The 142,384-nt window shown below is 45.3% G+C and overlaps 10 protein-coding genes, 3 long non-coding RNA genes and 2 pseudogenes across 16 annotated transcripts; 7 read left to right on the forward strand and 8 right to left on the reverse strand.

The window, feature by feature from the left end:
• Positions 1 to 1,797: 1,797 nt before the first annotated feature.
• Positions 1,798 to 7,323, forward strand: LOC120672787. Of its 3 annotated transcripts, none has more exons than XR_005674315.1 (4): positions 1,798 to 2,333; positions 5,663 to 6,252; positions 6,498 to 6,609; positions 6,696 to 7,323. It is a non-coding gene; the product is annotated as an uncharacterized LOC120672787 (long non-coding RNA). The 3 variants fall into 3 exon arrangements; XR_005674316.1 differs by having other exon boundaries at positions 1,802 to 6,059; positions 6,167 to 6,252; XR_005674314.1 differs by having other exon boundaries at positions 1,807 to 6,252.
• Positions 7,324 to 22,054: 14,731 nt separating this feature from the next.
• LOC120672786 lies at positions 22,055 to 23,083 on the reverse strand (the record flags this gene model as incomplete). The annotated part of the gene is made up of 1 exon (XM_039953376.1): positions 22,055 to 23,083. A coding segment is annotated over one exon (492 nt), but the record flags the coding sequence as incomplete, so codon positions are not given.
• A 6,639-nt stretch (positions 23,084 to 29,722) lies between these two features.
• On the forward strand, positions 29,723 to 31,917 carry LOC120672782 (F-box/LRR-repeat protein At3g26922-like). Its single transcript, XM_039953369.1, has 3 exons — positions 29,723 to 30,763; positions 30,890 to 31,033; positions 31,134 to 31,917. The coding sequence occupies exons 1-3, from the start codon at positions 29,798 to 29,800 to the stop codon at positions 31,497 to 31,499; spliced, it is 1,476 nt and encodes a 491-aa protein (XP_039809303.1). The 5' UTR covers positions 29,723 to 29,797; the 3' UTR covers positions 31,500 to 31,917.
• A 2,536-nt stretch (positions 31,918 to 34,453) lies between these two features.
• On the reverse strand, positions 34,454 to 36,378 carry LOC120672783 (F-box/FBD/LRR-repeat protein At1g13570-like). The gene is made up of 3 exons (XM_039953370.1): positions 35,420 to 36,378; positions 35,183 to 35,326; positions 34,454 to 35,093 (listed from the first exon to the last, which is right to left on the reverse strand). Exons 1-3 carry the CDS (start codon positions 36,335 to 36,337, stop codon positions 34,683 to 34,685), a joined length of 1,473 nt encoding a protein of 490 aa, XP_039809304.1. The 5' UTR covers positions 36,338 to 36,378; the 3' UTR covers positions 34,454 to 34,682.
• A 2,375-nt stretch (positions 36,379 to 38,753) lies between these two features.
• LOC120674826 lies at positions 38,754 to 40,947 on the reverse strand (annotated as a pseudogene).
• Positions 40,948 to 43,601: 2,654 nt separating this feature from the next.
• On the reverse strand, positions 43,602 to 47,890 carry LOC120676851. The gene is made up of 3 exons (XR_005676010.1): positions 47,517 to 47,890; positions 47,321 to 47,412; positions 43,602 to 43,660 (listed from the first exon to the last, which is right to left on the reverse strand). It is a non-coding gene; the product is annotated as an uncharacterized LOC120676851 (long non-coding RNA).
• A 13,490-nt stretch (positions 47,891 to 61,380) lies between these two features.
• On the reverse strand, positions 61,381 to 63,266 carry LOC120676302 (F-box/FBD/LRR-repeat protein At1g16930-like). Its single transcript, XM_039957537.1, has 3 exons — positions 62,206 to 63,266; positions 61,938 to 62,083; positions 61,381 to 61,796 (listed from the first exon to the last, which is right to left on the reverse strand). Exons 1-2 carry the CDS (start codon positions 63,229 to 63,231, stop codon positions 62,066 to 62,068), a joined length of 1,044 nt encoding a protein of 347 aa, XP_039813471.1. The 5' UTR covers positions 63,232 to 63,266; the 3' UTR covers positions 61,381 to 61,796; positions 61,938 to 62,065.
• A 1,884-nt stretch (positions 63,267 to 65,150) lies between these two features.
• On the forward strand, positions 65,151 to 65,579 carry LOC120674827 (basic proline-rich protein-like). The gene has a single exon (XM_039955937.1). The coding sequence runs from the start codon at positions 65,151 to 65,153 to the stop codon at positions 65,577 to 65,579; it is 429 nt and encodes a 142-aa protein (XP_039811871.1).
• A 7,284-nt stretch (positions 65,580 to 72,863) lies between these two features.
• On the reverse strand, positions 72,864 to 75,627 carry LOC120674390. The gene is made up of 6 exons (XM_039955568.1): positions 75,235 to 75,627; positions 74,959 to 75,044; positions 74,451 to 74,597; positions 74,085 to 74,208; positions 73,387 to 73,661; positions 72,864 to 73,293 (listed from the first exon to the last, which is right to left on the reverse strand). Exons 1-6 carry the CDS (start codon positions 75,437 to 75,439, stop codon positions 73,201 to 73,203), a joined length of 930 nt encoding a protein of 309 aa, XP_039811502.1. The 5' UTR covers positions 75,440 to 75,627; the 3' UTR covers positions 72,864 to 73,200.
• Positions 75,628 to 79,521: 3,894 nt separating this feature from the next.
• On the reverse strand, positions 79,522 to 83,914 carry LOC120673861. 2 transcript variants are annotated; one of them, XR_005674895.1, is made up of 4 exons: positions 83,515 to 83,914; positions 83,341 to 83,419; positions 82,260 to 82,379; positions 79,522 to 81,091 (listed from the first exon to the last, which is right to left on the reverse strand). It is a non-coding gene; the product is annotated as an uncharacterized LOC120673861 (long non-coding RNA). The 2 variants fall into 2 exon arrangements; XR_005674894.1 differs by having other exon boundaries at positions 83,360 to 83,419; positions 83,515 to 83,913.
• A 169-nt stretch (positions 83,915 to 84,083) lies between these two features.
• Positions 84,084 to 85,340, forward strand: LOC120674829 (F-box/LRR-repeat protein At3g26922-like). Its single transcript, XM_039955938.1, has 3 exons — positions 84,084 to 84,143; positions 84,712 to 85,270; positions 85,312 to 85,340. Exons 1-3 carry the CDS (start codon positions 84,084 to 84,086, stop codon positions 85,338 to 85,340), a joined length of 648 nt encoding a protein of 215 aa, XP_039811872.1.
• Positions 85,006 to 86,516, forward strand: LOC120676835. The gene is made up of 3 exons (XM_039958164.1): positions 85,006 to 85,586; positions 85,673 to 85,816; positions 85,947 to 86,516. The coding sequence occupies exons 1-3, from the start codon at positions 85,362 to 85,364 to the stop codon at positions 86,316 to 86,318; spliced, it is 741 nt and encodes a 246-aa protein (XP_039814098.1). The 5' UTR covers positions 85,006 to 85,361; the 3' UTR covers positions 86,319 to 86,516.
• A 3,302-nt stretch (positions 86,517 to 89,818) lies between these two features.
• On the forward strand, positions 89,819 to 92,201 carry LOC120675541 (annotated as a pseudogene).
• A 644-nt stretch (positions 92,202 to 92,845) lies between these two features.
• On the forward strand, positions 92,846 to 100,706 carry LOC120674830 (F-box/LRR-repeat protein At3g26922-like). Its single transcript, XM_039955939.1, has 4 exons — positions 92,846 to 93,032; positions 93,619 to 94,372; positions 97,641 to 97,659; positions 100,335 to 100,706. Exons 1-4 carry the CDS (start codon positions 92,846 to 92,848, stop codon positions 100,704 to 100,706), a joined length of 1,332 nt encoding a protein of 443 aa, XP_039811873.1.
• Positions 100,707 to 105,701: 4,995 nt separating this feature from the next.
• LOC120675920 (FBD-associated F-box protein At5g60610-like) lies at positions 105,702 to 107,724 on the reverse strand. The gene is made up of 3 exons (XM_039957127.1): positions 106,617 to 107,724; positions 106,359 to 106,508; positions 105,702 to 106,233 (listed from the first exon to the last, which is right to left on the reverse strand). The coding sequence occupies exons 1-3, from the start codon at positions 107,649 to 107,651 to the stop codon at positions 105,769 to 105,771; spliced, it is 1,650 nt and encodes a 549-aa protein (XP_039813061.1). The 5' UTR covers positions 107,652 to 107,724; the 3' UTR covers positions 105,702 to 105,768.
• Between the last annotated feature and the right edge of the window lie 34,660 nt (positions 107,725 to 142,384).

Raw genomic sequence — 142,384 nt, forward strand, 5'->3', positions numbered from 1 at the left:
CATGTGCTTTTGGTGACTATTCGATTGTGAAATGGGATCTTTCAGTTTTCGGAACCAGGTCGTTGGAACGTTTCTGAATCATTGCAACATTTTTGTCAATTGTGCTATGGAATGTCTCGGTTTCTGAAACCTGATGTGTTTGGTTCGTACCGGCGTCCGGCTCCATCCGTCTGTAATCCTCCAGAGTGTGGAGCGAAGCCTATAAAAATCGGGCCCCACAACCAAAAATGAGCATCGCTCCTCAACAGCTGCAATGGGCAGCAGTACAGGACATCACAGCGCGATCCACAAACAAATAGAAGAAAATAAATAGAATCAACTCCAAACAGCCAACAAGTGCCGTGTTTGGTAAAAATTTTCGCAAAAAGACGAATGCACGTATGGAGTATTAAATAAAGTTTATTTGCGAAATTTTTTCATAGATGGGTGTAATTTTTCGAGACGAATCTAATGAGTTAAGTTCTACCATGATTGGCTACAGTGATGCTACAGTAACCACTTCCAAATCATTCTCTAATCATGCGGTCAAAGATCTTATTAGCTACAATACATGCTACAATACTATAATTATGAAAATTATTTCATAATTAGACTTTATCCAATACCTCTAATTAGTGGTCAAAGGAAAACTTTTGCACTCCCTGACCAAACACGCCCAAGTCCTGCCATCTTGCGTTCCTTTCTTTTGCCCCACCACATGAGTCATAGAATTTTTTTTTAAGAGATAGCATCGGTATATCTACTTGCATCGCTTGTAGGGTTCCCCTTACCGGTGGGAACCGGTCCGGTCTGGTTCCGGTTTGGGCCGGTACCAAACCGGCCCAAATTCAAAATTCAAATTTGAATTCAAAAAAATGAAAAATTCCCAAAAAAAATCTAAAAATACTTCAAGCTGCGATGAATCTAATGATGTCAAATTTTCTCAAAAATTCATTCGTTTAACATACTTTTTGGGCATTTAAAGTTAAAACAAAAAAGAAAAGAAAAAAATGAGACGGCCCATTAAGGCCCACTTGATAAACCGGTCAAACCGGCCGGTAAACTGGTCAAACCGGCCGGTATACTAGTCCAAACCGGTTATGCATGCGATTTTAAATTTGGATTTGAATTCAAACCGGTCAAACCGACCGGTAAACCGGTCGGTATACCGGTACGAACCGGTTGAACTGAGTTTTTTGAATTCAAATTTGAATTTGACCGGTTTCTACCGGTAACCGGTCAAACCGGTCCGGCTTACCAGAACCGGAGTGCTCCGGTTTGGGGTGTCCGGTTGGAAAAAAAACCCTGATCGCTTCTCATTTTTTTAGCATGGGCATCGATGGCTGGTGGGAGTAGTGCCTATATCTTCTCCCTCTATTTTGAGCATCACTTAAGCAAAACACTATCGCCCGTTTAGTTACCAAAAATTTTCACCTCCCCTTTGAACACATGCATGTAGTATTAAATATAGTTAAAAAATAAAATTAATTGCACAGTTTGAATGTACACGACGAGACGAATCTTTTGAGTCTAATTAGTGCATAATTAGCCATAAGTGCCACAGTAACCCACATGTGCTAATGATACGGTCAAAGACCTCAAAAGATTCGTCTCACGGTTTCCAGGTGAGTTCTGAAATTAGTTTTTTAATTAGTGTTCGAAAAATTCTTCCGACATCTAGCTAAACAGTCGATTTGTCGTCCAAAAATTTTCATTTTGGGAACTAAACAGCCGGTGCCCAAAAAATATCGGGACCCACCGTCAAAATTTCGCTCCCTGGACGTTCCAGTGTGCGTAAAATTTGGGCACCGACGCTATCTAGAAGAGCAGGGCCCACAGAAGTAAAAAAAATTGCCCAAGCCATTTCCTTGCCGCGACGGATCCAGAAACTCCTCCTCCCGTTCCCCAATCCTCTTTCTCTCCACTGGCGTAGTGATACGAGGATGCAAATTGACCTCTCTTCTTCCAGATCTTGCCTCCCTAGCCAGTCTCTTGCTCCGATCTGGTGGCATCTGAAGGAGACGGAGTTGGGGCAGGGCACGCCACGCCACGCGGAGGACGTCGGCGGTGCTGGAGAATAGCGATGGCGCAGGAGCGAAGAACATCGCGCAGCGCCATGGGGGAGTTGGGGCAGGGCACGCCACGCGGAGGACGTCGGCGGCGCGGGAGAGGTTGGCGATGGCACTGGAGAACATCGGCGCAGCGCCATGGGGATGTGGACTCGAAGGCTGCAATTGATGCATGCGCCCGGGCGTGACGGTACCCAGATCATATGCACGGGTGGTTGTGAGACGAGGCAAGCAGCAGCTAGAGCAGATGACTTTGGTGCATCGATTTACTAGGCAATATCACAGGTATTAAATTTCTTTCTTGCTATACATATTTCTCTGATGTCCCGAGACAGTAAAGTTAGCATGGATAAAGCAAGGATTAATCTAGAGTATATTGGTAGTTAAAAAGAACAATATGTTTGGATCTTGACACAACAAAACATGGCATGCTTGAGATTTTAAACCTGATACATATCAAATGATACAGACCGACAATTATATAGAGTGCATACAGAGCAGTACATATTTCTTAAAGAAAAACTAAATTACTCTAGTCTTGACCCCTCCAAAGCGCTGAAATATATGCTCAACCAAATCCGCTTTAAGACGACGATGCATATCTCTATCCCTGATATCTTCTTCTATCTCTAGAGCCCTGGAAAACCCATGAATTGGCCCATGTCCATAATTTAACAATGGTGTGGAGTTACCTTCATCATAGTCTTCCTCATAGTCATCATTGTACCGAACTTTGAAAGTATCTCTTTCATCCTCTACAATCGTGTTGTGTAATATAATACATGCGTACATGATCTCAGCAAATGATTCCACTTGCCACATACGTGCTGGGCTGCGTAGTATTTGTCGGGTACCATAATTAGGGGCACCCTAACCCAGGGACTAAATCGCCCTAAAAAACGCAAAACACGGATTGGGCAATCAGGCCCACAGTGCCTACCGCCGTGTCAGACTCTACAGTCACAACGAACCAAGGCCAACAGTCCTCCTCCGATCCGAAGGGAAAGAAGGACTACTCGACGGTGATCCTGGAGAGGAAGAAGCCACCAACAACGACAACTCAGTCGTCGCTCTGCACCCGGATATCTTGGAGCTCCTCCAGCTCTCCCACAGCGCCCAGATCCTCTCCAAGTCCCAAGGAAGCCCGATCCGTACACGGCCCACGGCCTAGCTCCACGGTACGGCCCATTCGAGGCCGCACTCGAACCCGCGGAACCATCTCCGCCTCGCTCGAGGACACCCCGCCGAGGCCTCCAGCAACGCGCTCCATCACCGCCTCGCTTGAGGGACCCTCGAGCCGAGCCCTCCGCGGGGCCTCGGCTCGAGGGGAAACTCCGCCTCGCTCGAGGCCACCCTCGGCAGTTGGAACTAGCAACCCATCTGCTCACCTACCCGATTGACAGAGGCATTAAATGCCAACCACTCCGCCGCGAAGCGTGGGAGTCAGACAGTGTCAGGCCGCCGTGTCGCACGGCGGGTGTGACCGGAGTCCCGTCTGCCAACTCCGTCACTGTGCCGCCATCCCCGACACTGTTCCGACCCTGTGGGAACCTGCGACGCCCTGTGCAGACGTGCCCCGCACTGCTCTCGCCACTGTGCTACCAACTCCCCGTACTTCCTCTTCCACGCAACCCTCGGCCAGCATGGGTGCAACCCTCGAACGGTGTACGGACCTTGACCGGGGCGAGACCCCGTCAGCTGAACCCTCGGCGCTCCGCCAGCTCAAGCATGGAGGACGGTACTTTCTACAGCAACCGCCACACCGCCCACAGGAGTCATCGGGACGCCGGCGCGATCCCCGCGAAGCTACAGAGCTTCTCAGGGCGACTGTCCCGCCCGACGCCATACCCCACAGTGTACTTTCCATAGTGCGCATCCACTGCACACCCCCGATTCGGGGAGAAGACGACGACTTCCGCGATCTCCCCGTACATGTACTCCGCCCCTCCTTGTGTCTATAAAAGGAGGAGGCGGGCTCCTTCTTCCTTACGCAACCAGAGACGCTCTCATCCCACACTCACCTAGCCATCCGCTCACTCCCTTTCGATATTGGCACTTGCCTCAATCACTTAGCAGAGACTTGGGAGCCTTCCTCCCTCTCTCGCCTCGCTTGTATTCCCCTACTACATGCACTCCGGTGCAATATAATACAGTGCACTCGCACACCCCTGCTGGACGTACGGCCCCGTTGCCGGAACCAGGATAAACCCTTGCGTAACTGTGTTACCTCTTGCATCAACCATCTAGGGTTGGGATCATGCAGCATCTTCACTAGTTGGTGCTGGACCGCCGGGTCTGGACACTGACAGTATTGCAAAGCAAGCTTGCAGCACACCAAATGCACGCTCCACATCTTTTCTTGCTCCCTCTTGCCTTTTTGCAAACAGTTTGTCTTTGTTGCATTGAGGCAAATGTATTGTTTTTACAAATGTTGCCCATTCCGGATAAATACCATTAGCTAGGTAGTATCCCATATTGTATTCATTGCCATTGACTGTAAATTGAATCTCTGGAGCTCTCCCTTGTACTACTTCAGTGAACAGAGGGGATCTATTCAGGACATTGATGTCATTGTTTGACCCGGCAACACCGAAAAATGCATGCCATATCCAAAGGTCATGTGAGGCAACAGCTTCCAACATAACAGTGGGTCCAGCCTGATCTCCACGAGTATATTGCCCCTTCCATGCCACTGGACAGTTTCTCTATTGCCAATGCATGCAATCTACACTTCCTAACATGCCTGGAAAACCACGAGCTGAGCCTATATGAAATAACCTTTGGATGTCTTGTCTAGTTGGTTTTCTTAGGTATGTAGGACCAAAACACGACACCTCTACAAAAGGTATTCATGCACTCAATAATTGTGGTTTCAGCAATTCGTAGATTTTCATTCCACATATCCGCAGGTGTTCCATACGCTAACATACGCATGGCAACAGTGCATTTGTGCAAGGGTGAAAAGCCCACCTTCCCAAATGCATCGTTCCTTTGGCAAAAATAAGGAGACCAAGAACTAAGAGTCTGCACAATGTGTAGAAATAGATGCCGCTTCATCCTTTACCTCCGTCGAAACTGGAAATCATTGTATACTGGATTTTCTACAAAGTAATCAGACATCAATCGATCCCTAGCAGCTCCACGATCTCTTTCTATATGTCTTCTACGAAACCTTCGGTACTGAGTAGACGTACCTCTCTGTTCTGCCTCAATCTGAGCTCTGATTTGTGTCTCAATCTGAGCCTCAATTGGGTCATTCATGAAGTCCCGAAAGAATTGCTCAACTTCAGCATCACTATCAGATTCTTCAGGGATTTGCAGGGGCATATTTGTTTCCATGGCCTTCTTTATGGAGAAATTGTTTACTGGCTGGTAGAGTAGGAAGCTCTCTACTGATTTGAATGAGCTGGGGTGGGTATGGTGGCCTGAAGGGTCCTCCTTTTTATAGAGGGAGCTCACAACGGCTAGTTTTTTTTTTCAACAGCTACATTGTCAGAACAGTCTCTTTTATTATTAAATGCTAACTTTACAACAGCTACATTGTCAGAACAGTCTCTTTTATTATTAAATGCTAACTACTATGTGCCCTGATGTATATTTTGTTTTCTGTATAGGTCACTTTGAGATATGGGTAAATAATCAAGGCACGATATCTCATTGATGCATATAGAACCAACAGGTTAATACATTGATACATAATCTGATTTGCAGAGGTAGTACAAGTGAACCAGTCAAAGAAAAAAAGAAATCATTTCAACTAAAAAGTTGCTTAGCTAAGTAAGCCAATATTTTCTCATGCGTAGCCTTGCTAGCTTCATCATAACTCGTAGTGTCTTTATCTACCAGCATCAAATACTTGTCCATTATCTGTAACTTTGTCTTCTTCTCCTCAGTATCTGCCATCTTATTTTTAGCTTCAGCTTATGTTTGTGCAGCTTGTGCCTTGGTAAGTGTTGCTTCGGCCATTTTCTCAGCAGCAATAGCTTTCCTCAGCTGAAGTTTATTGAACAGGTTTATATTTTCATTTGAAATGGTGTCTTCTGAATGTACTGACTTGCCTTTTGCCTTTTGTTGTGCTTTCAATGCATTTCTCCCTGGTGGTCGTTGCCTTGCTGCAGGGTTTGCATCTTCACTGTCTTGATTTGAAGAACTATAAGCTCCTGATGCATTCAGCTTATCTCTTGTTGACCATTTCTTCAATTGGGTAAGCTTTACTCCACTTGGGTTGATCCTTCATTGCTCTCCACCAATACTCCAGTGCAAAAGGCCTCTTTTTCTTGACAATTGCTTTGTACTCTTCACGGGCTCTTTCCATGACTTGATCATCAGATTCACCACTAGCATGCTCTCTTTTTGCCTTGTCATAGCATGCATTGAACTTGGTAATGAAAGGGATAGTCTTGTTCCAATGATTTTTCAATTGACTAGGTGTTCTTCTTTGCTCTTTAGGTGCATGCAAGTTGTACTCTGCTGCAACATCCTTCCAGTACCTATCTCCCCTTCTATCAACTCCTTTAATTGGATCATTGGAACACTTCAACCAAGAACTAGCTAACCGAAGGTTTTCCTCCTCTCCCCAATACGCGCGCCCTTCTTTCTTTGGGCTTCCTTCTGGGCTGGTGTCACTCTTGTCACTCCATTGTGCAGTGTTAGTAGGATCTACCTGGTGAAGATGTTGTTGGGACACCGGAGAAGCTGAACCAACCGGGCTACTCTCATCAGCTCGCGAATCACTGCCTCTACTACCTTGGAAGAAAGCCATGGATCCAACTGGTGATGCTTGGCTGCCTCCTTGTGTCTGTTGACTCAAGCCCTGGTGAGGACCTTGATAGCTTCCTTGTACGAATGGGTATTGTGGGTAGCTGCTGCTGGATTGACCTCCAAAACGACTGCATGTGTGGATACTGAGGGTTGAAATTGGGAGGAAATTGTGTTGGTGGATAGTTCATTGGGTATTGGGTTGCAGGGAAATGATATTGTTGACTAGGTGGATTTTGTGGATCACCACTTGTGATTGCAGCGTTCAGTAAATTTGTCAAAGATGAAGAAGTGTTCTCCATGGCTACAATAGTAAATCAACAAGTGTGTATATTCATGTTACTGGCACCCGTGTATATATAGAGCACATGGCCTCGATGAGCCAACGGTAACATTTTGTTTGTGACCGTTGAAATTTGGACGTTGGGTTGGCTGTGTGAGAGTGAAATCAGATTTCAACTACCTGCACTCTGCTACAGTACTTTTATTATTGTTTATGAAGATGGCATCTATGCAAGTTCTTGCATCGCTCCAAACTTTTGGAGCATCGGTTGGATGTGGCATCACTTGCCAGTGTGTGAAGTGATGCCCAAATCATCTCTCTCCATTTTGGGCATCACTTAGGCAATACACTGTGGAGGGTCTAAGGTTCTGTATGCATTCTCTGTTTTGGTATGATCTTGTTTGCTGCACTTCCAGCTGAACGTGCCTGCGAGGTGTGAGCGAAAATGTGCGCAACAATCAACCATGTGCCGGCAGTATAGATTAGTACTCCCTACGCTTTTGTTTAAATTACAAATTCTTGTTGGGGACATCAGATTATTCCAAACGGTCCTAGTGTTAGCAGTTGGCTACCGTACTCGAATCAGTGTCCATAGTCTTCCGTCTAACTGGCAGGTGGGCCTGCGAGGAAACCTGGCTTTCCCCATTTGATTTCGGCCACCAGGCAGCGCCCCGAGCGGCCGAGCCGAAGCCACCGCTGCCCAGCCCCAGCACGCGAGCTCCGATCCCGACTCGGGCGCTCACCTGCCACTGCCCCCAGAAAACCCTCCTCCTTTCCTCTCCGCGGCCGTCGTGCTCGCCTCCCGTCCCCTCTGCCTCTGGGCAATGGCGCTCATAAACCTGCAAATGGGCCAGAATCCCATCCGAAACCCCACCAATCCATTTCCACCGTACAAGTCAAGTCCCCCTAATCCAATCCAACCCTCCATGTTGATAATCTAAACTACACCAAACCATTGTATAATTTCAAGCCAAACCAAATTAAATTGTTTGACAGTCCATGGATTCAACCCATTAGAATCCATTTCTCAATCCAAGGTTTTCGTGCATGGCTTCCGTGCTCTATCTTCTGAACTTATTGGCTTCTCGTTAGCTTCTCTGAACTTATTGTCTCCCGTGCTCTATCTTCTGCTCGCTGAGACATGGATCAACGTTCGTTCTCGTTAGCTTCTCTAGATGAAACCGATAAAACATGGGAGAGTGCAAGCATGAAGCTATTTATATTAGCTGAAGATGGAAACACATGACTTTTCAGGATGTTTCAGTTTAGCGTCTTCCAACATAGCTCTCAGAACAGGAGATTTGACACCCTGCAGAAGAGGGAACACATGAAGCTCTTAAACAACACGGAACCTGATATGCTGCAGGAGTGCGAGGCCCTGTCACATGAAAAGATTCAGAGAAGTGAACTCACAAGAACACAAGAGTGCGACAGAATTTCAGTGCCATCATCTGTGGAAACACGGAAATCTCAGAGAAGTATCTAACTGTGCTTCTCTTTTCAGTGACAGACTGACAATAAGTGAATTCACAATCTTAAGGAAGTTAGCTGATCAGAAATCAAAAGCACACACACATATGGTCTAACATCGAGTACCAAATTGTTGCAACATAAACAATAAGCTTCCATGAGAATCAACAGATCCTTTGCCAAAACACAAGCTAAATGCTTAAGTTACATGTTCTTCTTGACATCAGACTTGGCCCTTTCTACAATATAGAAGCTCTTTGGTCTTATTAATCTCCAGCCTCCAGCTTGCTCTGACAATGACACCCTGCCTCCAGCTTGCTCTGCCAAAGAATCAGGAATTATAGTTTTGGTTTAGGAAGGAGCATTTATATGCAGCATGCACACCAACTCACCCAATCAAAAGGGAAAAAAAGGATTGTGACAGATCACATGAAAGCAAGGTTTATTTCTTCAGGGTACTGCTCACTTTGGAGCTGCTGCTTTTGAACCTCACTTTGCCAATGCAATCTCTCATGTGTCATGCTGTTCTCTCCTAGAATCACTAAAAGATTAATTCTATCACAAATATATTTGAGCTGCAGATTCAATCATATTGCAGAAAGTTACACACAACGATTGAACCAAATGGAAAAAAGATTGCTTATTTGTTACACACCTATTAGCTCATGGATAATTCACAAGTTATTGCACTGTTAATGATATCTCCAATTGTCTAAGCTAACATGAACTGTCACTCTCTGCATCAATTCATTGGATTATAACAAAAGAGAAAGGGCAGTCATATATTTATGACTCAGAAGGGAACTCAAACACATGCACATTTAGAAATACTACTGAAAAGCAACTGAAAGTGTTGCTCAATCGCGACCCTGCTAGGTCAGAGCAGGAAGCAAGCACGTACTAAGAAGACCCTCCTCCATCGCGACCGACAACACGTACCAAGAAGACCATGCTCAATCGTCCAGTACTTCATGTGATCCGAGTTCTGATTCAGAAGGATGTGATCTGAGTTCTGATTCAAAATGAGGTTTCTTTGCTGACCAGTTTGAGAATATGGCAAATTACCGAGCACATTATGAATAGACTGGTCCTGAGATATGGGAACAAACTAAAGGATCCCTGCATGCCTTCGTTGCCGCAGCTGGTACTGGTGGTACAATTGCTGGAGTCTCACGATATCTTAAGGTTAGATGCTTATTTATTTATTTATTTATTTATTTGTTATATATTTTCTCTCTGGTAAATATATTTTTATCACAATGATACCCCATGCTTAGGAAAAGAACAGGAGCATCAAATGTTTTTTAATGGACCCGCCTGGATCTAGTCTGTTCAATAAAGTTACTAGAGGGGTAATGTACACAAAAGAGGAGGCTGAGGGGAAAAGGCTGAAGAACCCCTTTGATACAATTACTGAAGGAATAGGAATCAAACAAACTACATCAGATCTCACATGATTGCATACAGCTAGATGGCTATTGAAAGGACCTTAAGATGTCTAGAGGGGGGGTGAATAGGCAATCTGCAACTCAAAGACACTTAAAAAACTGCCAGACGCAGACTCAGCCCGGATACTCCGGGTATAAGCCCGGATACTCCAGGTTTTGTGGTCCGGAGTATCCGGAGCTATAACCAGAGTCTCCGGGTATGAACAAACTGAAAAGAAACTACAGGAATCTGTGTATGAAAAGTAGATCGAGCTAAAGTAAGAGTACCAGGGGTTCCTTAAGGTTGATATCCAACAAACAAAACTCACTAGAAACTCGTGAGTGAGTAGATCAAGCTCAAACCCTAGAAAAGAAGTCTCACAAGCAAATAGCAATGAAATCAAGTAAATTAACACGAAAGAGACAAGGATTTTTTTCCCGAAGTTCACACCCGAAGGTGCTACGTCTCCGTTGAGGAAGGATTTAAGAGACGGTGTTCAAGAACCCCTATGCTCCTCTCCCAAGGGCGAGATCACCTCTCAAGCCCAAGGTCACTTACTATAGATTCCTCGGCGAGGAATGGAGCTTACAAACTTCTTGTGCAGCTCACAACCTTGATTGAGCAGTCACAAGAACGCCTAGCCGTCTAGGAGCACAAGGCTCCAAGAGTAACAAACTTGAATCCGCGGGCTTGACCAAAACCAAGTGCTCAAGAGGTGGGAATGAGGCTCACTAGCACGAATCCTTGCTCTTGCTTGCTTCTCACTCAAATCCCTCAAAGGAATCACTCAAGAATGAAGAGAGGGGAGTGAGAGAGCTCTCTTTTGGCTTTAGGAGGAGTTCAGCTCGAATGAATGGCAAGAGGGAGTGAACTGAATGAGGGGAGGGAGTATTTATACCCCTTGACCCAAAAATAGCTGTTGGGCGAACAGTTTCCCGGAGACTCCGGGTATATGCCCGGAGACTCCGGGCAACCCTAATTTTTCAGCCCGAGAACAGCACCCGGACACTCCGGGCAACGGGTTCCAGAGTATCCGGCCCTATACCCGAAGTATCCGGGTTAGGCAGGATGAAAGCTCATGTTTTGCTCTTTTGAGTGTATTTTGTGGCTCACAGATATTTGTCTAGGTTCTCTTGAGCACAAGATTTAAATCGAAACCCTTGAATCAAGTCCCTCTTGATAGTACGGCGTCCATGTACTCAAAATTCAAATATAAAATCTAATATCATGAGTATACTTAAACACCGCCTTTTCATTTCCTTTTTGGGGGCCATACGTCATCATTTGATTCACCTATACATATTCATCGCCTGCACACATGCTCAATTACACAATTAAATATACATGTGTTTTTTCATTATTCACCAAAATCCACTTAGGGACCTAGATCACTTTCAATCTCCCCCTTTTTGGTGATTGATAACAACCCACATGTAGCTCATTTGATTAACATAAAACAATAAACAACTAGCATATAAGAGCTCCCCCTGAATATATGTCATGAACTTTGAATTTCAATTTTGACTTAACATGTCAACAATTGGCATATATCAAGAGAACCACAAAAACTCTTGTATGTTTAACAATGGGGTGAACAGGTGCGTGCAAAAACATGAGTGATGCATATGACATGTTATCCACTCAATAAAAAGTGTGTCTGCCAGCAAGACCCAGAGACTCCGGTCAGGGAATCCGGAGAATCCGGCCTGTAGACCGGAGTATCCGGCCCTTCTGAACCAGAACTCAGAAAAACAGTCACCAAGTCAGAGAAAGAATTCTCACACTAGCACAAATTCCTTAGAACAGAGACAAATACGACAGCTAAGCACAGAGTAGCACACATTACAAATGTTCTCACACCACATTGTCCTTACAAAGATCAAAGGAATTCGAAACGAAATGGAAACAAGTTCAATACAAGTCGATACAAGCCCAAATGAGTACATAAATGACACCTTCACTCCCCCTTTGTCATCAAGTGCCAAAAAGGGAATGAAAAGGAGCATGAAGTCCATCTACTCATCATCTTCATCTTGGGCGATGTCCTCGGAGGTGTCCTCATCTTCAGCTGAATCGGGGTGCTCGCGGTAGTCGAGGGGCGCGTCTTCCTCGGTCTCCTCTTCCTCATCAAAGATCTCTTGGCAACTTGGAGGAGCATGGCGAGAGGAAGTAGAAGCACGGCGATGAGGAGAACAGGCTTGGCGACGAGCACGAGGAAGTGGAGCATGAGCAGCAGCAACAGCAGCCTCATCGGCGGCATCCCACTCAGCAAATGGATCATCGAAGGCCAGGAGCTCGCGGTGCGAATCCAAAGGAAGGCCCATGTGACCCCGAATCTCATTGATCGACCTTGCGTTCTCATGAACATCTTGTGCAATGTTCCTGCACATTCCGAACAAGCTGCAGAGGGCCCTCTTCACAAAAGAGTCATGGTGACGGTGACGAGACGATGAAGAGGCTCCCAAAGAAGATGGAGCAGGATCATATCTTGGGTTTCTTGTTGCACCGGCATGAGATGGAGGAAGAGGTGGTGCATCACCAGAGCGGGCACGGAGGTGAAGAGGTTCATGCTTGATCGTCTTTGGAAATGTGACCTTTGTCACCCTCTCAATCATGTACATGATATACGGTGCAGCAGGAAGTGACTTCTTGGCCTCAATCACAGTCCTTCTTAGCTCATTCCAAATGAAGTCCATGATGCAAAAAGGTTTTCCACTAGGCAAGGCACGGGCTAGAAGGTTTACTGCATAGTATCTAAGTGCCACAGAATTACCATCCTTTGCATCAATGGTGGCTCTAAAGAATTGATTCATTGCATAGTATACTGGTAGGATATAGTTTGCCTTTCCTTCCTGAGCGCAAATAGGATTGAAGAACAAGGTAGGTACTTGATATGGGAGTTGTTCCTCAACATGAATATGATCTCTTTTCTCATCCTTAGTGCCAAGTCCAAGTATCCTAGAGAAGGTCATGTAATCTACTCCATATTTGACTCCCTCGGTGGTCCAATAGAAAGCAATCTCTTTTTCATCATAGTACAAGGAAGAGTGAAATTGACCTAGGATCTCCTCATTCCAATCATAGCGAAAGCCCATGATGTCATAAAGACCCATCTCCTTGCACTTATCCATAGCCTCATTAAAGAATGGATCCTTCATATATTCATAATATTTCCAATCCACGTACTTGCATGGGACGATGGGAGCCCGAGACTTGCGCATCACCACTGAGGAATAGAAGTCTTCATGGAGTTTACACCAAAAACACCTCTCAAGACCTTCACTCTTGTCATATTTGTAGACTTTCTCCTTGCGTGCCTCCCTAAGTGCCACATCTTGCTTGTAGTAATTTCTTTCCATCTCAACCGCAAAGCCAGGAACAATTCCAGGTCGATGAAGCCTTGGAATGCTTGGATAGTTGCGCTGCTAAGAAGAGTATTCAACTTGCAAGCGAGGAGGGGGTTTAGGACAAATGTCATGAGCAATACCCTTGCTTGTTGGAGTCGGATGGGATGGAGGAGTCGCAGGTCGACTTTGCATAATGTAAGGAGCTTTCCTTGGCTCCTTTCTTGAATTGCTGCATGCGGGTTCCTTGCCCGTGCGATGTCGTGGGCGCAGCTCCCTTGAAGGGTTTGGATGGGGATTCTCCCTTTGAGTGCGAGGATCATGACGCCGCTTTTTCCTTCTTTGTTCCGCATCCTCCAAGGACTCACCAGCACGTGGCCTCACAATGCCTAAAGAATAGATAAGTAAGATCAAGACCAAGCTGGATAGGATTTGGAGGAAGAGGATGTGCCTGTGGTGATCCAGTCCGGAGACTCCGGGTATATCCCCAGAAACTCCAGCCCAGAGGGTCCGGAGTATCCGGGTGTATATCCGGAGTATCCGAACTCGAGCACCTGAAACCCTAGGTTACGAAAATCTAAGGATTTTGCCATGGGATTTGCGTGAAACTTGAGCCAATGGTTCCTACACATGCTAGAAAGAGATGCCCTAAAGATCTTTCAAAGAAACCTACGGCATTGGGAGATCGGGCGATCCGAAGTTCAAAATACCTTTGAGACCATTGAGAGCGCGGGAACTTCAAATCCAAAGCCTCCCCGGAGTTTCCCGAGGAAAGGAGAGCCTTCCTTCAAGGATTGACGAGTTCTTGATGGTTGGAAGGTCAAAATCGCCACTAGGGCGTGAGATGAGGTGAGGGGAAGAGAGGAGGCGGCGGCGGCGGTGAAAAGGACTTGAGGTCGGTTTGACCCCGACCGCCTCGTAGTATATATAGGAAAAATTAATTATCCGGAGTATCCGGCCTTTGGGCCGGAGAATCCGGACCGTCCGGAAACTCAGGGTATCAGGCCGGAGACTCCGGCTCCCCCTCAAACTGAGCAGTAAAAGGCTCAAAAGAACTTGATCTAGATGGATCTAGTATAGATAGATTTTGAAGATCTAAAGGTGTGAGAGAAATTACTCGACTCAAGATCAGTCAACAATCAATCAAGTTGAACAATGATCTCAAGTGAGTAAAGTGGAGAACCAAACTTTTCATAAAACAAAAGTCACACATTCTTGAAAGTTTTCAAGATCTTTTCATTTTGAGAACCACTTAATCTATGATCACTCAAGTGTATGCAGTAATTCAAGTTAGGTTACGAGAATCCAAGATGTTTAGTTCATTTCTCAAAGAAAAAAATCTTGACTCATCTAGAGGCTTAGTAAAGATATAGGCAAGTTGCCCGTCGTTGCTTACATGTTGTAAAGCAATATCTCCCTTAGCCTCATGATCCCTTGAGAAGTGATGACGAATATCTATGTGCTTTGTTCGGGAGTGTTGTACCAGGTTGTTTGCTAACTTGATTGCACTCTCATTGTCACAAAATAGAGCAACTGCATCAAAATGACAATCAAAGTCACTCAATGTTTGTCTCATCCACAAGAGTTGTGCACAACACGCACCGGCAGCGACATACTCGGCCTCCGCCGTGGACAAGGCAACCGAATTTTGCTTCTTAGAGCTCCAACCTACTAAGGACCGGCCAAGGAATTGACAAGTCCCCGTAGTGCTCTTTCGATCCACTTTGCAACTGGCATAATCCGAATCGGAATAGCCAAGTAAGTCGAAAGATGAGCCCTTGGGATACCATAGACCAAGGTTAGGAGTGAAGACCAAATATATTAGGATTCTCTTAACCGCCATCAAATGACATTCTTTCGGATTAGCTTGAAATCTTGCACACATGCACACACTAAGCATAATATCGGGCCTAGATGCACAAAGGTAAAGAAGGGATCCAATCATGGAGCGATATACCTTTTGATCCACGGCCTTGCCATCTTCATTGAGATCGAGATGCCCATTGGTTGGCATGGGAGTTTTGATGGGCTTGGCATTTTCCATGTCAAACTTCTTGAGCATATCCTTGATGTACTTGGTTTGACTAATGAAAGTGACATCCTTGAGTTGCTTGATTTGAAATCCGAGGAAAAAGGTCAACTCACCCATCATAGACATCTCAAATCTCTTTGTCATAATCCTACTAAAGTCATCGCACCAAGTTTTGTTAGTAGAGCCAAATATAATGTCATCGACATATATTTGGCACACAAAGATTTCTCTATCAATTTTGCAAGTGAAAAGAGTAGGATCGGCTTTGCCTATTTCAAAGACTTTCCTTAAGAGAAAGTCCTTAAGGCATTCATACCATGCTCTAGGGGCTTGTTTGAGCCCATAGAGCGCCTTATGGAGCAAATAGACGTGGTTTGGGAATTTGGGATCTTCAAAACCCGGTGGTTGCTCAACATATACTAACTCGGAGATTGGTCCATTAAGGAAAGCACTCTTCACTTCCATTTGATATAGCTTGAAATCATGGTGAGTAGCAAAGGCAAGCAAGATACAAATTGACTCAAGCCTAGCTACGGGAGCATAAGTCTCACCAAAATCCAAACCTTCGATTTGTGTGTAGCCTTGAGCAACCAACCTAGCTTTGTTTCTTGTTACCACGCCATGTTCATCTTGTTTGTTTCGAAAGACCCACTTGGTTCCAATGATATTTTGCTTGGGCCTTTCTACTAAGGACCAGACTTCATTCCGAGTGAAGTTGTTCAATTTTTCTTGCATAGCCATCACCCAATCTGGATCATCCAATGCTTCATCTACCTTAAGAGGTTCCAAAGAAGAAACAAACGAGTAATGTTCACAAAACGTAGCCAAATGAGATCGAGTGGTTACGCCTTTACTTATACTTCCAAGGATATTATCCACAGGATGATACTTTTGGATTATGTGATGAACTCTTGGATGTGGAATGGAGGATTGATGTTGGATTGGTTCAGCTTCTCTATCATCTTGAGATTTATCTTGTTGTTGAGTTGTTGTTTCAGCTTGAGTGAACCGGATACTCCGGTCTGGAGTCCGGATACTCCGGTCATTATGTCCGGAGTCTCCGGCTTCATATCCGGAGTTTCCAGGTTTTGCAGCGGATGTAGAGGTAGATGGCCCTTGAAACATACATCATCATTATCATTGTCCACTTGTTCTTGAGGCTTTATCTCACTAATTGCCGACTTTTTAATGGCTTGACTTGATGATTCTTCCATTCCTACAACATTATCAACTTGCTCTCCTTGAGAGCCATTAGATTCGTCAAATGTCACGTCACACGCTATTTCAACACAACCGGAGGTTTTGTTGAAAACACGATAGCCATGAGCATTTGAGGCATAACCAAGAAGAAATCCTTCATCAACTTTAGGTGCAAACTTAGAGTTCTTTGGCTTCTTGTTTAGAATGAAGCACTTACTCCCAAAGACTCTAAAGTAAGACACGTTAGGCTTTTTACCAAGTAGAAGCTCGTATGCCGTCTTGTTCAAAATCTTGTGAAGATATAGGCGGTTGATTGCATGACATGCCGTGTTGATTGCTTCCGCCCAAAATTGATCCGAGATCTTGTACTCATTAAGCATTGTTCTTGCGGTCTCAATGAGAGTTCTATTTTTCCTCTCAATAATTCCATTTTGTTGAGGGGTGTATGGAACCGAGAACTCATGACCAATGCCCTCTTCATCTAGAAACTCTTCTACGTTAGTGTTCTTGAATTCGGTACCGTTGTTACTCCTCACTTTCTTGATCTTAGTCTCAAATTCATTTTGAGCTCTTTTTACAAACTTCTTGAAGGTCTCTTGCACTACACTTTTGTCATGCAAAAAGAATACCCAAGTGAAACGAGAATAATCATCAACAATGACAAGACTATCTTTGTTACCACCAATGCTAATGTACGCCACTGGGCCAAAGAGATCCATATGTAGAAGTTCAAATGACTTGATGGTGGTGACGATGCTCTTTGATGGATGTGGAACACCAACTTGCTTCCCGACTTGGCATGCACTACAAACACGATCTTTCTCAAAAGAAACTTTTGTTATTCCTAGGATGTGATCCCCCTTTAGAAGTTTGTTGAGATTTCTCATCCCAACGTGAGCTAGTCGGCGATGCCATAACCAACCCAAGCTAGACTTTGCTATCAAGCAAGCGTCAAGTTGAGCCTTCTCTTGAGAGAAATCCACAAGATAGAGCTTTCCCTTGAGCACCGCTTTGAAAGCAACGGAGTCCTCGCTTCTTCTAATGATGGTCACACCCTCGTTAGTGAACAAACAATTGAAGCCCGACTCACAAAGTTGTGAGATGGACAATAAATTGTAACCAAGTGACTTAACTAAAAGAACTTTTGAGAGAGTGAATTTTGAGTTTAGATTAATGTTACCGGTACCAAGCACTCTTCCCTTTTGATTTCCCGCAAAGGTAATGAAATGATCTCCACTTGATGCGGTTATTGTTTCGAACATACTCCTTTCTCCGGTCATATGATTTGTGCATCCACTATCAATCACCCAAGTTGATCCACCGGAGGAGTATCCCTACAAAACAAAGTTACTCTTTTCTTTTAGGTACCCAACAATACTTGGATCCTTTAATGTTAGTCACAAGAACTTTGGGCACTCATACATAGCTTTTCACTTTTGTGTTCCATGTACGGTGTCCTACAAACTTAGCAACCACTTTACCACGGTGGTTCCTTGTCAATACATAATCGGCATAAAAGGATACATGAGATGATTCTTGCGCTTGATCTTGGTTGGGTTAGAGGCATTGAACTTATCTTCTTTGAATGAGGATGCAACAATCTTAGCACCCTCATCACATGTTGTGCCTCTCTTGATGAATTTGACATGACCACTTTCTTGAACCACATCATTTGTCTTGTGAATGGGAGTGGTCATGTTCACTAGACCTCCTTGAGCACCCAAGACCGTCTTGTTCTTGTTCTTGATAAATGGAATGGCATGTGGAGTACCTTGCCCATTCCTATCAAGTCTCTTACCCTTTTCAAACCCAAACTTGCTCATGTATCTTGACCCAAATCCCTTGGTGTGTTTCTCAAACTCACCTATCCTTGTTGAGGGATTTTTCTTTGGGACTTGAGTATGTGATGGAGCCTCTTCTTGCAACAAATGAGTGAGTCTAGAGATTTCTTTCTTCATTGCATTCATCTCAACATGGTTAGTAGCACAAGTTTGAATATCGATGTTATAGCACCGTGCACAACCATTACTTGTCGAAGGACTAGATGAATTAGATGTCTCTCAAGTCTTAGAAGTACTTTCCCAAAGAGTATTAAATTGAACTTCAAGTGCCGTGTGATTAGCTTGTAATCTTGTCATGCTCTCTTGAAGTTTCTCATTATCCTTCCTTAGGAAAGTGTTAGTGTCATTGACAAAGGAAAATTTTCTAGTCAAATCATCCACTTTTTCTTTTTCACTAGAGAGTGACTCTTTCAACTCAAGAAGAGTGCCATCCTTGACTTTGATTGAGTTCACAAGCATCTTATTTTCCTCCCTTTCATTGGCGAGGTCCTTTTCAAGAGCCTTGAATTTTTCTCTCTCAAGTCTAAGCAATTCTTCTTGTGTTTCAAGAGTCTCATCCGCTTCATCTAGTTTCATAACTAATTTCATCATTTTAGTTGTGGCCCCTTTACCATATTTCTTGACTAGTTTAACAACTTCTACTTCATTATCCATTTCATCGTCCGATGAGTTTGGAGATGTTACCTTGGAGTTTTTAGCCATGAAGCACATGATAGGATCTTCATCCTCATCGTCGGTGAGATCTTCAAACAAGCTTGTAGGATGTTGAGATGATGCCTTAAAAGCCATGGTTGCAATATCTTCTTTCTCGGACTCACTTTCTTGTTGTGAATCCCATTCTTGACCAAGATGAGCTTCTCCGGCTTGCTTCTTGTATTTTGATTTATCTCTCTTGGATGTGCTTTCTTTGGTGTCTTTATTCTTTTTCTTCTCTTCCGGGCAATCGGCAATGAAATGCCCAACTTTGTTACACCCAAAGCACGGCCTATTAGATCTTCTTCTTGGCTCATACTTCTTGTTCTTCCCAAAGTTTTTAAAGTTGCTTTTCTTCAATACTCTTGTGAAGTTCTTGATAAAGAAGGCCATTTGCTCATCATCAAGCTCGTTATCATCATCACTACTAGTGCCTTCATTTTTTTAAGTATTGGTTTGCCTTTTCTTTGCCTTTTGACTTAGCTTGAAGTGCCAACCCACTATTCTTGGCTGCTTGTTCTTGAAGCTCGGCTAGACCTTGGTTAATCTTGACTCTCTTCAATTGATCATGGTGAGCCTCAATTGTTCCAAGGACATTCTCGGCGATGAAGTTCTTGAATCCTCTTTCGGCTCTAATCAAGCTAGGTAGAGTAACATCCCTAGCCATATACACGGTCAAGAGCTTGTCCACGATCTCACGGTCACCCCACTTGTCACTACCAAGAGATTTGATTTGATTTGTGATCTTCTTCATGCGGTTATACATCTCTTTCACACCTTCATCCTTCTTCATGGAGAATAAGCTCAATTCATCTTCCAAAGTTTTGATTCTTGATTCACATACTTTTCTTGACCCTTGATGGTTCACTAGAGAGTGTCCCAAGCCTCCTTGGCGTTTTGTGCATCTTCTATCTTATTAAATTTTTTGGAGCTCACGGATGTGTGAAGCATGTTCAATGCTTGAAAATTTCGTTGGAGCACATATGATTGAATGGGTGTTCGAGTTTCATCTTCTTCCGGTAGCTCACACCCAACCTCTACAACCTTCCACACATCCTTGTGGATTGCATTCATGTAGCTATACATCTTTGTCTTCCATTGATTGTATCCGGTCCCATCAAAAAAAGTGGCTTGCCTATGTGGATTGATGCATTGTGCTCACTAGGTAGTGAAAAAGTGTAGTCATGAGCAACTCTTCGATAATCACCTTTGCCTTTTGACCTTGATGAGCTACCCTTGTTTGAAGAGCGTGAGGTTCTTCTCTTGGAATCAGTGTCGGAGTCATCACTAGAATCAATAATAACTCGGGAGCTATACTTTTTCAAACTTTTCTCCTTCTTCTTTTTCCTCCATGCCTTCCACTTCTCATAAGACATCTCATCATCGGATGTCTCTTCTTCACTTTCTTCTCCACCATTCTTATTCTTTTCTTTCTTGTTGTTGTTGGATGGCTCTACATTCTTGTCCTTGTTTCTTTTATCACCGGAATCGTCTTTTTCACCTTCATCAACCGGATTCTCTGGATTCTTTTCATCATCCGACATCTTGACCTCTCCGGATGGTTAAGCCCTTTGAATGGAGAGCCAAGCTCTGATACCAATTGAAAAGACCTTAAGATGCCTAGAGGGGGGTGAATAAGCAATCTGCAACTCAAAGACACTTAAAAAACTGTCAGACGCAGACTCAGCCCGGATACTCCGGGTTTTGTGGTCCGGAGTATCCGGAGCTATAACCAGAGTCTCCGGGTATGAACAAACTAAAAACAAACTGCAGGAATCTATGTATGAAAAGTAGATCGAGCTAAAGTACGAGTACCAGGGGTTCCTTAAGGTTGATATCCAACAAACAAAACTCACTAGAAACTCGTGAGTGAGTAGATCGAGCTCAAACCCTAGAAAAGAAGTCTCACAAGCAAATAGCAATGAAATCAAGTAAATTAACACGAAAGAGACAAGGATTTGTTTCCCGAAGTTCACACCCGAAGGTGCTACGTCTCCGTTGAGAAAGGATTCAAGAGACGGTGCTCAAGAACCCCTATGCTCCTCTCCCAAGGGGAAGATCACCTCTCAAGCCCAAGGTCACTTACTATGGATTCCTCGGCGATGAATGGAGCTTACAAACTTCTTGTGCAGCTCACAACCTTGATTGAGCAGTCACAAGCACGCCTAGCCGTCTAAGAGCACAAGGCTCCAAGAGTAACAAACTTGAATCCGCGAGCTTGACCAAAACCAAGTGCTCAAGAGGTGGGAATGGGGCTCACTAGCACGAATCCTTGCTCTTGCTTGCTTCTCACTCAAATCCCTAAAAGGAATCACTCAAGAATGAAGAGAGGGGAGTGAGAGAGCTCTCTTTTGGCTTTAGGAGGAGTTCAGCTCGAAGGAATGGAAAGAGGGAGTGAACTGAAGGAGGGGAGAGAGTATTTAAACCCTTTGACCCAAAAATAGCCGTTGGGCGAATAGTTACCTGGAGACTTGGGTATATGCCCGGAGACTCTGGGCAACCCTAATTTTTCAGCCCGAGAACAGCACCCGGACACTCCGGGCAACAGGGTCCGGAGTATCCGGCCCTATACCCGGAGTATCCGGGTTAGGTAGGATGAAAGCTAATGTTTTGCTCTTTTGAGTGTATTTTGTGGCTCACAAGTGTTTGTCTAGATTCTCTTGAGCACAAGATTTAAATCGAAACCCTTGAATCAAGTCCCTCTTGATAGTACGACGTCCCTATACTCAAAATTCAAATATAAAATCTAATATCATGAGTATACTTAAACACCGCCTTTTCATTTCCTTTTTGGGGGCCATACGTCATCATTTGATTCACTTATACATATTCATCATCTGCACACATTCTCTATTACACAATTAAATATACATGTGTTTTGTCATTATTCACCAAAATCCACTTAGGGGCCTAGATCACTTTCAGATATACATCAACCAGGGGCAACCACAGCAACCACAATTTGGCAAGAGCAAAATCAAAGAACAATCAAAATGGTTGGATTTGGTGGCAAAAGTTAACTGACAGTGACCACCCATTTGGCTTCCAGCCATTCAGTCAGTAGAAAACGCTGCCGTCTGAGACAAAGAAGTTGCTCTGATTCTAGCAGAGATTCACAAGAAAATAAATTCTGTGATTAACATAGCATAATCTCAACAATATGTTAGCTATAACAAGCCGAATCAAGGATGCAATTTTTTTTAATGCAGCTCATTTTCCAGTGGACTCTAGACTCTTGCCTGCAAAGTGCAAACCGCAACACAATCTTGCCCATTCTACATCAAACATCAGGTAATACTTAAGCGTAGTTCTGGAAAGAGCGTAGTTCATGGCAGGGATTAAAACAATTGCCACAAGTGGGACCATGCATCGACTGATTAGGAACTTAGGAGAAGGTTTAGCGCACTGGTTGCTTCGCTAATCAAGAAAGGTACTAACTGAGCTCATTTTTTTTACTTTAGAGAAGGTTCCTCCCCGTCAGCAGCACCCCAAAATTAAAGCACGGCAATCAAATAAATAAATAAACCAAATCCAAGCACTAGTAAATAAAGCAGCATGTGAGGTGATGAGCTCTGGTAGATGCACATGCAAAGAGCGAGCTGATGAGCAAGCAGCAGCCAGCAGTAGTACTCGGCTCTGTCAGCTAGCTGTGGGATCCTGACGACGTCGTAGCCCCGGAAGAGGCCAACGAGGCCCTGGACGTCGAGCAGGTCGTTGGCGGAGTACTTGTCCCCGCGGCGGTGCACGGCGACGTGGAGGACGGCGCCGCCGCCAGGGCGCAGGGTCCACTCGATCTCAGCGGCAAAGCGGTCCGGGTAGAGCGCGTGGTCGAAGACGTTAGAGAACTCGAAGTCGAAGGTGGCGTCGGGGAAGGGCTGGGCGTGGAAGCCCCCCCGGACGACGAGCGGCGGGGCCGGGGCGAGGTCGATGCCGACGGTGCTGGCAACCCCGACTTGGCGATGGAGATCCTCTGCTGCTGCTGCTGCGGCGGCTGTAAGGATCGATGGACCAAGAGGGGGGTGAATTGGGCCTTTTTCAAATTTCTAAGATAGATAAAACAATCTTAACCTATGCAATGCTAGTAAGGCTCAATTCACCAACCGGCTAAACAAAGCAAGCTACACAAGCTAACAAAGATACGAAACTAAGCAAGGTAGAGCTAAGCTATGATCTCTAAGGTCAAGCACATGAAAGATTGCATGAAAGTAAGTGCTTGAAAAGAGAGAGAGTCCAAGAGACAACCGGATTTTTTTCCGTGGTGTCGATGTGTTGGCACACATACCTAATCCACATTGTGACACTCACTAAGAGTCTTGTCACCTCCCATGTCACCGAGACTTGGGCGCTCACTAAGAGTCTCTGTTCACCATCCCGGTGTGGTGGAGCTCAAGCCACGTACAATCTTCTTCTCCGGGCTCCCACAATCCTTGGCAAGCTCCGCGAGAAACACCTCGATCACCAAGATCGCCTAGGTGATGCCAATCACCAAGAGTAACAAGCTAGGGCCTTCACTTGAGCAAGAACCGATCACCAAGAACGGATGCACACAAGCTTCTCTCTACTCAAGTCCTTAATCTTGCTTCTTGATTGATTGGATGAACAAGTATGTGAAAGATGAAGCTCAAGGTGGCTCTTGACTATATTATGAGTGTTTGGATGTTGCCTGGTGTCAAGAGTAGCAAAATGACCCATTGGAGGGGTATATATAGGCAGCTCACACGAATAGAGCCGTTGGAGAAAAGCTGCCAGAAAACTGCGTAGCGCCGGTTAATCCGACGTACCTCCAATAGTCATCGTCGGTTTAACCGATGAATGTAAACTGCCCCTTCTGAAAACTAGCCGTTACAACTTGGGCAGATTAACCAACGTATCATCGGTTTAACCGGTGAGTGTAGTTGTCCACTGATCAACTGAAAAACCAAGTCTCTGGACAACTGCACCGATGTTAACTCAAACCTATCGTCGGTTTAACCGGTGAGTACAACTTCTGAAGTCCTTGGAAAAACCATCTCACTGGTCAATTGCACCGACGTCCCATTTCAAACATCGTCGGTTTAACCGGTGTATAGAACTTGAAATACCCTGGAAAAACCAACTCTAGACTAATGCACCGACGTTAAATTCAAACATGTCGGTTTAACCGGTGTATTGACTTGTCCAGACTCTGCTGACTTCGTTTAACCGACGTATAGAAAATTGAGGTCGTCGGTTAAACCGGTGTTAAAGACTTTTTTCTGATTTTGCCTTTTCTGATTTGAGTCTTGAATGAAATCCAAATATTCTTGAGATATAAGTTGAGAACCACTTATTTGAACTTCTAGAAACCTGAGTGACCATAGTGTGCATCCATTTTCAAATGACCATGTCCATGCTCAAGTTACTTAGCCTTAACCCCTCTTAATAGTGCGATCACTATAAAACTAAAAAACATATACTAACCTAAGTGTCCTTCTCAACCTTATGACACTTAGGACTAGAAAGATCCTTAGTCTTGACATAATCTTGAGTTGAATACCGAGATCGCCTTTTTGAATAACCGAAATTGAGGGGCCTCTTTTGACATATGACCAAATGAGCGATAATGATCTATTAAGCTGCACAAACTCATTAGTCACAATAATGGTTGTCATTAATCTCCGAAACATACCTTGAGGGCCTAGATGCTTACAATCTCCCCCTTTTTGGTGATTGATGACAACACAAACATAAATAACAAGAGAGCGAGAAAGATAAAGTAAGATAAACACAAGCAAACTCGAAAAAGGACCAAAGAGCTCAACGGCTCAAACGAAATCCATAGATATGTCTCAAAGCACGGCATACTCAAGCGACAAATGCACATATCCATGAACTAACACCAAATGTGATACAAAGAATCAAAGTCCTGATTACTACGAGCTCTCTCTCTAACTCTACCCACCCCCTGACTCCAACTCCCCGTGACTCTCTCCCCCTTTGGCAACAAAGCACCAAAAAGGCGAGCTACTGATCTGGCTGTCGTGGTACGGCGAGGAAACGGTTCGGGTCATCGTCGTCGTCGTCGTCGGACGGTGTACCCTTGTTAACAGACGGGAGCTGCTGGTCAGTACTGCCTGCTGGATCTGAACTGACTGGGGGTGTAGCTGTCGTTGAAGCTCGCGTGCTGGCACTGCCTGGAAGAGGGTCCGTAGAAGTAGTAACCGGCTCAGCAGAAGATGTGTCAACATCTGAAGTAGTGAGTGCTGAAGCTGCCGGCTGTGTCGACTGCTGAAGCAAAGAACCCTCTCCTCCTCCCCCTGAAGGTAGTGTCTGTGGTACGACGGGGAGGGCGACTGACTGGACTGCTGAAGGAGACTCCTGGAAGAGTGAAGTCGCTGGCAGTGGTGAGAACAGTGGACGACCGACAGACCCAAGTAGTGCGGACATCGAGAACGTGGTCTCCGGTGTCGCTGAGGTAGCTGGAGCTGTAGTAGGTTCTGGAGCTGGTGTAACGGCAAGCTGAGGTGCTCCAACACCCTGAAGGCCTGGCTGTCCTGGCTGCTGCGGGGCGAGTCCGGTGTGAGAGTAAAGCTGTGAGATCATCCCGAACATCGCCATCTTGCCCTGCTGCATCTGCTGGAACTGAGCGTCTGTCCTCTGAGAGACTCTGTCAATAAGCCCGACAAAACGCTCCTCCGTCGCAGCCCGCTCTCGGGCAGCCTCCCTCTGTATAGCAGCAAGCTGAGCCTCATGGGCTCTCCTGGCCTCCTCCTGTGCGCGCCGGTCCTCTCTCTGCTGAGTCACGAGCTGCTGTAGAAGTGCGGTGAGCTCGGACGGCTGAGACACCTGGGACTCAGAGACTGTAGCAGGTGCTGGTGACTCTGGAGCTGGCTCTCTAGACCCCCCTGCCTTGTGGTCGTGACTAGCTGGGGCTGCTGCAGGGAAGTACTCTACGTCCTCGGAGGAGTCTGACTCAAGCTCAGACCAGTGTATCTCATCCTCTCCTTCGGGAAGCTGTGCCTCGGCGGCAAGCAGTGCCTCGTCCTCCTGTGCCACACGGGCCTGTGCCTCTGGTGACAACTGTGCCATGGCAGCTCTCTCTGCCTGTCTGCCCCTCCTCCGGTCCTGTGGTGCTGTCGGACGGTAAACTAGGAACCGGGGAGCCTCGTCCTGACAGTACACACTGCTGACGGGTGACTCTGCTGGTACAATCATCGAGCAGATATAGCTGATCCAGTGTGCATAGGGGAACTGCCTCACGACCCCCATCCCGTCAGTGATCACATCCTCGATCTCAGCCAGTATAAAGTCAACAATATCGAACGGCTCGTGAGTGAGGATGTGAAGTAGTAGCAGCTGCTGCAAACCTGTAAACCCCTCTGGGTAGCCACACCTCGGTAGCAAAACCCTCCGGAGGGCCATGTGAACTGCGTACGCCTCCGGGGTCAGCAAGCTGGGCACTCTGGCGTAGGAAGCTGGGAACGGCTGGCGGAAGCACTGAGAGATCGCCTCGTGAGAAGGTGCAATCCCGCCAATCATGGCTCTGCGCGGTGGATCTGCATCTCCGTAAACCATCTCGTGCAGGGATACGTCAACCAAGTCAACTCCAAGTATCCCTGCTATCGTCGCTCTCGACAAACCAAAGACCTGGCCTCCAAAAACAAAGTGTACTGCTCGACGCTCGGGAGCAATCCAGGCCGTGGCATAGAAGACTCTGACCCAGTCCTCGATATATCTGTTCTGCTCAATCTGGAGTAACCTGGGCAGGCCCCTGAAGTGAGCGAAGTGCTCTCTGACGTCTGCTCCCCCTGCATATAGTGACATTATAAGTGAATAATCAGCAACTGTATCACGTAAAAGAGAAAAAATAACAAATAAAAGACTATCAGAGTTATACAGCTTATTCTAGAAACGGAGACTCCAAAGTTCACAGGCAATCGACTGGGGGTTGCGTACGCCTAGAACTCAGCATCATCTTCAAAAGACTTCACGTCAACTTTCCCTTCTGAGCAGCAGTAAGCAAGGGTGAGTACACTTATGGTTGGTACTCAGTAAGGCCACAAGAAATAACCAGAATATGATTTATATCCATCTTTAAGTTTATTAATCATGTGAGGGTCCAAGCCGCTCTTGACCGTGAGCACGGCTAACCGGTTAGTTTTAACTCTGCAGAGGTTGTACACTTTCACCACAATTCGCGTAAAAGTTCCGAAGAACTTTAAACCCAACCACACAATGTGCTAGCTAGGCACAATACCACACTTCCGAGGTGTGATTGCATAGGGACGCTACGAGGCCTTTACAAAGATTCCCTAACCTATGACAATCCGCTAAGGTTTCAAGTCAAAGTGGTCATAACACTGTCCTAATGAGGTGGTACCTTGCCAAAGGACCATTAAACAATACCAATTGCCCCAAGAGGACCGAGATATACCCCATCGATGTATCCCCTCTTGCCCTTTCGGTAAGATTGTCACAAGCTAGAGTCTCTAATTAATCAGCCAAGACCAGAGCCATATAGTATTGTGGTTGTACTGTTTTCTTGGATGGTTCTCCATATTCCAATTAAATCATCATAACACTCTTGTAAATAAGCATAGACAGAAAGATGGTTAGGGTCACTTGCCTTTCTCCAACGAAAAGCTACTCTTACTGCTCTTCAGCTTTTGCTCACTTGGAACTCTTGATCTTCAATCTTCGAACAATGATTCTTCTACTCGAAACAATCTTCGGGCAAACATACAAAGCAAATAAGAAGATACATCTAAGAACAATACACCAAAACAAAAGAAAGGCTTAAAAAGAGCGTACTAAAGGATAGAGCTCACTGCTACGGTTACGAGAGCGCAAGAAACACAGAAAACGGAACTAAAACGGCGATTCTATAGACTAAACGGTGCTTCAGGGATCTAGTTGCGATTAACTAAAGGGTTAAGGACTAATAGAAAATACTTGCAAGACATAGCAAAGTGTGCTCACAAAGGATAACAGGATGATAGAGCTATTGCACACGTGACAAGGATCACATGAGCGCAAGAATCGATGAAAACGGAGCTAAAACGAAGAAGTTATGGCTAAAACAAGGTTCTAGGGGCTTATTTATAAAGAAACAGAGCTTTCAGGGGCTAGATATGAAGAAACCGGGGACTAAAACATAATAAAACCCTATACGCAGGGGCTAGCATGCAAAACGGCAGGGCTGGGATGGCGAGTTAGATTTCTGAAGAGATCAGGGGCTTAAGCGAAAAATTTTGGGCTGATTTGGAATTCCTTTTGAATAGATATGGACTGAGGGTTGATTTTCGAAGAACCGAGGGTTTCTTTTGCAAGACAACCACGGTTGACCGGTATAAACTTGGTTGACCTAGATTGCATCTAATCTGGGCCATTGGATCTAATCTAGACGGCTCGGGTTCGATGGGGCGGGTTGGCGGCGGCGCAAGGCTGCCGGTGGCGAGCTAGGCGGCGGCGCATCGCCGGCGTGTCGCGTCTACGCGATTCCGGCCCCGATTCAACTCGGGTCTTGCTCTGGGAGCACGCGCGCGGCATGGCGAACGCATCTAGGGCAGCGGCTCGAGCTAAAGCGGACGGGGCAGCGCTTTGCGGCGATGCATGGCGGAAGGGCGGTGACGGTGAGCTATCTCGTGCGAAGGAGAGGGTAAGGGAGAGGGAAAAGGGGCCGGTGAGAGTTCTCACCACGACGCGGTGCTCCGGCGGCAGCTTTTGGAGGCGAGGGAGCGACGGAACGGCGGCGCGGCGATGGGCTCCGAGCTCGGCAACAATGGCGGCTCGCGAGCTAGGGTTTCGCGAGGGCGTGGCGACTGCGGCTCGGTTGGATGGGTTCATGGGGTGCGGGCGGCGCCTTTTATAGGCCGGGGCCGAGGCCCTTGGCGTGCGTGCCAAGGCGCAGAGCGGCGGCGCGGGGTGTGGCTGGACTCTGCAGAGTCCGCGCCTGACCCGGGGTAGGGGAGGCCCCGACGAGTGGGCCCCGCGCGGCAGTGGAGGGGAGAGAGAGGGAGGCGGAGCGGCCGGGCTGGCTGGCGTGCGGAAGCTCGCTGGGCTGCGGGAGCGGGAGCGGGCCGCGCGGGGGAGGTGCTGGGCCGCGAGGAACGTGAAGCGGGCGGCGGGAGAGAGAAACGGACGGGCCGGCGGGGGAGGAAAAAGAGAGGGAAAGGCTGGGCCGGGAGAAAATCAAACGGGCCGGCGGTGGAGAGGTTTTGGGCTGCGGGAAAGAAAAGAAAAAGAGATGGGGTTGGGCCGGCTGGGCTGAAATGACTTAGGGGAAAAAGGAAATGTTTTGCACTTTCTGAAAACGACTCAAGCACAATCAACTCAAATTCGAATTCAAAAATTCAAATTCAAACTGAACCACAAACAAAAAGAACAATGCAGTGCGGCATGAATGCAACACAAAAGAACAACCTTATTAAATTTTGAAAAGCAACTAATATTTATTTTCTTTTACACTAAATTCTCTGTGAAGAAAACAAATGTTCGGAAAATTTTAAAATTATGAGAAAATTATTGTTTTTTTAATTTTAATCACATCCTGAAATTCAAAAAATTCAGGTTGTGACACTTGCTCAAGCCTATTGGCACCCAAATTGAATTGGCCCAATAAAAAACCAAACTATGCAAACTGGTTCCACCCAAACCATTATCACCTGCCACTGCCCCCATAAAACCCTCCTCCTTTCCTCTCCGCGGCCGTGCTCGCCTCCCGTCCCCTCTGCCTCTGGGCAATGGCGCTCATCAAGGTGGAGGAGGTCATGCGTGCCGTCCTCACCTGCCTCCCCGCCCCGCCCTACCCGACCGCCGGTGGCTCCCGCCCCTCCCCCGGCGGCCACGGCGGCGGCGGCACCGAGGACCGCATCAGCCGGCTCCCGGACGCGGTGCTCGCCGACATCGTGTCGCGCCTCCCCGCCAAGGACGCCGCGCGCACCGCCGCGCTCTCCAGGCGCTGGCGCCGCGTCTGGGCCTCCGCGCCGCTCGTCCTCGACGACTCCGACCTCCTCCGCGCCCTCCCCGGCGGCGGCGGCTTCGACTGGTTCGGCACCACCGACGCCGTCTCCCGCGCCATCGGCGCCCACCGCGGCCCCATCCGCTGCGTGCGCCTCGCCTGCTGCAGCATGGAGCTCGCCGCGCGCCTGGGCGTTCTCGACTACTGGCTCCGCCGCCTCGCCGATGGCGGGGCCGAGGACCTCGTCCTCGTCAACCGCCCCATGCCCCCCGCCCTGCACCTCCCGCCCGACGTTTTCCGCATCGCCTCCCTCCGGACCCTCTACCTCGCCTTCTGGGGCTTCCCGGACGCCGCCGGCCTCCCGTGCGGCCCCGCCGTGTTCCCCCGCCTCCAGGAGATCGGCCTCTGCAGCGTCGGAATCCACGCCAGGGGCATCGACCACCTGCTCGACTGCAGCCCCGTGCTTGAGAAGCTTGCCATCGTCGCCAGCTTCTTCGTGCCCAGCCACGTCCGGATCCGCAGCCGCAGCCTGCAGTGCCTGGTCCTGTGGAGGTCTCTGACGAATGAGCTCGCCGTGGTCGTCGCCCCGTGCCTCCAGCGCTTAATCCTGTGGCCGGAGTTCCCGTGCGAACCGGCGGACTCTGTCTTCAGCACCAGGGTTAGGATTGGCTACGCCACCGTGCTCAAGGTGCTCGGCTACCTTGAACCAGGCCTCCACCAGCTACAGATCGGCGGCACCGTAATTGAGGTATCTCTTTCTCCGTTTCTTCCTCCAATACGTAGTTACATAACATATCACTATCCATCTGTGACATCAATTTGATTGTTAGCTTGAAATTTAATCCATGGCATTGCGTTCTCAATTGTGTGGTAGAGTGGAACGAAGATGATCCCATCTACCATGATTCCAAGTGTTAAGGTCTTGGCCCTGAAGGTGCGATTTGGAGTCCGAAAGGAAGCCAAGATGCTGCCCACCTTCCTGAGATGCTTCCCCAATGTGGAGACATTGCATGTTCTGGTGAGATTCCATTCACTCCCTATCCTCATTCAGTAATTTTGATATCTCTGGTATGACAGTTGTTAATCGAACCACATATACACACACGTTCATTTTGCAGTCTCATGAAGCTGATGAACCTGCTGGCAAGCTCAATTTGAAGTTCTGGCAGGAGGTTGGCCCCATCGATTGCCTAGAGACACACATCACCAAGGTGGTGTTTGACAGGTTCAGAGGGGAGCGCTATGAACTCGCGTTCCTCAAGTTTGTCCTAGAGAGGGCGCAATCGCTGCTGAAGCTAGTGGTTGTGTTGGCCAATGGGGATCAAGCCTCAGTGGATGAGATGCTCAGCAAGCTGAAATCTCTAACCACGGCACAACGCGCTAGCGAATGCCCTACTCTGTTGGCAGTCGCCCGTGATGGAGACAGTGCTTGGTGCTTTCAGAGAGCATCAGATCTGTCTGTAAGTGACCCCTTTGATTGGTGATGAAGCTCAAGGTGATGACATGGCCCATGATTAATTCTAGCGTATTGTGGAGCTGATCGGTTGCTTTTTGTCAGTATTCTAGCTATGCGCACCTTAGAATGTTGTATGATGTTGTGTCAATCTGACAAGTGTGAGTACAGTTCTAAGTCAATCAGAAGAGGTGTATAGTTCATGCAATGACTAAATGCTTCTTGACATGTCACAATTGGAAAGACTGCACTTGTGGTAATCTGCAATAGTGACTCCTGACTTCCTGAGTTGAGTACTTATTAGTGTTGTCACTAGCTAGTTTCTCGGTGGATATTTACTGTACGCTGAGCAGAGTTGGTACGGAAATGCGACCCCAGCTCCTCTTTGTATTGTTACATTACGTGTATGTCAACAACTTCAGTAAAAGTATTGTTGCATGTTGTGTGATTGTGTTTATCTGTATTTTTCTTTTCAGCCTGTAGTGTGATTCTACTTGACTAGTTTCCGTGGTTCAATTGAAGATTGTACCTGTTGTGCTTACTCAAGAACAATGGTGTGTGTTGCGTCACTTATGAGCTAGCCGTCTTGTTGCTCATCATTGTACATGTTGTGCTTACTCAAGAACAAAGGTGTGTGTTGCTTCACTTATCAGCTAGCCGTCTTGTTGCTCATCATATAATCATATTTCGTTTCTCCGCAACTTGCTGTACTGCTAATCAGTGACAGGCTGGCAGCCAAAACAAACTTCGTCGCAGTTCCGTTCAGAAATTCATAAACAGTCTTTCACGTCACAAAAATACTTTATTAACGTGCTATTGCCGTAACGGTGAACGGATCATACAAGAAAACAGTAGCTTTGGGTAAGGGCAATAGTCCATCAAATAAAAACAAAATGAGAAGCTAAATGGGGGAGCATCAAAAGGTGTGATCAACAGAAAGACAAATAAGATGCCATTGTGTGAAAGTGAAAACTGAATTGCATCTGGGCATTGTTAGATGGTGACTACTACAAAGAAGGGTGAGTATACATCAAGATATGCAGCCTCAAACAAAAATGCTACTATGTAATGAACTACGAACTACCATGCGACAAGTTCGAAATGTACACGTCCCTAATCATCTATGCATTTGACATTAAAGTGCGAAATGTACACGTCCCTAATCATCTATGCATTTGACATTAATTAGTGCATGCAGTCGCAATTAAATATCAAAAGCCCCATTCTATTTGAAATTGAATAGCTAAATTGTAAAAGTACGCTGATAGCCTCTCAAATGATGAGTAAGAAAATCGAAACTACACAAATAGAGTCACAGGTTCTAGGTTCCACGGTTGGTCAGGCATGCAACAGCACTGCATTTGGCATTACAATAGTAATAAGCTTCCCACTCCCACCCACCAATCACGGCACACGAAAGTAGGATTGTAAACTTAGTATAAACCCAGCCCCATACATCTCAAACTTCACCCTGATGAAAGACACTAACTTAATTTCACCAAAACAGCATCTGCACCTGAACAAGTTAATATTTCACCCACCTGCATGGAGAGAATGGGACGGTAATGCATTTCCAGCAGCATTCCAAAAAGGCTAATTATCAATGTCAGCAAGCAATGAACTATTGATATTTCACGATCAACACATGGAATGCAAAAACAGTTGTTTCTCATTTACATGATGGCAGCCACTTCTAGTTCTTAAAACCCCTACATCACAAATGCTACTTGTAGTTGCTAAATGCCAACTATGAAGCTATGTTGATAGAACTAGAATATAGGAATGCATAGAAGATGCACAGGTGGTCAAGTATGAGTCCTTGCATTTAGTAACATTATTGGAAAACGTAAGTTAAGCGATAAGGTAACAAGGAGTCAGAGACAAGATAGAAACACATATAGACATCACTTTTCACTCACAAAGATACTACATTTGTTAGTCAGCATGCTAAAAAGCAAGAGGTTCAAATGCATGAATGTGTAGATTCAACATTCTGTTCAGAAGCACATTACTGTAATATACCACTACAGAATTCTGTTGCTGCACTCATTTCAACAGTAAGGAGTAAACCAACACTCAAACAAGTAGCCAGGCCAACCAATCATAAAAGTTCAAAACATATACATATGGATAGACTAAATGGGGAAAGCTCATCACTGGAGCTACCAAGTCTGGACCTGATCAAGCCAAGCACTTGGACCAGGACCCAGCCAGCCAGGGGAACTGACTGTATATGTTAAAACTGATGCATGTTCGTCAACTTGTCATATTTGGTCAAGCTTGTGCAACCAAAGCTAAAGAAAATGGTATCATGAATTGAGCCTAAGGCCTTCGTATCATCATCACTAGGCTTTTGTAAAAAAACAAAAAAAAACTAAGGCATGTTCTGTTTGGGCTAATGCTGAATGAAAGTGGCTTTCGAAAGATGCTGACGAGAAGCTGCTTCTGGACAACTATCTTTTGGATTGGCTTTTGAATGAATGAAATGGTATAATATGTCATACCACTGACAATACCATCCCTCATAAGCCAGCAAAAGGTCCTCCAGACCATTTCAAAAGCAGGCTGTTTGGTTTGGCATTCTAAGCTGGATGAAGCAAACAAGTACACAAGCTTGTCTTCTATAGATGCAGAATTAGATTTCTTCAAAGAAACTAAAATATCGACAGAAAACTTCTAATGGCACTTGACTTATATAAAAGTATGCATAGTCAACTATGGTGCATGATTTGCAATCTATAAATATAAAATTAAAACTCAACCACGGGAGAGAAGCACCCAGGTTTGACCTCATATGGGGGCCTCAAACTGAACCAGGAATTCTCCAAACATTCAAACTTTTAAAAGAAGAAATTCTAACAAAAATAATACAGGTCTCAGGAATAAATGATCACTCATGTCTAACTTCATGAATATTCTTTCAGAATCAAACCATAGATAGCTAAGGAATATCATAAAACTCAGATACCCATGATGAACTAGATAGAATGGTAAGTAGAGATAGATTGGTAATCCCCTGATTGAACCGTTGCACTCATAGCATTGACGTTTACACTATGCATACCAGTTCATATCTTCTTTAGCTTTAGAACAGTATTACTTCCATAAAAGGCAAACTTAAATCCTGAAACATATAACCAACTTCTAGTCCATAAAAGGTGAACTTAAAAGAGCCATAAAGACTAGTGATTTCCTACAAAGGCTAATGGTGCTTTCAGACTATTAATTCTCCTTTTTTGATGAGACAGAATAGCTCCTGCTCATGTTCCAAAAGAAAAGGGTCGCCAATAGAAAGATCGGATGCCCTGTGGAAGTTCCAACCACGCTCCACTATAGGCCCCGCAAGCAAAACCGTGCATGCTTTACTAGCCAATAGCAGAATAGCTAGAGCTCCCACTAGATCCTGACCCGCTTCAAGGAGTGCTTCACCAGGCAACACAAGTATCAACTTCTGGAGCTCATTCGCTCTCTGCGTTATGAACTTAAGGAATGCTATCTCACTTATGTCCCCTCGAAAATTATGGAGAACCATCTTCTTGATGTGGTTCCACACGCATTCAATTGGACTGAGCTCCTCAAAGAACTCCGCATAGTGCTCGCCAGTTGGTTTGTCAGCTATAGTAGACTACAAAATCAATAAACCATGCAATCAGATGACTATGGTTGATATGATGAGAATGCCGAATCGACAGATTGAGTGTGCGTTGTTCTTACCTCCACATGCAGGGTCTCAATGTTGGGAAAACATCTGAGGACGCTGGCAAGCATCCGAACTTCTGTGGAGACACTAAAATTCACCACCAACGCCAAAATCTTGACACTTGGGACCATGGAGCTTGGGCTCAACTTTGTGTCAGCCTGCAATACAATCCATGAATCAGGCACATGAACAAGTCATCATGATATGAAACATATGAGCATACACATGAATATTGTTTCCTCAGGCGTCACCTTGATGACGGTATGCTCAATCTGAAGCTCGTGAGCTCCCAGCTCCAAGTATCCAAGCACCTTCAGCTCAGGTGCACAAGTAATCCTGACCCTCATGCGTGGCTCGTCATCAGACTCATCAAATACAGGAGAGCACGTATGCCACATGATGAGCCGCTCCAGGCAAGGCGCATCCACCAATGCGAGTTCCACCGCCATGGACACCCAAAAGAGGACGCACTGGAGCTTTTTGCCACGAATGCGAACAACCTCTGGCAGGCCGTAGCTGACGACGAGGCCGAGGGTCTCGAGCTCGGGGCTGGTAGCGAGCATGTTGTCGAGGTCGCGGTCCTCGATGCGGGTGTTGAGGAGGACCAACTCCCGGAGGCGAGGGAAGGCGCCAGCCCCGTCGGGGAGGCTGCGCGTGTCCGGGAACTCCCAGAACCCGAGGTAGAGCCGACGGAGCTCGGCGCAGCGGAGGATGTCGGCGGGGAGGGGCATCGGCGGCTGGCTGATGAAGACGAGGTCCTGGACGTCCCCGGCAGCGAGGAGTCGCGACCACTCGTCGAGGTCGAGGTCGCGCTCATGAACCCCGAGGAAGCAGTGGACGAGGTGGACCGTGCGGAGCGGCCACGGGTGGCCCGCGAGGATGCGGCGAATGGCCGCGACGCGCGCGTCCTCACCGCTGGAGGGGAAGAGGTGCGCGTCGTAGAGGACGAGCGGCGTGGAGCGCCAGACGCGGCGCCACCGCGGGGAGAGCGCGGCGGTGCGCGCGGCGTCCTTGATGGGGAGGCGGGAGACGACCTCGCGGAGGAGCTCGTCGGGGAGTGCGCTGATGTGGTCCTCGCCGTCGTGGTCGTCCGCGGCCGACAGCGCGCCGGCCATGGTGACGGCGGGGACGGGGAGGCAGCCCAAGACGCATTGGCGGATCGCGTCCATGGCCGGCGCCCGGCGGGGAGGCCGCAGGCGAGGAGGGTTTTGGTTGGTTTGAGTTCGTACAGGAGTGGCGGCTAGGGTTTCGAGCTTCCAGCCTCGTGGGCCTGAGCGAGGTCCACGCGGGCCCATTAAGAAGTCGGTCGTGCGAGACACAAAATTCGGCTGCTGAAGTCAAGACTCAAGAAGAGACGGATCAGCACAAAATAAGGTTCGTATTTGACATGTGTTCGCAATCATATTTGATCTTTCACCTGCATTTAGCTTTTAGCATAGAAGTACAGTAGGACATACTCAAGGCCTGTATGGATCCAAATGCTAATAGGTGAAAGCGCTAAACTTTAGCATATGTGTGGATGCTAATATGTGCTAAAGTTTAGCATTCAATTTTAACTTGTCCAAACAAACCCTCAGTTTTGTTGCAAAGCATATCAATTTTATTCCAAAGTATATGGAAGAGTATCGCGATGGAAATCGTGATCTACAAAGACCAAAGCTAGGAGTCGTCAGGGGGCTTTCTGCTCTGTGTATCTGCTATTCAAATTTTAGTGTAAGGGAAAAAGGAAAATAAAAACAGCAGTTATTCTTCTGAGGCGACAAGAATCCGGGTGAGCGAGCGCTCCCGGGCCCCCGGCCGGGCGGACGGATCGAGCGAGCGCGGCCGGAGGGGTTGGGGCACGCGCAGGCCGCGGGACGACCGCGCCGCCGCGTGAGAGAGGGCCCTGCGTGCGGCTGTTTTTTTTTTGATCGGAGCGTGCGGCTGTTTTGGAAGGACCGAAGGAGAGAGAAGGATTAGATTAGGGTTTGTGGATGGTTCTCGTATTATATAGTTGAGTTATTGGGCCAATTTAGTTGGGCCGAGGAATAGAGCTATGGGCTTATCTGTTTCATGGACCGGGTTGAACAAATCCATGAGTTTGCGGGTTCGGGTTCTACTATCTCAAACACATGCCTGCAAACCCGACAGATTTGATATCAAACCCATTAACAGACCCACGGGTACAAAATCTGACCCAGACTCGTGTTCTAATAGAGTAAAAACCCATCGAGTTTCGGGTACCCATTGCCATCCCTAGACAAGATTTAGCAAGATACTCCAGGTCAGTTGCAAGTAAATCACCAACAAACAACAAGCAATGAAAACCAAGCACCATGCCGTAAGTTTTGCAGATCACAGCTAACATGATTCAGCACTGATTGATTTCTTGATGAAAAAGCATGTTAGATCAGAACACAAACAATGACATTATACATATTAGCATAGAATAAGCTCTCACCACAAATTAAACTGGAAATAACATCCATCCAAGCAAGAGCATAGATTATCTGTAATGGCCAGAATACGTGTTTAGGTGCAGGATAATACTAGTGAAATAACACTGAAGATGACCAACAGATTCCAGGTGTGGATAGCACAACTCAAGCACCAGTCAGCTGAGTGTAGTTAAAGTTGAAAATGAAGTTTAGTTGCAATCAGCAACTGTACGTGCCAAGAAAAATGGAATCACAAAACTTGTAACAGTTTTATTCAGAAGAAACAAATGTCTCTCACACCAAAACAAAACTTTGACAGTAGCTGGTCAACAGTAGGGAACAAAAGGAACACACATTGGAGAAGTATGTTAGGTCAAGAGTGCAAACTAATACATCATTGAACAAACAAATAGTGAGCAAAACAGCATGACACAGTTTTAGCTGCTCAGCCTGCATTTGATCAATAAGCCCCAATTGCCTGATCAAAACCTGAGCCAGGCCAATGACCTATATATGCTAGCACTGGACCTAAAGTCCTAAACATAAGCTTATTCATCCACTGGTCCCAATAAACTCATAATTGGTAAAGTTCACCATGAAATGAAAGGTACTAAACAAAATGGCATCAGCGGCATCCAAAATTATCCATAAGCAGTTTGTCCGCAACCTATCTTGTCCATAAATGTAGAACTGGTTTTCATTCCTGACTATACTTGACTTTGTAAGAATTAAGAAAGATAACCCAGAATGCATAATGAGCTAGATATAAATGGTACCCTAGGATGAATATAGGCGGTGTTTGGTTGGGGTATGAGAAAATTGTCATGGAAACTTTTCGCTCCTTTGACCACTAATTAGAGGTATTATATGAAATCTAATTATGAAACAATCTTCACAATCATGATACTGTAGCATGTGCTGTAGCTAATAAAGTCTTTGACCGAATGACTAAAGAATGATTTAGGAGTGGTACTGTAGCATAACTGTAGCCAATCATAGTGGAACTTGGCTCATTAGATTCGTCTAAAAAAATTACACCCATCCATGAAAAGATTTCGCAAATAAATTTCGTTTAGTACTCCATGCGTGCATTCGTCTTTTTGCGGAAATTTTTACCAAACACGGCCATAATGAATTCAAAGGAAAATCCTGACAAAGACAATAATGCTTAAGAGTTAAGAAATATATTGTCTCATATGACACCAATTTAATATTCTTTGACAATCAAGCCACAGAAAACTTGGTAATATCATCAAACTTAGATGTCTCGATAACATGACAAGTAGTGATGGTCTTCTGAGCGAACCATCATTCCACAAACTTCGACACTTCTGGCACACATGCTAGTTGATATCTTATATAGCTTCAGAACAGTAATATTTCCCTAAAAATTAAGTTTGATCAAGGAAGAAGGAACATATAACCATATAGTCCAACAGCCTAAAATGGTCATCGACCCTATGATACGTTCATACATACTTCACAGATGTTTCCAAACTGTCTGACCCGCCTTCTTTAGTGAAGCAGAAGAACTCTTGTCCATATTCGGAATCAAAAGGGTCAACAGTCGAAAGATCGGATGCCTTGTGGAAGTTCCAAGCATGCTTAGGTCCCACAAGCAGAACGATACATGATTTAGAAGCCCACGATGGTGTAGCTAACTCCCTCAGTACAACTTTCATGTCATCCACTGAAAGTAGTATATCCTTAGACAAAACAATTGTCAGGTTCTGCAGCTGATTCACTCTCTGCGTTAGGTGTGCTGAAGGAATACAACCTCACTTAGTCCCCTCGGAACTCATGAAGAACCACCTTCTTGGTGTGTGACTGCAAACATTCAATGGGAGAGAGCTTTGAGAGGAGCTCGCCATAGTGCTTGCCAGTTGGCCGATCAGTCATAGCAAACTGCAAAATCAGTAAACAAAGCAATTATAGAAGCACAATGCCAGATATGATGAATATGCCAAAACAACTGCATTATCTTGCGCTTTGCTACCTCCACGTGCAGGGTATCAACGTTGGGAAAACATCTGAGGAAACTGGACAGCATCCGGATTTCAGTGAAGACACGGAAATCCACCCTCAAGGCTAAGATCTTGACGCTTGGGATCATGAAGCTTGGGCTCACCTCTGTGTCAACCTGCAGTACAATTCATGAATCAAGAGCATGTACAGCTAGTCATAGCATGATCATGCACATGAATATCACATCATAGCACAGCACCTTGATGATGGTGTTTCCAATTTGAAGCTGGTGGAGTCTAGTATCCAAGTACCCAAGCACCTTCAGCTCAGGAGCAGAAGCAATCCTGACTCTCATAGTCATAGGTGGCTCGCCGTCAGAGTCAGACTCGTCGTCAAAATCAGACTCGTCAAGTCCACAAGAAGTAGTAGTAAGCCACATGAGGAGCCGCTCCAGGCGAGGCGTGTCCACCACCGCGACCTCGTCGGCCATGGACAGCCAGAAGAGCACGCACCGGAGGTTTTGGCCACGAAGGCGGACATGCTGTGGCAGGCCGCAGCTGAGGACAAGCGCGAGCGTCTCGAGCGTGGGACTGGAAGCGAGCATGTGGTCGAGGTCGCGGTCCTCGATGCGGGTGTTGAGGAGGACGAACTCCCGGAGGTGGGGGAAGGCGCCAGCGCCGTCGGGGAGGCAGCGGGTGTCCGGGAACTCCCAGAACCCGAGGTAGAGGCGGCGGAGCTCAGCGCAGCGGAGGATGTCGGGGGGGGGGGGGGGGGGGGGGGAGGGGCATGTCCATGGGCGGCGGCGGGTTGATGAAGAAGAGCTCCTGGACGCCCTTGGCAGCGAGGAGCCGCGGCCACCGGGCGTGTTCGCGCTTGTGGTCGAGGCCCCTGAAGAAGGAGAAGGTCAGGCGTACGGTGCGGAACGGGCCGGGGTGGGCGGCGAGGAGGTGGTCCACGGCGGGGACGGTCTTGCGCACGCCGGCGACGGCGAGGTGCACGTCGTCGAGGACGAGCGGCGCGGAGCGCCAGGCGCGGCGCCACCGCGGGCAGAGCGCGGCGACGCGGGCGGCGTCCTTGGCGGGGGAGGCGGGACGCGACGACGCGGAGGAGCGCGGCGGTAAACGTGCCGGCCCTTGTAGCGGCGCGGGCGGGGAGGCAGGCCATGGCGCATTGGAGGAACACGTCCATGGTGGCCGGCGCCGGCTCGAGACGAGGGTTTTGGCCGGGGCCGGGGGTGGAGACGGTGGGGAATTGGTTGGGGTGGAGAAGGGGAGAAGAGGCGACAGGGCTGAGTGCCGACTGCCAAGTGCCTGCCAGTCCACTGCCCACTGGGATGGAGGAGTTGGCTCGGGAGGTAGGCCCAGTTTGGTTTGTTCCAATAAAATTTTAGAAGGCATTTTGATCGCTAATTAAAAATATTAAATAAAGTTAATTTATAAAATGAGTAAAATGCACCGTGTGCACTTGAATTTGTAGCGCTGTGTCAAATAGATTCATGAACTTAGAAATCAGACATCTAGCCTCTCGAACTTGCGAACCCGTTCACCCAGGTCCAATCCGGTTTTGCATGGCACTGTGCGGCCGTGATTTGCTATAGTGACCCCGGATTTGTTACAGTAACCACGGTTTTGTTTTTCCGTTTTCTAATTTATTTCGGCTGAATCTTCGAAAAATCATAACTCTTCGATACGACATCAGATAAAGATGGTTTTTATATAAAAATTGTAGTCCTCGACGATATTTACAAGTTTCTAGTTTTGATTTTTTTTTCATTTGACGATGTTAAGGTGCTCAAAAAAATTATATAAAATTACAGCACCATAATAATCGCGTACTTTTGCTTATCGCATTAGAAAATTAATATATTTTTTGTTTGTTGTCAAATGAAGACACTTTGTATACCAAAATTTTAACACTTTTAACGATCTAGATTCTTGTAGTTTTGAGTTTTTAAATTTGAAGTTGTTAAGATGTTGATAAAACAGTATAAAGCCTCAACGTCTTTCGCGTACTTAATATGCTGCTTTATACTGTTTTATCGATATCTTAACAACTTCAAATATAAAAAATTAAAATTATAAGAATCTAGATTTTTTAGAGTGCTAAAATTTTAGTATACAAGTGTCTTTATTTGACAACAAATAAAAAATATATTAATTTTCTAGTGCGACAAGCAAAAGTACGCGATTATTATGATGCTGTCATTTTATATAATTTTTTTGAGCACTTTAACATCGTCAAATGAAAAAAAATTAAAACTAGAAAGTTGTAGATCTCGTCGAGTGCTACAATTTTCATATAAAAATCATCTTCATGCGATGTCGTATCGAAGAGTTATGATTTTTTGGAAGATTCAGCCGAAATAAATTAGAAAAGGAAAAAACAAAACCGTGGTACTGTAGCAATCCGGTTTCACTGTACAAATCACGGGCGCACAGTGCCATGCAAACCATGCAAAACCGGGCTGGACCTGGGGTGAACGGGTTCGCAAGTTCGGGGGGCTAGATGTCTGGTTTCTAAATTCATGGACCTATTTGACACAGCGCTGCAAGTTCAAGTGTCCACGGTGCATTTTACTTTTATAAAATCCGCTTCACAGTGCTGCAAGTTCAAGTGCCCATGGTGCATTTTACTCTTATAAAATCAACTTCACAACCTCTGCATTAGGAATCCTGAAGAATCTAATAAAATCTTTGATCGCGTGATTAGAGAATTGTTACTGTAACATCATTGTATCAAATCATTAATTAATTACCATCATTAGATTCGTCGCGAAAAGTTACACTCATCCGTGAAGATATTTTGTAAATAAACTTCATTCAGTACTTCATGCATGCAAGATTTTTTTTCTAGGAGTGCCTAAAATAGAATGAACCAAACTAATGGGCCTTACACTTTACTCCCTCCATCCTAAAATAATTGCAACTATAAAATTCAAAATTTATCCTACTAAAATTGCTAATTTTAACCTGACTACTACAAAAGATAAAATAATTTTTGGAAGATTGTCGCAAAAAAATAACTAACACATTATCCACTCATAACAAAAGATAGGGTATTTTGTGATTTTACATCTAGCATTGGTTTGCGTGCTCCATTTTTGAATTGCATTTATTTTGGGATGAAGAGAGTACACTGTTGGGCCAAGGTGAACGCGTGCAATTTAATGCAGCTAGGAATTTTTCGAGGATAATCTCAGAAAAAGCTAGGAACATGCTATGAAATTCCTATATATTTTAAAAGTAGGAATATGATGTATACTTTGCTGGCATTAGTACATGTAACTTGACAAGGAGTACATAACACTTGCAATGCATTAGCTAGCCAACAGATGACAAGGAGCAGTAGTGCCTGCTAACGCATCATACAGCAAGACCACAGTCACTGAAAGCAATTTCATAGGGACTGACTATAACTAGTCACGTTGGGGCGCTATGCGTGCCTATAAAAAAATATTGACCTAAAGTAATAATGGGAAAATATTATCCCCTATTATGTTCAAGATAATATTGTATTGAAGAGGTACATATAGCTTTTTTTAGTTCACTAATTTTTTTATGCTAATAGGTATAGGTGATGGATTGGCTTACATTGATTATTAGTTTTGGTACAGAAAAAAGATAAAATTAGCGATGAATGAATAATTCAATTATATTTTTTGAGCTTATGAAGTGAAAGTAGGCCTGCTAACGGGGATATACCCGCCCCTTCCCCACCCCTACCCGCAACAGTTCAATTATTTTTTGCCAACCCGCCCCACCGATGGTGGGTTATGCATGGGTTATTGCTGCGCACGATAGGAAGCACTAGAGCAGCATTCTACTAAAACATGAAGCCATCAGTTGCTAATTAAACATTCTCACTCCTTCGGCACAGTTTGCAGTAGTGTTACAGAAAGAAGAAAATGCATGCATTAGTGGCTCATTCCGCACATACAAGCAGCGACTAGTAGTGGGATTTTTTTGCAAGCAGCAACTAGTTGTCGTATATATCTACAGAGATCAAGTAGACACCACCTGAACGCCTACTCAAAAACCAAGGGAGCCCGATGCAGAGGTACTGGCTCATGTTGCAGAAGACCGCCAGGGAGCATGAAAGCAGTATGAAGAACTGCAAAACGATAATATTGTGAGCTGTTAGATCAGAAAGCAATACTGGTTAACAACAGAAAAACACTTTCCAAGCTACTGGAAGAACTAGATAATGATTTGAACAACAGAAAGCAGCATGGACAACAGCATGTATCAGCTGCAACAACAAGGTAACCGCTAAGTACTGATGCAACTCAGTTACTCAGATTGGGCGAGTAGCATTGTGTGCTCAGCAATTTTGTGTCAATTGTAGCTTTGCAACGCATTTGTACACTAGATTTGGTTTGAACAGACGCTGGAGGAATGAAAAATGTTTGGTGCTGCTGGTTGAGTCTTTAGCTTCCAGAATATTGTGAGCCTAAGTAGTAATAGTAATTAGTACCGGCGCACTGCTTGATTTTAGAAGGGATCGCAGGTACCAAACTGCACCATCTAATGTTTGCAGAGCTGTATGCTATTCTTTTTGGACTAACATGCTTCCAGTTCTACAACTAATTGCCAGGTCATTCAATTAGTCTCACAGCTAGCAGCAAGCAAATGTGGTTGACTTATGATTACTCCATGGCAAGCACTACCTCCGTTCTTAAATATATGATGTTTAGGACATGGTAATTAGTTCAAAAATCAACTAAATTGGCTGTCCTAAACGTCATATATTCAAGAACGGAGGGAATAGTTCTTGTAAAGTAATAATTGCATGCACTAGTACATATACATATTTGTAGCCAAACCATTTGCACTAGTTCAGTGGAAACAGGGAAGTAGCAGGATTACTTTTTTTTTTTCATAACTACCACTGTTACCTTTTCTCGGTGTACTAGATAAACAGTATAAGATATGGAAAAGAAAATCAAAACCCATGCAGATTCGTCAAAGCTGGACAAACATGAACCTTTTTATGGTGTGCAGGATGCAAGTTACAGAATAAACAGCAAAGTAGCTATACTCCATTTACCTTTTTATGGTGTGCAGGATGCAAGTTACAGAATAAGTGAAATTGCTTGAATTGGTGCAGTTTTGCTCAGCAGCTCAAATGACCCAATGTTGTACTTCTTCTGAAAGGAACCAATGGTCTGGGAAGAGGAAACATATTGTCAGCACAACTCAGGTCTAATGGAGCTTATCAAACAACATAAAACATTTTCTGCTTCATTTGGGTTAACTGAAAAGAACTAAGAGCAGGAATAAGAAGTCTGACCGTGCAAAGGATAAGCTTCTCAGAATTCCCTAACTCACTTCATTGGTGGGATATGTGTACAACCAATCTTTGCAACAGACCAAAGCTTGAAGAGTTTCTGGTTTCATTGAGCTTCGATTGTCACTAAGAATCCGACCGCTCAAGCTGAATGCAGATTCAGACGAAACAGTGCTGAGTGGAATTGCTAAAAAATCACGTGCCATTGCTGACAGTACATGATACTTGTTGGAGTTTGTTTTCCACCAAGTCAGAATTTCAAATCTTTCATCTGGTCTCACTGGTGGCTCTTCTAGATATGCATCAAGTTCTGATTTTTCAATCCTAGTCCCTCTCCTCTGATTCCTGTATTCAGCAAATTCTTGTTCCAGTCTTCTTTTTCCAAGCACTAGCACTGGAGAACGGTTCACCATGCTTGTGGACTGTGCAGTTTGTGACACCACATTTGTTTCATTTCTTCTTATAACCTTTTCATACTTCCTAAAATACTTGTGAAGCCACTCTTTAACCATATTTGTGCTAATTTCAATGTCAATAAAGTTGCTGCACACCTTCTCATAGAAGAAGTCAAGGAGGTCAAGTTTCTTTCTTGGATCAAGTATGCTGCAAATAGGAAGGAGCATATTGTAATTTCCATTCCAATACTTATCAAATTTCTTATCCATTGCATTTGCCAAATCAGTGATAAACTGATCCTTGTGCCATTATGGACTTCTCAGAGTCAAAGCACATTATCCAGGAACATGTGTGATGTTGGATATCTATCAGTTGAGAACGCCCTGGTAGTTTCCTCATAAACTCCAAGGAATTCACCAATGGACTCAACTTTACTAAACTCAGATTCGGTTGGAAATGGTTGCTGGTTTGCTGTGGCATATCGCTTCAAGACGGTCTTGTACTTTGCTGCCTCCATAATCATGGCACATGTTGAGTTCCAACGATTTGGAACATCAAGGACTAAACCAGTCTTTGCAGTAAGACCTTCTCTTTGAGCTATCTCATTGAAATTCTGGATACGCGCTGGTGATGAGTTAATGTTCCTAATCAGGTCTCTTATCAATTCTATCACAGCACTAGCAACATTCATACCGTCTTGCACAAGAATGTTGAGTATATAAGCACAACATCTAAGAAGAAGATGCTCACCACCAAATAACATGTTTTGCTTTCCACTTTCTTGCAGAAGATCGCAAGCTGTCTTGTTGTTTGCTGCATTGTCTAGTGTTATTGTGAACATCTTCTCTTTGATTCCATAGTCTGTCAAAACAGTTGTAATGGCTTCCTCAATAGCAACACCTGCATGTGGATATTTCACATCCTTAAATGCAATTATCTTTTTCTTCAAAACAAAATCAGGGCTAATATAGTGGGCTGTAACACAAAGATATCCCAACTTTTGGTTTGATGTCCAAAGATCCGAAGTGAAGCATATGCGAGAGCTAAGACTCTGAAGTTCACTTCGTAATTCTATATTTGCTCTCTCAAACTTAGCAACACAATCATTACGAATCGTTTGTCTCCCTATGCCGCTAAAAGTGGGTTGCAGTGACTCCATCCAAGACTCAAAACCTTCATCATCAAACTTGTTGAATGCTACATCAGCTCTAACAATCCATGCAATCATCAGATCGCGACTTCTCTGCTTATTAAAGGTGAATGGACCATCTGGCTTTTTCTTCATTGTAGCAACAAATCTGTTCCTATTATCATTAGGGACTTTGGGGCAGTACTCTGCAATGTGAGTTCTAAGACTGTTTGTACCTGATTTCCTATTTGCATTCAACTTTGTTCCACAGTACTTGCAAATTGTTTTTAGTGCACCATCTATCCTGACCAATTCCGGCTCATAATACTCCCAGATTGGTGCCTTTCTATTTGGTGTTTGTGACGAACTATTATCAGTGCTCTCACTTGTACCAGAGGCCTCTAATTGAAGAGAAGACATCTGTTTTGAAAAGGCATAAACTATACTTACCATGTGGTTATAAAAACAGAGAGCTGCTCTTGCTACCCTCTAGACTACATCTTGTGCAAAGGGACAGTCAGCTCCCCTGATCTACTAGGAATAGCAAACTAATTCATGATTTTTAGCTGCCTGGTTAATTAAGTCCAATCTATGATTGAAACCTCATAATATACAACAAGGAATGCAATAGTTTTTCAGTTGAAGCAAAATGAAGGAAACTGATTCTACTACCAGCAGGTCTCAAATCACAATCATATTAAAACATCGGCACTAAGATTAATTGTAATCACTAACAAGTTGATACAGGAACACCAGTTAAAACTACATCTTGGCAGAGAATAACTAATAATGCATTGACAAAGATAAACTTGGGAACCCACAAGAAATATAAGGTACAATCAGACTTGTAGTAAATAAGTACGAAGCGAAGATCATTACCCACAGGCCACAGCATGTGATTTCCATGACAAGGATAAAGATTTACAAGTAGCAAGGAAAGGGAATATTCAAGGGCAAACTTTTGGATGATCAAGCGTGAAAATGACTACTTTATCATCAGCGCCTCCTGAGATTCCACCATTGCAAGACCCATCGATAGCAAGGGATAAAGCTGCACACCAGCACCTTATTAGATCATGCCTTTTCCAGCTACTATTATTGGAAAATCGAAGTTAAACAGCTAGGATCTAACACTGCAAGCGGTCAAAATGAGACCTGATTCTGAATGATACTTCACTAAAGATATAGGTGACCCAGGCTTTCGTACATCCCACCAGAGAGTGCTTCCATCTTCGTGACTGGTTCCAATAAAACCAGAGCTTTGTTACTAACCCATTAATCCATTACGGTATATAATATACTAATACTGACAAACAATACCCCGTTATGCATTTCAGAAGACAAAAGCAGTGGTCTATTTTCGCAAAAGACATGCTCAAATGCACCATATTGACACTGAAGAGTTTAATCGCATGATGAAAACGTCGACACTAATCAGAACACTTCCACCGATGACATCTCAGTTATATTTCGCAGCTGATATGTCCTTTTTACAGTATTTATGAATGAAATAATTCTGACCTCTTGCCCCCACTTTTAAGTTGGATCTTAATACTAGAGAGCAAGCAATAAGCATGCATCTCCTATCTGCATGTCGAAGGAGACTGTAGAGAGAGAGAGAGAGCAAGGCAAGAAGCAGTGGACTGGACTCACCTGGCCTTGCAGTGGAGGAGACCTTGTTGACGTAGGAGTAGGAGTAGGAGCTGCCCCCTAAGCAGTTCCCCATGGGAAACACTCCTTATCCCTTCCGATCTCTATCTCCACCTTCACCTCCTCTTTCTTCCCCAGGCGATCCGCTGGTCGTCTCTCTCTGGCCGGCCCGGCCAAGAGCAGCAGCAGCAGCGAAACAGGGAGAGACAGAGCACGTCGAGCGGCCGAGAAAGAAGACGGTGGCCGGCCTCTCGGTTCCCGCCGGGGGGTCGCCGTGCTGCGGGCGCAGGAACAGGACGCTGGAGCGGGCTCTCGTCAGGAAGAAGACAGAGAAAGACAGAGGGACTAAATTATTCTCCTTTCCACGCGCCCTCCTCCAAACAGCTGGAAACTGACATGCGCGTTGGCAGCCTGGAAGAAGGCAAAGCCGGCAACCACAGATCCGGCGATCCCGCCGTGCCTACAGCACCTCCCCTACAGATCTTGGCATCTTGTAAGAAGAGGAAGGGAGCCAATGAGCCGTCGCGGAAGAGGAAGGGGTGATGCGCAGGAGATGGAGATGCAAGGTGGAAGAGGAGTACCTCGATCTGTGGACGTCGGAGGAGGGGGGTGCGGCGGCGACGGTGGCCGGCAGCGGCGACGGCGACGGCGGCGGCGGCGGCGTCACCTTCTTGGCTTCTTGCGGGAGCAGGCGATCTGATCTGTTTCTACCCCCACCCCACCCCGCCCAACCCGCGGATGCTTGCCACCCCGCCCCAACCCGTTGGTCTCTAAACCCGTTACTACCCACACAAACGGATCACCATTCAAAAACCCGCCCCAAAATCCACATCTGACCCCGCCCCACTAGCAGGGCTAAGTGAAAGCAAAGTTCAAAAAGTAGTAGGGCTACCACATGCGACCGTAGTATACAAAGTCTAGCAATTATATTTATATATAGGGAGTAATTAAATATATTTTGTATTTTCAAATAAAGATAAAGGGACCCACGGTGGGTCCCACGAAACAATGTGTGCGGGTCCCAACGGAATAATATGTGGGTCCCACATAAAGAGTACATGGGTCCCACATAAAGAGTATGTGGGTCCCACCTGAATAGAACGTGGGTCCCGTATGAACAGTACATGGGTCTCACATGGGGCCACGTCTCACGGGGTTGCTCCAAATTTTGGAGCTTTAGTATATGTAGTAACTAGGAGATAGGCGCCGCAGCTGCTCTTACTCTTCCATGGTGGCATTACTCTGAGCAGGGGAAATCTCATCATCCAAGAAAGGCCAGAATTCTTCACTTGGTGCACTTCAATTGCTGATTTCTTGAAACGGTCGAACCAGCGAGCCATCTCATCCGGACATCCGGTCCAATGCAATGTGGCCCGTTAGATCATATCCAGGACGCTGGCTAATCGCCTCGAGTCTATTCTGTTCGCCCCACATCATTTCAAGCACAATACCAGTAACCAGATGGATTAAATTAAACAAGACCTAGAAGCAGACCAAGGTTCAGATGGAAGCTCAAGAACTAGCCAGCTGATGAGAAAGGCGGTTCTAGGTGAACCTCAAGTTAAAAGTGCTTGCAGTATCTAATGCCAACCTAGAATAGTGGAATGACCAAAGGATGCATATGCTCAAGTTCAAGGGCTTGTGGTGCAATGGCATATGTTAAAAAGCTGGCCAGGGAAACTTAATCGAAGTAACAGGGTACAAGGAATTGTCATGCTAAAATTTCGCTCCCATGAAACAAGCTTTGAAAGCAAGGTTCAGGAATGAAGTCATAAAACTTGGGGATAGTTTTGGTAAAGAATAGACATGCCGTGGCCACCCAAAATATGTTTTGTGACTCTGCTTTCCAAGGTAGTGAATAAATGAGCACACAAAGGAATAGAAACTCCTGGCAAGGGCAAAAGAAGTATCTAATAAAAACAGAGTGGTTAGACGCGGAGGATCAGTGAGGACCAAGTTTGGGGCCTAAACATGAGCTTATTCATCAAATTGTCAGAATTGTTCAAGCTCTTGAAAATGAACAAAATGTTATCACGAGTAGAGCACTCTTTGTCATTTCCATGAGCATTCATAAGCAACTTAGCTTGTCTCATAAAAACAAATTGAATTTTTTTCAAGAAAGTATGGAAGGTCACATATAATTCTGATCATAGATTATATAGTAATATGCGCTATCACCCAAGACGCAAAATTTGCAGGCTGTGGATGTGATGCCTGATGAGGTTACGTATGAAAACAAATTGGATTTTTTTTTCAAGAAAGTATGGAAGCTCACATATAATTCTGATCATAGATTATATAGTAATATGCACAATCACCCAAGATACAAAATTTGCAAGCTGTGGATGTGATGCCTGATGAGGTTACATATGAAAACAAATTGGATTTTTTTTTTCAAGAAAGTATGGAAGCTCACATATAATTCTGATCATAGATTATATAGTAATATGCGCAATCACCCAAGACGCAAAATTTGCAGGTTGTGGATGTGATGCCTGATGAGGTTACATGGATCATTTAAAAGGAAATTCTATAATAAGATTAGTACAATTAAAATGATAATATTCTTTCCAAATCAAGCCATACGCTAGCTAGCATCATAAGTAAATGATAGCTCACTGAGTTAATATGTTTGATGTTTACACTATCTTCAGAAGGGAAATACACTAATTACTTCTCCAGAAAGCAAATCTTGCATCATGTACCTCATAATAACCCTCTAGCCAGTATATTAAAAGGGTAATCAACACATCAACACTACAGCATGTTTGATCTACTCCCTCTGTCCCTAAATAAGAGTCGCTTTTTGTTTTCGTGCTACAAGTTTGGTTAAATTTATAGAAAATACGTGCAACATTTAAATCTTCAAATAAAATTTATAAAAAAACTAGATTTAAATATATATCTAATGATATTTAATTTGTACAATAAATATTAATATATTTATATATATATTTGGTCAAAATTATTCCTTGGGAAGCGAAAGCGACAGTTATTTAGGGACGGAGGGAGTATATGGTACCGTAATTTCTAATCTCTGTTCAATTATATGGCATCTATGGCGACTAAATCAATCATAAAATCTATCAGCCTAATCTTTTTTAGCCATTTATACGTGTAAGTGTTGTACAATATATTTTTTTCAAAATATTCAAAACGGGTTAAGTGCATAATAACAGATGGTTAGCTCATCGTAGGTTGACAGGGAAAGTAAGGAGAAAATAAACTCCATCATGTTCATAAGGAAACCAAGCAAATTAAAGCAGAAAACATTTTTTTTTAAAAAAAACTTGAACAGAGCATAGAACAATATGACTATCCATGCAGTCACGTATGGGTTGTCCTGCTAGTTTCAGAACAATGGAATGCAGAGCATATGGATTATACATCTTTGGATGGTAACATCAAAGAAAGTTTGCATCACATCAATACAATTGGCCTGTTGTTCAAGCCACACTGCTTATTGCTCTTCAAATCAGCATGTGAAACAGAGTATATACATACTCCAAGCAGAACGCGAGTTGATCAAGCACGTCCAAATAATGCACGGCAATTAATCAGCCTACATTCAAATGCACAATGTAATAGATTTGTGATACAGCAAATCCAAAATAAAAGGCATTGGTAGCTTTGGTTAGAATTAACAATCAATCAACCAAACGATCAGATTGCGGGGCGTGTTAGCGAGATGTATAAGCTGGCCCTATGGGCTGTTGTTTAGCCGGCCTTGTTGGCCTTTACGGTTGGGTGTCGCCCCCCTGATGATGCGCACCTCCCTCTGGATTTCGCCTGACTTGGTTAGGATAGGTAAGGATCACTCTCATTAGGCATTTCCATATACCTAGGTCGCCCTACTAGTGGGCTGGATTGTTTTGGTTTTTTGGACCGGGTATTGAAGTGGGCTTTACTGGTTCGGGTGGAAATGGATTCTAGGAGCTATTGGGCTGGATTGGGTTGGGTTTTTACTAAACGTGGTTAGGTGCGGGTCGAGCGTGGGTTCTGACCGACTGGGTCGAGTCCTCGGTTTCTCTTTCTCGGAGTCGCAGGAGCCGCCGCCTTCACAGATCGGAGGTCCTGCCGCCCTCCTCACCGGCCAGCTGCCCTCCTCGTCAGCAGGCCGCGCCGGCTGCCCTCCGCGTCGGCCGCACTACCTGCCTGCCGCGCTCCGCGCTGGCCGCCCTGAGCGCCGTCCGCGACGACCGCCATTCACGCTGTCCGCGCCAGCCGCCGTCCATGCCGGCCACCGTCCACGCCGTCCGCGCCGGCCCTTCCAGTCTCTCCGCGCTAGGTGATTGATCTGCTTTTTGCCCCGTCGGCGCTCCTTCTCAAGCCCATCCCCTTCTCCTCATTTTCTTTTCCCTTCTTGATAGGGTCTTTCTTTTTTGAAATGAAACTCGGGCTCAATTATGTTTTACTGATTCACGTATGGTGACAATTTGTCTATCAAATGATGCTATTGGATGCTTGTTTCTTGTGTTTTTTAGGTAGTTCAAACCGGAGTAGTTGCTCTGGTCCACTTCATCGCACTGTTCTGGATGAAGATATCAGTATCACACTGTTCTGGAGTCAGTATGTGCGGGAAATTCAGTTGTCCTCCTGGACTTTTCAAATTAGAGTTGTTTCTTCAAGTTTTCTCAATGAATGTCTGAAGCTTCCTCTGTAAGTCAAACCACTAAGTAGCTTAATAGTCCAGCAAAATATAATCAGTCACAAAACTAGTTTAAGATACAGTCAAATTCATAATTACAGATAAGTCAACTAGCTGAATTCTTGATAGGTCTATATGTTGCTGTTAGTGTTAGGTTCTGAATAATGGTAATTAGATTTATCTCTTTTCTAAATGCTAGTTAGATTTGTTGCTGATGCTATGTCAATAATATTGTGAAGGTCATCTTCTTGAAGTCGAGGTCTGCTAAAACAATTGTCATCTTAGACACATCAACCATGTCTGCACACACCTCAAAAAGTTCGGGAACTCAAGATTTATCTCTTTCATCTCAGTCACAACCAAACCGAAGGTCAAAGGTATGGCAATACTTTGAACCAAATCTGGTGGCAGTAGATGATAACTTAAAGGCTGTGTGCAAGTATTGTGGACTCCATTTAAGTACTAAATCTGGTACAAGCAGCCTTAGAACTCATATCTGAGAGTATTGTCCTGCCATAGATGATGCTTCTAGAAAAGAATTCATATCGAAGAAGAGTTTGAAAAGTTCAGGTCAAGTCGGAGAAGGGCTTGTGCACCAAAATCTGAAATCGACTCCTACTTCGAAGAAGAACATGTGGCAGACAGCAAGATTTTTGATATTTTGGTATGGTGGAAGACACATGTTGAAAAGTATCCCGTGCTTTCAACTATGGCACGAGATTTCCTTGCAATTCCTCTCAGCACTATATCTTCTGAATCTGCCTTTAGTCTTGGAAGTAGGATACTTGGAGAGGCAAGGAGTTCACTGACCCCTGAAATGTTGGAAGCTCTTGTTTGTGGAAAAGATTGGTTGTTCATGGAGAAAGATGCGGGTATGGATAATCAGGTACAACACTAGTCAAGAATTTTTGTATTTATTTGTAGTATAGGTGTGCTGTGTTTTTACTGAAAGCCTCTTGAATAGGTGGAATCAACTGAACCGATAAGATCTTAATCGGTGGAATCGGGTATGTTACCATCTATTATGACCTGTACTTGTTTTTCTAAAAGTTTCAGTTGTTTTACTTGTCAGACAATAAGATTAATGAAAGTGAATTGCTGTAAAAGTTGTTTACTCATGCTACACTGTGTAACTGCCCTATTTTCTTACTTGTTCCCATGTGAATTTAGTTCTTCAGAAATTATGGCGCCCGATGGTAAACCCAAGAGGTGTATGGGCAGGACTCCTGACAGACCCAACCCCTTCATAGTTCATCTCTTCAAAATTCAAAAGTGTTGCTGCTTCGGAAACATTGACATGAGAATTAAGCTATTAATGCTTTGTAGTGTTTCTCTGAATTCTGTTCTAAAGTTGTTTCTAAAATGGTAGCAAATAACTCTCTTGAGCTGAACCAACCATTTTTCTATCCAACTTCAATACTCAGCATTCAACCAGGCTATCAATGCTTTGCAAATAGGTGCAGGGATGTAGGAAGCAGAGTCGCTCAGTCGCTCTCATTAGCTCTTGTGCAAATAGGTTGTTTTTTATCTTTTTACAATTCTGCACCATCTATTTTGACTATGACTGTGTATATTCAGATCACCGTAGTCAGAGTTTTAGAGCTGTGTTATCTGCATGAGGACTTACATTATCCGCATGAGGATGTTTTTCCAGCCGTAGCACAAGTACATGCAGGTTGCATGGTGGATACACCGTGGATATTCAAATGGGTTGAAACCATAGTTTTTGGGGTGGGTTGGTTTTAGTTATCAACGGATCAGGTTGGAGTGGGTTTATTTTTTTTACGAAACTAGCACAGACTGGTGTGGGTACAGGTTGGGTTCCGGCCCACTAGCAGGGCGATACCTAGGTCATTCTTGCCTATATGTATCACATATGTGCTTTGCACCCTAATCAATACAGTATTTTCCCAGCCACTATTGCTTTCATCCCTATTTGATGAAATGCAAGACCTCCTGCCCATCGGCGGAAAGAAATGGGTCAGGTATTGATAGAAAGGTCAGATGTCCATGGAAGTTCTAAGTTCTAACCACTCTCCCCAGCAGGCCACAGAAGCGAAATAGTATCCACAGGTGGAATAGCCAGACCACCCAATAGACCCTTGATCATATCCAGTGAACCATGTAATTTTCTCATGCCGGATGCTGATAAAATACTGCGAAATCAGATTTCCTCCTCTGTGTTGCCCATTGTTTACTACATGGAGAGTCTCCAGTAGATGCATTGTAGAAACACTATATAGAAGTACTTTTGCCTACGAGTCTATGAATCCATTAATTAATTACTAATAACAAATATAAATGCTAAGGGACAAAGTCAGACAGCTTTACTGCATGTAATTTTGAACCAGATAGTACCCAACATAGCCTCACAATTCTCTCTTGAATTAGCTTATATTCTTTGTTGTTTCTTAACTCGTTTCATAATTTAGGTGCTATTTCAAAGTAGTGGAAACAGAGCAAGTGCTATATAGTAACTCATCATAGGTCGATGGGGAAAGTCAGGAGTAAACTCCAAACATGCATTCATACGGAAACTTGGCAATTAATAAAAATGGGAGTAAAATGCACCGGAGGTCCATCAAATTTTAAGAGGGTGTCACATAGGTCCATCAGCTTTGAAATTACATTTCTGGATCCATAATCTTGTCATTTGTGTCACTTAAGTCCACAAACTCTGGAAGTCCATTCCTAGATCCATAAACTTCTAATTTGTGTCACCTAGGTCCATACCCCTCTACCTAGCCTTCATGCACTGGTATCGCACCAACATGAATCTATAAAGTGCCCGTATGTTGCTGAAGTTTCACCAGAAGGGTGAAATTTGAGCCCCGATTTTGAATGAAGTGCATAGGGAGAGGAGAGAGGAGGGATGAAAGACTTAGTTTGGAGGTTATTGACATGCATTTAGGATTCAAAGGGGCGCTTACAGACAACTGTTGGTGAGCTTTGAAGCTTAGATCTAGATATGATCACGTAATATGAGTGGGGATGAGGGGCGATGGCTTGGGAAGGGTGGAGGAGGTCACGAAGGGACTCAACAATATGTGTATCGTGGTAGGGAATATTATGTCCTTCATGACGTGGGAGGCCAGATATGGTGGTGCCAGGTGCTGTGGCAAAAAAATCTCGCGATGACGCTAGACTTGGGTTAACCTAGAGGGGTTCTCGGTGAGGGGTTGAAAGATATTCATGGGCAGCGATATCGGGGCAACCTTTGTGGGCGCGTTTTGTAACACCCAGGAAACTTCGGACGGTCCGCTCTAGAGCGGCGGACGGTCTGCCGAGGCAACACCCAGATATTTATCTGGTTGTGGGACCCGCCTGTCATCTCCTCCTTTCTCCTCCTGACGTCAACCAGAGACGAGCAGAGCTCGTCCGCTCGTGCCGCCATCGCCCCCTTCCATCGATCTCCCTCCTCCGGCCACCATACCTCGATTCCTTGCGCGAGCATCTTCTCCAGCACCTCCTCCACCTTCCCCAACCCCCAGTCCAGCTTCTCCCGGCCGGAATCGCCCCCGCCACCACCGGTCACCATTGGAGCCCGCTTGAAGCTTTGTTCCACTGTCGATCCGCTTCTCCGGTCATCCTCCGCCCGAACCGACTGTGAGAATGGATTCGTGGTGAGTTACTTGTGCTCCCTGGCCTTTTTCCCCCTCCTGTTGTGCGTTGCCGGTGCCAGGGACCGGCTGCCGCCGCCGCCGCCGCACCTGTTGCCGCCTGTCGTGTAGTGTCAAAGAGACGAACCGCGGACGGTCTGCCCAGGAGGGCCGGACAGTCCGCAAGTCAGGTTAGAAGTTGTCCAGAGATGTTGTTGTCTCTGATGGTTTCGCAGAATTGAACTGCGGACGGTCCGCTAAGGAGGGCTGGACAGTCCGCCGTTAGGATTAGAAATTTGTCCAGATACGTCGTTGTCTCTGGTGGATTGGCGAAGGTGTATAGAGGACGGTCCGCTAAGGGTGAGCGGACAGTCCGCCAATCAGTCTAGAAATTCTCCAAAAACATTGGTGGTTCTGGTGGGTCGGCCGAGTTGAACCGCGGACTGTCCTCCGCTTGGGCGCGGACAGTCCGCCGGAGAGTTTTGAAATTCGTCCAGAGACGTCGTTGGTTCTGGTGGGTTGGCAGAGGTGTACTGTAGACAGTTCGCTACTGGATCGCGGACAGTTCGTCGTATAGTTGTAAGTTTATCCAGAGATGTTGGTAGGTCTAGTAGGTCGGCAAGTTTGAGCTGCGGACAGTCCGCTGCTGCATAGCGGACAGTCCGCCAGCTAGTTCATTTTTTAGTATGATTCTTTTGTAAGTAGGGAATTTTAGCTGCACTATTTTGTGTCATATGCATGTGCATTAGTTGGCATTTCATATATATTCATGCATATGCATTATTGCACCTCATTTAGGTACACTAGATGTACACGTGTGGACGTGAAGCACGCGGTGTTGGAGTCGACCCACAAGACGGTGTTCGACGGATATCGCCAGAAGATGGAAGGACCCGCTGAAGCAACCAAAGACCCAGCCCAAGGTCGGAAGGGCCCAAGGCCTTAATAGCATTAACACTGACTTAGTGTTACCCCAGGCAAACCCCGGTGCATGACCTACTATTTCAAATTATGAAACATTATATATATCTATTACTTGTGCATTACGTTTTCAGGAATTGTTTGAAACCTTAGTTGCATGATCTCTAGGTTCCCTGGGCCTTATACTAGTATGTGTAGGTCGGTAGCACGTCTATGCTTAATATGTCTCGATAGACGTCGAGTGACATCCTGTTACTCGCGAGATATATGATATTTTAGAGTCGAGTAATTTTCTGTTACTCGCGAGATATAGGATGTCTCTATAAATTGAATATATGGAATATTAGAAGATGCAGGAAAGGAAAAGAATTGGAGACCGAGTGGGGAATGTTTAGCCCCGTCTGTGTCGGTTAAGGACCGTACCGTTGTCTGGCTCTACTGATCGAGTTGGAATTGTACTAGCCGCATGCCGGGAGTAGGAGGTAGTCGAAACCGGTAAGCCGAGTACTGTCTTGCTTCGAAAGTACGGGAACCCGCACCCAACTCCTGGGGTGGTCGAGTAGTCGCAGAGAATTGGGGATGCATATGTTTACTTTTGGTGGTCTCACGTTGAGCTCGGCTGACCATATGTCGTTGGGCTGGTTCCTGTAGTTCAAGGCGGGGAGGGGAATGGTTGGTGTGTGTGGTCCGACGGGGCATACGCGTGCCGTGTTGGTTAGGTTCACCTTGCAAGGTTAAATCGGATCGATTCGCCGTCAGTCGTTCTCCGATATGAGCACCTTGATCGTAGCACCGCATCGTAGCGATATGATATAGAATATGGATTATACATTTATGATGATGGTTACATTGAATTATAGTATATTTGCTCTACATGTGTGCTCTAGTTGGTTTAGACAAATATTAGATTATAGTTAATCTATATAGAACCTGGAGTTAAAATATTGAAGATAAGGATCCACTTTTAGATGCTTTTTCTGCAAAATAAACCTCCAGCCAAATGCCTTGCATGTCTAGATATGTGGGCTAAGTTATACCCACTGGTCGGGTAAGTCTTATTGAGTATTAGTTGCTCAGGGTTTGTTGTTTACCCTATTTTAGATATAGGAGCTAACTAGGTTTCACATCGGTGGCTCGATGTGGCGCCTTGTCTTCACGTCTCGGTAGTTCTCGACTTATTTAGTTTGTTTTATTTATTCTCTAATAAAAATGCTCTGTAAGTTAGATTCTCTTCCGCTGCTATCCTTTCTTTTGTAAATTTTAAATTTAAAGCTGTTTTGTAAAAGTCTTAATATTATTTACTATTTGTGAAAAATTGTATTATGCTGGTACCTTCTGCGCTCGCCTTCGTGCGAGACTTCTGGTGTTTCGATCGGCCTGTGGGTTGGAAATAGCCTATCAAGTTATACTTAATTAAGCTAATGCGTCTGATGTGTTCAAATGATGGCGGTTACGCTTAATTAAGCGTTTTAACTCGGCGGGTCTGTCACACGTTTGTAGCCACATGACTGCTCATGGACGAAGTTTATGGAACTAAAAGTGCATTTTCAGAGTTCATGGACCAAAGTAACACAAAATAGAAGTTTATAGACCTAAAAATGCACTTTTAGAGTTTATGACCTATGTTTTCAAATTTTATAGACCTAACTTGCACAAGTTACAAGTTCATAGACCTAAAAATGTACTTTTTGGAGTTCCTGGACCTAAATAACATATCCTTACATATTGGTGGATCTCTGGTGCATTTTACTCTAAAAAGGGCGTACCCAGTGTTGTAGGATTCCCACATTGCGCGAGGTTTGGGGAAGGGTATCTTTAGTGCCAAACCTTTCCCGCACAAATGTGCATAGGCCGGGGTTCGAACCTGGGACTTTCCAATTACAGATGGTAGGCTCTACCTTCTGGGAATTAATGTAGAAATTTTTTAAAAACGAACATGAATAAAGAACAGGAAAACCCAACTAGCCGCAGAGTCACGCGGGTCCTACTGCTATTTGAGGAACAATGGGATGCAGAGCACATATAGATTAATCTTATAACCATTTGAATGGTAACATCACAGAAGTATGCAGCAAGACTGGGACAAGCCTTAGCCTATTGTTCAATCCAGTGTTCAGTGCTCAGCAAGTTAGCATGTGATACAGGGGTTATATACATACTCCAAGCAGAAGAGCAGGTTGATCGAGCACGTCCAAAAAATCCATGTCAATTAATCAGCCTATTTTCAATAACTCCATCGGTAGCATGGGCCACAATGAACAATCAATCAGCCAAACAATGTTTAAGAGCAAACAAACATAACAAATAGAACGCGTAGATCAAAGATGAAATGTACTCGGTAGCAACTTATGCATCCCAAATAGTAGCAAGTTAACGCCACAATAGGGTTTTGCAAGATGAAGACTGGTACTGATTGACATAAACACTTGAACGTATTCTAAAGGTAGATGCAAAATTTTTTTTGAGGGTCACCGGGGGTGGTCCCCACCTGAATTTCATTAAAGGACCTTGGGTAGGTCAAAATATTACAAGATTTTCAGCAATAAAGCAGAGGAAAAGATACACCCGGATACAACATTGACGCCGCAAAGCCGAAGAACGACGTTGACGCCACACCCATTTCCAGAAGATAAGGTACAAGCCGAAGAGACAACCACCAATCGTTGACTAGAGCCGCCATTGAACAACATACTCGCCCAGAGAGCCATGGCCGTTGCACCTCCAAACCATCCCTCGTAGCTACGCCGCTCCGCTGTCACCCTCCATCTGAGGGTCAGGCCAACAGAGTGGGGACTAAAAATGGCAAAAGGTGTGCAAACCAGGACTCACGAGACACGAAGACCCTCCTTGAAGTTGATGGTAACACATTTTGTAGCACATCCGGGCTCCATCGATCGCCATCCAACGCCATACAAGGGGAGGAAGCCTCGCAGGGGAATGACAGAAGAGATGGAAACACCACCCGGCATAAGATTTGATGACACCATCAACAAGAGGACCATTGACGGAGTAGAGGCGCCAAATGGGGGCACTCGCCGAGCCAAGATGCAAGCCTACGACCTGTATCAGCAGTTCCAAAAGAATGTGCGCAGAAGAAGAACAAAGGCACCCGGTATCACCATGAGCCAGCGCGTAGCACAACGGAGAGAGCAGATGAACCAAGCTCCCATGGTTGGTCGAGGACCCTGGCAGACCGTGCGAAGGTGAGACACCCCCTGCACACCGGGCGCAGAGCTTTCGCTGTACGGTAGCAGCTGCCACCAACATGGACCGCACTAGCTATCATGGGTATTGTGCGGGAGTCGCAAGACAATGCCTCCATGGAGGGGAACGGCGCCCGCGAGCGTCGTCATTGTCACTGGTTATTGGGAACCAGAGATGATGGCTTTCGCCGGCGACTCCCAGAACACCCGCCCATCAGGCCTTTAGCAAGCTTCTCCAGGCCAGATGTGGACTTACACGGGGAGGAGCAGCTATGCCCGGTAGCTGGCGTCGGATCCGCTCCATTGCTGACCTTGCGGAAGAAATGAGTAGGATGCGCAACCGAGCAAGGCACCCCAGACCGCAGCAGGCCGCCGCCACGGACGGGAGCACAAGGCAGCAGGCCGCCGCCGCGGGAGCAGCACGCATACCGCAGCGACGCGTCCTGGGATCTGCATCACCGACACCCCGCCGCCGCCACCGACACCGGGCTGCTGTAGGCCGCTGCCGCCTGAGCTGCAGGCCGGCGCCGCGGGAGCAGCACGCAGATAGCAGCTTCCGGCGGGACGAAAGCCTCTGCCCCACCATGTGCAGAAGCAGCAGGTCGCGCTGCGAGCCGCGCCCGGCCGACCCGCTCCCGCCGGAGCAGCAGGCCAAGCAAGGCGGCTGGAAGCGGAGATCCGGCCAAGATGGCGCCGGATCCGCCCAAAGAGACCTCGGATCTGGCCTCGAGGCGAGCCTCGCTGCGCGCTCGAACATTGGCGGAGCTCCGAAAATGGTGGATAGGAGGAGAGGAAACGCGGAGAGATAGCCTTGCCGCCGCCGTCCTCGCTGTGCGCGGGACTTCCCGGCGACTTGCTCTGGCGGCGGCTAGGCCGAAGGGAGCGGGAGGGGGAGGGAAGCCGCGCGGCGCTGAGTGCCGCCCGGGTCGCCCGAGGAGGACGACGTGGGGCCGGAGCGGCGGAGCCAAGTGTTCACTTGTTTTTCGTAGATGCAAAAATTCATAACTAGTTGCTTTGGTGCACGTAGACAGGCACTACCTCAGACAGCACTTGCAAGATCAAAAGGGTCCGTACACGAAAGATCAGCTGCCTTGCGGAAACACCAAGGATTAGAAAATTATAGAGGTGGTAATTTGAAGTGGATTGCTTTGATGTCTTCACTTGCCCATTTAATAGTAGTAAAAGGCTTCATCTTGGCATCAAAACCATTTGCCGTATCAAAGCATATCATAATCACCATCTTCTTCAGCGCCTGTGCTCTCTCTGCAATGAACTTGATGAACGCATGCTCACTTTTATTCCCTCGGAACCCATGCATAACCAACTTCTTCACATGCTGGAGACATTCAACAGGGCAAGCCTCCTGCCAGAAATTGAGACTGACCTTCCCAGTAGGCCTATTGACTTTCACTGACTGCAAATAAAATCAAGGCACATATGGATATATTATGATTCTGGTGACAACACCTTATTTGATAAGGCTGCTAGAAAGCTAGTGGTGCGGCGCCACTGATGTAAAATGCCAAATGAAACAAGCAAGCTTGCTAAGTTTTACTTGAATATGGAGAGTCTCAACATTGGGAAAGCACTTGAGGAAGGCAGGCACTGTCTTGACTTCATTGCGCACCTCAAACTGCACCTGCAAAGCCAAGATCTTGACGCTTGGGATGATGGTGCATGGGCTCACCTATTAGTGCCCGCCTGTGTGATGTGAATGTGCAAATGCAACGCACTGAATCAGAAATTAAGATCACACATTTGATACCTGGACAACCACTTAACGAAACAGAAGGAAAATTGGGATTGCAAATTATATATTGTACCTCCATGATGGTGTTGCCAATCTGTAGTTCGTGCTGTCCCGGGGGCCAGTATCCCAGCATCCGCAGGTTGGGTGCGTTGCCAATCTTGATCGTCGAGAACTTGTTGCCCCCAATGCGACGTGTCATTAGCAGAAAGAACCTCTCCAGGCGAGGAGCGTCGGCCACGGTGATGTCCCCCAAGGAAGACATGCCCAGCTGCAGGCACCGCAGGCTGCGGCTGGCCAAGCAGAGGCGCACGTCCCTCTGGCTTGCGATGATGGTGAGGACCTCCAGGACGGGGCTCCTCTCGAGCAGGAAGGCGAGGTCTTTATCCTTCATGGTGATCAAGGTGAGGAAGAGCTCCTGGAGGTGGGGAAAGGCGACGGCGTCCGGAAGAGTGGCAGTGTTCGGGAGCTTCCAGGCGCCGATGTGCAGGCGGGTGAGCGAGGTGCAGCTGAAGAGCGTGGTGGGGAGAGGGAGGTCGAGCGGCCACGGGCGGTTGATAAAGGCGAGTTCTTGGACGCCCTTGTCGGCGACCAGCTTCGGCCAGCCCTTGATCTTTTCCCTGTTCATGTCCAAGTAGCAGCACGTAATCTGGACGCAGCGGAAGGGGCCCGGGTGCGCGGCGAGGATGTCGGACACGTCGTTGGTGAGGCCGAGCGTGTCCACGAGCCCCGGGCGCCAGAGCGGGTTCTCTCTGCACCCCTGGAGGAGGTTGGAGTCGGCGAAGACGAGCGGCACCGAGCGCCAGAGGCCGCGCCAGCGCGAGGCGAGCGCGCCGGTGCGCGCGGCGTCCTTGACGGGGAGGCGGGAGACGACGTTCCGGAGGATCTCATCGGGGAGGCTGCTGATGCGGTCGACGCCGTCGTCTGGGGCCCCGGACCACGCGGCGCAAGCGGCGGCGAGGGGCGCGTCGGGGGTGGCGGGCGGTTGCGGGAGGGAGAGGGACCCGTACGCGAACTCGAGCGCCGTGTTCGTACCTTCATCCTCACCGCAGAAGGGCCGGATGTGCTGTATGCCTGCAATGCGCCATCCGCTCAGGTCCATGCTCGCCGGCGGCGTGGAGGCGGAGCCGAGCGGCGAGGGCTTTGGTTTGGAGAGAGTCAAGTGAAGTGGCGGCTAGTGTGGACTGTGAAGCTGAGCTCTTGCCGGCTGCCGAGCTGCCTAGGGTTCGGCGTTGTTGGGCCAAATGTCCGAACCCGGTGGCTCTTGGGCCCATATTTCTGTGCGTGTGTTCCCTGTCGTTTGCTAACCGTAGTACCAAAGTAAACATGAAATCTGCTGATGTTGCTCAATCTCAGTATTTCTAATCTGGATTCCATGTTTATAACCATTAAGACAAGGAGGAGGACCAGCGCTTGAGCTACCGCTTCCAACGTCTGTGACTGTGAAGTCTGAACCTAACCATACCTAGACCCAGGAACTGGCCACAGAAGCAACTGCTTTTCTATGTTAGGACTGGGCCCTTAAACACAACACTATTTTTCTCATCAATTTATCAAGAATTCAAGACCATGCAATCGAATCTATAGAAGAATTCAAGATCATGCAATTGAAGCAAAAGAAATGAAATCATAAAGAGCCCTCCTCATCATCATGAGCATACCACGGCAACCAATATTGCTTGTAAAAGCAGAACTGGATTTCTACAAAGAAAATAAAAGTTCACAGATAATTCTGAAGATGACATAATTTTACAGAAGTGAGGATGATCAAGCGGGATTCATAATTTGTAAAATATAATGTGATAAACATATGGGACAAAATATTGCAGGGGAGTTTCTAGTGAAAAATAATGAGATGAATCAATTTCACGCTAATGTTCTAAATGCTAACCATCACTACCGGAAACCCGACATTTGCCGAGTGCTGAAGGCTTTGCCGAGTGCAAGATATTGAGCACTCGGCAAAGTTACAATTTGCCGAGTGCCTACCAAAAAACACTCGGCAAAAAGTCGACACTCGGCAAAGATTGGCTTGGCTTTGCCGAGTGCCTGATTACAGACACTCGGCAAATCCACCTTTGCCGAGTGCCACGCGGGCAGCACACGGTACACAGCCTCACGTGGGCGTGCACCGCGCCCGTTACCCGTCACGGCCGTTATTGTTTGCCGAGTGCCCGCAAGGGACACTCGGCAAACACCTCTTTGCCGAATGCCACGCAGCGGGCACTCGGCAAAGACTATCACGTGCGCCGCACGCGACCGTTACTCCGTTGCCACGAACGTTACACCGTTGTGAAGACCGTTACTGTTATCGTTTGCCGAGTGCCAGGTTGGGGCACTCGGCAAAGATTTGTTAATGCCGAGTGCAATTATCGTGGCACTCGGCATTCAAACTCTTTGCCGAGTGTCCCCTTTAGCTCTCGGCGAAATAACAAAAAAAAATTCTCCAACACAGTCCAAACTTTTTTCTTAGCTACTATACTATACAAAACACTGCATATTAGAATTTGGTACATTTTTTGTTATGTTTACTATATTTAGTTAATTTATTTGATTAAAAGGATATTTTGGGGATAATATAATTTTGAACTGCAAAATATAGTATAAATGAACTATAATGAATGGAAAATGATTTTTATGTTATTTAGTCTAATTTGAGACATTTTCAAACAATTGAATGGGAAAGTTGAACATCTTGATCCTGAAACGGGACAAAGTGCGCTATGGACAAATTGGTTTTTAATTTATAAAATTCAAAAGTAATCAGAAATTCTTGAAATATGTCATGACATCATGGCTTCATACAGGGAATCTATGGTAAAAATTTGAAATGGTTTTGGAAAAGTTGTCATGTATGTAGTTTACGAAACGAGGCATCTCCGAAGAAGTTTCAGAGAACTCAGAAGGATTCTTTGAGATTTTGAGTCAGAGTGATGTTCGAGTTGGAGTTTTACTTCCGCGTCCACGTCCACACCCCGGAAGCCGTGCGGGCTCCCAACACCGATGCCCGGACGTCCCCGGATGCCGGCTCCCCACCCCGGCAGCGGCGTCCCCGGGACCCGGCTCGTCCCCGGCGCGCGCGGCCGGCTGGACCCCGCCCCCGACGCCGTCTACCGGCCCCCCGACGCTGCCTCTGCACCTCGGGCGCCGCCTCCCCGCCCCCGGAGGCCGCGCCCGCGGCCCGGCTCACGGCTCCCGACGCCGGCTCCCCGCCCCGGCAGCGGTGTCCCCGGGGCCCGGCTCATCCCGGGCGCCCGCGGCCGGCTGGACCCCGCCCCCGACGCCGTCTACCGGCCCCGGCGCTGCCTTCGCTCCTCGGGCGCCGCCCGCGCCGCTTCCCCGCCCCCGGAGGCCGCGCCCGCAGCCCGGCTCATGGCTCCTGACGCCGGCTCCCCGCCCCGGCAGCAGCGTCCCCGGGGCCCGGCTCTTCCCCGGCGCATTGTTAGCTGAGGTGAGTAAAGCAACGTGAATCAGATGTAGGATCAGATTAGTCATTAAATGGACACTGCATTGTGCAGTGCAGCACATTATTGATGTTTGCTATGTTGTATATGGAATCATGGTAGATTGGGGTGGCAAGAAATTTAGTGCATGTGACTGTTAATTGCAATTTTTTGTTTGATATATCTTTCACCTTAGGATTTGTGTCCTGGGAAGGCAGTGCTCAAATGGCAGTACTAGGGATGGAAATATGGCCAAAATGTACATAATAAATTTGTGTTTTTTGTATCAAAAAAGAACTTTTTTGTCATAGTTAAATAGTGAGAGATCAGCTCTAGGCATGTGTCTTCTTCAAATAAAATGAGAATTGTTTTGTTAACATGATCAATAAATCATTGCCATATCTCTGTGCAGTATGAATATTGACTCACTAAAATCCTTGAAACAGAAAGTGCAGTATGATGAGACTGATTTCCCTATATCCCAATAATTCGTAACACTTATTAGCCCTCACATGCATGCATCAGCCTTAAGAGGTGGATATTATGTCAACAGAGAAAGTTTTGTTCAATGGGCCCTCAATGCTTTAGTAGTTTCCGCTGATGATTTTGCTTTCTTGCTAGTCATGATGCTTAACCTTTTATTTGTTCTGACTGCATAAAATATAGGCTGGTAGCGGCATCCGCCTGCGACGTGCTCGACGAGAAGCTTGAACCGCGAGTCCACGCCAAGCCGGCCACGCCTACACCACCGACCCGCTGTAAGCACCGTCACCGTCTTTGCATATCTAGCACCGCCACTGTCTTTGCACCGCCACCGCCTCGTAGTTCATGTAACCTAGTTAGGCGTCTCCCGTTCGAAAGAGATACAATTGAGATATGCGGATCTTTGCATATCTATAATTGTATCTCTTTCGAATTGTCCACGTTGTTTGGACAGCCCGAGAATGCGTAGATACAGATAGTTACCATGATCAACTCCCATCCAAGACAGAGTTTCGGCGACATCTCCCCGTTGTTCTCCGGATACACAATCTCCCTTCTGGGACGTGTTTCTAGAGAACAGCGGGGAGGTGCTGCCGAAATTTTGTCTCGGATGGTAGTGGACCATGAAAACTGACCGTATGTACGCATCCTCGGGTGGGATTAGGACCTACCTTCACCTATTAGAATGTAGGGACAACACGTAGTTGCATTTGACTTTTATTCTCACTCCGGTCTAGAGGATGGATGACCGTCATTGGATGTACACGGGCCGTCCAAGTCAGGCTACCATGACCGATGAATGGATTCGAAAGACCAATGATTTTTTGGAAGCCGCGTGGAGTCAGGCTGAAGAATCGAGTTTCTTGTGGTGTCCGTGCAACAGATGTGGAAATAAGAAACGGAAAACGAAGAAGGTTATGGGCCAACATCTTTGCAAGTATGGATTTACGCCAGACTATACCCGGTGGATCTTTCATGGTGAAGGCCACCGTATGAGGGACGAGGTCGTGAGGCAACACATCGATGATTGTGATGCTGATGGTGGGGTTGGAGACATGTTACATGACTATCATAAAGCACATTTCGGTGAAGGACCGCAGGAGGAGGAGCCAGAGGCATCCGCAAAGGCGTATTTTGAGATGTTGGAGGCTGCACAAAAACCACTTCACGGTCATACAAAGGTTTCTCAGCTGGACGGCATCGGACGACTAATGGCCTTGAAGTCTCAGTTTAGCCTGAGCCGAGACGCCTTCGACAGTCTGTTGACCGTGTTTGGAAGCATGCTTCCAGAAAATCACATTCTACCAAAGTCAATGTATCAGGCACAGAAAATTCTCGTTGCACTTAAGATGCCATATGAGCAGATACATTCTTGTCCAAATGGGTGTATCTTATTTAGGAAGGAGGATGAGAAAGATGCTTACTGTCCAAAATGTAAAGCCTCTAGGTTCCTCGAAGTGGAATCTGGTGATGGTCAGCCTAAGAAGCAGCTCACGATTCCCGTGAAAATTCTACGCTACCTTCATTTCATTCTGAGGATCCAACGACTATTCATGACCGAGGAATCTGCGCAACAGATGACCTGGCACAAGAAAGGTGTTCGATACAACCCTGACAAGATGGTGCATCCATCCGATGGTGAGTCATGGAAGAATTTTGATAGGATTCATCGTGACAAGGCTAATGAAGCTCGTAATGTACGTATTGCGCTTGCAACAGATGGGTTCAATCCTTATGGGATGGCAGAGGGTTCTTTCAAGAAGAAGGACTAGAAGGGAGTTTCGAGATAGACTTAAGTGACGTGATGGGAATGGAAGTGGACAATGAAAGGATTGCTGACGAGGAAGTTGGAGACGAGGTTGAAAATGCTCATGACTTAGAATTACTCGAGTGGCTGTGTTTGGGCAGAGACAGTGAAGATGACATTCCTCCTTCGAATAATGCTGATTACGTCGAGGAGCCTAATAGTGATGATGAGGATTATGATCCAGCTAATCCCGATCATGATGACTATTTCTAGTACATGTGTGAACTGACTCATTTAATTCTATGAACTGATTTTGCATATTTGTAGATATATTTATTGTTTATTTTGCAAAATTTGTTAAGTACATATTGTTCATTTTTGCTGATTCGTTTACAATTATTCATTACAGGTTATTGATTCGAAATGACAGGCGGGGGCAAGATTGGTTTCCTGAGCGCCTTGTACATGAGTAGTGGTGGAGAGCAAGAGGCTCCTGAGGGGTCCAGTGCAGCAGGGGGGTCCAATGCCTCAGAGGGGTCCAGGAGGCGTTGGGGACGAGGGCCAGGGAGAACGAGAGAAGGTAAGACAGGTGGTGGAGGCCAGGGGAGGATGAGAAGGAGCAGGAGGGAGAGGACACCTCCAGAATTGACGACGGCGGCGGCGGCGGAGCAGGAGGAGCAGGAGGAGCGGGAGCAGGAGGAGCAGGAGGAGCCGAGACAGGAGGAGGAGGACCAGGAGGAGGAGGAGGAGGCAGCAGGAGATACGAGGGCGGTGTGGTTGCGAGGACCGTCGCAACTGCCGCAGCGGCCGATACCTCTTGCGAGACACCCGATGATTCGATCGGTACCGGACTTGTAATACTTTATGTTATGCACAATGGCATTTATTTTTCAATTCATATGTTCAAAATGACAAGACACTAATACTTTATGTTATACACTTTTACAGGTATTGGATGCGCGTGCAGGCGGGTGCCCACAAAAGGAAGCCCAACGGCATCCTGGGAACCCTATGCAGGGAGCTCTTCCCTGGGCTGGTGATGCATGCTGGGATCCTGGAGCCGGCATACACGTGGGACCACTACATCGCCGACCCATATGTAGAAGATCGGGAAGGGAGGTCCTTCGGCAACAAGGCGAGACGGGTGGTGGGAGAATTCTGGGTAAGTCGTCGCACTATATTGGTGAATAGTTACCATATATTTGAAACTCTTTGAATATTGACTGCAATTATCGAGTCTATATGCAGGATTTCTACAGGTACGAGCCAGGATATGAGGTCATAGCGGCTCCGGTGGCTGACACAGCATGTCGCAAACTAGTGAAGGACATGCACTACGAGGCGCGTATTCAGGCCGTAATTACCTACTGCGCCGATGTGGAAAAAAGAAAGGTCGGCAAGGACGTAGCAAGAAATATGTTCCTCACGCGGGAACAATACTTGAGGGTAAATGACGAAATCACTACTCATTTCTTTTGAATTTCATTTTCGGAAATGTCATCCACTTTGCTTCCATTACGTGTAGGTGCCTCCGAACTGGTGTGCCGGCAAGGGCGCGTGCTGGGAAATGATGGTGGACAAGTGGCTTAGCGAGGAGTGGATTCAGCAGCACAACTTATGCCGGGAGCGCCGCTTGTTGATGCAAGGTGCGCCACACCATCAAGGCAGCCGAGGCCTTCCCGAGTACAGGGATGTTTGGGTAAGTCATTACATTTTTTGGTACTTTCAAACTCTAAATTCTGCATTCTCACTAATCATTATATTCTTTCGCTTTGCTTGCAGTCGGAGTCACATGAAGATCAGGAATGCAACGACTTCCAGGCATACTATATGGCGCATAAGGGCAGAGCGACGTCCGACGTCTCCTACAACCCGGCGGATCCACCCGAGGCATACAGCAACCCGAGCGTCCACACACGCATCACTGAGTACATGGAGATGGGAGAGGCGCTCCATGGGGACACATGGGATCCGGCCACCCAGCCCCTTTCTGGAGAAGCCATCATGAGGGCAGGAGGAGGGAAGAAGCACAGCCGTTACTGGATCGTCAACAGCCTTGTCGACACAGCCAGTACGCCGACTCTCTCCCAGCTTCGGGCAAGGATCACTGACTCGACCCCGCCAATACGCCCACGGCTTGAGACTTCAGTGGCCAGCGTGCGTGCAATCCAGGTTATTTCTGCTCCATTTGTTGTTCATTGCTTTTATTTATCTTTTGTTCGCATTATAACATTTGGGTGAAATCTTATAGGCCCGGATGGACGAAGAGACGAAGAGGCGGGAGGAGATCGAGGCGAGGCTGGAGGAGGAGCAGACGCTAAGGCAGGACCAAGAGCGCAGGTGGCAGGAAGAGCGGATGCAAGAGCGGCAGAGGATGGAGCAGGTGATTCTTGCTGAGCGACAGGCCGCGCAACAATAGATGCAGACCATGTTCTCATACCTCCAAGGCCTTGGCGCGACAATCAACCATCAACCGCCGCCAACGATGCCCTGGCCTCCACCACCGCTGCCACCGCTAGGCCTTCCTTCTATCTTTCCTCCATCTGGCGCTGCAGGCACTCCTGTGAGTATGATATATAGATTTACTTTGGTTGCACATACATATTCAAATTTTGAGATACATTATGTCAATATATCAGGTGCTATATCTGAAAGAACATCTAGACTCACTTAGTGGTTGGTTGATTAATGACATATGCTTTAATAAGAATGATGAAACGAACATGGCACCATTTATACCATTTCAAGTGATTTTGGTGATCGAATGATAACATAACACTTGGACTAATATGATTGTTAAGATGACCATTCTCAGGGTTTTAGGTTCAAGTGATGACAAAGAAAAAGAGAAGATAGGCGTAGCAAGTCCCGAAGGGCCGCCCCTACGGGGGTTCCGCTGGTAGTCGGAAGAACCGATGCTATGGAATTCTGGTGCAGAAGGGAAGCTCTTCAGGCAGTAGCACCGGAAGAACCGACGCCAAGGGCATCGGTGCATTCGATGGTAGTCGGAAGAACCGACGCTATGGAATTCTGGTGCAGAAGGGAATCGAAGCCAAGTCAGCCTATAGGCACCGGTTGAACCGACGGTCCAAGAAAGGGCATCGGTGCATTGGGCGTACTGAGTACCAGAGACGATGTTAAGTGCCCAGGAGAAGTTTCTTCAGCACCGGTTCAACTGACGGTGCATCGGAGCATTGCGTCGGTGCATTGACATCAGCAGAAGAGAAGAAGGCTGTGAGTGACCGGTTTAACCGACGGGCAAGCATCGGTTCAACCAGTGGTCACTGTTGCAGCAGTCAGAAGTTCAACGGCTACTTCGAGTTATGAGTGACCGGAAGAACCGACGCTACCTCAGCCAAAGGTATCGGTTCTTCCGATGATACGCAGATTTTCTGCTGACCGTTGGTGCAACGGCTACAAGACTTGGTGGCCTATATATACGCCTCACCCTGGCCATTTGAAGTTTGCTGGAGTTGCTGGACATCCCACACACACCCAAGAACATCTCCAACCACCATAGAGCTTCATTGTACATCATATATGCTTAAGCACACTTGTGAGAGTGCTTAGTGCTTGTAATAGGGATTAGTTCTTGCGAGAGCTCCCTTGAGAGAAGTCTTGCTGCGGCAAGCAATCCTTGTGATCCGTCGTGTGACCCTCCGACTTGGTGTGGAGTGGCAACGACACTTTGCGCGGGGGAAGAGGAGGCCCCCTCCTTGGTGGAGAAGCTCCGTAGTGGATTTCGGCCGGATGACCGAGAGAGACGGTGGTGGTGCACGAGACTCGGTGTCTTGTGGGCACTTGCATTTGCTTGCCGGCATCGCCTTGGTGGCGTAGTGCAAGACGGTGATCGGAAGAGCCTCGGTGTCCCGTGGACGTAGGCGTTTATGCCGAACCACGTTACATGACCGTGTCTACTCATGAGTTTGCATCCCTCTTGCACTTACCTCTTTACTTACCGCATTACGTTTCCGCATTTTCTATATCTTGCGTACCTTTACTTTCCTAGTTAGTTTGATTGGGATTGGCTAGGTTGCAAGTCTTTTAGGGGTAAGTAGAGAGTAGAATAGATAAACCTCAGTCATAACTAGCATGTGTAGGACGTGTTAGGTTTATCTTATGCTAATAGTTTGAGCCCTAGGTTAAAAAGCGATTAGCGACCATATTCACCCCCTCCCCCTCTAGGGTCGGACACCCCGGTGATCCTTACAAATGATTAGAAGGTATCATAGCTGATATATACATGAGCTAAGTCAAGGATATGAAAGTTGAAAAGCGGCTATTCATTTAATATTTTATCTTTTCAAATTGAGTTTAGGAATGTCATACTATCAAGAGGGACATGAACTCTTACAATTTTCTCAAGATGTAATCCTCAATTTCTTTTTGCAGAATCAATCGATTGGGGGGGGGGGGGGGGGGGTCAAATGAGCCTCCGGACGAGCATTCACCGGCACCGGCAGCGTCACAGTGGCCACCGAGCTGATTTAGAGTAGTTTATGGTATTTGTTCTACAGACTTGTACTTGTTTAATTTGTTGGACTTGTGCTTGTTGAACGTTACACTTATGGCATCGATGTTGAACTTGTGTTATTTGTGATATTCGTGCTATGTACCATGAGATATTTGTGCTATTATGCGATATTTGTGATGGATGTGCTGTATATATGGTATATTAAATGTCTGGAATGTATATATGTTTTATTTCTGATGGATGTGGTTATTACATAATAAACAGAAAAAATAAAAAAAACAGCAAGCTTTGCTGAGTGTTATTACCCTGACACTCGGCAAAGCAACCATTTTTCTATTTTCTGGAAAAAGAATTCGCCGAGTGCAATTACTTTGACACTCGGCGAAGTCTGAAACTTTGCCGACTGCCGGACGCGTGGCACTCGGCAAATATCCAAACTTCGCCGAGTGCCGACCTGGCAGCACTCGGCAAAGCTCGAAACTTCGCCGAGTGCTGCCAGCTTGGCACTCAGCGAAGTTTGAATCTTTGCCAAGTGCCACGCGTCTGGCACTCGGCAAAGTTTTCGACCCCGTCCTGTTCAACCGTCTCGTTCGCCCGTTCCGTTCGCCAGTTTGCCTGTTGTCCGTCCCGTTTCAACTTTTTTTTGCCGAGTGCGGCTTGACACACAGCAAAGTTTGCCGAGTGCCGCCGGTAGAAGAAAGACCGTGCGCGCTTCGCCGAGTGCTACACTCGGCAAAGAAGTTGCGGAGTGTTTTTCGGCCTTTGCCGAGTATCTGTGACACTCGGCAAAGTAAGCGAGTCCGGTAGTGCATGGTTACTATTCATATTGCAGCAGACAGCCATCAGGATAACAGAACCAAGTTTTTAACTGCTGCAAATCATGCTAAGGACTAGATGAACTGGTGTGAATTGTAAAAGCAGCAGCTACATGAGCTGCAGCTCCTTCAAGCGCTGCTCGTGCTTTGGGTCCAGCTTTGGTGGTGTATAATCCCCTCGGAGGTCCTCCACGACATACTCCTGCACACCAAAATTAAAAGTGTTTAATTGGTTAATGAAGCTTGAGTCTCAGATGAAATGGTGAGGATAGATTAGAGCCTCTAACCAGGTTACCTTTGTCAGCTCCTTCTTGGCAAGAATGTGGTAGTGTCGTTGAAAGATCCGCTGGACAGCACTAGTTGCAGCAATGAAGGCATACACAATTCCGATGATGGCAAAAATAATAACGATGGTAACAACAACAGCAAAGTCATCATCATCGTCTGATGAATCTGATCTGCAGTTCGAGGATCTAGTGAAGCACGGAAAATCATTGTTGGAAGACGGGGACGTCGAGCAGTGTAATATGAGCCCAAAAACTCCAACCAGTGCGAAAAACACCACTACACCTGAAGCAATTTGTTTGGCACAGATATTAGTAGAAATCTTGTTAGAAGTGGATACTAATATCCTGTACTTGAATAGATCTGTTAAAAATGCAATTTTAAAGCTATGGTCGCCTGATAATAATTGCAATGGTGTTGATTTTGGAAGGAGATAGGATTCACAATTTTCTGACACAACATGTTTGAATTCGAATGAATATACTATTCTATTTTTACTGCACAAGAAAATAAAATTGTGAGATAAGAGTTTAGGATTGATTACAGCAGAGAAGCAAGACATAATTTACTAAATAAATTGATTCATGCCTACAATATATATGATACTTAGTACGTGCCTAGCACTCAGCTAGTGGGTACACACTGCATTATCAGACAACATCAAACTTCATTAGAATTATAATTGCAGTTGAAGGAGAAGACACATACCAACACAATAGTAGAAGGGCACTGGATGCAGTGAAAGAATGTGAATCCACCCACCAGCAAATCTGTTCCTGAAATGCCCACATTTATCCAGCCAATATGCCCCGCCACCAATGGCAGCAATGGCCTGAAAATTAAAAGAAGAGCAAATGAAATGTCTGTCACACAAGTACCTTGCACAATGCATTCAATAAGATAAGGTCTGCATGATGAACTCACAACAGTACATGCTCAATTAAACTAACAAAGGATCACTCTGTTTTCATCAATAGAAGTAGCATATGCAATCTGTTTGCAGTCTATAATAGTGCTAATATGACAATGAAAGAAACAGCAACAGAGACTTAATGAGGAAAAAGGTGATCTCACAATTTGGATGGCAAGGAACACAAGCAGGATATCCCTTGCAACGAACAGCCGGAACTTCATTTTACGGCCCCCATCTCCCTCGAGAAATTGCACCCGTAGATGGAATTGGGCCTTGCATGTTGTGCAATGTGAAAAGGCAGTTCCTTCCTGAGGATATACGTCAAGACAACAAAACTTAGTGCTACATTGCTGACCAAACAATGGATGAGAGATTATAATAACTACCAACTATCCTGTTCCTGCTTCATCATCAAAAGTTACCGGCCATAAGCCCATATACCTGCTAGCACATCCAACCTGCTGCCACCTAAGAGTTTATTGAGTACGCTGCTCATTGAAATTAACTAAGAAAAAGCTTCCTAAGAATAAAATCATATTATCGTACATGCTCCAACTCTATATATACTTCGCTTAGAAACTTAAAAGCGTCAGAACAGAAACGAGGCGCAATAGCTGGATCGAATTTGACAGAGATGAAAAAACAATAAGGCAAATAAGTAGCCATTACCCTGATAGACCTCCAGTGGTCAAGGCAAGAGCGGTGTACGAACCGCTGCGTCCCCTTGCACATGCAGGGCGAGATCAGCTCACCACCTGCACCGAAACCAGGAGAAGGAACCCCACCAATCAGCAACAGGGGCACAACACGATCACCTCGAAAACTAAACCCTAGCTACCTAGTCCTAGACAACCCCTTCCAACACAATTAAACCCGGCTAATCAATAGGGGCGAGGAAGAAGCCCGCGGGAACGAAACGAGGCGGGGGGAGGGATGGGCCCGTACCGGAATCGAGGCAGAAGCGGCACCAGGCGGCGGAGGCGGAAGCGGCCTCAATCTCGTCGCCCGCCGCTCCCTTCAGCGAGCCCCGCGCCGGCGGGTGCGGCGCGAGGAGTGGGGCGTCCATCGTCTCGGCCGGTCCCGCGGCGCGACGATGACGCGGAGAGCTGCTGCGATCGGACAAAGCGCGCAGGCGAAAGGGGTGCTGCATCGGACAAGGTGGGAAGAAGAGGGGAACGGCGGCGGCGGCGGCGGCGGCTGTTCTAATTCTAGCCCAAGTCGAAGAGTAGGAGACTCCCGGACCCGGATTCTTGGAGCGCCGTGCGGACGGCGGATGGCGTCCGTGGACGATTCCATGGAGCTTCCTGAATCCTGATCCGCAGGCATGTGTCTCGGTGGCAATGGGCTGTGCGGCCGCTCTCATCAGATTGAGGGGTTTTTACATTTTTACCATTATAACGAATTGCACTCATCAGATTATCACTCTTATATTGGCACCTACATCTATACCATCTGAAAGAAATTTAACTTATAATTTTATCACATTTGCGCATGTGGCAAGCCACGCAGGCATGACACGCTGTCGTCCAGTCAGTCGGGAGTGTGAAATGCCCTCTCTACCCATAATCTCCTCTCTCTTTATCCCTCTCCGACAGCCGGGTCCTAAGGTTCTCTCACTGCCAGATGGGCCCCGCTTGCCAACTTCATCTCTTACCTCTAGCACTGCCCCGTCGCCCAGCTCCTTTCCTCCCTCCCGTCCGCCGGGAGCCCGCGCCTGCGCTCCTCCCCTTCCTCCCAGGCGCGTGGCCGCCGGGAGCCCGCGCTCGCGCTCGCACTCCTTCCCTCCCTTCCAGGAGCACGGCCAACGGAAGCCAAGCTCCTTCCCTCCCTCCCAAGCGCGGGAGCCTGCTCCTGCGTGGCTTGCATGCGCGCGGCTGCCGGTTGAGGGTGACTGCGCCCGCGCGGCTTGGCACGTAGGACGAGGCGGCCGGCGCCGGCGTTGGTGCAAGCGAGCTCGGCCGGAGCAGCCACCCCGACAGGAAGTCCGGCTGCCGTCGATGCCCCGCATCCGGCCATTTCCCCGCCGATCCAAGCCCTCGGTAAGGTCCCTTGCAAATTCCCCTTACTCCCTAGCTCCTCCACGAGTCCATCCCGCGCCACCGGCGCTGGAAATGGCAGCGCGCCGCCGTGGCTGGGCTGCCCGCGCGCCGACGAGCTGTTCCGGCCTGCTGCGCCTGCGCCAGCGGGCGCCCCAGGTGCGCCCCACCTTGGGGAGCCTAAACCTGGTAGCTTCCCCACCGGGAGCTCGCCGTCGACGAGCTTGCCGCCGGAATCGGACGATTTTCTGTCCATTGCTGCTGCTGCTGCGTCGAGAGGTTGAAGAAGGAGGAAGGGGCAACAATGACATTTCACCTAGGCCTGCTGACTGGACGCCAACGTGTCATGCCTGCGTGGCTTGCCACATGCGCAAATGTGGTAAAATTATAAGTTAAACTTCTCTCAGATGGTATAGATGTAGTTGCCAATATAAGAGTGATAATCTGATGAGTGCAATTCGTTATAATGGTAAAAATGTAAAAACCCCTCAGATTGAGCACAAAGTACCATCGAACACAAAAATGTCACTCCAAAGTATTTAAATGCAAAATTTAAAATTCCAAAACTATTTTAGACACATGAGTATTAAATCTAGATAAAATAAAAAAATAATTACATAGTTTGTTTGTAAATTACGAGACGAATCTAATAAGCCTAACTAAATCATGATTAGATAATAAATTGTTACTGTAAAGCTACAGTAAATATTTGCTAATGACGGATGAATTAGTCTTAATAAATTTGTCTCGTAGTTACAGATGAGTTATATAATTAGTTTTGTGATAGTCTAAGTTTAATACTTCAAATGTGCAAAATTTCATTTCAAAAATTTTACACGGAGCATCTAAACAAGATCATAGTAATTGAATGTGTCAATCAAGAAAAAATAATTAAAAAAATCAAGTCAAGAGGCTTAGGCCATATTTAGTTCCAAAAATTTTCAAGATTCCCTGTCACATCAATTTTTTGGATAGATGCATGGAACATTAAATGTAGTTTAAAAAATAATCAATTGCACAGTTTAGCTGTAAATGATGAGATGAATCTTTTAAGCCTAATTAGTCTATGATTAGACACTAATTACCAAATAAAAACGAAAGTGCTACAGTAGCCGAATCCAAAAAAAATCGCGAACTAAACATGGCCTTACTTGCCACCATGCATCTTTCAGAGCACGCAACATAGAGCAGGACATGACTGAAGACAAGGATTCGCATGAAACACAGGGCATGGTAGCTATCGTTCAAGATTCGGCAGAGCATTCTTCTCTGCTACTAGCTGTCCAGAGTCCAAACTTAGCATTCAAACGTCTGAAGGAATTTAAAAAGAAAAAACACAAGTGAAGGAATTCAATAGGAAAAGAAACATCTACTTGTGTCAGTACTTGAGAAGCACCGACCAAAAATCATGTGGCACAACCTGTTGAAATAAATTCAACTGAAGATACCATCCAAACTGCTGATTCGAGCAATAGGCCTTATCTGGAAACGTTAGCTATGCAGAGTAAGAGGTAATTAAGGCAAGCCTACAGGAAGGATGGCTGAAATGGAAGTTAAAAAATTTAGAATGAGGTGGAATCTACAAAGAACAGATTGAGACAAGTTAGCATATCTAAAAAGTAGAGAGCATGTACGCAGGTTGACAGGCTTGGAGAGCCTATCAGGATCCCTATCTATCTGAAAGCATGGCTAGGGAGATTTTCTTGAAACACCAAGTTGAGACGAAATTGTGAGATAAGCAATATAGTTCTGGCACAACATGGACATCCATCACTCGCCAAGTGACTAGTAACATAAGCATGCAATGAGCTCATCGGCTAAAGACCAAATCACATGGAATGCAGGGCATGATTGTTGGCATTCATCAGGGCACGCCCTGCAACTACTTGTACAAACTTAGAGTTCAACATTAAAAAAAGAACAAATAACATTCAAATATTATGTTGTGAGAAGAACAGAATAAATAAAAGAAAGACCACACATTATTGTCCATTGGAAATTCCCTGAGAACAAAGCTTTGAAGATTACAACTAACATGGCTCAACAGTCAATGCTGATTACTATCTTAATGGGAATGCCCAAGTATGATGAGAACAAGCCGTGAATTTTGATCAGCAGTTAATTATATCAGCATTTGAGGAACATAGATGAAAATCATGCGTCAATGTGGCATAGGATTGAATAAAAAATACCATCGAAGCTGCAGATCCTAGAAAGAGCCTACATGTACATTATCTGAAATGTCCATTATTGCATATTCAAGTACAAGATAATTGGCAAGCAAACAGAGAGGGTGGCAAGTGTACCAAGCTAAAAAGGTTACAGATGAAGTTATAACGTGATAGGAGTATAACTGTGCCAAGCTAGAATACTGGAAATTAGAGTATGCATCAGTTGACGTGCTAGCATCACAGTCCACAGCACCTATCAAAAGGCATGTCTAGAAAGACTTACTTGAGGCAGCAAGTTGAGACTTGACAGGACATGCAGAGATAAGCAAAAGCAATGTATGTCAGGCAAAAAAAAACAGATATGCACCACCCAAGCATAAACATGCTACATTTTTGTTACACAACAGAAAGCAGAACTGTATGTGTAGTTCAGTTGGACCAAAAATAATACAACCATATAAGTTGTTGCATGATGGATGCAATTTATTCAACATCAAATATAGGATCATCCTACTAAAGCTTACGGATCAACTCACGATGAATCACCCCATTAAAAAATGATTTCTCTCAAATTACAAACACCATATACGTACTTTATCATCAAAGCCGGCTATTGTGAACAGAGGAAGGAATCTTTACCGATCCAAATTTGCTTGATTATTAAAAGTATTTGATGACATAATCATTTTTTTTGCGAGTGAACACGTAATCCTTTTAGGGTGTGTCGCTGTGTCAATCGATTGAAAAATAGTTTATCTGTCAATCACCCTCGCCTACAAGGCTACAATCCTTTCCCGGGTGTTATTAGACCCACAGCTTGCTGGTGCGCCTGTTATGTTTTGTAACAAAGCAAAATATTGGTAGGCTTTCAGTCTGTGGACTGGTTAATGCTTTTGTTCTATTGGAGGCCTGTTAAATAGGTCGTTGACTTGTTGGGCTTCGTTCCTGAAATTCGGTCCAGTAGCTACCTTTTTGTTTGGGGTTCTTTTTTTCAGCTAAATGATACAAGGCAAAATACCCTAAAATAACAACCAAACAAAAGGTCACATTCAAAATTTTTGTACATACAAAAATTTACAAGTAAAATTTTATTACAAGAGTCACAATTCGCTGCAAGTTCTATAAAATAAGACTAAAATCACATGGGCTAAGAGTGATGCAACTCAAATTACATACATGTAACTTTCTATATAATATAGGGTCTCATCTGTTCCCTCTTCCTCCTGCTGCTGCCAACCTGTGTTTCTTCATAACAGAAATTGACAGCAAGCAAAAGGAATGTCCAAGTATACATGATGTAAAATTACCCGACATATAGTGTGTCCAGTTTCAAGAATCCCTTCTCCACATTCACATAGGGTCGACTCATGCAAGGCATTCAGGCTTAAGGGAGGTAAGAATTACAGAAAGACACTATTGCATAAGAAAAATCTAATCCTGCTGACAGGCCATTTTAGTATATGCAAAACACAGGTAAGCAAAACAAGATCTAGATATCTGAGCCGAACAAAACAAGAACATAACTACAAGTAAAAGAGTATCACAAATGCATGTCTCATTTTCAGAATCAGATCCTGATGTACTAAAAGATCACCACCGACAAGTATACGGACCAACAGTAACAAGAGATAATAGGAGCTTTATTACTTTGAAGATAGCTCATGGATTCTTCTCAAAATTTGCATCATGCATCCAATCCTAGAAGTTATATATAACAATTGACAGAGTCAACTACATGTAGATAACCGTAGAACCTAACAGAACAAGCATATTCTAGAAGTTGCAATGTTATATAAGTATAAACACTCTTATTTGTTATAATTTGCTAGCAAAAAATAATAAAAAATTAAAATTACAGAATTTGCAAGTAGTTTTACATTCATAGACACTACAATTACAAGTGAGGTTTTAAAGTGGCAAGCACTGAACTTCTAGTGAATTGTCCAATATAGACACATGATATATGTATTAAAAAGAAAGAAAAATGAGCCTATCTATAAAAAATAAGAGATGCTGAAAAAATATAGCCAAGCTAAATTAAACGGAAGATGTAAAGCTCAACTCTTATTACCTATGTTAAAAAAATTACCTGAAATTACATAAGTCCTAGATGTGTGATATTTATATACATTATTGTTAAGTTTTCAATTGGTCCCAATAATATGTATATATTTACATGAATGATCTTTCAAGTAGGCTAAGAAGAAAAAAATTGAGAGTGAAAACCAATGGTCAATAGATCTGGAAGCACAGAGGACATGTCAGATAAAAACAAACACAGATATGATGAGATATGACGAGATGAAAGCATTACAAGTCTAAACACAATAATATGGAAATTATATTTAACTACTTGGTCTTCATAACAATACAAGCTCATAGTACTACTATATAACTTTACTGGACCAAATAATTCAGAGACATATAATCTACTATGCTATAAAACTTACGCAGGAGTAATATGGAAATTACACAAATTTTGCCTGTAAATTTAATACGATGACTATGCAAGTTTACCATAGAACCTGCTAAATGCACCATGCAGATCTTCATCAAAAGAAACTCACTGGCAGGACCATCGCCCTTGAGAGAGTCCTAGGACACAATCGATAACATCAATCAAAAGAACAATAAACATATAGCACTATATACAGAAAGCAAAAAATTTGTTTTTTACTTGTACATAATATAGTAATTATCTAACTTACATAGGTTAGACAAAGTCTTATATTAACTAACACCATAATATTTCCCTAGCTTTTTGAAAGTCCCAAACAATGCCAGACATAATCTGACTTATATAGGTTAGACAAAGTCTTATATTAACTAACACCATAATATTTCCCTAGCTTTTTGAAAGCCCCAAACAATGACAGATGAAAAATCTTTTTTACTTGCTACACAACATAATAATAATATGATTTATAAAGCTAAGACAAATATTGCCTTAATCAACCATAAATGAAACAAATCGCAAATCACAGGAAATTAGTAGGACATCTGGTTAAGAGTCTACAAATGGAACTTAATAGAACATCTGGTTAACAATCTAAAAATGGAACCTAGTATAACACAAACCGGACACAATATGTGAATAGACAACTTCAATCTCTCTATATCGCGCGCACGCGCACACACATGTTCAGACATCTAGTTGAGATCCTTCCATATGATGTGCAGACTAAATAGTCAACAAATATGTTGCATAAGTGGTACTGGCTAGACAAGGGGCTATTATATATCCAAATAAATTATCAGTGACCACTTATTTAGAAAACATGCCATTATTTCATGATAATGCACACAAAGAATCAGGGAGACAAAAAAAATTTAGAATTAGTATGAAACACATCACATATAAGCCGACGGCGAAACATCAGGAAGTTTGAGTCAAAAGGAAAATGCAGGAACTTGCATTAAGGTGTTGGAAGGAGCGTGGCAAAGTAACTTAAAAAAGCATAGCTATGGAAATTTGGCAAAAAAAAACATGAAATTCGGAGGCAACAAACTGAAAGGGACAGAACAACATCCCAAAGGGACAGAACATAATCCCAAAGGGACAGAACATACATAAAACACAAGTGCAGAGGCACCAAACTGAATGCATGGGTTAGTTGAGAGGACACTGATGCATCACTTAGTATTAATTTCAGAGGTTAGTTGAGTTTCTGATAAATCTTAATTTTTGGTCTTTCTCAAACATGAAGTCCAACAGGTCAGCATTGGTCTTTCATTTTTTTTTTGACAAATTGCGGGCGATTACCTCTGTGGGAAGGCATAACTCATTAGAGGAGGAAGCGGCCATGGTGGGGTTGCTGAATAGGGAGGGCTGGCTCAACATATCAACTCCGGAGCACAGATGGCATCTTGATAAAATGAACCCCTATATAGAAAAAAAAACTATAACCAGCATATAAGATGCACATAAGCAATTTACTGATTTCACATCCTACAGAAAAGCAACCAAGAAAAAATCCACATATTTGCCTATCCTACCCTATATATCAATAAACAGCTTATGCAACATACTACACATACAATCGAAGAAGCCAAAGCAGGGTATGCAAATCATAAATTGAAAAATAATTATTCTATTCAAACCACAAAGCTGAAGAAATGAAGTTGTATTTCTTTTAATAATAGTTAATAAAGACCATAGCGGTCTTCTGTCATTTCAATGTTAAAGTGTCATCTAAAATTCATTTGAAAAAACCTGGCAACTAAAATCAATTGAATGTTTCTTTTTACCTAAACAAAAACTACCACACATCTCAATTGGATAACTCTGCACAATTCAGTTCAACACTAGAGGTGCAAAATATATCAAATATAAAAATCTTAAACATTAATACGACTGAATTGGAATCTAATTGAAAAAAAGGACCAGATGCCATATACAAATTAAATGGAGTATTGCAATGCTAACAAGACAGCTACGAGGGCAGATACACATAAATTTGATTTTCTGATGAACTAAAAATGTTATGGGAGCGCAGAGTGAAAGTGAATTCAACAAATAGTTACAAATTAACAAGGATGTGATAATACAGTAAGTATTGACAAAGGAAAAGCAGCAGAAATTGATCAGATGTTGATATTAAGCTGATCTCTAGAAAATCAGCACACTACGGCGCTCATGAATGAATAAGAAAAACACAGATATAACAATCCCCCTAGTTACCAAGCAAGCCATCATAACCAAGTAACAGAGCACATGCTCACCCTCAAATTCGTAGGTAAAACAAGAGGAAATCCTAGAATGACACAAAATCCTATTACTCCTAGATCAGTAGAACGAAATTAATCAACACATATCAGCCTATCAACCCCTCTCACGGTCCCACCTACGCCTAATCCACCAACCATGGGAACAACGTAACTCCAGGAACAAGGTTCCTCTTCCACTGTCTCTCCTCAGGTGATCTGCATCGGGGAAAAGGAAGGGTAAATGATACAACAACTAATGCTGTACTGGGCACAAAATATCCAAAAGGAAGGGGCTAACAGTGCCACCGTACCTTAGACGAACTGGCGGAGAGGACAAGGCGTCCCTGCTTTGGATTTGCAGGGGCGGCTAGATGGCCGCCGGCAGCAGATCTAGTCAGGCTCGCTTTCTTCCCAACGTCTTCAGCCTGGTGCCACAAGGTGTTCTGCCGTCCACGAGCTAGCTGATTCACCCGCCGCCGCCGCCGCCGATTCCAACGAGGACACTCATCGATTCATTCGCATCCCCCTCGATTGACGATGACAACAAAGACGAGGGTGGAAATGGAACGGGCACTCAGTTGAATCCCCCACAGCCACAGCTCCACAGTCCAAATGGGTTGCTCACACATTACAGACCCGATAATAACTACACAAAGCGGCGGGCGCACAGCAAACGTCCGTTGCCGATCTGACGACAGAGTACGTTGATTGACAGATAAATAAAATATCAATCGGTTGACAGGGAGCAAATCTGATCCTTTTATTCTTTCAGTTACAGGCTTTCAGCAACAAACAGCGGTGGCCAGTCGGTCAGTGACTCCGGGGCTGATTGGTTTGCGGATGGCCACAGCCTGGCTCGCATGCTGCGTACAAGCCCGTTATGGCCAGGCTCGTCAGGTGTCCAGAGCAGCTTGATTGGTTTGCGTATGCAAGAATACAGGTTCAGTTAAGATGTTGTTTGGTTACCTGCACGTCTAACGCAAAAGTGATTTCTTGTGTCTGCAACCTCTCCCATACGCATGTCCACATGCTCATGCTTGCACCAGCGGAGCCGGGCTCCAGAGAAACAGTCGATTCTCTCGTTCCTCCAGAGCCTGGCCGAGAGGTATCTTTTGTATGCATGCAGCCTGTCTGAGGAGGTGGACCAGTAAACCAATCTTGTGAAACCTGCATCTGACCAGCCTGGTTGAGCTGCATGCAGCAAACCAAATGCAAACCAAATTCAACTTGGGACGATGCCAACTCCCATGCTTATCTGGTGCCACGTGCCAGCAAAGCAACATATTAAATGCAGGAAGTAAAGAGATGGTGTGTGTAGTAAACAGCTGCAAGAACATTCGACTCGACATTTTGGCGCACGGCGAAAGGCAGCGCCAAACCCTAGGCCACCGACCACCTCACTATCACCCAGTCGCTGTTGGCTCCGCGCCTCCGCCTCGCTGAGGAGCCCAAAATCCCCAAACCCAAACCCTCCCCGCCGTGACCGGCCTCCTCGACATCGATGACAGGGCGCATTCCCCGGCGGCCACTTCCCCGGCGACCGCCCAGCCGCCCCCTCCCTCCCCTCCGCCGCGGCCTCGACCCCGGGCGGTGACGGCGTGGACCGCATCAGCGCCCTCCCGGACGTCCTCCTCCGCGACGTCGTCTCCCGCCTCCCCGTCCGCGACGGAGCGCGGACCGCCGCGCTCGCCTCCCGCTGGCGCGGCCTCTGGCGCACCGCCCCGCTCGTCCTCGGCGACAACGACCTCCTCCTGGCATCCGACGGCGCGCGCGCGCGCCCCGACGCTGCAGTCGGCCGGATCCTCGCTGACCACCCGAGCCCCTTCCGCAGCGTCCACATCGCCCACTGCTCTCTTACGTCCGGTGAGCGTGAGCTAGGCGATTGGGCGCGCCTCCTCGCTGCCAAGGGCGTCCAGGACCTCGTCTTCCTCGACAATCCACCCTTGCCGCGCCGCGCCGCCGCCATCACCCGATGCGCCTCGCTCCGCCGGCTCCCGGCCGACATCCTCCGTTGCGCCTCGCTCCACCGGCTCTTTCTTGGAACCTGCGCGTTCCCGGATACCGCCGGCACTCCCCGTGGCCCTGACGTCTTCCCCCACCTCAAGGAGTTCAGCATGCTGAGCGGCAACATGAGTGAGCAGAGCACGACCTCGAGCACATGCTTGCCTGCAGCCCCGAGCTGGAGACCCTCGCGCTCATCATCAGCAGAATGACCAAGCGCATTCACCTCCGCGGCCAAAGCCTCAAGTGCATGCGCCTCTGGACGGGTGTGGTAGAGGGGCTCGCAGTGGTGGATGCTCCGCACCTGGAGCGGCTCATCCTCTGGAAATCGGTTGGTGATTATCACCATATGGTACTCAAGATTGGCAACACCATCATCAATGTACTAGTAGTACCTTTCATCTCTTTATGTAAGAAGTTTGATCTACACGTCTCAGTGATCCATAAACATTCTATATTGCATTGCAGGCTCAGACAAAGGCAAGCCCAAGTTGCATCGTCCCAAGTGTCAAGATCTTGGCTTTAGAGCTGAATTTTGGTGTTTCTAAGGATGCCAATATGCTAACCAGCTTCCTCAGATGCTTTCCCAATGTTGAGACACTGCACATTGTGGTAACATTCCACTCACTCGTTCAATTGTCATTTGCTAATCAGTCACCCAGCTTCCTAGCTTCACAGCTTGAAAAAGATTATCTTTTTTGCTACAGTTCTTCACTGTCTGAATTCCTCACTGATTTTGCAGTCTTCTAAAGCTGGTGAAGATACTGGCAGGCACCACGCCAAGTTCTGGCTGGAGCTTGACCCTATCAAGTGCGTGAAGTCACATATCAACAAAATTATTATCCATGAATTCCAAGGGGAACAAAGCGAGTTCGGATTCGTCAAGTTCATTGCCAAGCGTGCTCGGAAGCTCCAGACTTTGGTGCTTGTGTTGACCGAAGGAACATTTGCTTCAGTGGGCGAGGTGTGTGAAGTGAATAGCCAACTGAAGGCTCTAACAAGATGTTCATGGGCAGCTGAAGGATGTCAAGTGCTGCTGGTGGGGCCTAAATTAAATTGCACATGGAGCTTCGCTAGAGCATCTGATCTGTCGGTTAAAGACCCGTTTTGGTAATGAACTTGAAGGTGGCTGCATTTTTCATGATGTAAACCTTGAGGAAATGATTTAATCTCAATTCTGTTGCTGTGTCTCAGCATTTCTTTTCTGGAAGTAGGCATGTTTCAACTTTCAACTAGCACAAATGGTTGTAAGTGTTGAAGTTACTAGCGCTATTAAATGATGTATCCTTAGTTCCTTACATGTTTGATGAGATTTGCCTCGTTTGCTGTGTTAATTATTATTGGGGTATTACATCACTTGTGAATTGTGATGCTATCTTCCTCGGTAGGATGTTCCAAGACCTGCTGATTGCGCTGATTGGTTTAGCCATGCACCGACTTCTGTCAAATTCATTTATACTGAGTATTATTTATGGTCTTTTCTGAATTCTGGTTATATATCTTCTACCGAAATTCCATCCTGCGGCATTTACACAATTCCATGCATTGGTGATGAGGAAGTTTGTGCTAGTGATTCCTCTGTTGTAGCTTTGATTCATGTTACCAATATCTCTAGATATCCTTAACCAAGTTTTGACATGTTGTGTAATTAGGTTTATGTTTGACCTGAAATCTATTGTTTTGCTTGGGGAGATTAGGGACTCGGCCTTCCTGACACAGGTTGTTGCCCTTGTGGTTGTGTGACCTCCACTTGCCAGATCAAGGTGAATGAGTTGCGCTTGAGAAGGGAAGTAGAATTTAGAGTTTTACTGTCTAAATTAGAATTCTGCTCTAATTTAACATTTGTTTAAGTTTAGGATGTGGAGACCTTACAGGAGATGGTAATCATGTTTGTCAGTGCTAGTTTCTCTTCAGGGATGAGCTGATGAGGTAGCAGTCAAACTGATAAGCGATCGTTTATTTTCTGTGAAACTGACCAGTGGCAGCGGGGAGTTTAGAGTAACTTGTTCTTGGATAGTAGTTCTTAGCTTTGTATGTTAGTTTGTAATATTCGTTTCTATTGTTGAATTAAGTATCTGTGTGCGAGCCATTGTTTTAGAATTTAGACTAGTGGTGCGAAAACTGTGAAGATAGGGCAGGCTCCTATCAATGTAAATGTGTACTTCATTCATTCAAAAATATTTAGTGTTTCTAAAAACTTCTCGTGATCTCCAAGTTGCAATTTTAACTGCTATATTTTTATGCAATATATTTATACACTCTGACAAAGTCAAGTTGAGATTTTGAGCATACCAATCTTTTCATTGACATAGTTTATTTGGTTAATAGTTAATTGTTTTTGTTACAGAAAAATATATGAATTAATTAAATTAATTCAACTGGAGTTTGATAGTTTATTTGTTGGGGAAGAGTCAATCCTTCTGATTTCAGGATTGATCATCTCAAGTTATCTGTTGAGAATGGAAATTTAATAATAAATAAGTCTTAAGTTAAACAAACTATTTTATTCCTCTTTTTCCGAACTATGTTTCATTCATATGATAGAATATGAGTTTAAATTTATTGGATCTTTGCATAGTGTTCCCAGATAAATACTTATTTCTTTTATCCATATTTCTCCATAGATAGCAAGTTTGAATTAGTATACAAAAGCAATGACTATTCATGATTCCTTACATATTGGATCAATTCTCGATACCATTTTGCAATGAAATTAGAGGAATGTTATGGTAAAACTTCGTTTAAAACTATGTGGTAGAAAGCAACGTGTGACTTGAAGGACATGATCGATTGTGGATTTTGCTATCCATCATTTCCCATAGTAATGAAAATGCTCTTGGCTCGACATAGTCTGTTCTATTCGTCCCGAACTTAATTTGCGCAGGGTTGTTTGTTAAGTAATTTGTTAAGTAAATAGTACACGATGGAGCTCGAGAGGACAGAATTTCTTTTTTATCAAGGGAAAGAATCTAGGGTTAGTGAAAACTAATAAATTAGGCCAACTTTGTCAGTCTATCCTTAATATAGAAATCAAAAGGTTAAAATAAGAAAAAAGTCCAATTTTGGAAGAACGGAAAAACTTTTTCGATTAAAAGTCTATCTGAATCAACGTTCATTTTGGATTTCTATTTCTACATATGAGTGAAATGTTTTATTGAAGGAAATAAAAAAAGAAAGGGTATGTTTCTACTCTTTTGAAAGAAAAAAGAATAGGAATTCCCGAAGTAATGTCTAAACCCAAGGATTTCACAAATCAAAGATAAAGGATTCCGGAACAAGTAAACATGATTTTCAACCGTCTCAACAATAGAATTAGATCAGAATAAGGAATAAAAGTAAATTTGTTCGAGATGAGATAAAGAAAAGAGTTTAGAGACGACTCAAAAAATTTCGAAGGGTTTTTCTTTTGAAGTTTGTCAGTCAAAATTAGCCAACTTGAGTCATGAGTATAAATGAAATTTGTTTTTTCTTTTCTTTAAGGAAATTAATGCAAGTCATAATCTAATTTCTATCTACTTGTATTATAGACAGAAATTGGAATCATTTTCTAGAGCCGTATGAGGAGAAAACCTCCTATACATTTTTAGGGGAGGGGTTGTTTATCTACATCTATCCCAATAAGCTATCTATCGAATCGTTGCAATTGATGTTCAATCTCAAAGAGAAGGAAGAGATCTTCAAAAAGTGGGTTTTTATGATCCAATAAAAAATCAAACTTGTTTAAATGTTCTTGCTATTCTCTATTTCCTTGAAAAGGGTGCTCAACCTACAAGAACAATTTATGATATTTTAAAGAAGGCAGAATTCTTTAAAGATAAAGAATGAACTTTGAGTTAATTGAAAAACTAAATGAATAAAACAGTAGGATAGGGTCTCTACTATTAATTATTTAGACACAATTTGCCCCTTTCTTAGACCTTTTTTTTGCTGCATTTATGTCGTGCCAATCCAACAAAAGTCCTTATTTTATTTCCTTTTTGTATCTAATTGCATTGTATTTCCATTGACAAAGGTCTATTGAACAAATAGAATTTGTAGATAGCAGGGTCTCTTTATCGTCACTCCATATTAGGTATTTCTGTCTACACTTCGCTCAAATGATAGGGTTGCCCCCCTTGCATCTATTCTCATAGAAGATTTCCTTATTTAAAGAGATTGCCAAAAAAAATGACAATTTTGCCATTTTGATTGGGACCGCTCCTTTTTTACCATTAGTGAAATTTAACAGGATCAGTTCATTGGTATTTGAGTGTTTTTAATGGTTGATAAAATCTTTCTTTTGATGTCTTGCTAATTCAATGTTTTGACAGGAGCGTCCGGTGTAATTCCATCGATTTTTGGATTTCGATCGTGTCTAAGAGATCCAATTTTATCTGGGTTGCTAACTCAATGGTAGAGTACTCGGCTTTTAAGTGTGACTATGATCTTTTACACATTTGGATGAAGCAACAAATTCGTCCAGACTCTTGGTAGAGTCTAGAAGACCACGACTGATCATTAAAGGTAATGAATGGAAAAAGTAGCATGTCGTAACAAAATCAATTTTTTTAATTCCGATTTTCTGGGTCTAGTGAATAAATGGATAGAGCCTGGGTCTATTTCTGGATAGAAATTTTTGGTTGTAATAACAAGAAATTTAGTTCACTACTTGTGAAATGTTTAATTATTCGAATGTATCAGCAGATTTTTTGGATTAATTTGGTTAATCAGCCTAACCAAGATCGATTGTTGGATCACAGCAATTATTTTTATTTAGAATTTTATTCTCAGATTCTATCTGACGGGTTTGCGACCGTTGTAGAAATCCCTCTTTCGCTAGGGCAACCATCTTGTTCGGAAGAAAAAGAAATACCAAAGTTTCAAAATTTACAATCTATTCATTCAACATTTCCCTTTTTAGAAGACAATTTTTTGCATTTACATTATCTATCACATATAGAAATACCCTATCCTATCCATTTAGAAATCCTGGTTCAACTCCTTGAATACCGGATTCAAGATGTTCCATCTTTGCATTTATTGCGATTCTTTCTCAACTATTATTCGAATTGGAATAGTCTTATTACTTCAATGAAATCTTATTTTCTTTTTAAAAAAGAAAATAAAAGACTATTTTGATTCCTATATAACTCTTATGTATCAGAATATGAATTTTTCTTATTGTTTCTTCGTAAACAATCTTCTTGCTTACGATTAACATCTTCTGGAACCTTTCTGGAACGAATCCACTTTTCTGGGAAGATGGAACATTTTGGGGTAATGTACCCAGGTTTTTTTTCGAAAAACCATATGGTTCTTTATGGATCCTCTTATACATTATGTTCGATATCAAGGAAAGGCAATTCTTGCATCAAAAGGAACTCTTCTTTTGAAGAAGAAATGGAAATCTTACCTTGTCAATTTCTCTCAATATTTTTTCTCTTTTTGGACTCAACCACAAAGGATTCGCCTAAACCAATTAACAACCTCTTGCTTCGATTTCTTGGGGTACCTTCCAAGTGTACCAATAAATACTTTGTTAGTAAGGAATCAAATGCTGGAGAATTCGTTTCTAATAGATACTCGAATGAAAAAATTTGATACCACAGTCCCTACTACTTCCCTCGTTGGATCCTTATCAAAAGCTCAATTTTGTACGGGATTAGGGCATCCTATTAGTAAACTCGTTTGGACCGATTTATCAGATTGGGATATTCTTGATCGTTTTGGTCAGATATGTAGAAATCTTTTTCATTATCATAGCGGATCTTCGAAAAAAATAGATTTTGTATCGACTAAAATATATACTTCGACTTTCATGTGCTAGAACTTTATCTCGTAAACATAAAAGTATGGTACGAACTTTTATGCAACGATTGGGTTCGATATTTTTAGAAGAATTTTTTACGGAAGAAGAGCAAGTTTTTTGTTTGATTTTCACCAAAACCACTCACTTTTCTTTCAATGGATCACACAGTGAGCGTATTTGGTATTTGGATATTATCCGTATCAATGACCTGGTGAATCCTCTTACTCTTAATTAATTATTAGACAAAATTAATAAACTAGAAAAGATCGATATCAAGATAAAACTTGCACATTTTCCATTTTGAAATGTTCCATAGTAGGTGAATCAATTTACTAAATTAAATAAAAAATTACTGGCCTTCCTCTTCGGGATAGAAATTGGCTATTTCTACATAGGAAAAGTCGTGTGCAATGAAAAATGCAAGTACGATTTGGGGAGGGGTTTTTGTTTATTGTAACAAGGAAGAATTATTTACTCCATCCGACTAGTTCCGGGTTCGAGTCCCGGGCAACCCATACGCAAAATAGAAAAGAGTAATATGAGTTTTGAATTTTTACTCACTTCATTTCCAAAATTTTGGGATTTGGTAAATGAAGTTATATGGAAATCTAATCGTTGAGGTTGGCTTGGTTGACATTGGTATATAGGCTATGTTATACTGTTAAATAACAAGCATTCTATTATCTATTTTCTTTCTAGTTAATACATGTGCTTGGGAGTCCTTGCAATTTGAATAAACCAAGATCTTACCATGACTGCAATTTTAGAGAGACGCGAAAGTACAAGCCTGTGGGGTCGCTTCTGTAACCGGATAACTAGCACCGAAAACCATCTTTACATCGGATGGTTCGGTGTTTTGATGATCCCTACCTTATTGACCGCAACTTCCGTATTTATTATCGCCTTCATTGCTGCTCCTCCAGTAGATATTGATGGTATTCGTGAGCCTGTTTCTGGTTCTTTACTTTATGGAAACAATATTATTTCTGGTGCTATTATTCCTACTTCTGCGGCGATCGGATTGCATTTTTACCCAATTTGGGAAGCTACATCTGTTGATGAATGGTTATACAATGGTGGTCCTTATGAGCTAATTGTTCTACACTTTTTACTTGGTGTAGCTTGTTATATGGGTCGTGAATGGGAACTTAGTTTCCGTCTGGGTATGCGCCCTTGGATTGCTGTTGCATATTCAGCTCCTGTTACAGCTGCTACTGATGTTTTCTTGATTTACCGGGGGGGGGGGGGTGGGGTACCCCTTGTTTCAAATTTCTGAAATGTTAGAGTTCAAGGTAACGTATTCTGTCCTGGAGGATGCGACGACCGTGTGAAGCTTAATCAATCTCCAAACAGAAGAAAAAATAGCACATTGCCGTGTATCGGCAAAACTTGCTCCTCCCCATTATACCACATTATACTAACCAACAATGCAGTCCACCTTCATCATCTCATTATACTTGCTCTGAATGGTCCCACAGGAACCCGTTCCCGGCACTTGCCCGCAGCGGCAGTCACCAACTCGCTCGAGCACCAAACCCTAAATTGAGAAATTTGGAATTTCGTCACTGCACGGAGTGAGCTTCGACCTGAAATTGGGCCTGAAAAGCATCCGTTTCCAAGTTTTGGCCCACGGCGTCTCACTCGACACCACTCGTCCCGACTCGAGTCTGCTATGCTGCTTCACACCCGTCCTCGCTCGCTCGACCCAAAATTCCAAAAAAAATCCCAATCCCAAGCCGTCTCCGCCATGGCGGCAGCGTTCGAGGGCCTGCTGGAATGGTTCCCCAGACTACGCCCCCCCCCCCACCGCCGTCGGCGCCCACTCCATCGCTGCGACCCCAGCAGCCGACGGCATGGACCGCATCAGTGCCCTCCCGGACGACCTCCTCCGCGATGTGGTCTCCCACCTCCCCATCCGCGATGGGGCGCGGACCGCCGCACTCGCCTCGCACTGGCGCGGCCTCTGGCGCTCAGCCCCGCTCGTCCTCCGCCTCCCGCCCGCCGAGCTCGAGCCTGAGCGCGCTGCCGCCACTGTCGGGCGCAAAAGCTATTTATCGCGCGCGCGATAAATGAGCATCATATCGCAGAAACGCGCGACGACGGGGGAGGCCGTCCCTGGCACGTGGGCCCGCACGTCACTGTGCTTCTTCCACCTCTGGATGTGCGCGAGGGTTATGGCCGCGGGGTTGGGGGAGGGGGTGGCCCGGGTCCGGGGGTGGTAGGTGGGGGGAGCGGCCGCCGGCGAGGTCGCCGGCGGCCGGGGTGGTGGAGGGCGGCGGCGGCGTGGAAGGCTCCATGGCCACCGGACCTAGAAAAGGAGGTGGTGGGGGGGAGGAATCGACCGGCGGTGGGCGGTGGTGTGTGGGCGGGCGGCGAGGCGGCGCGGCGGAGCGCCACCGGCCGGGGTGGTGGGCATCGGCGGCCGGGCCAGGTCTCGGGCGGTGGCGTGGCGCCGGAGAGGTTAGGGGAGGGCGGGGATGCGCCGGCGGTGGCTGGTGGGCGGACGGCGCGGCGGCGAGAGCCGCCGGCCGGGGCGGAGGATAAAGAGGCAGGGGCGGAGGACGCGGAGCGGGGTGGAGAAGATGAACATGACTTCTGCGATGGGATTCGGGGGAATCGCATAAAGCGATGAATAGACCCCCCCCACCCCCCGCTGTCAGGCGCGTCCTCGCCGACCACCCGGGCCCCTTCCGCGCGGTCCACCTCACCCACTTCTCGATGGCTTCCCTCAAGCGCGAGCTCGACCTCGCGGAGTGGGCATGCCTCCTCGCTGACAAGGGCGTGCAGGACCTTGCCCTGCTCAACGATTACGCCCATATAAGAGGACGTCGCCTCCCTGCCGACATCCTCCACTGCGCCTCGCTCTGCCGCCTCTTCCTCCTCTCCTGGACGTTCCCGGATACCGCCGGCGCCGAGGTCTCCCCCCACCTCAAGGAACTCCGCATGTTCGGCACCGACGTGAGTGACGGGTACGTCGACCATATGCTTGCATGTAGCCCCGAGCTGGAGGCCCTCTCACTCATCGCAAGCAGAATGCCCAAGCGCATCAACCTCCGTGGTCAAAGCCTGGAGTGCATTCTCCACTTGATGTGTGCGGCAGATGAACTTGCTGTGGTGGATGCCCCGCGCATGGTGCGGCTTGTCCTATGGAGAACAGATGGTGATACTAAGCCTATGAATATCAAGATTGATCGAGCACCTGAGCATTTCCTCTTGTATATTGCATTGCAGGCTGAGACAAAGGCTAGCCCAAGTTCCATTGTCCCCAGCGTCAAGATCTTGGCTTTAAAGGCAAATTTTGGTGTCTTCAAGGAGGTCAATATGCTACCTAGCTTCCTCAGATGCTTCCCAAACATTGATACTCTGCACATTGAGGTGACGTACATGCATTCATCCCGTTTGTCATTGGCAGTCACATGATCGATTGCTGACATCAGAATGCTTGGTGCATGATTGATATGTGTTAGATTTATGGGCTTGGCCCATATAAATAATCCTAATAAATCTCAAAGGGCCATTAGCGCTAAGAGGAGGTATACCATCTCTTAGTCCCGTATTGTTAATGGACGAGGGTGTAAGGGGTTTTTCTCCCTTTAAATACGGACCACCTCCCTCATGGAAAAAGTGAACCATAGATCGCTATACGTGGAGTCCCCAAGGTTTGGGGATTCATAAGAAGATCTAATCTGAGTTAGAGTTTTGCCTCCTCTCGTTGCTGCGCCGCCACCGTAGTCTTCTCCATCCCGAGCGCCGGCGTGCACCGGCGAACGGGAGAGCAGGTCTCCGGAACCGCTCGCTCTTGTGATCCTGCACCGGGAGAGGGCGAATAAGGTTTTTGGGAAGCGCTAAGCGCGACTGCTCATCTTCTTCGCCACGGCTCGTCCTCCGTCCAAGTCAGGAGCTGCGGCGTACCGTCGTCTGCAACGCCGGTTGCTGCGCTCTGTTCGAAGGACCGTCTTCGTCTTGTTTGCGCCTTTCGTCTTCCCGGTGGCTCCCGCACAGTACGTATTTTGTGATCAGATCTGTTTCATAATCATATTTTCTGAGATCATGTTTATGATATATGTACTGTCTAGTATGTTAGAGTCATGCATGCTAGGTTTAATTCTCATCATGATAAATCTAGTTCGGAATTTAAACTTACAGTTGTCTTTATTTCCAACAATCCAAAAACCTTATTATAGGCAATCTGTTGATTTAACAATGACTGGTTTCGCTGAGTCACTGAGGCCAGAAAAGTTTATTGTCATGAACTTTAAGATCTGGAAGTCTAAGGTTCGCCTCTGGTTTACTACTATGCACATCTGGGACATGACACTTGGCAAGCCTGAGGGCGTACTTACTGCTGAAGAGAAGAAGAAGTACAATGAGGCCAATAATCTCTTTGTCGGATGTATCATTAGCAATCTGTCAGATGGATTAGTATGTGTGTACATTGATGAGACAGAGGCGAAGACGCTGTGGGATGCTCTGGTTGCTAAGTATGATGCAACAGATGCGGGCAATGAACTGTACCTCATGGAGAGTTTCCATGACTACAGGATGGTGAATAACCGTTCTGTGGTGGAACAGGCGCATGAGGTGCAGTGCATTGTCAAGGATCTTGATCTCCTTAAGTGTCATATTCCCGACAAGTTTGTGGCTGGATGCACTATTGCAAAGTTACCTTCCCAGTAGAGGAACTTCGCCACAACTCTGAAACACAAGAGACAGGAGATATCAGTTGAAAATCTGATAGCGACTCTTGATGTTGAGGAGAAGGCTCGGAAGAATAACGTGCCTGAGAAAGGAGATCAATGCCAGTCCAGCGCCAACCTAGTCCAAAAGTTTCCACATGGCAAGAAGAAAGGGAACAACAAGCCTAACAAGACCACTACCTTCAAGAAGAAGAAGAACAAGGCTTTGGAAAAGTGCTATGCATGTGGTAAGCTTGGACACTTCTCCAAGGAGTGCCCAGATCTGGCAGACCGCAGGGCCAAGAAAGCAAATGAGTCCAAGGATGTCAACATGGTGACCATAAGCAACACGGAGATGGGTACGGTAATTTACCTACAGTTCTTTCAGTTTTTCAATCCACGAGTTGGTGGCTTGATACGGGTGCTAATGTTCATGTGTGTTCTGACATCTCTATGTTTTCTTCTTACCAGACCGTCCAGGACTTCTCTGTGCTGATGGGGAACGGTTCACATGCTTCTGTTCATGGTGTTGGCATGGTAGATCTGAAGTTTACTTCGGGGAAGATCGTGCAGCATGTGCCCACTATCAACAAGAATCTAGTCAGCGGGTCAGTCCTATGCAAGGACGGGTTTAAGGTAGTGTTAGAGTCCAATAAATTTGTCGTGTCGAAACATGGACAATTCGTTGGTAAAGGCTATGATTGCGGAGGCTTGTTCCGCTTTTCTCTTGCTGAATTTTGTAATAAGTCGGTGAACCATATTTGTGGCAACATTAGCGATGATGCGAGTGTTTGGCATTCACGTTTATGTCATGTTAATTTTGGTTTGATGTCTCGGCTTTTCAGTATGTGTTTAATTCCGAAATTCACCATTGCTAAAGGTTCTAAGTGCCATAGTTGTGTGCAATCAAAGCAACCTCGGAAGCATCACAAGGCTGCTGAGGAGAGACACTTGGCACCTCTAGAACTCATACATTCTGATCTATGTGAGATGAATGGTGTGTTGACAAAAGGTAGGAAAAGATACTTCATGACGTTAATTGACGATGCGACTAGATTTTGCTATGTTTATTTGTTGCGAACTAAGGACGAAGCATTAGACTACTTTAAAATCTATAAAGCTGAAGTTGAGAATCAACTAGAGAGAAAGATCAAGGGTCTAAGGTCAGATCGTGGTGGCGAGTATTTTTCCCAAAATATTTGATGAATTCTGTGAGGAGCATGGAATTATTCATGAGAGGATGCCTCCCTATTCTCCCGAATCAAATGAGATTGCCGAGAGGAAAAACCGCACGGTGACTGACTTGGTTAACTCCATGTTAGAAACAGCTGGTCTTTCTAAGGAATGGTGGGGGGAGGCTGTATTGACTTCGTGTCATGTCTTGAATAAAGTTCCAAACAAGAATCAAGATCAAACTCCATATGAGATGTGGAATGAGAGAAAACCATCACTTTCTTATCTGCGCACGTGGGGGTGCTTAGCGGAAGTTAATGTGCCTATTCCAATGAAGCGCAAGTTGGGACCTAAGACAGTGGATTGTGTCTTTCTAGGATATGCTCAGAGGAGCATTGCTTATAGATTCTTAGTGGTTAAATCTGAGATACCAGATGTGCATGTTGATACTATTATGGAATCTCGTGATGCAACATTTTTTGAGAATATTTTTCCTATGAAAGATATGCATAGCAATTCTAGATTTTCGACAGAGATGACTCCTCAACCTGCAGTACCTATCGAGTCTTCTGAACAATCCGATTAACATGAGCATGTCCTAGAGAATGATGACAGTGAAGCTCCTAGAAGGAGCAAGAGACAAAGGATTGTAAAATCCTTTGGTGATGATTTCACTGTGTACCTTGTGGACAATACTCCCACGTCCATTGCAGAGGCATATGCATCTTCAGATGCAGATGATTGGAAAGAAGCAGTCCGAAGTGAGATGGACTCAATTCTTTCTAATGGAACATGGGAGCTCACTGAACGACCCTATGGTTGCAAGCCAATAGGATGTAAGTGGATATTCAAGAAGAAGCTTAAACCTGACGGTACTATTGACAAGTACAAGGCTCGGCTTGTTGCTAAAGGGTACACACAAAAGGAAGGCGAAGACTTCTTTGATACTTATTCACCTATCGGTTGATTGACCACTATTCGAGCATTAATTTCCTTGGCTGCCTCATATGATCTTATCATTCATCAGATGGATGTTAAGACAGCTTTCCTAAATGGAGAGTTGGATGAGGAGATCTACCTGGATTAGCCTGATGGATTTGTAATGAAAGGTCAAGAAAACAAGGTGTGTAAGCTTTTGAAGTCTTTATATGGGTTGAAACAAGCACCTAAGCAATGGCATGAGAAGTTCGACAGAACTTTAACTTCTGCGGGTTTTGTCATTAATGAGGTTGATAGATGTGTGTACTATCGCTATGGTGGGGGTGGAGGAGTGATATTATGCTTGTATGTGGACGACATACTGATCTTTGGCACAAACATTGATGTGATCAATGAGGTCAAGTCCTTTCTTTCAAAGAGCTTTGATATGAAGGATCTAGGAGAAGCTGATATTATCCTTAACATCAAGCTTATTAAGGTTGAGAATGGGATTACTCTTTCACAATCCCATTATGTGGAAAAGGTCTTGAGCCATTTTGACTATATCGACATCAAGCCTTCTCCAACACCTTATGACCCTAGTGTGATGTTGAGAAAGAATAGGAAAATTGCCAAAGATCAACTGAGATATTCGCAGATTATTGGTTCACTCATGTACTTAGCTAGCGCAACGAGACCCGACATATCTTTTGCTGTGAGCAAATTGAGCAGGTTCATGTCAAACCCGGGTACTGATCATTGGCCTGCACTTGAAAGGGTTATGCACTATCTAAAAGGTACTATGAGTTATGGGATTCACTATTCTGGGCACCCTGCTGTGCTTGAGGGATATAGTGATTCAAACTGGATATATGACGCTGATGAGCTATATGCCACGAGTGGGTATGTGTTTACCCTTGGAGGTGGTGCGATATCATGGAGGTCTTGCAAGCAGACCATTTTGACGCGGTCAACCATGGAAGCAAAACTTACTGCTTTGGACACAGCCACTGTTGAGGTAGAGTAGCTGCATGAGCTCTTGATGGACTTGCCTGTGGTTGAGAAACCAGTGCCGGCCATCCTTATGAACTGTGACAATCAAATGGTGATAGTCAAAGTGAACAGTGCTAAGGATAATACAAAGTCATCAAGACATGTTAAAAGACGACTGAAGTCTGTCAGGAAGTTGAGAAACTCCGGAGTGATAAGTGTGACTTATATTCAAACAGACAAAAACCTGGTAGATCCCTTTACAAAAGGATTATCATGGTATGAGACCCGTATAAGTTGCCACAGTGGTACCCAACCTATGTGATCGGAGATCCCGTGAATTAGGACTTGGGGAGAACAAGCTGATGGTGAACTGAGGAGAGTAATGGTTAAACCCTCTCTAAGAAAAGATGCAATACTCTCAGTTGCTGTAAGGCAGGTTGGCTATTTGCCTTAATGTGTTTCTGTTGGCTCTAATGAGCAAAGGTGCTGTCCTACAGAGCATTCTTGAAAGAACACACCTATATGAGTCTGACTGTCTAACGTCGCAGTCTGTGAGATTTGGGTGATCTCTAGTAAACTCATGAAGAGACCACGGAGTACGACATATATGCTCCACCCGCGGAGAAGGCTACTGGCAGCCATGTACTGGTTATGACTTTGAGTGAAACTTGTTCGCACCAAACTTGCAATTCAAGGCGTAGTCTATTGTTCAAGTTGTGGATAAGTGTAGCTTGGAGCTCTAGGTGAGAGTTCAACTTAACAGTCCTCACTAAAACACTGGTATATCAAACAGTAGTGAGAACACAGGCAAAATCTATAAATGGGTATTTGAGATCTGGTGGGGGATTGTTAGATTTATGGGCTTGGCCCATATAAATAATCCTAATAAATCTCAAAGGCCCATTAGCGCTAAGAGGAGGTACACCATCTATTAGTCTCGTATTGCTAATGGACGAGGGTGTAAGGGGTTTTTCTCCCTTTAAATACGGACCACCTCCCTCATGGAAAAAGTGATCCATATATCGCTATACGTGGAGTCCCCAAGGTTTGAGAATTCATAAGAAGATCTAATCTGAGTTAGGGTTTTGCCTTCTCTCGTTGCTGCGCCGCCACCGTAGTCTTCTCCATCCCGAGCGCCGGCGTGCACCGGCGAACGGGAGAGCAGGTCTCCGGAACCGCTCGCTCTTGTGATCCTGCACCGGGAGAGGGCGAATAAGGTTTTTGGAAAGCGCTAAGCGCGACTGCTCATCTTCTTCGCCACGGCTCGTCCTCCGTCCAAGTCAGGAGCTACGGCGTACCGTCGTCTGCAATGCCGGTTGCTGCGCTCCGTTCAAAGGACCGTCTTCGTCTCGTCTGCGCCTTTCGTCTTCCCGGCGGCTCCCGCACAGTACGTATTTTGTGATCAGATCTGTTTCATAATCATGTTTTCTGAGATCATGTTTATGATATACGTACTGTCTAGTATGTTAGAGTCATGCATGCTAGGTTTAATTCTCGTCATGATAAATCTAGTTCGGAATTTAAACTTACGGTTGTCTTTATTTCCAACAATATGTGCCTGAATTCCTCGCTGATTTTGCAGTCTACTATTGATGGTGAAGCAACGGGCAGGTACCATGGCAGGTTCTGGCGCGAAGCCCATCCTATTCAATGTCTGAAGTCAACCGTCGAAAAAATTGTTATCCATGAATTCCGAGGGGACCAAAGCGAGTATGAATTCCTCAAGTTCATCGCCAAGCATGCAAAGAAGCTGCAGGCTTTGCTGCTGGTGTTGACCAGAGAGAAATTTGCTTCAGCGGAAGAGGTGGCTAAGATAACTCACGAAGTGGGGGCTATAAGTGGAAGTAAATGGGCAGCAGACAAATGTTTGGTGTTGCTGGTGGGGCCTAAAGTAAAGAATGTTTGGTCCTTCCGTAGAGCATCTGATCTATCCGTGGGAGACCCGTTAAAGTGATGAACTTCAAGCTGGTTACATATTCCATAATTTATGACCGTTTTGAGAGCATTTACTCTTGATTCTGTTGCAGTCTCAGAATATCCAACTAAGAAGGCTTGCTCACTATAGTTTGTTGGTGTTTCTTTTAAGGGGACAGTCGTGAATAGTTGTAAGCATTTGAAGTCATCAATGCTATTTGGTCCCTTGGAAAGACTGTATTAACATGTCTACTTTCCAGACATTTTGTGATGGGTCTAATTTAGTAGCTGATCAAAATTCCCTCATTCTATGGCTGGATCTGATAGGAGCAAATGTATAATTAATGTTGGGAAATTGCATTGTTTTCATTTCTGGTTTAGTCATGCATGGACTTCTGCCAATTTTGTTTATGATCAGAGTTACCTATAGTCTTTCTGAATTTCGATTTCGTCTTCTGAAATTTCTTTTCCTTGTTCACAAGACAAGTTTCACTTATGTTGGGAAATTACTTGTGATTCCTGAACTTCTTTTGACATGTTGTGTAATTACCTTGATGTTTATCCTTGGATCTATTATTTTGTGGAGAGATTAGGATCTTCCCTACACTGACAGCCACCACGACCTGGCCTGGTCTGAGGGAAGACTTGAGCTTGAGCAGGGAAGTGAAAATTAAGGTGTGTTCGTTGTCTCTGCATTATGACTTATGGTTAGACAGTAATGCTACTGCACAATTCTACGCGCAACGTGGTTATTTATGCTCCACTGGAATGAGCTGAAGTTCCAGGACTGCGTTGTTGATGTAAAAGTTTGCTTGCTCTGAAAACCCATGTTTGCAGTTAATTGTGTGTCTTTTGTTTATGTAATACCATTTCTATAATATAAAAGTTGAAACAATTGAAACTCTTTACCAAGATTAGGCCCACCGTACCCCCCACAGAGGCCCCACTTGTTAGGCCAAAAGGTTTGACGAAAGAGAGAGGGAGATTGATTTCGTCAATATTTTCCACCAAAATCCTATTACTTTTTACACCAGCAATTTCTTATACCCACCTCTTGTACCCACATATTACTTTTCTTTAGCACACACATACTTTCCTTTGCATATTCATTGACCCATAATTCACATCATTTTTTTTGGAAGGATAATAATTGACATCATTGTATATGGAAGGAAAAGAAAGACGTGTATTAATGTATTACTTTCCTTTAGTATACACGTACTTTCCTTTGCACATAGGTTAACCCATAATTCACGTTATTTTTTTTCTTTTGGAAGGTTGATAATTGACATTATTGTTTATGGAAGGAAAAGAAAGATGTGTATTATTGATGGTTTTGGAAGGATATTAATTGACATCATTATTTTAGGAAGGAAAATAAAGATGTGTATTATTTTTGAAAAGAAAATAAATAACATCATTGCTTGATGGAAGAAGGCACGTGTTTAAAGTCAAATGGTTTAATAGTAATTGGATTGCATCGAACTACTACTAAAAATATCATTTGTTGCGTGATGAAATAACACAACAAAGAGAAATAGAGGAGTTTTATGACTTACAGCTTACCAAAGGCCCATCAACCTCCTCCATCTTCTCTTTGCCATATAGACGCTCCACCAAAGCGTGAGCAAACTCAGTTGCTATTTCTGGACCCCGGCTAGTCACGGCATTCCGATTCACCAGGCATCACATCTGCAGTGAACTTCTCCACGAATGATGGATAACAACTTGGGCACATATAATTACACATCTAATTTCACCAAAAAAATTTATACCCTGGGGATTGGTGCTAAAAGCTTGCCGATATGTGCTCTAAGAATTCATCGCCTGACGCATGCAAGTAAATTAAAAAACAAACATTGTTAAATAAAGTCCCTAGACGATCGATGTTGCTTGATGTCCTACGCCATGAAAAAAATAAATACCTTGATACAACATGCAACTTGGGGGTCAGGATTTGATGGGAAACACAGGTGGATTCTGATAGTGCCCTGATTTAATGAAACAAATAACAAAGATGGAGGTCAGCGATCTCGACGATAGTTGGCAAAACAAAAAACAAACATCGCTAGACAAATCCCTGGACGCCATGGAGAAAACATGCACCATGGCCAAGGTGCAACGGTGGGAGGGGGTGGAATCCTCACCGCTGATTTAATGAATCCAAGATCAAAGATGAAGGCCGGCACTTGCCTGGGGCAGTCGGCCATTGCGACGATAGCATGTTGCAGTGGGCGCTCGCGAAGGCGGCCCGGTGATATTGTGACGGCTGCCCGCGAGCCAATTTCGGCCGAGCGTGGGAACGGCACACCTGACGGAGCACAAAAAGCCCTCGATCAACCAGCGCACAACACAAAAGGAAGGTTTGACACTCAATCAACCAGCCCACAACACAAAAGGAAGATAAACAAAAGAGGGTTAATCAGCTCACAACAATAAGGAAGTAAAAGGAGAGATTTTAGGATGTCTTACCAAAAATTATGGTTGTCTCATCTCTATACAATGGAAAGTAACAAGTGGGTACAAAGGTGGGTAGGTAAAAGTGTTTGGTGTAAAAAGTATTAGGATTTTAGTAGAAACATTTTCCTTCTATCAATTTCGTGGGTCTACACCCTCTTTCGTCAAACCTTTGGGCTGACAAGTGGGACCTCTGTGAGGGGTACAGTGGGTCTAATCTTGATGAGAAAGGGTTTCAATTGTTTTAACTTTTATAGTATAGATACCATTTCTATAATATAAAAATTGAAACAATGGAAACTCTTTTTTACCAAGATTAGGCCCACCGTACCCCTCACAGAGGCCCCACTTGTTAGGCCAAAAGGTTTGATGAAAAAGAGAGGGAGATTGATTTCGTCAATATTTTCCACCAAAATCCTATTACTTTTTACACCAGCAATTTCTTATAGCCATCTCTTGTACCCACATATTACTTTTCTTTAGCACACACATACTTTCCTTTGCACATAGGTTAACACATAATTCACGTTATTTTTTTCTTTTAGAAGGTTGATAATTGACATCATTGTTTATGGAAGGAAAAGAAAGACGTGTATTATTGATGGTTTTGGAAGGATATTAATTGACATCATTGTTTTAGGAAGGAAAATAAAGTTGTGTATTATTTTTGGAAAGAAAATAAATAACATCATTGCTTGATGGAAGAAAAATTAAGATCTTCCCTAGTTCAACAAAAAGACACAGAAATGAGTTGGACATGGGTGGTGGAATGGAGCATGGGTAAACCATACTACCATAGCAAAGCAAATATATGGGACATGGCAGCACACACTGGCATCAAGCGTGAATGCTGATAAATGGGTTCGGATGCAAATGCAAATATTAAGAACATGAAATGCAATAGTTGACAATGTTTACTTTTTTTTAGTGTTTAGACTTCAAACATATGTGACAAACTCACAATTCAAAACAGACCGTTCGTTTACTCTTCTTCGGATCGGAAAGGCATTGACATCGATCGAATGGGACGGACTCTGGACACCTGGTTGAATTGGACTCGGACACGAGAAACCCGCGTGGGGGCCTGCTTGAAGCCCGCTTCGGCCGAGGAGGTCCGCAAGGCAGGCAAGGCACCGTCGTCTCCCATCCCGGATTCCCACGCCACCACCGCGCTCTCCACCCGCTGCCGCTGGCGCCGGCGCGGCGCTCGTACGGCGGGCCCCGTACTACCAAACCAACCTGCCAGCTCTCAGAGACGACGCGACTCAGGCCCCGTTTGGCACGGCTCACGCCGGCTCCGGCTTCACTGCCAAATCTATGTAGCTCTACTGTAGCGACACTGTTCACCGAAGCGGTTCCGCCTCTCTTCTCTCACTGACACGCGTACTGTTCACCGAAGCCGCCTAAGCCAGGTTTGGGAGGCTCACTCGGCTCTGTGCTACAGTGCTGAGCCGGAGCCGGCGTGAGCCGTGCCAACGGGGCCTTAACACGCGGCTCCCCCCGGCATCCTCCGTCCGCTGCGCCACCCAACGCCCGCCGCGTCTTCCTCGAACTCCTGAAAGCTGTTAGTTTGGTCATAATTAAGGGTTGGTGGGCGCGGGGTGGCAGCCTGTCGTCGTGGGCCAAACGTCCGAAGCGTGTTCCTCGCGGGACCACGAAGAAATCTGGCTAGTCGAGTGCAGTGGCAGCATGGGTGTGATGACCACGGCCTTGGGATTGATGAAAATGGTCGTGCAGTTTACTCTCTCCGTTCAAAAAAAAAAAAGAAACTCCCGTTCCTGATAAGTAAAAAAATAAGTTTGATCAAATTTTTACAAAATACTATTACTATTTATGTCTTCAAATAAACTTAGTATAAAAATATATTGCACGATTAATCTAATAATACTTATCTTGTTTGACTTCTCAGGAAACGGAGTTGTGATCTTTTTGGAATGGAGGGAGTACTTTTATTGATGCATGGTATTCATATTGAGTAATCTATTAATAACTGTTATTAACAACACTCCTATAGCTTGTCTTCGTGAGCCGCCCCCAAAATACCTGAAACACTTCCAAAACAACTGCTGGTCAGAATTAGCCAATTCGTTAATTCTTTTTTTTTTCTTTGCGGAAGACAATTCGATAATTCGACTATACATTATATAATGCCTGCTTCTTCTCAATAGTTCCCAGCACAACAATAGATACGAGGCCCTACAGTGGCGGTATATTGCAGAGCTGTATGGAATTAGACTCCCACTAGGCCACTAGTTAGTTGTAAAATCAACAGGAGATTCCTAAATACAGGCAGAGTGAACGGCATGTGAAAGAGAGAAACATGACAAATGCTTCATAATGAAAATCTGAAGCAACAAGGAGCACAATAAGTTAGAAGCCTTAACCCACAAGTTTGGAAGACTGATTAAACAGCTGCCGCAAAGAAAGTACAACTAGCACTCTTTCTTCCAGCATTTGAATTTATGCTAAACCAACATAGCTTGAATCACTGCAATGGTGCTCACATCATAATAAAAGAAATCAGAATAACCATAGGATCACAAGGGTAGTAATACCAAATTATCAAGTACATCAACCATCAAAATAGTCTCGGTCCTGCGAAACTTCAGAACCTGCACTATCTTCGGAAAAATACACGCCAACAGTCAGAAACAGTTACTTGAACAGAGCACACTACTTGCAGACAACGCTAGTTTGGACCATGAGACATACAGGTCGTGCTGGGTTCGGCAGCAGCAATAGAAAGGGTCAGCAAGATCAAGATCAGATGCTACTTGGCGGCTCCAACAACTACCACCCCGAGAGTTAGGGCTCTCCAAGATCACCAGTCTACAGTTTTCACTAGCCCTTTTCACAGATGATAGATCCTTAATCAGTTTGGCAACCGCATTGTCCCCTGAAGAGAGACTACCTTCGACAAATAAAATGACCATGTGCTGCAGCACCTGCGCATTCCCCAGGATGAACTTCAGGAAGGCAAGCTCACTACGCTCCCCATGGTACTCATGGAAAATCATCTCCCTGATGTGTGACTGCACGCATTCGATGCTGCTGGTCTCTTTCATGAATTTCTGATTGAGCTTACCAGCTGGTTGATCAGTTTCCTCAGACTGCAAACCAAATCAATTGGTGGTTCAGCTACTTAGTAATGGATCATGGATCATACAGCTCAGCAGCAACCAAACGGAGGTGATACAATTGTACGCCAATATGACCAAGGAGTGGTTCACCTCACCTTGATATGCAGTGTCTCTATGTTGGGAAAGCATCTGAGGAAGCAGGGAATCATCTTGGCTTCATTGCGAACCCCAAAATGCACCTCCAACTCCAAGGCCAATGTCTTGACACTTGGGACGATGGTTGTTGGGCTTGCCCTTGTCTCAGCCTGCAATAATTCATACAATTTTGCAATGAACTCCACACAACCTTTGATGCATCGATGAAAACTAAACTAGTAATGATCGCTGAAAGGAAGGGAATGAGGGAACAGTACCTTGATGATGGTGTTGCCAATCTCAAGAACATGTACTCCAGGCATCAAGTATCCCACAGATCGCAGCTTGGGCGCATGGCCGAACTTGACCCTGGTGCGAACTTTCTCTTTGTTTGTCACGTTCCACAGCAAGAGCCGCTCTAGACGCGGAGCGTCCACCACGGAGACGTCATGGACTCTGCACATGCACAGCTGCACACACCGCAGGCTGCGGCTGATGATGCGGAGGTTCACACACGTTTGGCTCGCGTAGACCACAAGGGTCTGGAGGATGGGGCTCCTGGCGAGGAGGAAGTTGAGGTCCCTGTCCTCCATGGCGATGCAGCCGAGGCCGAGCTCAAGCAGGTGGGGGAACGCCGTGCCGCGCGGGAGAACCGAGGTGTTAGGGAACCCCCAAGCCCCGAGGTAGAGACGCTTGACGGAGGCGAGGCTGAAGATCGTGGTGGGGAGGGGAAAGTCGAGCGGCCAGGGGCGGTTAACGAAGACGAACTCCTCGACGCCCTTGACGGCGAGGAGGCCGAGCCAGAGCGCGAGCTCGGCTCGGTGCGCGCCCATGGAGCTGCGGGTGAGGTTGACGCAGCGGAAGGGGCCCCGGTGGGCCTCCAGGACGCGGGACACCGCGGCGGTGATGGAGCCGGAGCCGGAGCCTGCGCGCAGCGGTGAGTCCTCGCCGCCGGCCGATTGGAGGAGGTGGGCGTCGACGAGTACGAGCGGCGCGGAGCGCCAGAGCGGGCGCCAGCGCGAGGAGAGCACGGCGGTGCGGGCGGCGTCCTTGGCGGGGAGGCGCGAGACGACGTCGCGGAGGATTGCGTCGGGGTGGGCGCTGAGGCGGTCCTCGGAGCCGCCGCCGGGGGATGAGGAGATGGCGGAGAGGGAGGCGGCGGCGGAGACGGGTGGGAAGGGGAGAAGGCTGTGCACGAAGTCGTACATGAGGTCCGTGGCGGGGTTCAACATCTCCGCGCCCACGCCGTGAATCGCCATCATGTGCAGCATCGCCTCCATTGTGATCAGCGGCGGCGGGGGCTGCCGGTCCATGGCGTCCGCTTGCTCCGTGGGGGACGACCGGGCGTTGCTTTGGTTTGGGGAATGGGAGTAGCGAGCCCGCTGCTCCTTGGGGTGGCGGCGGCGGACTGTGGAGGGCTGGGTGGTGGAGGAGTGGGGGATCAGCCAACCACCTAGGGTTTCGATTTGGGAACATATTTTAACATTGCGTGATAGAAGAATATACAGTTCTTTACAAAACAGTGAAAGAGATATGTAACATTTTACCTCAAAATTAAGAGCACCCCATGCAAATTTCTTCTTAATATATCACAACCGGAGACCACGAGTTTGCCGTGTGCCCGAGGCACACGGCGAAGACCCGTAGGCACACGGCGAAGACTTCGCCGACGGCAAAGCGCCGACAGCAGCCACGGGGACGACAAAGACCTTGTTTGCCGTGTGCCAAAAGTCGGGCACACGGCACACCTTTTCGCCGTGTGTATATATAGGCGCACGGCGAAAAAAAGCGGGCAGACGCCGTCACGGCCAGCTGACGTCGTCGGCGGCTATTCGCCGTGTGCCCGGACGGCAGCCACACGGCAACGCTCCCAGATTCGCCGTGTGCCCGGACGGCAGGCACACGGCAACGCTGCCAGATTCGCCGTGTGCCCTTACCAAGGGCACACGGCGAACTATGGTCAGTTCGCCGTGTGCACGGCCTAGTCACACGGCGAACTTGGTGTACAGGCTGGCCATATGGTCACTTTGTCGTGTGCCTAGTCCCTGGCACACGGCAAAGTGACCAAACAAATCATTTTTTTGTTTTTCACGTATAAAGGACCCCATATCACAACATACATATCACATGTATTACATATCACATATATATCACAACAAACATCACAGACACTATATATCACAATATATATATATCACAACTAGTCACAAATAACTTCAAACACATCCAGAAGTCAAATGCAAAGTCCTGCAAGTTCACAACATATCCAGAAGTTCACAAGTCCATAAATATTGAAATAAACTAGTTTATGGCTGCGGTGGGCCGTCGAACGGTGGTGGGCCGCCGAACTGAGGTGGGAACAACTGCTGTGGGAGCGTCGGTGAGATGCCCGGCGACAAGTCTGGCGTATTCGATGCCGCCGATAGATTCTACAAAAAATATAAGACAGTAAATTGCAGGTGAGACAAAAACCAAGTTCTCAAGCATTTATCTTCTCATATGGCATCTTAAGACTACGAAGAAGTTTTTGTGCCTCGTACATGCTCTTTGGAAGAATGCGTCCTTCCGGAAGCAGACTACCAAAAACCGTCAACATTTTGTCGAAACCATCTCGACTAATGCCACACTCAGACTTTAGGGCCAGTACACGTGCAATAGCATCAAACTGAGAAACATTGGTATGCTGGTGAAGTGGTTTCTGTGCCGCAGACAACATGTCGTAATACTGCTTTGCCGTAGGCTCTGGCGGTTCCTCTCAAGGCCCTTTTTCGAAGTGTGCTTCATGAATGTCTGCTAACATGTCTGCGCAACCGGCATCAGCATCATAATCATCGATGCGTTGTCTGACTACCTCTTCTCTCGCACGATGGGCTTCACCATGGCAGATCCACCGGGTATAGTTTTCCACAAACTCATTTTTGATAATATGTTTACCCATAGTGAGTTGTGATTGATGTATCCTATTTTGACACTTGGTGCATGGACACGGCATTCTACTCTGTCCTCTATCAAATACCTTTTCCAAAAAGACATTGACCTTTAGAGCAAACTCAATATACTCTTGTTCGCTCTGCCAGCCCTTGTACATCCACTCACGGTCATCCATCCTTTAACATACGAGCGAGAAATTTAAAAATCAATTTCATATACACGATATCTAACAAACTCTAATAGGTGAAGATAGGTCCGAATCCCACCCGATGATACGTAGATATGGTTGGTTTCCATGATCCACTCCTAGCCGAGACAGAATTTCGGCAGCACCTCCCCGCTGATCTCCAAATACACGTCCTGTCAAGGAGATTGTGTATCCGGAGAACAACAGGGAGGTGATGCCGAAACTCTGGCACGGATCGGAGTTGACCATGAAAACTAACCATATCTACGCACCCTTGGGCTGTCCAAATGACGTGGACAATTCGAAATACATACGGTTCCATATATACAAAGAGCTGCATATTTCGAACAGTATCTCTTTCGAACGGGAGACGCCTAGGTTACGTGAAGCACAAACAAGATAAGTAAATGAAAGTCTGTGATGACTCACCTAACTGTCCTGCAAAGTGACGAGTCAAGAATGGTGCCACAACCTCTCCTAAAAAAACAACTACATAGTATCAATAATTGAACATTTCAGTTTCAAATTCTGCAAAAATAAAACAGCACAGTGGTCGACAACCAACAAACATGCCTCAGATATGTTCCCATTCATTTGACCTTGAACTTGAAGCATAAGAAACCTAAAATAAATTCACGACCACCATTAAACCATGTGACACATCCAGCCCAATCTTAACATCATCTCATCCGAGTTGTTGCTTGGGCATGGATGTGTCACATGGTTTCATGACAACCATGATAAGCATATCCATAGAACAGAAATAACACACTTCGACTAACACTAATGCTCAAGCTCAAGGTCAATATATATATAGCATATATCATCACATGCAATACAATTTTCTATCCAAAATTTGTAACTAATTTCTAATTTAACTGAACAAAGAGAGAGGGGTTGAGAATGCACTCACAGAGGGCGCCGACGGCCGGTCGGGACGGGGCAGGGCAGCGGCACGGCCGGGACGGGGCAGGGCAGTAGGGGCTGCGCCGGGACGGGGCTGTGGCAGGGGGGCCGCGCCAGGGAGAGGCGCACCAGGGCGGGACGGCGCTGGGGCGGGGCTGCGACGTCAGGGCGGGGACGGCGCATCGTGGTGGGGCCGCGGTGGCGAGTCAGGGCAGGCCGCGGCGGTGCGTCGGGGCGGGCCAGGGCAGTAGGGGCCGGGGCGGGGCGGGGCTGCGGTGGAGCGTCGGGGCGGGGCCACGGTGGCGCGTCGTGGCGAGGGCGGCGGGGCGACACCGGTGAGAGTGAGCGAGAGTGAGTGAGAGGCACGCAGAGGTCTGAAAGCGCCAAGTGTAGGAGACTTCGCCGTGTGCCAGATCCAGGGCACACAGCGAAGTAATGAGTTCGCCGTGTGCCAGATCCCAGGCACACGACGAACACGGCATTTCTATATTTCATGTGAATGAAACTTGTATTCTTTTAATTTTTTCAATGTCATTTTGGAAATTTGTTTTGAAATTGAAAACAAGACCTTAAAGTTCACTGAAGAACATGAATATAATTTTTTCACTCATGTTAAATCATTATTTCATGTACTAATAGTTCAAATTCAATTTATATCAATTAAAGTTGTATAAATGCAGTTAATACGTTAAAATTATCAAACAGATCCAAAAAATGCAAAAAAATAACATGAAGTCATTTATATTCTCTATTGCCTATATAAAAAGTGTAGTAACCAAATTCAAATTTGAACCTGTTTGCCCCTACAAACTTAACCGCGTCTTTCTCCATTACCCAGATCTTCTTCGGGAAAGTTTGAGTTTATAAGCAGTGTACGTGACAAACACGTGCGGAACTCCCTCAATTTGTTACCATAGATTCTATGTATGATAGCATAAGAAATCGACAAATCTCATAATTTTCAGATTTCGTTTGAATTTTTAAAATTTTACAACTATTCGGTTCTACGTTCACGAGAACTTTTTGTAAACACCATTTTCGAAATGACAATGTCAACTACGACATGAGGTCTTACTGTGCACTAAAAAACACGAATATCATTTTTCCAAAAAATTTCTTCTATTATTTTATGTACTTGCAGTTCAAAATTTGACTCATCCGAAAAATTCGTTTAACAGATACACAATTTTTATATATAGTGAACATTACGACAAAAATACCAAAATTTAATACAGAGTACCAAGCAATGTCTCTGCAGTGTAGAAAAAGTTTCGAGTTTGAAAATTCAAAATTTTCAAACTGTTTGCCGTGTGCCCCATGCGGCACACGGCAAAGTTGAGCGCCGTCAACCTCCGTCGCCCCTCCGTCCACCTCCGTTCGCCACCTCCGCACGTGAGTGGCACGTGCACGAGGTTTGCCGTGTGTTTTGAGGGCGGCCCACGGCAAAGATATTAATATACCGTGTGTTTGGTTTTTGCCATGTGTTCCTTGGGCTGGCACACGGCAAAGAGAAAATTTTGCCGTGTGCATGGGGTTTGTCGTGTGTTTTATTTTGGGCGCACGGCAAAGTGGCTGTTTGCCGTGTGCCCGTCTTTTAGTACACGGCAAACTATTTGGCACACGGCATATTAGCCGTTTCCGGTAGTGTATGCAGCTCTCCTGCGTATTAGAGAGAAAAAACTATTCTATACATAGTGTACATTACGTTTATAATATTTTTTTTCTCAAACTAGGTTGTATTTGGACTTCCAGGATAGTTGAGAGTCTATATACTGTTGCAACGTAACGATGAGATCAAACTATCATTTGACAACTTAATTTCTGGTCGGTCTTTTTTTTTTCTGGTTTTTTATCAACTTTGGTTCAAAGATGAACATGGCTAGCAAGAAAGGGGACGAATTCAATGCTATATATGTTCAGATGCCATTGTTTCCAAAGACATATTATATACAAAGCTATAATATTTAGTGATGGTAATATGGGTGAAACCACGATTTAGAGAAATCATAAATCTTAAGTGGAATTTCATAAATCTTAAGAGTTTGTTTTGATAAAAACATTTCCTACAAATATACCCCATTTTTTATAGGTGGATAATGGCATCACCCGTCCCTAAAAATTCTATTTTCAGAGACGGGTGACTCAATCACCCACCTCTACAAATAAGGTCTCCTTTTGATGTAAATTTGAATGTTCATATGTCAACTTAATATAAAAATAATTGCATAACTTGCAAGCTTAACTCTAGACAAATCTATTAAGTATAATTAATGTACAATTAGCAGATGGTTACTGTAGTAATTAGTGGTCAAATTATGGACTAATTAGATTTAATAGATTTGTCTCGTGATTAAGTCGCGATTTATGAAATAGTTTGGTAATAAGTCTATATTTAGTACTCCTAATTGGTGTTTAAACATGCGATGTGACGGGATAAGTGACTTAAAAAAGCAAATGAGATCTAAGTCTATATTTGTAGGGACGGGTGATATCGTCTTCCGCCCATAAAAATGATCCATAAAAATCTGGGTGCCACCATCCTCCTTGTCCCAACAACCCATTATCTGCTCGGGTAAGGTGTTACCCAAAAATTAAAAAAATTAAAAAGATGAGGGAAGGTTTTTAATTTAATTTTCTTCGTGTTGGTGGGAAGTTGATGCTAATTCCATACTCCTCACGACGATAGATGATACCGTCGTTAGAATATGCATGTATCTTCTGTGCTTCCAATTCTGGAGGACAAACAATCTTTCTTGCCTTACGTTGTTTCGGGCAATGTGTTACCCTCGGGGAGTCGGTTTTTTATAAGTTTCAGCAACTCCTCGAATTCCTTGTCTGACAAACCATTTGATACCTTCAACGACAACAATTCCAATGTGGTACCCAACTTTTTGTGCCCTTATTTGCAATCTGGATACAACAATGTTATGTAGGCTTCCAATATATGCTTCAGATCTCTTGTTTCCTTTTTTGTTTCGCAGACTTTCTCCGGTTCACGTAGCATCTAACCAAGATCATCTTCTGCAGCTTGGTCCAAACATAGTAGTTGGGCATGAAATCGCTTGAGAACAAGTGACTATGGATAGTTCTTGATGAGGAGTAATCCTTCTCGTTCCTACAAAATTTGCATGGATAATGAACGAAACCGCCGTACTTGTATTTCTCGGCCGCATTGATGGATTCATGCATGCCATCATAGAACTCCATCGAATGATGGTCCGTGTTGTATATCCATTGCTGACTCTCTAGAAAAATAAAATGTAAATAATCTACGGATATGTTAGTTCAAATGGATAGAATTCACCACTTATAAAAATTAGAACTAAAATTGAAGATGCTATCTCACGTGTGTAATAATTATAGTAAAAATAATAAATTAAATCACTTGCTAACTACATCTAAAAAAGTTATTTTGACACTCTTCAGTTTGTTTAGAAAATCAGAGAAACTTAATTGTTTCAAGATAAGGGATTAACTCAGAATGAGTTTTCACATTGACAACTAATCCCCTTATCTTGAAACAGCCGGGGTTCACAATTATTTTATATACATCATTAGATTGTCAAAATAATTCAATCGTAATAAATTAAATCACTTCCTCACTACATCTAAAAATAATATAACATATATAAAGCAATACTATCGTAATAAATTAACTCGTGAATTAGAATTTTATTTTATATTTGAGTATAGGAACGCCGTACTATCAAGGGGGGTTTTGATCTGTAGGTTGTGACTCGGATCTAGTGCTCAAGAAACTCGTATAAACCCAGTGAGCCAAAAAACCACTCAAAAATCTCACTAGAAACAGTTTTGAGTGAAAATGCAGCTGAGCCTGGAGTGTCTGGGTTTCAGCCCGGAATGTCCGGGCACCAGGCCCGGAGTATCCGGAGGTTAACCCGGACTCTCCGGGTAACTATTGGACAACGGCTAGTTTTCTGAGTAAGGAGGACATGTACCACTCCATACCCCTTCACTCTCTCTCTCTCTCTCTCTCTTGCTCTCATTTCCAACTGAACAACCAAAACCCTATAAGAGCTCTCTCACTCCCTCCCCTTCAATTCTTGAGTGATTTCTTTGAGGGATGGAAGTGAGAGTATTACAAGAGAAAGGATTTGAGCTAGTGAGCTTCCGTTCCAACTCTTGAGCACTAGTTCTTCGTCAAGCCGGCGGTTCATGTCTATTACTCTTGGACCTTTGGCTCCTAGACGGCTAGACGTGCTCGTGAGTGCTCAAGCTGATTTGTGAGCTCCATGGGAAATTTGTAATGTTCATTCCTCAGGAGGAACCCATAGTAACTGACCTCGGGCTTGAGTGTTGGTCTCACTCTTGGGTGAGGAGCATAGGGGTTCTTGAGCTCCGTCTCTTGAACTCTTCCTTAACGGAGACGTAGCACCTTCGGGTGTGAACTTTGGAAAACAAATCATTGTCCCCATGTGTAACATCTCGTAAATTTATAAAATATTTGTAGTTACAAAAATGTGGATTTTCAAAAAAAATTGTGTGGGGTGAAAATAATTACAGTCGTCATGGCTTAACTCTACTCATCTCCATCCTAGCTCAAATAAAATCAAATTAAACATAGAAAAATATATGTTAGTGTAAAAAACATTCGGGTTTCTTTGGATTTATGCCTCTACAATGTTTAAGTTTATTTGGGGAATTTTTGTTTGAAATTAAAAACAGAAAGCTAACCCTAACCCCTAACCCCTAACGGGCCAAAACCCGCGAACCTATCTAACCCTGCCCAAAACCGCCGCCTAGCCAGCCTGGCCCGCTCGCGCCCGCACGGCCCGCTAGCACGCCCGAGCCGGCCCAGCACCGCTCGCTCACCCCACGCGCGGGCGCTCGACCGCGCGGCGGCACGAGTCGGCCCAAATCTCCGCACCGCCAGCTTGCCTCGCCACCCCGGTCTGCTACCGCCCCCACGCTCGCTCGCTCGCGCTGCCCGACCCACTAACAGGTGGACCCCACCTGTCAGATCCACACCGCTAGGGAAACTATTCCCCTTTCTCCTTTCTCTCGCCACGCCCCGCACGCCGCCCGCTCCCGCTTGCCTTTACGCCTTTACCGCCTGTCGCCTGCCACCGCCTGCCACCGCGACGCCACCGCGGTCGGCCACGACCGCCGCGCGCTCCGTGCCGCCCGCGCCCCAGAAACCCTAGCCTCGCCCCTGTGGATGCACGCCATGTGCCCCGCGCCGCGAACCGCCTTCCCAGGGACAATCCCCGGCATCCGAGCCTGCCCTAGCCATGGCCGCCGCCTATTAAGCTCTGCAGCCCCGCTCCACAAAACCCTAGTAGCCCAATTAGGGTTTCCCACGCCTCCGCTGCCAGAATTGAAGAAAGGAAGGAAGAAGCAGAGGAGGGGAGAAGAGGAAGGAGGAGACCGCCATCGCCGGAACTCCTCCAAGCCTGCGCCCATACGTCGACACCGACGTTGCTGCGCGGCACGACACGACCTCGACAGACCCCAGACCGACCCATCACCCACGAGCCCGCCGGCGATCCATCGCTGCCGCACCTCACCTCCGCCTTTCTTCTGCTCCGGTGAACATGGCCCACCGTGGCCGGACCCTAGCTAGCCCTAGGCACCCCCAGCCTTCCTTGATTGCTGCGCAAACCCCTAGGCCGCCCTTCCGTCGAGACCCCGCCAGCACTGTGCCTGGCCTCCGCCGTGGCTGGCGAGCGAGCGCCGCCGTAGTACTGTGGCTACGCTCTATGTGTGCAGCGCACGAACGCGCGCAATGGCACCTCAAGGCCGGCCCTTGGCCGCCTCGGTAACCAAAGGCCGCCACCGCTCTACTGCGGGGAGCAGCGCCGCCACCAGCTCCTCCAGGCCTTTGTCGTGGCACGCCGGTGTGCATACATGCGAACCCAAAACCACCGCCGTGCTCTGGGCCTTCTTTCGAGTGCATGCAGGCCCAAGGACAGGCTTTTGCCCTGTTTCGCCGCCGGACGCGCTCCCCGCCGGCTCTGAACACTGCCGTCCCCGCATTCTCCAGCCGTTGCCGCAGCAGGCCTGCTCCGCCGGCCTCTTGCACGCGCGGTATGCGGCACGGCTAAAGGACGAGCCTTTCCCGGCCAGGACGCACGGCCGAGCCTCGCCGCTGGCTCGCCACTGACGCGTCGCATGCGTCGCGCCCTGTCCGGCCCGGCACACACACACACACACGGGATAGCCGCACAGGATCCAGAAGCCGCCACACGGGATCCCCAAGCCACTGACGACCGGGACCCACCCGTCAGAGAAGGAGGAGCCACAACGACACGCGGAACCGAGCTGTCAGTGAGAGAGAGGAGGAGGAGAAAAGAAGAAAAAGAGGAAAAAGATGGGCTGCGGCCCATGAGCCGCTGTCGGACCGAGCCGAACTCCGCACGAAGGAAGTAAACGGGCCGGAGCTGAGCCGGCCCGCCAAGCCACTGAGAGGAAGGAGCCGCCCGAGCCGAGCCAGGTGGGCCACAAGCCGGACAAAGACGACTTTGAGCCCAAGATGCACAACACATTTTTCTTTTCTTTTTTCCTTCTCCCCGGCACTGACATGCGGGCCCCACTGGTCAGTGACACGCTGACTCTGACACTGACAAGAGGGCCCAGCTGACCCTGTGAGCCGTTGATCGGTCAACATTGACCGGTCAACACTGATGTCAGCAACGGCCATGCTGACGTCAACAGACCCGAGCCCCTGGATGATGTCATGCTGATGTCAGCATGCCACGCGGCACACCCAGAGGCTGCCTCATGTCACTGATTTTCTTTTTATTTTCTGAATATCCTTTATTAATTTTAGAAATACTTTTTAACTTCAAAAATTCATAATAAATTCTTTTTAACTTCAAAAATTATGAAACCAATTTCATAATTTTTCTAAAAACATAATTTACGCGATAGAATAGGTGTTGGGTGCTATTTGGATCTTATTTGAAAGTTTTGTGCATATTTGCAGTTTGGCCCCTATACTTATTATGAATAGGACCCACCACTGAGGAGCTGACCAAGGACCAGGAGTACCAGGAGGCCTAGGAGTTCTTCGAAGAACTGCCAGGTTCACGCCCATATTTGCTCTTATCTCCCATATACATCGCATGTTAGATCTGCTACCGCTTTTACTTTCTGTTGAGTGAAACTGCATGACCCCCTTTATATACCTACCGCTTAACCACCCACTCCGCCAATATATGGTTTGGAGATTATGAGCATATATGGAAATGTGGTATAATCTTGGTGTGAGAGGATTACCTTTGAGGAGAAGGTGAATAGGGTTATGTCGCAGGAACGAGCAATGTAACTCTATCTCAGATTGAGAGCTGGGGGCATGTGTTGGGCATGCCCTGCGGGTACCTATGGCGGGTACGAGAGTTCCCGCTATGGGAATGGATCCTTCGGGATCCAAGATAGTGTAGAAAGGTGTTGGTGGGCCATACCTGTAATGGGTGCCAGTTGCGGACCGCTGCGGCAAAGAGGCATTGCGATGAAGATGCTCGTTTCGTCAAGTAAGGACCGAGTTAGCTGGACCTGGTGACGAAACTTTGTCTGCATGCACACCACTTATCCTTTATGAGGAAGGATCCTGTCCGAGCTAGCTACATGCGGCGCCAAGCCTGCAGGAGGATAGAAATCAATGCAGGGAAGGGCCAGTGCTAGCGCGAAGGGGTGTTGGCCCTCGCAAACCCGACATAGATGGGAGAGGCTTCACAGTCCCGGGACGATATCTCATGGGAGATTGTACCCAGACCCGGGAGAGCAGGATGGCGGTCGTAGCCGTTGGTTTCGTCACAGTAGACTGGTGTTTCGTTATCCGAGAGAGTCATTTCCGACCGGCTACGATTTGAGAGAGTCTAGGTGTACAACCCCTGCAAGGTGTAAAACTATATGTATAGCCGCGTACTCGGGTATGTACGATTGTCGATCAAGCTTCACTGACTAGAGTAGGGTTACTATACTTCTACCTCCCCCTAATCGAGTCTTCCTGCCATTGTGCAGCTGAGGTACGAGGAGAGGGAGTTCTCGTACCAACCGACTAAGTGAGTGAGTGTTTGAAGGAGAGAATGATCGGGAGTCCGGGATGCCGGAACAGCCCGAGGTGAGAAGAGATATGTTCGTATTGAACCTACTTTATGCATAGGAAACCCCTGCCTATCCTTGGCTATTCTTTTACAGCTTTTGCATCCTCAAAGCTTGCATACGGATGGTGACGTGAACCTATCCCATCCTTGGGGATAGCTTGTCTAGATGCAAGATCCGAGGAGGAGTTCGACAACAACGATGACGGATGGTACAACTAAGACTCGGGCTATGTTCAAGTCTGCTTGTGGGGAGGAGTCCCGAAGATGAAGGCCCAGAAGACTAGTTCCGCTGCCGTTTTCTATCTGAACTAAGAATCCAGCCTATGGGCTTGTAATGGGAGAAAACTATGAAACTCTCAGAATTTATGTAATAAATTAAACCCATGTTTGTACTATTTAAGTGGTATGACTTCGATATTGCCTGAAATGACAATTATGTATGTGATAGCGTCTGATCATGGAACTATCACACCAATACAGGAAGTCGGGTTCGCTATACGAGAACCCGGTTCATTTCACCTTGCCTTTACTTTACTTGGGGTTGCTTAACTTTTTCTTGTGAGACTAACTTGTTAGGGTTTGAGCTCGATCTATTCATATAAAAGCTTCTAGAGAAAGTTATCTGGTTGTATACTCTTGGAAGGAACCCATGGTACTCACAAATTTACTCGATCTACTTTTCTTACACAGTTTCATAGTTTGTTGCACGTGAACACTGAAACTCGGAGAGTCCAGATTTTACACTCGGATACTCCGGATACTAGGTCTAGAGTATCCGGACTAAAACCCGGACAATCCGGGTAAGTTGTTACTAATTGTGTTCAAAGTGCTTTAAATTTTCAGATACGCCTATTCACCCCCCTAGGCATCTTAAGATCCTCTCACTAACCTAATTTCTAACAACGTTTAAATAAATAATTATCATATGCCTTATAATTAATATAAAAAATACAAACTAAATCATGAGCTAACTACATCTAAAAGTAATTATCACATGTATAAAATAATAGTAAAGTAACCCAATCCCTAACTACATCCAAATAAATAACTGTCATGTGCATACATCATTATTGCCAAATTTACTAGCTAATTCATACAAAATAACAATTTTCATTTGTCTATCTGAATACCAAAGTTAATAGTTAGACCTCATACTTTGTTATAAAAAGGAATCCGCAATGTACACATTATCACTCTCTCCATGTGACGGGTTCGGGGACCCGGGTCCCCAGCGAACCCACTTAAATAACTAGCATACCTAGAGGTGCCAATGAGTATCCATTAGGTGCCCCTCCAACCCTCTCTAGTTCAAAATTTTGTACTAAATCTCCAAAACCATATCTCAATTTTGAAAATTAGTACAAAATTTTGAGCTAGAGAGGGTTGGAGGGGCACCTAATGGATACCAATTGGCACCCCTAAGCATACCATAATCAAGATAAGTAACAAACGAGGCACACAGCCTCTATGCCACCAAGCGTCACACGGACCCACGAGGACCCACCAACCAACTAGGTGGAAGGGTTGTACCTGCCCCAACCACCCGAGCTCCCCGAGTGGATCCCACCATCCACGTGGCAAACTCCCGACCGAGGGAGGGAAGGCTTCGCCTCCACACCACGCCGCACACTAATAGACCCACGTGGGATGGGCGTGGCACATGCTCCCTGATCAATGCCACCGTACCCGCAGGACACTCCACACACACAGGTTGCAGTGCCCTCTGACACCTAACAGTGAAGACTATTCTACCTAGCTGTCCCTACGAGTTGATAGGTTAGGAAGCCATCAGCTAACGCCACCAGCATGATGTCATCATAGCCATACCACGGACACGCCATCACCAAGATGAGGCGATAGGTCACCACTCGAGTGACTGTTATGCCGTACCCACCTAGGGGAGACCGCTCCGACTGACAAGGCACGACGGATCGGAACAAGCACTAATTATGAAGGATGCCACTCGTACGCCCCGAATGAAAAGGACAACGCCCTGATTGAGAGAATAGGAAACCCCAAACAACGAAGACTGTAGTCTATCTTTATTAGCAACAAACTAGCTTGTACTGTAAGGAGATCCCCTTGCGCTATAAAAGGGAGGTCCTCCCTTTAGGAAGAGAGCTTTTTTTTTCACTCTCCACGCTCTAGCACTCTAGTTCATCTCACTCAGTTGTAACTCCCCAACTCCCCTCCCCCCTCCTCTCTCTCTCTCTCTCTCTCTCTCTCTCTCTCTCTCTCTCTCTCTCTCTCTCTCTCTCTCTCTCTCGTTTAGGCTTGAGCAATACAAGCAGCAAACCACCAAATTGGATGTAGAGCATTCAAGCCTGAACCAGTATAAATCTCGAGTCATTGTGTGGTAGGACATATCTAATCAGACGCACGACAACATGCAGTTTAGTAGGTTAGTAGTCGCCCATTTTCAGCAACGACACTATGTATCTCTCTACATGTCTCTGTGTATGTGTCCGTGTATCTGTATCTTGTGAATGAGAGAGAGAAAGAATATCGACATTACGAATTCCTTCTTATAATCGAATCGAGGACAAATCATATTTATAAGGTTACTAATATACTACAACACTTGCTAACTACATCTAAAAATAATATAACATGTATAAAGCAATACTAAACTAACCCAATTCATAACTACTTCTAAATAAATAATAACAATTACAAACTAAATCACATGCTAATTGCATCTAAAAATAATTATCACATGTATAAACTACATTAGGTGCTAACTATGTTAAAAAAATTAATTACTAAGTCATGAAGAAAATTGCTAATCTTTTGGTAAAAAAATAGAAAAAATCCCCCTCCCCTCCCCTCTCTCGGCTGCTATAAACAGTGAATTAACGACACCTTAGGGAGGAGGGTATTTATAGGCGAGGTCCAAAGGCACCAATTAGTGCGCAATGACCCGGTGCTAATTCTCATTCATTAGCACCGGGTCATGGCATCAACCGAGGCCATTAGCCCGTGCAACAATCAACACCGGGTCATGCCATGACCCGGTGTGTATGTTCTTGAGAGCATTTGGTACCGGGTCGTAGTACAACCCGGTGCCTATGCTGCAAAATTGGAACCGGATCGTGCCACGATCCGGTACCAATTGCCCTCCCTAGGCTCAGTCGAGGCTACCTCGTATCAGTACCAGCTGCAACAGTAGTTAGTACATTTGGCGTAGACCTTTGACCCGTTTTCTAGTAGTGTCTTCGTCGGTACTACTGCTTCCTACGATCACTTAGGCGAGGAAGATGGAAACATGAACTCTTTCCGCGACCAACTTGCGAATGCCTTATTTCCTACGAAAGTGATTTTGATAGCTTATTTGTATGGACTCTATATATTGTGTTTTTTATTTGAAATCCTATGAAATGTGAACATTTCCTACATACTCATTGCCTTTATTCTCCAATCTGAATGTGAACAGAGTGTTTTGTTACGTGTCTGCGCAAAAAGTACAACTGCTTGCCTGTGTTGGCGGTAAAAAATGAATAGCATATTGGTGGTGAAAGAAACATGCTGTAGTCCTGGCTATAAGGCGTAGAGGGCATCAGGACTTGCGCCTAATGCAACAGAGGTGGCGGTAAAAAAAAACCTGGCGGCCAAAAACATAGACCCTCACTCCTGCACTACTGGAAACAGGCTATGGAAACCGGTTGGAAATGACCTTAGGCACCGGTTTTCCAACCGGTTACCGCAAACCGAGATCAATAGCCTCGCCTTAAGACACCGGGTTTTCCAACCGGTGCCTTAGTCCTCCATTGATACCGGTTGGTCTTTCCAACCGGTACCAATGAGGTTTCCCCCTATTTTTCCCAAATCCAGTTTTATTTATTACTGTTTATTCTTTTATAATTGCTAAGTGCACTCGAGCTCTACAGTTATATACAGTTCATTGGTCGTACGTACGTGTTCGATTTGACAGAATATTTGAAACTAACTAAAAGTCAAATGCGAGCATATAATTAAGCTAATTAGATAAACTAATATATTTACAAATATACAAACATCAAGGCATTACGTTTAGAAATATTTACAAATGTATAAATTATGTTTGTAGTCCAACTACTAGGCCCCTCAGGACGTCAATGGAAGTCCTCTATGGATGTGACCGTCGTGGTAGAACTCGCCTCTAGGATCTAGGATCTTGTTCAAAATGAATCCGACGAGCTCCTCGCACACGGCGTTGATCCGATCGGTAGAATAACATTCATCCCCTATTTGAGCCATCTATCATTTAGGAAAAAAGGACCGATATATTAACATCATGTGCGTTAGTATAGTTATGAAAATATACTAGTGAACGGTTTGTACGTACTCTTAGGTCCTCATCAGTAGACTTCCCGCATGGAGTCATGATGTGAATGTAGTTGCATACGTAGTACCCGCACCAATCAGTTCCTTGTTTTTGTCGCATGCGAATTTCTTCTCTTTCAGGTTTAGTAGCCTCTTTATGCCCAAAGAGTAGCCTGATGGGACCTTGATACTGTTCAAATAGTCTAACATACTTTGCTTCTCTTCCTTACTAAGATGGTAGCACGCAGTACCTAGGTAATGACGTCCTTTATTCCTTTTTTTGGATATAGTGCGGCCCTTTGTTTCATACGTTGAAGATCTTGCCACGCTTCCAGTGTATCCTTTGGCTTACCGTAAACACCAAGGAAGCCTAGAAGGTTCACACAAAGATTCTTTGTTAGGTGCATCACATCAATTGCGTGGCAGACCTCTAAGACTTCCCAATAAGGTAACTTCCAAAAAATGCTCTTCTTCTTCCACATAGGTGCACGTCCGTCATCACTATGCACTTATCTGCTTCCAGGTCCTTTTCCGAATACTACTTTTATATCTCTGACCATTTCAAACACCATTTTTCCATAACGGTGCCTAGGCTTGGTACGATGATCTGCCTTTCCACCGTAGTGAGCATGCCTCCTCCTTAATGGGTGCTTGATCGGAAGGAATCGACGATGACCCATATACATGATCTTCCTACATTGCTTGAGGTATGTGCTATCGGTTTCTTCTAAACAATGGGTGCATGCCCTATAACACTTATTGGAATGTCCGGAGAGATTGCTTAATGCTAGCCAATCGTTGGTGGTTACGAAAAGCAATGCACGAAGGTTAAAATGTTCCTCTGCGTGCGCATCCCACATACGAACACCCTCCTCTTTCCACAACAATAGAAGATCCTCAATCAGTGGTTTCAGATACACATCTATATTGTTACCAGGTTGCTTCGGGCCGGGGATAAAAACCGGCATCATAATGAATTTCTGCTTTATACACAACCAAGGAGGAAGGTTGTATATACAGAGTGTCACAGGCCAGGTACTATGGCCACTGCTCTGCTCACCGAAAGGATTCATGCCATCTGTACTTAGGCCGAACCTTATATTCCTTGCATCATTTGCAACTGTTGGGAATGTTTTGTCCACCTTTCTCCACTGCGACCCATCAGCGGGGTGTCTCAACATATTGTCTTGCTTACGTTCTTCTTTGTGCCATCACATCAATTTAGCATTCGTTTTGTTCGTGAACAAATGTTTTAGACTTGGTATTAGAGGGAAATACCACATCACCTTGGCAGGAACCTCTTCTTGACACGCATCCCCTCAATGTCGCCTAGATCATCTCGAGGGATCTTATACCGGCATGCGTTGCATATAGGGCATGAATCCAAATTTTCATACTCACCTCGATATAGGATGTAGTTATTAGGACAAGCATGTATCTTCTCTGCATATAATTCTAAAGGACAAATAACCTTTTTTGCCTCGTATGTTGTCTCCGGCAAGGTGTTGCCTTCAGGGAGTAAGTTTTTTATAAGTTTCAGCAACTCCTCGAATCCCTTGTCAGACAAACTATTTGATGCTTTCCATTGCAACAATTCCAATGTGGTACCCAACTTATTTTGGCCTTGTTTGCAATATGGGTACAACAATGTTCTGTAGTCCTCCAACATACGTTTTAGATCTCTCGATTCCTTTTCTGTTTCGCAAACTTCCTCAGCTTCGCGCAGCAACTGACCCAGATCCACTTCTACATCATATCCTTCAGCATCTTCTTCAGGCTCACCCATTGCAGTGTCATCAAAAAAGACACTGTAATTGCCTGCAAAGTCAGGAATCTTGTCATCTTCTTTATTATTATCCAGCATTATTCCTCTTTCTCCATGCTTGGTCCAAACATAATAGTTCGGCATGAAACCACTACTGAACAAGTGACTGTGGATGGTTTTTGATGATGAGTAATCCTTCTCATTCTTGCAGTTTTTGCATGGACAGTGAACGAAACCACCATACTTGTGGTTCTCAGCAACTTTTATGAATTCATGCACACCATCGATGAACTCCATTGAACGCCGGTCCGTCATGTACATCCATTGCCGACTCACTTGGGTTCACATTTCATTTATTAACATCAAACGAGTGTCAACATAAACCATTTTTAAATAATCATTGCAAGTAATAATAATAAATTGAATGAATCAATGATTGATTACGAAATAAATTAAATTGGAGTATCATCAAAATTATATACTATAAATATATATATTATGCATGCCTAATATAAAAATAAAATAATCCAAATCCTAACTATATATAAATAAATAGTTATCATCTTATGCCTAATAATTTATATAACAATAAAATAATACCATAAAACTAAATCCGGTCCTAAATACATCTACAAATAGTATTGACAACAATATTACTAACCTTTTAAAAAAATGAAAAAAATCGCCCCCCTCCCCTCACTCAGCTGCCATGAACAGTGAGTTCACGACAGCTTTGAGGGGGGAGGGCTGGGGGTATTTATAGGTGAGGACCAAAGGCACCGGTTATATTCAATGAACCGGTGCAAAATGTTGCGCATCGGCACCGGGTCATAGGAACAACCGGTGCCTTTGCCGTGGGTACAAGGCGGCACCGGGTCGTGGCATGACCCGGTGCCGATGACTGCAAAATGGGCACAGGTCTATGTCACAAACCGGTGTCTTTGTCGCCTTCTCCATTTGGTACCGGTTTGTCGCATGACCCGGTGCCCATATTGAAGCATTGGAACCGGGTCATGCCACGACCCGGTACCCAATGTCCAGTGCCGGGCTCGTAAAGGCCACGAGTACCGGCTGCTGTTGCAGCCGGTGCTGATGTCTCATATTAGTACCAGTTCAAACAACAAGTGGTACTTTTGGTCTAGATCTTTGGCATGTTTTCTAATAGTGCTGGTGCCAACAAACATAGAGGTAGCAAGGTCTATTCATGTTAAAAATTAGGAATTAGCTGATGGATCCAAACACACCCAGCTAATGGTTAGCTAGCTAATTCTAATCATTAGTTGGGAAGGGTTGAAACAGAGCTTTTATCACCTTTCTGTAACAGAATGTGTATGTAACTTGGGTTGCTTATTAGGGAAGCTCCTGACTCCTGACTGGCATGAAGAACTCTTAGTTGTATTGATCATACATATGATCTCATCACTAATCATACCATAACAAAAGGTGTTAACCATGACTATCCTAGTGGCCAAATCAACAAAATAATTACTCATCCGACCATTTTTATTTCACTGTAAAATCATGCCCTTGTTATTAAAATGACAAATTTGATTGTGCCAATAGAAAGAAAACACCACTGTGTGCAGCGTCATGCAAAATTTAAAGGGACATGGGCAGTTCTCAGGAGTAATTATTTGTCACAAATGAGCGGTGATCATGGACCACGTATTGGTGACAGCAGCGAGTTCCAAACTAAGTTCCAGCGACGGGACACAGCAGCAACACGGGCGGCTTCTCCGGTAGGGAGGCGTCTGAAGATGTCTTGCATGACTTCATCGGGAAGGGTGCTGATGCGATCATCTTTTGCAATATCATAATGGAAGGGCCCAACGAGTATGCGCAAGTCTTCGCGACGGCGTCGTTGAGGGGGAGAGGCACCAGCGCCATTTGCCACATTGTTACTGGCGTTTTCCATGGTTGGCCTGGATCTTCGGAGTTGATGCCTGCTCAAGAGGGTACACTGTTCAACAAAGATCAGCATGTGAGCAGAGAGCCAGGATTTTGGCATAGAAGGGGCTGGGATAGCAATTGTATAAAGAAGCAATATCACTAATATATACAACTAAGTATTTGATATATGTTTGACACCTATTTATATTATTAGTTTCTTTAACACTTATTTGTTTGTCGTAATCCGACCAGCTAGTATATATTGTTAGATTTATAGCCTAATCTAGGTCTTTATTTTAATATAATTGATAACTCTTTAGATTGTTTGTTAAAAAATATAAGGGAAAATAAAAATTTACTAATAATAACAAAGAACGATGATTGAGGAAATGATGAGACATCATCTTATGCAGGTGCCAGTAAACCGGTAACTACAAAAATGGGGTTATCAGAGAACCACCAAAATTCCCTTTGGATCAATCCGATTTAATGGGGTGCATTCCCTTATTAGAAACGAACATATGCATGAATACTTTCTATGCAATGTAATCCTACAAAATTCCTTTAGTTTTCATTTGTCCCCTTCTTTAAGTTGTCACACAGTTTGTAGTTCCTTCCCCAAAAATAGTTTGTAGCTGATGACTTTGCTGCTTATTTTCTATTTCCTAGGGTTGTACTACTCTTATTAGTTATAAGAGTACATTCATAGAATCTAAGTATTTTTTGTTAATATCAGGATAATTCTAATACTCTAATCTAGGATAATCCGCACCAAGTGATTACTGGACAATTTGACTTGCCCATCTCACCTGCATCACTACTATATACCTTGACATGTACTTTATGCAAGTTATTTGCTGGAAGCTACTTTATTATAAAATCCATATCCTCTTATTGAACTGGGACATTCCTCGGTATGATATTTGCAGTTGTATCTGAAACTACAATTATCTTGAAACACTGCTAGAGAGGATCGCAAGGTAGGATCATATGTTATTACTGCCCCACAAAGGGTTGGAACAAGTACGTGATGCACTGTAAAACCCCATGCAATTAACACTTTTGGGATGACAATGGGACGGTCCAGAAAGGGAACTGTAATCAATAGCAAAGAATGATAGAGCAAGCAGGCATATGGAGATACTTGCATCATGTCATAGCAATGGTGGAACAAAATTTGTTGAGCTGGGTGCATATAAATATTTTGCCCAGAAGGAACTTCCTACATGGCTACATATGAAAACTAGAAAAGCAGCTCTCGATCAGTAGTAAGTACTGATCTGGGGGTCGCACCCTATAAATTAATTATATTGCAGTCAACATTCAGCACAATAGTACAATATAATAACTGTGATGGACTACTTACATTTTGGCGTAGAACTGATTGCTGAAACTGCTTCCTGGAAATTCTATTTGCTGTAAAATCCTGGAAGCTTAACTGAAAATAGGAAATTATTCACATATTAGTATTTATACTGTTGAGCCTAACAGTTTTGCCCATAGAAAAAAAATGTAGTGATTACATTTCAATTTTGAATAGTGCTAAAATCAGCATAAATATGTGGATTATGTAAATAAAATTTAAAATCCTACATTGTGAACATTGGCATCTTGATTCAAACCAAGTGTGACAAGGATGCAATGTTCCCAAGTAAGGATAGCCAAACTAGATAAGTCTTATAACAGAAGACTGGGTCTAATGTCATCTGCCTTTGCGCTAGAGATCTGTGCATTCTCCTCGAATAATGGTATGTAGATATGTAGTAATTACCTTTGAAGATAGAATGATATGGCTCCGAAAATAAATTGTTTATCTTAGTATCCCTTCCTTCATCTTCGCACTGTAACAAAGAAAAATCATAAATTACGTTGAATCAAACATATATCAGATGAAATATTGCATGGTAATAGATGGCTTTAACTAGATATCATATGTCAGATGCAATAATGCATGATAATATATGACCTTAAGTTGATAATTTGATAATGCATCCAAGGTAAATAAAAAACTTTAGAAATTCAAATGTTCAATAAATCCTAATATGCACCAAATGCTCTTGTTTCTTAACATTAATAAAAAACAAAGACCTGAAAATTTAAATAAAACCAAGAATTATCTTGAAAAAAATACGATGGATGAAATTCCACATTGAACACCCAATTAGTTAGACAACAGCAGCGCAAGATTCCCAAAGATTACAACATTATTTAAGAAGTCTTTAATAAATATTATTATAACTATAGTGAAAAATGCACCGATATTGTTACCTCTTTCAATAATGCTACTAGATTCAACTAAAGCCAAAAGGAGTATAAATAAGACAGGAATAATCTATCACGACTCCGCGAATGATTGCATAATGCGAAAGCAATGGTGCAAAAGGTGCTTTCAACTCTTGCACAAGTGACCATCAAGAAACATCAGAAGCCATCTCAAGGGTCCCGATCCATCTTGACCTGCTAAGATCATCACTGCACAACCTTCCTTTGTTCAGGGATCAGTGAACCATTTATGTCACACTCAGGAAAATATTTTGAGCTTGTAAGATGTAAATCTCAAGAATATGTTTCATCCAGGCAAGATTTGAGGAATCTGATCTCACAAAATTGTACTGGAAACCGTGAATTACTACATCGTCGATAGCTCAGACACTTGACTGAATCAGTTTCATTTCGAAACTCAGAATTACCATTCTTGTTAGTGACTAGTGAGTCCGTCTGGGGAACATAACCTCCAAAACATAGTGAGTCAAACAGTAAATTATGTATAGTAGTGCTCATGATAATGAAAATGGAGCCAAAAAAAATAAGAGAGGTGCTATGCAAATAATGCCTATGGATTGACAATTAAATAAAAGTCACTTGATGCACTCTGTCAGTTGTATGGGCATCACATGACTGATGATGCATAACTTTTCCAGCTATTTCGAACTGTCAAGAATACCTATTCCCCTTCTATAACAGTTATTCTCGTTACCCTCTATATGCTCCAATCCACCCCGCCCACTGTGCAGTCTCCCTCCTTCCCCTAAGCTAGAGCCCACCAACAGCATCATTGCCGCCATGCCACACTAACACACTATCTTTCCACACTTGATGCCAGGGTAAGCGGGATACCACAAATCTCCATCCAACTCCTAGCCTCCTAGGCCATCATTAATTTAGCCTAAACCCCAGCCAGACCTCAAAACCTAACCTTAGCTTGCTAGGATATCGTCGTGCAAAGTACTGTTTGGTGTAAGCATGGTCTACTGAAGCCTAAATAGTTCTTTAATTACCAGAAGACATAGTTTTTCAATGTTTGTGAAACATATGGAAGCAAGACGACCCTATCTATTCCTGCTTTGTCGCAGAGACACGGATCAACTCCAGATGGAATAGCTTTGTCATTATCCTGGCGCTTGGAACGCATATACCGACTTACATCCTTAAATCTTAACACAACAGCAAAGCCAATCGACGTGTTTATACCTTGATGACACAGGAATAGTTGAAGAACGGGAGCTTCTGTGTGCCTAGCTATGATAAAGAAGAAGCTCCTACGCGAATGACTTTGCCGGCGGGCACGTAGATCCAGTAGTGCCGGAGGGTGTGCTAGCTGAGCTGGTCGATGTCGCGGAAGTAGCTCACGTAGTCAGGGCCGGTACGAAGCACAGGGGGCCTGGCCAGGATTGTTGAGAAGGAGGTATCGATGTCAAGGAGGTACTAATTAGATTTAATAGATTTGTCTCGTGATTAAGTCGCGATTTATGAAATAGTTTGGTAATAAGTCTATATTTAGTACTCCTAATTGGTGTTTAAACATGCGATGTGACGGGATAAGTGACTTAAAAAAGCAAACGAGATCTAAGTCTATTTGTAGGGACGGGTGATATCGTCTTCCGCCCATAAAAATAATCCATAAAAATCTGGGTGCCACCATCCTCCTTGTCCCAACAACCCATTATTTGCTCGGGTAAGGTGCTACCCAAAAATTAAAAAAATTAAAAAGAGGAGGGAAGGTTTTTAATTTAATTTTCTTCGAGTTGGTGGGAAGTTGATGCTAATTCCATACTCCTCACGACGATAGATGATACAGTCATTAGAACATGCATGTATCTTCTGTGCTTCCAATTCTAGAGGACAAACAATCTTTCTTGCCTTACGTTGTTTCGGGCAATGTGTTACCCTCGGGGAGTCGGTTTTTTATAAGTTTCAGCAACTCCTCGAATCCCTTGTCTGACAAACCATTTGATACCTTCAACGACAACAATTCCAATGTGGTACCCAACTTTTTGTGCCCTTATTTGCAATCTGGATACAACAATGTTATGTAGGCTTCCAATATATGCCTCAGATCTCTCGTTTCCTTTTTTGTTTCGCAGACTTTCTCTGGTTCACGTAGCATCTAACCAAGATCATCTTCTTCAGCTTGGTCCAAACATAGTAGTTGGGCATGAAATCGCTTGAGAACAAGTGACTATGGATAGTTCTTGATGAGGAGTAATCCTTCTCGTTCCTACAAAATTTGCATGGATAATGAACGAAACCACCGTACTTGTGTTTCTCGGCCGCATTGATGGATTCATGCATGCCATCAAAGAACTCCATCGAATGCTGGTCGGCGTTGTATATCCATTGCTGACTCTCTAGAAAAATAAAGTGTAAATAATCTACGGATATGTTATGTTCAAATGGATAGAATTCACCACTTATAAAAATTAGAACTAAAATTGAAGATGCTATCTCACGTTTGTATTAATTATAGTAAAAATAATAAATTAAATCACTTGCTAACTACATCTAAAAAAGTTATTTTGACACTCTTCAGTTTGTTTAGAAAATCAGAGAAACTTAATTGTTTCAAGATAAGGGATTAACTCAGAATGAGTTTTCACATTGTCAACTAATCCCTTTATCTTGAAACAGCCGGGGTTCACAATTATTTTATATACATCATTAGATTGTCAAAATAATTCAATCGTAATAAATTAAATCACTTCCTCACTACATCTAAAAATAATATAACATATATAAAGCAATACTAAACTAACTGAAAGATATCTAAGCCCATAAGTGGGTTTTGGTGTTTAACGACAAAACACATGTACATTTAATATTGTTATCAAGCATGTGTGCAAGTGCTACGGTTTGATAAGTAAATCAAATGATGAAGCGCGTGCTCGAAAAAGGAAATGAAAAACGGTGTCGGATATTAACTCGTGAATTAGAATTTTATATTTGAGTATAGGAACACTGTACTATCAAGGGGGGCTTTAATCTGTAGGTTGTGACTCGGATCTAGTGCTCAAGAAACTCGTATAAACCCAGTGAGCCAAAAAACCACTCAAAAATCTCACTAGAAACAGTTTTGATTGAAAATGCAGCTGAGCCTGGAGTGTCTGGGTATCAGCCCGGAATGTCCGGGCACTAGGCCCGGAGTATCCGGTGGTTAACCCGGACTCTCCGGGTAACTGTTGGACAACGGCTAGTTTTCTGAGTAAGGAGTATATGTACCACTCCATACCCCTTCACTCTCTCTCTCTCTCTCTTGCTCTCATTTCGAACTGAACAACCAAAACCCTATAAGAGCTCTCTCACTCCCTCCCCTTCAATTCTTGAGTGATTTCTTTGAGGGATGGAAGTGAGAGTATTACAAGAGAAAGGATTTGAGCTAGTGAGCTTCCGTTCCAACTCTTGAGCACTAGTTCTTCGTCAAGCCGGTGGTTCATGTCTATTACTCTTGGAACTTTGGGCTCCTAGACGGCTAGACGTGCTCGTGAGTGCTCAAGCTGATTTGTGAGCTCCATGGGAAATTTGTAATCTTCATTCCTTAGGAGGAACCCACGTAACTGACCTCGGGCTTGAGCGTTGGTCTCACTCTTTGGTGAGGAGCATAGGGGTTCTTGAGCTCCATCTCTTGAACTCTTCCTCAACGGAGACGTAGCACCTTCGGGTGTGAACTTTGGAAAACAAATCACTGTCCCCTTGTGTAACATCTCGTAAATTTATAAAATATTTGTAGTTGCAAAAATGTGGATTTTCAAAAAAAATTGTGTGGGGTGAAAATAATTAGAGTCGTCATGGCATAACTCTACTCATCTCCATCCTAGCTCAAATAAAATCAAATTAAACATAGAAGAATATATGTTAGTGTAAAAAACATTCGGGTTTCTTTGGATTTATGCCTCTACAATGTTTAAGTTTATTTGGGAAATTTTTGTTTGAAATTAAAAACAAAAAGCTAACCCTAACCCCTACCGGACCTAAACCCGCGAACCTATCTAACCCTGCCCAAAACCGTCGCCTAGCCAGCCTGGCCCGCTCGCGCCCGCACGGCCTGCTAGCACGCCCGAGCCGGCCCAGCACCGCCCGTTCACCCCACGCTCGGGCGCTCGACCGCACGACGGCCCGAGCCGGCCCAAATCTCCACACCGCCGGCTTGCCTCGCCACCCCGACCTGCTACCGCCCCCACGCTCGCTCGCTCGCGCTGCCCGACCCACTAATAGGTGGACCCCACCTGTCAGTCCCACACCGCCAGGGAAACTATTCCCCTTTCTCCTTTCTCTCGCCACGCCCCGCACGGCGCCCGCTCCCGCTTGCCTTTACTCCTTTACCGCCTGTCGCCTGCCACCGTGATGCCACCGCCTGTCACCGCGGTCGGCCACAACCGTCGCGCGCTCCGCGCCGCCCGCGCCCCAGAAACCCTAGCCTCACCCCCGTGGATGCACGCCATGTGCCCCGTGAGGCGAACCGCCTTCCCAGGGACAATCCCCGGCGTCCGTGCCCGCCCTAGCCATGGCCGCCACCTATTAAGCTCCGCAGCCCCGCTCCACAAAACCCTAGTAGCCCAATTAGGGTTTCCCAAGCTTCCGCTGCCGGAATTGAAGAAATGAAGGAAGAAGCAGAGGAGGGGAGAAGAGGAAGGAGGAGACCGCCATCGCTAGAACTCCTCCGAGCCTGCGCCCGTACGTCGACACCGACGTTGCTGCATGGCACGACACGACGTCGACAGACCCCAGCACCGACCCCTTGCCGCACCGAGCCCCATCGCCCACGAGCCCGCCGGCGATCCATCGCTGCCGCACCTCACCTCTGCCTCCCTTCTGCTCCGGTGAACATGGCCCACCACGGCCGGACCCTAGCTAGCCCTAGGCACCCAAGTCTTCCTTGATTGCTACGCAAACCCCTACGCCGCCCTTCCGTCAAGACCCCGCCAGCACTGTGCCTGGCCTCCGCCATGGCCGGCGAGCGAGTGCCGCCGTAGTGCTGCGGCTACGCTCTATGTGTGCAGCGCACGTACGCGTGTAAGGGCACCCCAAGGCCGGCCCTTGGCCGCCTCGGTACCCAAAGGCTGCCGCCGCTCTGCCGCGGGGAGCAGCGCCGCTACCTGCTCTTCCAGGCCTTCGTCGTGGCACGCCGGCGTGCGCACACGCGAACCCAAAACCACCGTTGTGCTCTGGGCCTTCTCCCGAGCGCATGCAGGCCCAAGGACAGGCTTTTGCCCTGTTTCACCGCCGGACGCGCTCCCCGCCGGCTTTGAGCACTGCCGCCCCCGCGTTCTCCAGCCGTTGCCGCAGCAGGCCTGCTCCGCCGGCCTCGTGCACGCGCGGTATGCGGCATGGCTAAAGGACGAGCCTTTCCCGGCCAGGACGCACGGCCGAGCCTCGCCGCCGGTTCGCCACCGACGCGTCGCGTGCGTCGCGCCCTGTCCGGCCCGGCACACACAGACACACACACGGGATAGCTGCACAGGATCCAGAAGCCGCCACACGAGATCCCCAAGCCACTGACGACCGGGACCCACCCGTTAGAGAAGGAGGAGCCACACCGACAAGCGGAATCGAGCTGTCAGTGAGAGAGAGGAGGAGGAGAAAAGAAGAAAAAGAGGAAGAAGATGGGCTGCGGCCCATGAGCCACTATCGGACCGAGCCGAACTCCGCACGAAGGAAGAAAACAGGCCGGAGCCGAGCTGGCCCGCCAAGCCACTGAGAGGAAGGAGTCGCCCGAGCCGAGCCAGGTGGGCCACGAGCCGGCCCAAGACGACTTTGAGCCCAAGATGCACAACACATTTTTCTTTTCTTTTTTCCTTCTCGCCGGCACTGACATGCGGGCCCCACTGGTCAGCGACACGCTGACACTGACAAGAGGGCCCGGCTAACCCCGTGAGTGTTGATCGGTCAGTGTTGACCGGTCAACACTGACCGGTCAACACTGATGTCAGCAACGGCCATGCTGACGTCAACAGACCCGAGCCCTCGGATGATGTCATGCTGATGTCAGCATGACACGTGGCACACCCAGAGGTTGCCTCATGTCACTGATTTTCTTTTTATTTTCTGAATATCCTTTATTAATTTTAGAAATACTTTTTAACTTCAAAAATTCATAATAAATTCTTTTTAACTTCAAAAATTATGAAACCAGTTTCATAATTTTTCTAAAAACATGATTTACGCGATAGAATAGGTGTTGGGTGCTATTTGGATCTTATTTGAGAGTTTTGTGCATATTTGCAGTTTGGCCCCCTATACTTATTACAAATAGGACCCACCACCGAGGAGCTGACCGAGGACCAGGAGTACCAGGTGCCCTTGGAGTTCTCCGAAGAATTGCCAGGTTCACGCCCATATTTGCTCTTATCTCCCATAGACATCGCATGTTAGATCTGCTACCGCTTTTACTTTCTGTTGAGTGAAACTACATGACCCCCTTTATATACCTACCCACTCCGCCAATATATGGTTTGGAGATTATGAGCATATATGGAAATGTGGTATAGTCTTGGTGTGAGAGGATTACCTTTGAGGAGAAGGTGAATAGGGTTATGTCGCAGGAACGAGCAACGTAACTCTATCTTAGATTGAGGGCTGGGGGCATGTGTTGGGCATGCCCTGCGGGTCCCTATGGCGGGTACGAGAGTTCCCGCTATGGGAACGGATCCTTCGGGATCCAAGATAGTGCAGAAAGGTGTTGGTGGGCCATACTTGTAATGGGTGCCAGTTGCGGACCGCTGCGGCAGAGAGGCATTGTGATGAAGATGCTTGTAGAATCCGGTCCGAGCTAGCTACGTGTGGCGCCAAGCCTGCAGGAGGATAGAGATCAATGTAGGGAAGGGCCAGTGCTAGCGTGAAGGGGTGTTGGCCCTCGCAAACCCTGACACAGCAGGGCGAGGCTTCACAGTCCCGGGGCGATATCTCATGGGAGATCGTACCCAAACCCGGGAGAGCAGGATGGCGGTCGTAGCCGTTGGTTTCGTCACAGTAGACTGGTGTTTCGTTATCCGAGAGGGTCATTTCCGACCGGCTACGATTTGAGTGAGTCCAGGTGTACAACCCTTGCAGGGTGTAAAACTATACGTATAGCCGCGTACTCGGGTATGTACAATTGTCGATCAAGCTTCACTGATTAGAGTAGGGTTACTATACTTCTACCTCCCCCTAATTGAGTCTTCCTGCCGTTGTGCAGCTGAGGTACGAGGAGAGGGAGTTCTCGTACCAACCGACTGAGTGAGTGAGTGTTTGAAGGAGAGAATGATCAGGAGTCCGGGATGCCGGAACAGCCCGAGGTGAGAATAGATATGTTCGTATTGAAGCTACTTTATGCATAGGAAACCCCTGCCTATCCTTGGCTATTCTTTTACAGCTTTTGCATCCTCAAAGCTTGCATACGGATGGTGACGTGAACCTATCCCATCCTTGGGGATAGCTTGTCTAGATGCAAGATCCGAGGAGGAGTTCGACAACAACGATGATGGATGGTACAACTAAGACTCGGGCTATGTTCAAGTCTGCTTGTGGGGAGGAGTCCCGAAGATGAAGGCCCAGAAGACTAGTTCCGCTGCCGTTTTCTGTCTGAACTAAGAATCCAGCCTATGGGCTTGTAATGGGAGAAAACTATGAAACTCTCAGCATTTATGTAATAAATTAAACCCATGTTTGTACTATTTAAGTGGTATGACTTCGATATTGCCTGAAATGACAATTATGTATGTGATAGCGTCTGATCATGGGACTATCACGCCAATACAGGAAGTCGGGTTCGCTATACGAGAACCCGGTTCGTTTCACCTTGCCTTTACTTTACTTGGGGTTGCTTAACTTTTGCTTGTGAGACTAACTTGTTAGGGTTTGAGCTCGATCTATTCATATACAAGCTTCTAGAGAAAGTTATCTGGTTGTATACTCTTGGAAGGAACCCATGGTACTCACAAATTTACTCGATCTACTTTTCTTACACAGTTTCATAGTTTGTTGCATGTGAACACTGAAACTCGGAGAGTCCAGATTTTACACTCGGATACTCCGGATACTAGGCCTGGAGTATCCGGACTAAAACCCGGACAATCCGGGTAAGTTGTTACTAATTGTGTTCAAAGTGGTTTAATTTTTCAGATACACCATTCACCCCTCCTCTAGGCATCTTAAGATCCTCTCACTAACCCAATTTCTAACTATGTTTAAATAAATAATTATCATATGCCTTATAATTAATATAAAAATTACAAACTAAATCATGAGCTAACTACATCTAAAAGTAATTATCACATGTATAAAATAATAGTAAAGTAACCCAATCGCTAACTACATCCAAATAAATAACTGTCATGTGCATACATCATTATTGCCAAATTTACTAGCTAATTCATACAAAATAACAATTTTCATTTGTCTATCTGAATACAAAAGTTAATAGTTAGACCTCATACTTTGTTATAAAAAGGAATCCGCAATGTACACATTATCACTCTCTCCATGTGACGGGTTTGGGGACCCGGTCCCCAGCGAACCCACTTAAATAACCAGCATACCTAGAGGTGCCAATGGGTATCCATTAGGTGCCCCTCCAACCCTCTCTAGTTCAAAATTTTGTACTAAATCTCCAAAACCATATCTCAATTTGGAAAATTAGTACAAAATTTTGAACTAGGGAGGGTTGGAGGGGCACCTAATGGATACCAATTGGCACCCCTAAGCATACCATAATCAAGATAAGTAACAAACAAGGCACACAGCCTCTATGCCACCAAGCGTCACACGGACCCACGAGGACCCACCAACCAACTAGGTGGAAGGGTCGTACCTGCCCCAACCAGCCGAGCTCCCCGAGTGGATCCTACCATCCACGTGGCAAACTCCTGACCGAAGGAGGGAAGGCTTCGCCTCCACACCACGCCGCACACTAATAGACCCACGTGACACTAATAGACCCACGTGGGATGGGTGTGGCGCAGGCTCTCTGATCAATGCCACCGTACCGCAGGACACTCCACACACGCATGTTGCAGTGCCCTCGGACACCTAACAGTGAAGACTATTCTACCTAGCTGTCCGTACGAGTTGATAGTTTAGGAAGCCATCAGCTAAAGCCACCAGCACGATGTCATCATAGCCATACCACGGACACGCCATCACCAAGATGAGGCGATAGGGCACCACTCGAGTGACCGTCATGCCGTACCCACCTAGGGGAGACCGCTCCGACTGACAAGGCACGACGGATCGGGACAAGCACCAATTATGAAGGATGCCACTCGTACGCCCCGGCTAACAAGGACGACGCCCTGATTGAGAGAATAGGAAACCCCAAACAATGAAGACTGTAGTCTATCTTTATTAGAAACAAACTAGCTTCTACTGTAAGGAGATCCCCTTGCGCTATAAAAGGGAGGGTACTCCCTTTAGGAAGAGAGCTTTTTTTTCACTCTCCACGCTCTAGCACTCTAGTTCATCTCACTCAGTTGTAACTCCCCAACTCCCCCCTCCTCTCTCTCTCTCTCTCTCTCTCTCTCTCTCTCTCTCTCTCTCTCTCTCTCTCTCTCTCTCTCTCTCTCTCTCTCTCTCGTTTAGGCTCGAGCAATACAAGCAGAAAACCACCAAATTGGATGTAGAGCATTCAAGCCTGAACCAGTATAAATCTCGAGTCATTGTGTGGTAGGACATATCTAATCGGACGCACGACAACATGCAGTTTAGTAGGTTAGTAGTCGCCCATTTTCAGCAACGACACTATGTATCTCTCTACATGTCTCTGTGTATGTGTCCGTGTATCTGTATCTTGTGAATGAGAGAGAGAAAGAATATAGAGATTACGAATTCCTTCTTATAATCGAATCGAGGACAAAACATATTTATAAGGTTACTAATATACTACAACACTTGCTAACTACATCTAAAAATAATATAACATGCATAAAGCAATACTAAACTAACCCAATTACTAACTACATCTAAATAAATAATAACAATTACAAACTAAATCACATGCTAATTGCATCTAAAAATAATTATCACATGTATAAACTACATCAGGTGCTAACTATGTTAAAAAAATTAATTACTAAGTCATGAAGAAAATTGCTAATCTTTTGGTAAAAATAGCAAAAATTCCCCTCCCCTCCCCTCTCTCGGCTTTTATAAACAGTAAATTAACGACACCTTAGGGAGGAGGGTATTTATAGGCGAGGTCCAAAGGCACCAGTTGGTGCGCAATGACCCGGTGCTAATTCTCATTCATTAGCACCGGGTCATGGTGTCTATGTTGTTGAGAGCATTTGGTACCGGGTCGTAGTACAACCCGGTGCCTATGCTGCAACATTGGAACCAGATCGTGCCACGATCCGGTACCAATTGCCCTCCCTAGCTGGGCTCAGTTGAGGCTACCTCGTATCAGTATCGGCTGCAACAGTAGTCAGTACATTTGGCGTAGACCTTTGACCCGTTTTCTAGTAGTATCTTCGTCGGTACTACTGCTTCCTACGATCACTTAGGCGAGGAAGATGGAAACATGAACTCTTTCCGCGACCAACTTGCGAATGACTTATTTCCTACGAAAGTGATTTTGATAGCTTATTTGTATGGACTCTATATATTGTGTTTTTTATTTGAAATCCTATGAAATGTGAACATTTCCTACATACTCATTGCCTTTATTCTCCAATCTGAATGTGAACAGAGTGTTTTGTTACGTGTCTGCGCAAAAAGTAGAACTGCTTGCCTGTGTTGGCGGTAAAAAATGAATAGCATATTGGTGGTGAAAGAAACATGCTGTAGTCCTGGCTATAAGGCGTAGAGGGCATCAGGACTTGCGCCTAATGCAACAGAGGTGGCGGTAAAAAAAAAAAAAAGGACCTGGCGGCCAAAAACATAGACCCTCACTCCTGCACTACTGGAAAACAAGCTATAGAAACCGGTTGGAAATGACCTTAGGCACCGGTTTTCCAACCGGTTACCGCAAACTGAGATCAATGGCCTCGCCTTAAGACACCGGGTTTTCCAACCGGTGCCTTAGTCCTCCATTGGTACCGGTTGGAAAGACCAACCGGTACCAAACGGTTTGGTACCGGTTGGTCTTTCCAACCGGTACCAATGAGGTTTCTCCCTATTTTTCCCAAATCCAGTTTTGTTTGTTTTATTTATTACTGTTTATTCTTTTATAATTCCTAAGCGCACTCGAGCTCTACAGTAATATACAGTTCATTGGTTGTACGTACGTGTTCGATTTGACAGAATATTTGAAACTAACTAAAAGTCAAATGCGAGCATATAATTAAGCTAATTAGATAAACTAATATATTTACAAATATACAAACATCAAGTCATTACGTTTAGAAATATTTACAAATGTACAAATTATGTTTGTAGTCTAACTACTGGGCCCCTCAAGACGTCAATGGAAGTCCTCTATGGATGTGACCGTCGTGGTAGAACTCACCTCTAGGATCCAGGATCTTGTTCAAAATGAATCCGGCGAGCTCCTCGCACACGGCGTTGATCCGATCGGTAGAATAATATTCATCCCCTATTTGAGCCATCTATCATTTAGGAAAAAAAAGACTGATATATTAACATCATGTGCGTTAATATAATTATGAAAATATACTAGTAAACGGTTTGTACGTACTTTTAGGTTCTCATCAGTAGACTTCCCGCATGGAGTCATGATGTGAATGTAGTCGCATACGTAGTACCCGCACCAATCAGTTTCTTGTTTTTGTCGCATGCGAATTTCTTCTCTTTCAGGTTCAGTAGCCTCTTTATATCCGAAGAGTAGCCTGATGGGACATTGATACTGTTCAAACAGTCGAACATACTTTGCTTCTCTTCCTTACTAAGAGTGTAGCACGCAGGACCTAGGTAATGACGTCCTTTATTTCTTTTTTCCTGGATATAGTGCGGCCCTTTGTTTCATACGTTGAAGATCTTGCCGCGCTTCCAGTGTATCCTTTGGCTTACCGTAAACACCAAGGAAGCCTAGAAGGTTCACACAAAGATTCTTTGTTAGATGCATCACATCAATTACGTGGCGGACCTCTAAGACTTTCCAATAAGGTAACTCCCAAAAAAATACTCTTCTTCTTCCACATAGGTGCACGTCCGTCATCACTCTGCACTGATCTGCTTTCAGGTCCTTTTCCGAATACTACTTTTATATCTTTGACCATTTCAAACACCATTTTTCCACAACAGTGCCTAGGCTTGGTACGATGATCTACCTTTTCACCGTAGTGAGCATGCCTCCTCCTTAATGGGTGCTTGATCGGAAGAAATCGACGATGAACCATATACACGATCTTCCTACAATGCTTGAGGTACGTGCTGTCGGTTTCTTCTAAACAATGGGTGTGTGCCCTATAACCCTTATTGGAATGTCCGGAGAGGTTGCTTAATGCTAGTCAATCGCTTGTGGTTACGACAAGCAATGCACGAAGGTTAAAATATTCCTCTGCGTGCGCATCCCACATACGAACACCCTCCTCTTTCCACAACAATAGAAGATCCTCAATCAGTGGTTTCAGATACACTTCTATATCGTTACTAGGTTGCTTCGGACCGGGGATAAGCACCGGCATCATAATGAATTTCCGCTTCATACACAACCAAGGAGGAATGTTGTATATACAGAGTGTCACAGGCCAGGTACTATGGCCACTGCTCTGCTCACCGAAAGGATTCATGCCATCCGTACTTAGGCCGAATCTTATATTCCTTGCGTCATTTGCAAATGTTGGGAATGTTCTGTCCACCTTTCTCCACTGCGACCCATCAGCGGGGTGTCTCAATATATTGTCATGTTTACATTCTTTTTTGTGCCATCGCATCAATTTAGCATTCGTTTTATTCGTGAACAAACATTTCAGACGTGGTATTAGAGGGAAATACCACATCACCTTGGCAGGAACCTCTTATTGACACGCATCCCCTCAATGTCTCCTGGATCATCTCGAGGGATCTTATACCGGCATGCGTTGCATACAGGGCATGAATCCAAATTTTCATACTCACCTCGATATAGAATGCAGTTATTAGGATAAGCATGTATCTTCTCTGCATATAATTCTAAAGGACAAACAACCTTTTTTGCCTCGTATGTTGTCTCCGGCAAGGTGTTACCTTCAGGGAGTAAGTTTTTTATAAGTTTCCGCAACTCCTCGAATCCCTTGTCAGACAAACTATTTGATGACTTCCATTGCAACAATTCCAATGTGATACCCAACTTATTTTAGCCTTGTTTGCAATATGGGTACAATAATGTTCTGTAGTCCTCCAACCTACGCTTCAGATCTCTCGATTCCTTTTCTGTTTTGCAAACTTCCTCAGCTTCACGCAGCATCTGACCCAGATCATCTTCTACATCGTGTCCTTCAGCATCTTCTTCAGGCTCACCCATTGCAGTGTCATCAAAAAAGACACTGTAATTGCCTGCAAAGTTAGAAATCTTGTCATCTTCTTCTTTATTATTATCCAGCATTATTCCTCTTTCTCCATGCTTGGTCCAAACATAATAGTTCAGCATGAAACCACTACTGACCAAGTGACTGTGGATGGTTTTTGATGATGACTAATCCTTCTCATTCTTGCAGTTTTTTCATGGACAGTGAACGAAACCACCGTACTTGTGGTTCTCAGCAACTTTTATGAATTCATGCACACCATCGATGAACTCCATTGAACGCCGGTCCGTCATGTACATCCATTGCCGACTCATTTGGGTTCACATTTCATTTATTAACATCAAAC

This window comes from Panicum virgatum, chromosome 5N, assembly GCF_016808335.1.
Source record: "Panicum virgatum strain AP13 chromosome 5N, P.virgatum_v5, whole genome shotgun sequence".
NCBI lineage: Eukaryota > Viridiplantae > Streptophyta > Magnoliopsida > Poales > Poaceae > Panicum > Panicum virgatum.

Coding starts and splice junctions, on each gene's coding strand:
- LOC120672783 (XM_039953370.1), bottom strand. CDS start 36,337: ATGGACGCGATCCGCCAATGCGTCTTGGGCTGCCTCCCCGTCCCCGCC. Junction 35,327..35,419: donor TTGAGCATACCGTCATCAAG/GTGACGCCTGAG, acceptor ATTGTATTGCAG/GCTGACACAAAGTTGAGCCC. Junction 35,094..35,182: donor TTGAGACCCTGCATGTGGAG/GTAAGAACAACG, acceptor TTGATTTTGTAG/TCTACTATAGCTGACAAACC.
- LOC120675920 (XM_039957127.1), bottom strand. CDS start 107,651: ATGGACCGGCAGCCCCCGCCGCCGCTGATCACAATGGAGGCGATGCTG. Junction 106,509..106,616: donor TTGGCAACACCATCATCAAG/GTACTGTTCCCT, acceptor GAATTATTGCAG/GCTGAGACAAGGGCAAGCCC. Junction 106,234..106,358: donor TAGAGACACTGCATATCAAG/GTGAGGTGAACC, acceptor TTTGGTTTGCAG/TCTGAGGAAACTGATCAACC.
- LOC120672782 (XM_039953369.1), top strand. CDS start 29,798: ATGGCGCTCATCAAGGTGGAGGAGGTCATGCGTGCCGTCCTCACCTGC. Junction 30,764..30,889: donor TCGGCGGCACCGTAATTGAG/GTATCTCTTTCT, acceptor ATTGTGTGGTAG/AGTGGAACGAAGATGATCCC. Junction 31,034..31,133: donor TGGAGACATTGCATGTTCTG/GTGAGATTCCAT, acceptor TTCATTTTGCAG/TCTCATGAAGCTGATGAACC.
- LOC120676835 (XM_039958164.1), top strand. CDS start 85,362: ATGCTTGCCTGCAGCCCCGAGCTGGAGACCCTCGCGCTCATCATCAGC. Junction 85,587..85,672: donor TTGGCAACACCATCATCAAT/GTACTAGTAGTA, acceptor ATTGCATTGCAG/GCTCAGACAAAGGCAAGCCC. Junction 85,817..85,946: donor TTGAGACACTGCACATTGTG/GTAACATTCCAC, acceptor CTGATTTTGCAG/TCTTCTAAAGCTGGTGAAGA.
- LOC120674827 (XM_039955937.1), top strand. CDS start 65,151: ATGCCGGCTCCCCACCCCGGCAGCGGCGTCCCCGGGACCCGGCTCGTC.
- LOC120674829 (XM_039955938.1), top strand. CDS start 84,084: ATGGCCAGGCTCGTCAGGTGTCCAGAGCAGCTTGATTGGTTTGCGTAT. Junction 84,144..84,711: donor TTGCGTATGCAAGAATACAG/GTTCAGTTAAGA, acceptor CATCGATGACAG/GGCGCATTCCCCGGCGGCCA. Junction 85,271..85,311: donor CGCGTTCCCGGATACCGCCG/GCACTCCCCGTG, acceptor CACCTCAAGGAG/TTCAGCATGCTGAGCGGCAA.
- LOC120676302 (XM_039957537.1), bottom strand. CDS start 63,231: ATGGACCTGAGCGGATGGCGCATTGCAGGCATACAGCACATCCGGCCC.
- LOC120674390 (XM_039955568.1), bottom strand. CDS start 75,439: ATGCAGCACCCCTTTCGCCTGCGCGCTTTGTCCGATCGCAGCAGCTCT. Junction 75,045..75,234: donor CCGCTTCTGCCTCGATTCCG/GTACGGGCCCAT, acceptor GTTTCGGTGCAG/GTGGTGAGCTGATCTCGCCC. Junction 74,598..74,958: donor ACCACTGGAGGTCTATCAGG/GTAATGGCTACT, acceptor GTATATCCTCAG/GAAGGAACTGCCTTTTCACA.
- LOC120674830 (XM_039955939.1), top strand. CDS start 92,846: ATGGACCGCATCAGTGCCCTCCCGGACGACCTCCTCCGCGATGTGGTC. Junction 93,033..93,618: donor CGCTGCCGCCACTGTCGGGC/GCAAAAGCTATT, acceptor AATCGCATAAAG/CGATGAATAGACCCCCCCCA.